Source organism: Phoenix dactylifera, chromosome 18, assembly GCF_051530095.1.
Source record: "Phoenix dactylifera cultivar Ajwa chromosome 18, Ajwa_hap1_PhDact_Kaust_v1.1, whole genome shotgun sequence".
In the NCBI taxonomy this organism is placed as follows: domain Eukaryota; kingdom Viridiplantae; phylum Streptophyta; class Magnoliopsida; order Arecales; family Arecaceae; genus Phoenix; species Phoenix dactylifera.
The window spans coordinates 8,038,844-8,183,022 of record NC_143207.1 but is presented as its reverse complement, the minus strand read 5'-3'; the positions used below and the strand labels follow the sequence as shown (position 1 = coordinate 8,183,022).

The 144,179-nt window shown below is 38.5% G+C and overlaps 1 protein-coding gene and 1 non-coding gene across 9 annotated transcripts; both read left to right on the top strand.

Moving 5' to 3' along the window:
• Window positions 1-18,292: 18,292 nt before the first annotated feature.
• Window positions 18,293-18,398, top strand: LOC120108015 (small nucleolar RNA R71). The gene has a single exon (XR_005509560.1). It is a non-coding gene; the product is annotated as a small nucleolar RNA R71 (small nucleolar RNA).
• A 63,501-nt stretch (window positions 18,399-81,899) lies between these two features.
• LOC103697441 (Lipase/lipooxygenase, PLAT/LH2 family protein) lies at window positions 81,900-125,464 on the top strand. 8 transcript variants are annotated; one of them, XM_088714525.2, is made up of 5 exons: window positions 81,900-82,038; window positions 97,861-98,043; window positions 123,649-124,026; window positions 124,244-124,529; window positions 124,681-124,931. In XM_088714525.2, exons 2-5 carry the CDS (start codon window positions 97,863-97,865, stop codon window positions 124,778-124,780), a joined length of 945 nt encoding a protein of 314 aa, XP_088570651.2. In that variant the 5' UTR covers window positions 81,900-82,038; window positions 97,861-97,862; the 3' UTR covers window positions 124,781-124,931. The 8 variants fall into 8 exon arrangements, with proteins under 8 accessions (XP_088570651.2, XP_088570646.2, XP_088570647.2 ...); XM_088714523.2 differs by adding an exon at window positions 110,053-110,173 and having other exon boundaries at window positions 81,992-82,038; window positions 97,922-98,043; window positions 123,657-124,026; window positions 124,244-125,464; XM_026801241.4 differs by adding an exon at window positions 110,053-110,173 and having other exon boundaries at window positions 81,993-82,038; window positions 123,657-124,026; window positions 124,244-125,464.
• The last annotated feature ends 18,715 nt before the right edge of the window (window positions 125,465-144,179 follow it).

Here is a 144,179-nt window from a genome sequence, read left to right as displayed (position 1 = left end):
AAGTATTTTATCAACCATGAGAGCAATTTAATTAATTTTCTTAATGACTTCAAAGTTCTTTTATGATAATAGGAGCATTGGGGCACAAATATCAAAATATACATTCATGCAATTTTTGATACATCTTAGAGCTCTTTTAAAGACTTTCTTTTATTTCTTTAGAAAATAAGCACAATTTGATACATAAAATAATGAATTTGCACAAAATTGAAGTTCCAAAAAGCAAGCCAATTAGAGCTCATTAGTGAAGTTCCAAAAATAGATTTTCTAAGAGATACTCAAGAAAATTTAACACATTATTCTCCCCCTTTTTCATTAAATTAGAGGCTCTTACGATTTGCAATTTGGTTCAAGAGTGATGCATGAGATATACTAACCAAATAACACGCCTCAAGGTGTATCATACAGATTTTCAGATTTAAATTTCAGATGATACATATTGGAGAGTATTAGAATCACTTTTCATTTAGTGTTCTTTCTCTCTCCTTTAGTTATAGATTTATGCGATTAAGTTCCATAAGACCTCTCCTTCTGGAATTTTCTTTCTCCCCCTCAATTGATCATTCCATTTAAGAGTTTAGAATCCTAAGATAATGTTCAATAAGATTGTCAATCTCAAAAATATATTTCAGCTTATTTTCATAAGACTCAAGGTTTGAGATAAGACAACCTTTATAGAACTCATCTCAAGGAAATTAAAGCATGTCTTGCAATATAAGGAGGTTCATCAAAATCAATCCATAAAATTCAAAGTATGCATCAAAATAAAGTGTCTTTGGGATAGGATATTGAATATCTAAAGCTCCCCCTCAAAAGATGCATTCTTCTTTAATCATTTTAATTGTTGAATTTCAGATTTTAGTGATAAACGTGAATAACACTGAAATTCTGTAATATCAAGAATGTAGAGTAATCTAGTATTATTCCAAAATTTGTAGTAATTACTCTTTCTAATCCTTTACGAACAAATTATGCTTTCTCATAATCTTAGAGAAAATGTATAGAAATATTAATCAGAAAATGATTCATTTGAAGCTTAGTTTCTTTCAACCGCATTTACATTTTCTTTCTTTTAGAATCATTTGAGTGAGCTGAAATATTTCTAGCTTTAAGATCATTCACTCTATTGATAGAAGTGTTTAATAATGTAGGAGAGAAAAACATATAGATGATCATTGAAATATATATATTTTTAGAACTCAATTTCTTAATCATAGTTTTTCATGAAGCACAATAAATCTTTTTAATATCAAAATAAAATCATATATTTAGAAATTTTTGTTTGCAATCAAGATCATCGAAAGACACATCATTTGAACCGATATTAGTATACTTTGAAGATAAGAAATGATATGTTTCGGATGCGTATCGGAGCAATCACCAAAGGCATCAAAATTAATTCTGTTTTTCTTAAAGTAAGACTTTATTTAAAAATCACATTTAGTTTAAGCTTTTATACAAAATCAGATTCTGAATTACATAGGATTTTCAATAGAGGCTCTCAAACTCATACTTTGAGATATGTATCTTCCACATTATAGCTCATCTTAAATGATTACGATTGAAAATACATATTTCAAACATATAAGAGCATATTCAGAATCTTTGTATTAAATGTTGAGTTTTGGTACGAATTTGAACATTATATACCAAATTTAGGCAAGTTGAAGGATAGAATAAAATTTATTTTTCCTAAATAGAGATATCCTTCTCTTCTTCTTTATTCAACTTTCAGATTTTAGAGATGATTGCTAACAACAAATCTGAAATTTCTTTTCAATAAAACTAAGCAAAAAATGTTATGTAGTATTTCAAACATTCAATCAAGTTGTCCAAGTATGGGGTACTACAAAAGATATTGAGAACCCATAATTTAAAATATCATGCCACATGCAAAATATAGTGTGTGTTAAGTCATACATTAAAATATTAAGAACAAGCATGTCAAGTATCAAAATCAATTCTTTTCAAATAAACTCCTCCTATTTAAATATAATTTTGCACTGATTTCATCCTTAAAGTGTGTTTCCATGTGACTAAAAATTTGAATTGATTCTTTCTTGTATACTTTCATTTACTTTGTCTTTCATTTTTACTTTCTTATGCTCTATACTCTATTTACTCCCTATCCGGTGGAGTTGTGAAGGGGCACGAGGTACTACCACTAGCCTCCCTCTTGTGCCGTCCCTAATATGCCCTACACCGAATAGTTGGGTCAAATAGTGCCGGGTACTACCACTAGCCTCCCCATTGGCACCATCCCTATGATGAGCAATATAGAAAGGTTAAAATGTTCACTCCAAACTCTCCCTGTTTGAGTGTAATTAATTATAGATTTTATCCCTTCCAAATGTGCCGAATATATTATGCTTGTTTTGCTTTTCCTTAAGATTGAAGTACTTGCCTTTGCTCAGATTTTTCATCTCTTGAACAATGTCCATTTTCTTTTCTTTATCTCTCTCTCTTTTTGTTATTCTCAAGTAATCTACATGAAAGAGCTGAATAAAGAAATAATGAAATGTATCGTATAGAGGTATATCATGCAAACACTATTTTCATTATGCCCAAGAATTCGTAGCTTCTCACAAGTCATTCTAAATCAGAGTTTTAATCATATACTTGTGTATTTCATGGTTATGATACAGCCATAGAAATATTTTAGATTGAGCAAACCATGAAACAATTTCTAAAAGTATAAGTCAGTCAATACACATATAGACATAATATCAAAAATTAATAATTAAAGAATTTAATCATGCCATAATAGGATTTAAGTTATTGACTTTGCTCAATTAATTTGTGAGAAAGGTATCTAAAATTACCTATTCATTATATGTTCTTCAAGCCAAACTAGATTTCTTATGTGTGAACTTTTGGCTGAAGAAGATCCTCTCTCTTGTTTGCATGTGAATGTTTAGTGTATCTTACATGAAGATATCCTTCAAGTTGAAATTTCTCATTTTTCTTTCTTGAAGAAAGGTCATTAGTTTCTTTAAGATACAAAGCATTCATCCAACATATATATATTTTTTTTTTAACTAGATGACTCAATATAAGATATGACAATAGTTGCATGTTGAGTCACTTTACTCAAGAGATTACCTAAATATAAGCAAGCACATATCATTTGAACTAAAGAGATAGATTCATTAACCAAGATAGTTTAAGTCAATTTAGTTTAGATTCTATTTGCTTAAGATAATTATCAATAAGATATGTTAACTATGTTTTAATCAATTTATCTTAAACATTTGTTTCTATCAAAATTCAGATTATGATTTATTTGTTATCAATAAAATATGATTAATTAAAGTTAGATTGAAGTCTTGCACAAGGTCACATAATGAGCATACAATCTGGTCTACTAGCTGTATGATAAAATAATTATTCTATCATGCTTCAATACAGCTTTAACACAATAGATCTACTTTGCTCATCCTTTTCAAATTCTACAAGATGGGGTCATAGATATACCTTCTTCATGCCAATCTTCTATAAGAGTTTTCTTGTGGACTAACGTTGGTCAATGAAGATCCCCTTTCCTGTTTGTCTTAATTTGGAGTTTGAGAGAAGATGTTAATTCATTCATCATATTTCAAACTCACTTTGCAATATAACTCTTCATTAGTAGAACCAAAAATGATGTCATCAATGCATACTTTGAGCAAATAAGATATCACAAATTCATCTTTTTGATGCATAGATTTATCACTATTACTTTCTATCAAAAAGGTTGCTTAAGCTTTTATATATCATGCTTTTGATGCTTGTTCTAAATCACATATTGCTTTATCATATATGTAATGTGTATTTTTAAATATGGTGGTTATTTTTCATAGATCTCCTTTTTAATAAAGTAACTACATAGGAGTGAATTCTACACATTCATTTGACAGAATATAAAGCTCATGAAGCAAGCACATGATAATGATGATCTTTACTTCTAATCATGCAAGAATCTTTATCAAGATCTATTTCCTCTTTTCTTGATTTAGTCTTTTAGTAGTCATCAATTTTTCTTCATTAAGTGCATATGTAAAAGATTAACCATATAATTTGATTTTAGTATTTTGATAATAAATCATTAGTCTCATAAAGAATAAAATGAATTGATACTTCTACAACTAGAATTTTTCATGAATATTCTATATGTATTGCTTGATGAATGATATCCAAGGATAGAAGTATCTTTATCAGATTTGGCATTATTTTCATAATAACATGTACGACTGAAAAATATGAAAGATATGCAATGGTTCATTTTCCATTTTTCAGAAGATCAAAATTTTCATCAAAAATAGAAATCATATGTATGACAAGCAGTGATGATAGTCTTTTAAAAATTATTTAAGTAGATGACTATCATACATAATTGTCTTTTTCATTTCTTCAAGAATTCTATTAATCCTATTTGCTTATGGTGTCCTTGGTGCTGAAATCATTGGATTTAATATTATTTTCTGTATAACCTTTATCAGGATTTTGGTTTTCAACACTGTGCCATGATACTCTTTATCTTCACAGTTTGGAAACCTTTATCATTTGAACCACTTTTACAAGATTTAGTAAATACAGAAAAATACTTCAGTTTTATTTTTCAAGAATAAATTCAATGTAAGCTTTTGAAAAACTTGGAGATGGAAACAACATCTTTAGATTTAGAAATGATTTTTGTTTGTTTCCTTAGTTAGCATGCATAGCAAAACTTTGACCTTTAAGTAGATAATCTAAGTAAGCCTATGGCAAGGTCTTTTGAGATTAAGTACATACTAGCATGAGTTGATTTTATATGCCAAGGATGGTTTCTTGGTATTCATAGTGCATATATTCAAAAGCATACCAAGTACACATTATCATATCTATGATCAATAAACAATAATGCCATGGATAATAACTCTCAATCAAGCATATAGAGAATTCATAGAGTTATTCTTAATAAATTGATTAATCATTTAGCAACTTATCCAATAGTGAGTAAAGTATACTAAAAAATGAAGAGATTTGATTATATTTCCAAAAGTATTTTCTATATCACAAAATTGGTCACTAATAGCAAATCATATCAGATACTAAAGGACAAATAATGATGAGATGCAAGAATTACTGATTTCATTATTTTTTTTGTTAATAACTTTTTAAGTTTCTTTATGTTCCATGGGTACCTTGGTACACCTATGTGTACATCCTCATTTTCTCATTTTGGGTACCCAAGCTTGCTTGAGTCCTTGAGAGTTAGGACATATGGTTCCTTTTGGAACCCATATCTGTTTAATATTAATAACTTTACCATTTGATTTAATTATACTAGAACGATAGGTAAAGTTGTTATTCCCATCCTTTTCATTTTTGAAATAAGTTATCTTATTTAATGGTTTGCTTGATGAATTGATAACCTTTTTCTCTAGAGATTTATTGTTAAGTAAAGGAATCAAGCCAAGTTTTGATTTATCACAAGCAACATATTGGCTTTCAAACATCATTTTTAATCGTTCTGAACTTACGGTGAATTTGTTAATAAAAGATTTTAATTGATTAATTTCTTTACTTAAGTTTTGATTTTCTTTAATTAAGCTATGATTTTTCTGAATCAATTTTTCTGAAAATGACCTTAAACTTTTATTTTCAGAATTTAGTTTGTCTTGTATTTCAGTAATAGAATTTCTTTCTTGTGAAATTTCCAAATTTAGCTTTTTAAGATTTTTATTTTTCCTAGCTAATTTTCTACATTCACTATACAAATCATGAAAAGCATTTAAAAGTTCATCATAAGAATATTTTTCATGAAAGTCATTTGGTGTAAGATTAGATTCAGATTCTACTTTATCTTCTTGTACCATAAGACATAAGTTAGTTACCTCTTGTAGTTCATTGTTGCTCCTAACTTTCAATTCCTTGTCTGACTTTCTCTTGGTCAAGGCTTTCTTGCGCTTTACCTCTTTCTTCCTTTCTTTTTGCTTCCTCTTTTTCTTTGTCTTTAGGAAGCTGATTTGCCTCGGAGTCGACTCGGACCTTATTGGAGTCGACTCGACTAACTTGGGAGTCGACTCTGAGCTACTTGGAGTCGACTCGACTGAGGGAGATTCATCACCCTTTTCTGCAGTCTCATTGTTAGTATATAATTGAAGCATATGAGAGCTAATCTGAGATTTATCATAAATATTTTCTAAAGTATCCCAGATCTCCTTAGCAGATAAGCATGCAGAAATTTCATTAAACTTTGTTTCTTGAATAGCACAATATAATATGTTCATAGCATTAGCATTTAATTGTGCTAAGTCCTTCTCATTAATATGAGAGAGTGTGTGAAGGTCATTTATTATGATTTTCCATAGATAATAGTTTTGTGATTGAATGAAAATGCGCATGCGTATTTTCCAATGTGGGTAGTTTATACCATTAAACAGTGGAGGTGTATCAATTGATTGTCCTTCTCCTAGAAAACTATCTATTTGAGTTGTCATGATCTTTGGCTCTAGTCGGTTAAGACTACAAATAATATTTGAGCACCTGCTCTGATACCACTTGTTGCCCAGTAGATACAACCCCAGAGGGGGGGGGGTGAATTGGGTCTTTTAAAACTTTTAAACTACTTCTAGTACTTTTTGATTAATTATGCTAAGTTGTATATATGCGCAGTGAAAGTTAAACTTAGCAACAGTTTGATGTATAGAATGTGACTTGATTAAATATGCTTGCAACTAAAGGATGTCCAGATAAGAGTTAAGCAAGCAGTTTATCTAAGTAAGTGAGTGTGTTAGTTAGACAATAAGCAGAAGCATTACAAACACAACAAACATATAGTGGTTCGGTGCACCCCAGCACCTACATCCACTCCCCAAGACTTCTTGGGAATTTCACTATAATCCTACAGATTACAGCCGGTTGTTTTACAAGCTCACAACCCAACTTGTTGTTTTACGAGGTCACAACGAACTCGGTCGGTTTTCTCAGGCTCACCGACTAGAACCACTCCGATTGTTTTCCCGGGATCACAATCGAACCCTACTCGTTGGTTTTACCCTCGGCTCACCAACAAACCTAACACAGTTGGTTTTCCCTTTGGCTCACCAACAAACCTTACACAGTTGGTTTTCCCTTTGGCTCACCAACAAACCTTAACCCCTCGATTCAATCCCTTGATTGAATCAAGTTACAAGATATTAAAACAAAGTATAAAACAAAACAAAGCTTCTTAAACAAGCAAATATGACAATATAAACAAATAGAGTAAAGAGAAGCCCTCAAACGAGTTTTGAAGATGGAGGAGCTCGGCTTCTTCTTTACTTGATCCTCCTCTGATTTGGCATGAAGTAGAGGATCCCCGAGGCAGCACACGGATGGAGAGGAAGCTTTCGGATTCACTTGGATGCTCTTCTTCTCTCTATTTCGTTTTGGATGGCCCTTTTGTGCTTATGGGAGATTTCCTTTGTAATCTCTTTGAGATCTCTTTCCTAGATGATCTCTCCCACTTCCATTAACATCTCCCCTAGCTCTCTTCTTGTTTTTATAGCTTTAGATAACGTGGAAACAAGAATATAGCCGTTAGAGACAAAAAATAGAGCCGTTGGACACAGTCTGCACTTCCTGACAATATTACCGTTGGGATCGGAGTCGACTCGCGCGATCAGGAGTCGGCTCGCTTGTTGCAGGAGTCGGCTCGTGTTTTACGGGAGACGACTCGGCCACTGTTCCAAATTTGAATTAATGTGCTTGCCTCGACTGGGAGTCGACTCGTCTTAACCTGGAGTCGACTCGCCAACTTCTGGAGCTGACTTGGCAATTTCGGAGTCGGCTCATCCACTGAAGTCCGTGGATCCAATTTTGAATTTTGTCCTCTCGAGTCGACTCGACTGTCCTGGGAGTCGACTCGAATCTCAGAGCCCGAACTCCCGATCCTTTGTCTTTTGGCTCGTCCAGTCTTGGAGTCGACTCGAACTTCCTCGGAGTCGACTCGGCTCTCAGAGGCAGTAACTTGGTCTTCTGTCTGTTGATGGTCGCGGAGTCTCGGAGTCGACTCGTGCAATGCGGGAGTCGACTCGAATCTCAGAGTCCCAAAAATGCTCTCTGACTTTTCTGCCTGTGACTCCTAGGAGTCGACTCATACTTCTCCGAAGTCGACTCATACTTCTCCGGAGTCGACTCGAATTCCACTGGAGTCGACTCGAAGACTGTTCTTTTGAATTTTTCCTTTGATTTTACTCCTCCAATTTGAATCCTTTGAACTTTAAACTTGGGCCAATAAATTGTAGCTTTCTTCCAACTTGAGAGCTTTGGAGGCCTTCATGTGTTCTTCCAACTTGCTATGTTCCTTGCAAAATAAATATCTTTCTCCTTGCAACATAAACATTAGTATCTATACTTCAAGGTTTTGTGATCATCAAAATCAATCTATGAATCAATCTTTGGGTCATCAACGTAAGATATTAAAATGGTGTGATTAGCATATTAAGGATGCAAAATTATCTCAATCTGATAATCTTGATGCTGGAAAAATTGTGTAAGTTGATATGGCGCGAGGGCATGGTCGAGGGCGTGCTAGAAGGCCAACCCGATTTGCCGACGGCTCCACGGCTTGGGCACCCTCTGGACAGTAGAAAGGTACCTTATCCACGCCGACTCGAGGTGTGCAACAGCAGGAGCACACTATCGACCCTACTGGCAGTACTCCAGAGATGGGAGCTCCGGAGATTGGGACATCCGAGGGACCAAGTATTCAGCTCAGGGAGACGATAAGTGCTTCACAGTTGATGCAAATGATGGTGCAACAGCAAGCTGCTGCTAGGGCAGACATGATGAGGATGGTAGAGGTACATCAGCAGTTCTTACAGCAATAGTTGCAACAGCAGCAAGCAATGTATGAACAACAGCAGCAGCAGCATCAACAGTTTCAAGGCACTACAGCTCAGCCGGAGCACCGGATCAGTTTGTTGGATTTTCAGAGATATGCATCCCCAGCTTTTAAAGGTACGGCTGATCTGATGGAGGCTGAGAGCTGGTTGAAATAGATAGAGAAAGTCTTTCAAGCCTTGAGGTGCCCTGATGAGGAGAAAGTTCTTTTTGCCACCTTCATGTTACAGGATGAGGCAGCTGACTGGTGGGAGATGGAGAAAGGGAAGCTTAGTCCGAATGATGCCCCCTTCATTTGGGAAGAATTTAAAAAGATTTTCTATGAGAAGTATTTTTTCCAAGGTATCCGATTCCAGAAATATAGGAAGTTTGACTGACTGGAGCAGGATGATATGACAGTTGCCCAGTATGCAGCAAAGTTTGAAGAGATGTTGCGATATGCTCCGACCTTGATATCAGAGGATGGTAACCGAGCAAAAAAATTTGAAAATGGACTCAGGGGATGGATTCAGCAACAAGTTACTGCTTTTGAACTGTCTAGTTATAAAGATGTGGTTAACAAAGCCTTAGTGATAGAAAAAGGACTTGATAATGCCCAAGCTACTAGAGAAAAGAATGTGAAAAAAAGGTTTCGACCCACTGATTCTCCGAGCCAAAATAGTAAACCTTTCAAGTCAAAGGATCAGAGACCGAATCAAGTTGTCACCAGAGATAGAGGTCAAGCCCGAGGTGCTATTAGATGCTACCGCTGTGGAGGACCTCATCTCAAGCGAGATTGCATTTGGGTTGGAGGGACATGTTTTTCTTGTGGTCAAGAAGGGCATAAGGCTATTGTTTGTCCTAATGGAAAAGAATCGCAGAGGCGACAGGCACCTCAGTCCTCTCAGAGAGCCCCTGTAAACCGAGCACCACAGGAAGGACAGCAACAAGAGGGCCCTGCTGCAGAGGCCTAGGACCTAGGGGCGGGTCTATGTACTCACCGAGCAGGATGCCAAGGCTTCTAATTCAGTGGTGACAAGTAATAAATCCATCCCTAGCACTCTCTCTTGTTTAGCATGTCATAAATTTTGTTAGATTATATATGTTTGTGCATGTATGGTTAAAGATTGTGATTAGGTGCCTTGTGACTATGTGATCGGTTCTTTCAATTTCAAAAATAAACCACGCAATAGCACGTATCCTGTAGGATAGTGATTACGGATGTCGGTCCACAGGGATTGAAGAATAAATTATTTTTTTTTAAAAATAACTCAAGAAGAAGAATTTGCTAATTTGATTTAACTAAATTAAACTATGAGTGCGAATTAGAATTTATCAGAATAAATGGATCTAGGGTTTGGAGTCCACCACATAGCATTGCATCAGGGTTTGTATTCTTTATTTTTTTTATCTTTTGGAGAGGCATGCAATATTGGCTACAAGCCTTTTAAAATAAAAGCATAAAGAGTTTTAAGAAAATCCATCTTCGGTATAGCAAGAAGTGTCTACCTAATTATGCTAACCTAGGGTGCAGTACACCTCATCTTCCTAGGCATGGATCATCTTAGACTACTTTAGCAAACATGAATAATAAATAGCATGCTCAAAGTTTAAACATCATAAAAGAATTTTTCATTGATAATAAGAATTTAAACAAGCTCCAAAATAATAAAGAAAATAAGAACTACAATGCCCTGTAACATTGCTAGGGCTTCATCCGGCCCTAGACTAGATGTTTAGCCGAGCATGGCTTCCGGACGACCTCCCATCTTCAAATGAAATTGATCAACTCCCATTATTCCCAAAATATCAAAACTATTCTCTTTCCCCCTCCTTTCTCTCTTTTTTTTTAATTTCTTTTTCCTTTCTTCCCTCTCGGCTCTCTTCTTCTTTTCACCGAAACAGAGGGTCTCCCCTGTTTTCTCAACCGAGCTCCCCCTTCCATCGAACGCCTCAGCCCCCTCCTTTTATAGCTGTCCGGAGTGCTCGCTCGGGAAGGAAGAAGAGATCACGGCCGGCTGATTTCGGGGCGTGATGCCGGAAGGCAGATCGCGGACGAAGAGGATGAAGGGCCGCGGGATCAGCGGAATGGAGATGGGGGGAATCTGGTCGCCGGCTGCACCGCGGGATGAGAGGGGATCTGGGAGATAGCTGGGTGCACGGAAGGCAGCTTGGTTCATCGCGTGATACGCTGGGAGCATGCGTAGCTTGTCTCGGACGCCCGGAATGGCAGCTGTGCGGAGGTGGGGATGCAGGCGGATGAAGAGGCGGAGGATCTGGTCGTCGACTGCACCGCGTGGAGGATTGGAGCGTCGGCTGTGACGCGTGGCTGGAACGGGCAGGGGGGCGCTCTGTGAGGCGGGATCACGGGAAGGATAGAGAACGGGAGGAAGGAGATAAACAGTGAAACAGTTTTAATAAATTCTTTCTTTTTTTTATTATATTATTTCTCACTGTTCATATGAACAGTGTTTTTACGGGACACTGTTCATATGAACAGTGAATAAGTGATTCTCCTCGAAATTAATTTTATTTATTTTATTATATTCATTATTTTCTTTTTTTTTGTTGTTTTAAATTTATAAATTTTATATGAAGGCAAGTAAGGAATTGGTTGGGAATTGACTTTGGGTTTGAGGTGGGTCATGATGGTTGACTTGTCCTTGAGCCCATTGTCATTTAAATTTAATTCTTGCTAAGCTGCTTCAGATCGAACTCGACCAACCAAGACTAAAAACAGGACCGTGACCTAATAAAAAGGGTTAATCAAACCTCTGCCCCATACAAAATTAATTATAACTTTTGATCGAATCAGGACCAAAACCCATTTATTTATAATCTTAGCTTGACTACAATTCTATCAGGTTACCAAACCGGATCAACACAATCTCCTCCTTATATGTTTTGCTGTAATTTTCATGAAAGATTGCAAACAAGAGAGAGACAAGTTCAGAGTCTGATTTAAGAAAAGAATTATTTGCTTTTTACCATATTTTAAATTTATTTCAATGATCATTCAATTTCATGGTAAAATACGTATTTATCAGTTTAAGAATATTGATAAGTGCTATGGAAAGATAACTAAATTATAGATTATCAAGCACTTATCACACCCCCAAACCTATATTTTGCTAGTCCTCTAGCAAAATAAAACTAGAAAAGAAGAATTCTAACTCACTTTCGCAGGCATTGCGGTTACATTTACCATATGTCACAAGGCTTTAAACCCCTAGGTTATCCTAGTGGACGAGTTATAGTCTCGTGAGGGTTTTCAGTGAAGATACCCATAAACTTAAATAAATCATTTATTATTGTTGTTATTATATATATATATTTTTTTAAATCGATTGATCTATGAAGTGAAAATCAAATTCCAAATGCATACTAGTAAAGAATTTCAAAAACTCTCTTTTTTTATTATTATTAAAATCTAATTTAAGATACATAAATGATAAGAGTTTCAAAGCACACACGGTTTTATTTACTAAGTCAGCCCAAATCCTAGGTCAAAATGCAATTCAAGTTGAGGTCATTAAGTTTCCGTTAGGAAGTTGTAAGACTTATTTATACTGGAGTGCTCAGTGAAATCTGGACCGTACACAAGCTAAGGGATCGGATCTCCAAAATATTGCTAATACTAGTAGTTTCCAAGAATTGGTCGAAAGGACCTACTCACTGATTCAAAATCATCTTATCTGCAGGATTTCGAGAGTTGTGGATGTTTACTTTAGTACCTCACGGGCTTTATCTGTAATATTCCAGTTTACTCGAATTTCAACAACGACGGCTTTCACACTATTGTCTTTTACAAGGTCAATACAAAGTTTTTTTTTATTTTTAATAAAAGATGTATAAATTGTGCACTTTTACTCTTGTGGTGATTTCTCCGTGTAACGAACAATCAGTCGACAACTCTCACATCAGTTGGCACAAGGTGTCGGGCATCAAGACTCCCCTACGGACTTATGCTCAGAGTCCTCATCACAAGCCCACCTGACCTTTGACAATAGGTAGCCCTTTTCGATGTTCTTGACTAGATCCTTTTTATTGATGATTTTTTTTTTGGATTAGATAAGTATGATTCATCAGGGTCTAAGGTTGCTACTATACTATCAACATAATGTCGAGCCTAGACCTTAGAAGTGTCGGCCAGTGTGTAGTGAAATTCCAAAGTATTAATTAGCTTACAACTCCCTAAGAGAGACTTAATGAAAAGAACTTAAATTTGTATTACTTCCGACTAGTCATTGGGCTTTTTAGATTTTATATACCTTGTGTGTTTATCATTCTCGCATAAATGTATAGAAATTAGGTTTTTTTTTAAAAAACAAAAACTTTTTTTATTTAAATTTTTTTTATTATTATTATTCATTATTATTTTATAAAAAATGAAAATGAACACACATTTTTTCTAAAAGATATTTTTATTTTTTATTTTTTATTTTTTTCGATAAACCTGACATTATAAAGTGAAAACGAATACAAGAGATGCAAAAAAAAAAAATACTTAAAAATACCCCCAAACCTAAACCTAACATTGTCCTCAATGTTAAAGAAATCTAAGAGAATTGGGTTGCCTCCCAACAAGCGCTAAGTTTATTGTCTTTAGCCAGACACAGTGCATCCTTAATTATTTTGATAAACAGGGTTCGTCAAATTAAGGGATTCGATCAATTGCCCATCGGGTAACACAGTCCACATAAGGTTTTAACCTTTGACCATTGACTTTTAAAACATGTCCACCATTGAGGTGTTGGATCTCTACTGCACCATAAGAAAAAACCTTTTTCACCACGAATGGTCCATCCCACCTAGAGTGAAGTTTACCCGGGAAGAGTCGCAACTTTGAATTGAATAGCCAAACCTTTTGACCAGGTTCGAAGGACTTATGGTTAATATTTTTATCATGAAAAGCCTTAGTCCTTGCTTTATAAATTTTAGCATTTTCATAAGCCTCATTGCGCAATTCTTTTCACTTAGTTGGAGTTTTCGGTGAGGACCAGCTACTGCCATATCTAAGTTAAACTTTTTGATAGCCCAGAAAGCTCTATGTTCAAGTTCTACCGGTAAGTGACAAGCTTTTCCAAAAACTAATCGATAGGGAGACATGCCAATAGGAGTTTTGTAGGCAGTACGATAGGCCCAGAGTGCATCATTTATCCTTTGAGACCAATCTTTCCTATCGGGACGTACCGTTTTTTCTAAGATGTGTTTTAACTCCCTATTGGATACCTCGACTTGTCCACTCGTTTGGGGATGGTATGGGGTAGCAACTTTGTAGGTGATGTTATATTTGCGAGCCAAAGCCTCGAAAGACTGGTTGCAAAAATGAGATCCCCCATCACTGATGATGGCTTGGGGTGTGCCAAAACGACAAAAGATGTTTTCATGTAAAAATTTAATCACAACCTTGTGGTCATTAGTTTTAATGGCGACAGCTTCTACCCATTTTGAAACATAATCAACCCCTACAAGAATATATTCGAAACCAAAGGATGGTGGGAAAGGGCCCATAAAGTCAATACCCCAGACATCAAATATTTCTACAATTAAAATAGGATTGAGAGGCATCATATCTCTACGGGAGATGGTACCCATCCGTTGGCACCGTTCACAAGTTTGGCAAAAGTTATGGACATCTTTGAAAAGAGTGGGCCAATAAAATCCACTTTATAAAACTTTTGCTGCAGTTTTTCTACCCCCAAAATGTCCCCCACAAGCTTGTGAATGGCAGAATGAAAGAATACTTTGAAATTCGCATTCGGGGACACATCGACGGATTACTTGATCGGGACAATACTTGAATAGATCGGGATCATCCCAATAATAGAACTTTACTTGTGAAAAGAATCGGTTCTTGTCTTGAGTTGACCAATCATCAGGAATTCATCCTATGGCAAGGTAATTTACTATGTTTGCAAACCATGGCGTTTTCATTCCTTGTACCCCAAATAATTGTTCATCTGGGAAAGCATCATGTAAGGGTGAGGTATTCTTAGAGGGCTCAAGAAGAATCTTAGATAAGTGGTCTGCTACGACATTTGCAGTTCCTTTCTTGTCACGAATTTCTAGGTCAAATTCTTGTAGTAAAAGAATCCATCGAATCAGACGGGGTTTGGTGTCCTTCTTTGCAAGAAGGTGTCGAAGGGCAGCATGATCAGTGAATACGGTAACCTTGGATCCTAATAGGTAAGATCGAAACTTGTCTAGCGCGAATACTACAGCTAGCAATTCTTTCTCAGTGGTGGTGTAGTTCAATTGTGCATCTGAGAGTGCTTTACTAGCGTAGTAGATGACATGAGGTACCTTATCTAGCCGTTGCCCTAAAACTGCCCCAATGGCATAGTCGGATGCGTCACACATCAGTTCAAATGGAAGGGTCCAATTAGGAGGCCGTATGATAGGTGCAGTGGTCAATTTCGAGCGAAGATTTTCAAATGCTTCTTTGCATGCTTCATTAAAGACAAAGGGAGTGTCCTTGGCAAGAAAATTGCACAAGGGTTTGGAAATTTTACTGAAATCCTGAATGAAGCGACGGTAGAAACCAGCATGGCCAAGGAATGATCGGATTTGTTTCACAGTTTTGGGTGGAGGGAGATTGGAAATAAGATCGACTTTGGCTTTATCTACTTCAATGCCCCTCTTGGACACGACGTGTCCTAAAACTATGCCTTCTTGAACCATGAAATGGCTCTTTTCCCAACTTAATACTAGGTTGGTCTCCTTACATCTTTTCAAAACTAAGGTCAAATTGTCCAGACAATCGTCAAAAGATAGGCCAAAAACTGAGAAATCATCAATAAACACTTCTAGAAAGTTTTTCACCATATCTGAAAAAATGGCTATCATGCATCGTTGAAAAGTTGCGGGTGCATTGCATAGTCCAAAAGGCATCCTCCTATATGCAAATGTCCCAAATGGGCACGTAAAAGTGGTTTTGTCTTGATCATCCGGGTAAATAGGTACTTGATTATATCCAGAATAACCATCTAAGAAGCAGTAGAAACCTTGACCAGCCAACCGTTCCAAAATTTGATCTATGAAAGGTAGAGAAAAATGGTCCTTCCTAGTCATTGAATTAAGTTTTCTGTAGTCAATGCACACGCGCCAACCCGTGGTTGTGCGTGTTTGTATCAATTCTCCTTCCGTATTTTCAACCACAGTGATACCAGATTTTTTTGGTACCACTTGTGTCGGACTTACCCACTTACTATCAGAAATCGGGTAGATGATTCCGGCATCTAGTAATTTCACCACTTCTTTCTTGACTACCTCCTTCATGTTAGGATTGAGTCTTCTTTGCATTTCTCGGGTGGGCTTTACATCATCTTCGAGGTGAATTCGATGCATGCATATGGAGGGGTCAACCCCTTTCAAATCGGCTACAGACCATCCTATGGCATGTTTATTCTCTTCTAGCATCCTTAAAAGTTTAACTTCCTGTTCCGTAGATAAGTTGGCCGCAATGATTATAGGGAGAGTATCTTCTGGTCTTAGAAAAGCATACTTAAGAGTTGTCGGAAGTGGCTTCAACTCGAGTTTAGGTGGAGAATCAATGGAAGGACAAAGTGGTGCGCTAGCAATGGGGGGAAGAGGTTCAGGTCGGATCTTCCAAGAAAGGGAACTCATGGAAGATTGATTGTCGAGTAAGATGTTGACTTCTTCTATGGCCTTATCTATGTCAAAGTTGTCAATGTCAAAATGGGCCAAGCATGCCTCTAGGGGGTCATCTGCTAAGATATAGGGAAGGGCTATCTCTACAAGATCATCTATTTCGTCAATTAGGCAACACTCATCTTCCCTCACATGTTGGTCGGCGGCATGAAACACATTCAACTTAATTTTCATGTTCCCAAATGATATGTCCATTGCCTCAGTTCTACAGTTGATACATGCATTGGCTGTTGCTAAAAAGGGACGACCAAGGATCACAGGGATTTATTTTTTTAGGTTGGGCACATGTTCCATATCAAGGACGATAAAATCTACTGAAAAATAGAATTTGTCTCCCTTGACAAGAACATCTTCAATCATCCCCCATGGTATCTTCACAGATCGATCAGCCAATTGTAAGGACACCGAGGTAGGTTTTAATTCACCTAACCCAAATTTTTCATAAACTGAATAGGGTAGAAGATTCACACTTGCCCCTAGATCTAAAAGTGCTCGGTCGATGGAGTTATTTCCTATGACACAAGAAATAGTGGGAGCACCAGGATCTTTGAACTTTGGAGGGGTGTTGTGTTGGAGAATGGAACTTACCTGCTCAGTTAGGAGGATCTTTTTAGGCACATGTGTTCTAGATTTCCGCTTTTGGATGCAAAGGTCTTTGAGGAATTTGGCATAGGAGGGAACTTGTTTGATGGCATGGAGTGGGAGGTTGATTTTAACTTGTTTGAAGACCTCCATCATCTCTTCTAATGAAGTTTCCTTCTTGCCAAAGGGAGAGGGTGCATTAAGTGCTTCAGGGAATGGAGCCTTTGGAATGTGGGTTGTGGCAGATGGTGCACTAGCTGAAGAAGGTTTTGGATTTTCATGTGATACATTCCTCTCCTCTTCTTCACCTTCCTTATTGTTACCCTCCCCAACCTTATTATCTATTATACGTCCACTCCTTAGGGTAGTCAAAGCATTGGCTTGCTCATGATTTAGTCGAGTTTCTTGAGCCACGTATTGTCCCCTAGGATTACTCATTGGTTGACTTGGAAGCTTACCTTCCTCTCGCTTGTTTAATGCATTGGCTAGTTGACCCATTTGGGATTCTAGCTTAGCAATTGATTGCGTGTGAGAGTGCAATAGTTGTGTGTTTGCCTCCAAACCTTGAAGGGCAGTCAACACCTTCTCCTCAAAGGCTGTATTTCTTTGGGTTGGAGGAGGAGGGTGTTGAAATTGATTTGAGGGACGGTAGAGATGAAAATTCTGAGGATTTTGAAAATTTTGGGAGTAGGGTTGGGTAGTATTCGAGGCTTGCTGCCTCCAAGAAAAATTTGGATGATTCCGCCATTCCGGATTATATGTATTGGAAAATGGATCATTACCCGGTCTGGGTTGTGTTTGAGCAGCATTGATGTGTTCTTGCACGAGTTCAGGAAATTGGGGTGCTGAGGGGCACTCATGAATAGGATGCGATGGGCTAGAACAGATAGCACATACTTGTGCTTGGAAAGAGCTAACGACATGTCCTCCTATCATTAGTTGGTCAATCTTATGGGACAATGCATCTACCTTGCTAGACAGGTCCATAGAACGACTTATTTCACAAATGGCCCCTTTTCTTTGAAAACTCGGGGGTGCTTGACGAGAACATGAAGTATGGTGGAGGGAGTTTTTATTAAGATTTTCAAATAGTTGCCATGCTTCATGCTCATTTCGAAGCATGAAAGTCCCCCCGCATGCAGCATCAATCATCTGATGGTTTCGTTCAGTCAAACCGTCATAAAAATATTGCACTAGCTGCCACTTAGGTATTTGATGATGAGGGCATTTACGGATTAGGTCCCGAAATCTCTCCCAAGTTTCATGAAATTCTTCTCCCTCGGTTTGGGAGAAGCTTGTAATGGCACGTCTAAACTGGTTCGTTCTTCCTATAGGAAAGTATTTTTTAAGGAATTCTTGTTGCATTTGATCCCAAGAACGAATCGAGTTAGCTTCTAAAGAATTCAGCTATTGTTTGGCTCTATCTTTAAGGGAGAAGGGAAATAATCTAAGTTTCAGAGCATCATCAGTGAAGTTCTGAATCTTGACAGTGGTGCAAATCTCAAGAAATTCATCTAAGTATTTATATGGGTCTTCGTTGGTGAGCCCATAAAAAGATGGGAGTATTTTGATCACACTAGACTTTATTTCATATTGCACTGCTGCTACTTCAGGTAATCGAATGCAAGATGGAGAAGTGTAAATGGTGGGAGTAAAGTACTCCCTCAGGAGTTTGGGTTGTTCTTCAGCCATCTTAGGAGGTGGGGATGATCCTAATGTTTTGATCTTAGCTCGAATGTTCCTAAGGGTTCGTTCTATTTCAGGGTCAAAAAGTAATAGGTTTCGTACTCTAGAACGACTACCTTGCATACACTAGTACTCGATCAATCAAGCATGCAATAAAAGAGAAAAGCATATCAATCCTAGTCTTTGTCCTAAAATCGCTAGACAGCTCCTAACTGGTTTGAAGAGGGCACCTAAGCCTCCAATCCGGTCTAATGAACCGAGTTGACCAGGTAAGCTCCCAGGTAAGTGGAGGGGTCACGATGCGTTCGCAAAGGTCCCACTTAAAACCCACTTGCCTCGAACAGATGAACTGTCTCCCTTATAGGGACAAAGCTTGCCTAGACATCAACTAAGCCACAGAGCGAAATTGGTGCAACTTTCGGTGATCTTCGTCCTATTGAGCTCGAATGTCCCTAGGGGCCAATGTCTAATTGATTTTAATTAAAGTGACACTATGTGAGATTGAGTTCACCTAAATTGGGCAAGAGTCCGGTGATGAAATCCGGCTCTTATCTTGTTGGGGTGATTGCCCTTACTAAGTGCAGATTAATTGGTGTATGTGTATCAGGCATGCATTCACACTTTTGCTGAAATTAAAATCAAACAATCACCACAAAATTTCAAGCTAATAATTAATTTAAATAAGAAAGGTTTAGAGGTTACCAAAGGAAATTTCTCCAGCAATTTTTGTTTTTTTTTTGGCAAACCTCTACAGCATTCCTTTTCCAGCAGTTCTCTTTTTGATCATCCCAGATTTTTCCTTCGATTCCTGATCAAATAAGATCAAAAGAAAATTTTAAAAAAAATTAGTAGATGAGAAAAAAGAGATAAGAAAAGTAACAATAATAGAAAATAATTTTTTATTTTATTTTAGACATATATATATTTTTTTAAAGTTTTTTTAATTAATTAATTTTTTTAATGATAGGAAAAATAACTATGCTAGCAATCTCCGGCAACGGCGCCAAAAATTGATCGGTTCTTTTAATTTTAAAAATAAACCACGCAATAGCACGTATCCTGTAGGATAGTGATTATGGGTGTCGGTTCACAGGGATTGAAGAATAAATTATTTTTCTTTTAAAAATAACTCAAGAAGAAGAATTTGCTAATTTGATTTAACTAAATTAAACTATGAGTGCGAATTAGAATTTATCAGAATAAATGGATCTAGGGTTTGGAGTCCACCACATAGCATTGCATCAGGGTTTGTATTCTTTATTTTTTTATCTTTTGGAGAGGCATGCAATATTGGCTACAAGCCTTTTAAAATAAAAGCATAAAGAGTTTTAAGAAAATCCATCTTCGGTATAGCAAGAAGTGTCTACCTAATTATGCTAACCTAGGGTGCAGTACACCTCATCTTCCTAGGCATGGATCATCTTAGACTACTTTAGCAAACATGAATAATAAATAGCATGCTCAAAGTTTAAACATCATAAAAGGATTTTTCATTGATAATAAGAATTTAAACAAGCTCCAAAATAATAAAGAAAATAAGAACTACAATGCCCTGTAATATTGCTAGGGCTTCATCCGGCCCTAGACTAGATGTTTAGCCGAGCATGGCTTCCGGACGACCTCCCATCTTCAAATGAAATTGATCAACTCCCATTATTCCCAAAATATCAAAACTATTCTCTTTCCCCCTCCTTTCTCTCTTTTTATTTTATTTCTTTTTCCTTTCTTCCCTCTCGGCTCTCTTCTTCTTTTCACCGAAACAGAGGGTCTCCCCTGTTTTCTCAACCGAGCTCCCCCCTTCCACCAAACGCCTCAGCCCCCTCCTTTTATAGCTGTCCGGAGTGCTCGTTCGGGAAGGAAGAAGAGATCACGGCCGGCTGATTCCGGGGCGTGATGCCGGAAGGCAAATCGCGGACGAAGAGGATAAAGGGCCGCGGGATCAACGGAATGGAGCTTGGGGGAATCTGGTTGCCGGCTGCACCGCGGGATGAGAGGGGATCTGGGAGATAGCTGGGTGCACGGAAGGCGGCCTGGTTCATCGCGTGATATGCTGGGAGCATGCGTAGCTTGTCTCGGACGCCCGGAATGGCAGCTGTGCGGAGGCGAGGATGCAGGCGGATGAAGAGGCGGAGGATCTGGTCGCCGGCTGCACTGCGTGGAGGATTGGAGCGTCGGCTGTGACGCGTGGCTGGAACGGGCAGGGGGGCGCTCTGTGAGGCGGGATCACGGGAAGGATAGAGAACGGGAGGAAGGAGATAAATAGTGAAACCGTTTTAATAAATTCTTTCTTTTTTTTATTATATTATTTCTCACTGTTCATATGAACAGTGTTTTTACGGGACACTGTTCATATGAACAGTGAATAAGTGATTCTCCCCGAAATTATTTTTATTTATTTTATTATATTCATTATTTCCTTTTTTTTGTTGTTTTAAATTTATAAATTTTATATGAAGGCAGGTAAGGAATTGGTTGGGAATTGACTTTGGGTTTGAGGTGGGTCATGATGGTTGACTTGTCTTTGAGCCCATTGTCATTTAAATTTAATTCTTGCTAAGCTGCTTCAGATCAAACTCGACCAGACAAGACTAAAAACAGGACCGTGACCTAATAAAAAGGGTTAATCAAATCTCTGCCCCATACAAAATTAATTATAACTTTCGATCGAATCAGGACCAAAATCCATTTAATTATAACCTTAGCTTGACTACAATTCTATCAGGTTACCAAACCGGGTCAACACAATCTCCTCCTTATATGTTTTCCTGTAATTTTCATGAAAGATTGCAAACAAGAGAGAGACAAGTTCAGAGTCTGATTTAAGAAAAAAATTATTTGCTTTTTACCATATTTTAAATTTATTTCAATGATCATTCAATTTCATGGTAAAATACGTATTTATCAGTTTAAGAACATTGATAAGTGCTATGGAAAGATAACTAAATTATAGATTATCAAGCACTTATCACTATGTTTACAGAAATGACTAGGTTATTGTCATATGATGTGAATGTTTTATTTGACTCTGGTTCTATCCATTCCTTCATATCGGCCAATTTTGTTAGAAAGAATACTGAAATATCACCTATGCCATTAGAATTTGATCTCTGTGTCTCAACGCCAAGTGGAGATGTTATATTAGTTAATTCAGTTTGCAAGAACTATATTTTGGACATTGAGGACAGAAAAATGAATGCAGACTTGCTGGTCCTAGAGATGAATGATTTTGATTTGATTCTTGGAATGGACTGGTTGGCAGCATACCATGCTACTGTTGATTGTTTTGAGAAAACGATTAAGTTTCAGATCCCTGGTTAGCCAGTGTTTGGTTTGGTGGGTAGCAAGTCACCTCATCAAATGAAGTTAATCTCGGCTCTACAGGCTAGGAAGCTTCTTGCAAAAGGTTGTGAAGGATTCTTAGCTGCTGTGTTAGACACCCAAAAAAAGGAGCCCAAGTTAGAGGATATTCCTGTGGTGACAGAATTTCTAGATGTGTTTCCAGATGAATTGCCAGAATTACCCCCTGATAGGAAGATTGAGTTCTCCATTGACATGATTCCTGGCACTGGTCCAATTTCAAAAGCTCCATATCGAATGGCTCCAGTTGAATTGAAAGAGCTGAAGGAACAACTACAGGAGTTACTAGATAAGAATTTTATCAGACCTAGTGTTTCTCCTTGGGGCGCTCCTGTATTATTTGTGAAAAAGAAAGACGGTAGCTTCCGACTCTGTATAGACTACCGAGAATTTAACAGGATGACAGTACAGAATAAATACCCACTATCAAGAATTGATGACTTGTTTGATCAGCTGCAAAGGGCTCAGGTTTTCTCGAAGATTGATCTTCGTTCTGGCTATCACCAATTAAAAATAAGAATCTTCGTAAACTGGGCTATCTTTATAGCATGTCTCTTTAAAGTGAAAGTGGAATTCTCCCTTTGTTTTTTCCTTTCCATTCACTCGGATCTCTTCCGTTTCATCTATTTTTTCCGGATCTTCCTGTTCTTCCGAACAAAGGGAAGGGTCTTCTTCGGCGGATCCCTCTTGTTCCTGTTTAGTCTCCTTCGTTTCGGAAGTTGTTTCTACATCGCTTTCTTCCTCACTTTCTCCCCTTTCTTCCATTTCTGAGGTTTCTTTCAGTTTCTTTGTGACAATAGGCGACGGCATTCTGCCTAAATAGTAGACACAGGTGATAAATAAGAGAATACTAAAGATTCGAGCCATAGAATTTCTCAATTCTGACACAAGGCAGAGGATGTGCCCAAGACAGCTTTCAGGACCAGATATGGACATTATGAATTTTTGGTCATGCCTTTTAGTTTGACAAATGCACCGGCTGCCTTCATGGATCTTATGAATTGGATATTTAAACCTTATCTGGATCAGTTTGTAGTAGTGTTCATTGTGTTAGATGTATGCCCTAGAAGCCAATTTGCCTGACACATTGTTGATTCTAGGGACATAATTTTGTACTTGACTGTTTATTATTGAATAAATAAAAGGCATCTTTTCATTCATATTATTTATGTGTCTATGAATCGTCCAAGGAATTAATAAGATGATGATACATATTCTCACGAGTTGAGAATTTGAGCCATGTATCATTGGTGATTAATTTCTAAATGCTCCTGATCAATGAATCATCACGAGGACGGTGATCGATCCGATCAGTGCACAGATCACTTTCCTTCTGGATGGACGAGACTTGAGTCCACAGTGTAGGGACACTGAAGTGATAGTGCAGGTGCTTGTTAGAGAACAAGGGTACTGAGCGTGACCAAGACAAGAAGTCACTTGGATGTCTATCCACTCATCAGTGACTTGCTTGATGTTGCAGTAGTGTGACTGGTCCTTTGACCTGCGGTGCTTCGGCTACTCACAGTGAGGTTATTGTAGTTTGACTGCACACATACATGGTCTCTAGCCATATGGGTCCATGCAGTGTAGATTGGCTGCAGTAGGTTCACTGTAGGAGTAGGGTATGCACCTATAAGGAATCTATCGACCTTGATAGAAGAGGAGTGATCCTATGTGATTTGTTAGACTGAGTTCTAAGACCTTGGCCAGGGCAGTAATATAAAGTGGAAAAAGAGTTTTCCACTATCGAACTCGAGTCGAATAAATCTTGACATATGACAGACGATGGGGTTTGACGAGTTGTCCATGACCTCCGTCCTGTAGGGATCCACGATAGTAGGACTGTATCACATGTTAACTGCACCTAGAGGTTCATCATTCCATTCTGCTGGGTAGCCACTACATGCTGCTAGGTGTCACTGGTGGATGGTGGGACTCATAGGGATTATCTTGATGATCGATAAACCCTAATGAGTTGAGTTGGAATCGTTCCAACCCATTGAAAGGAGTTTTCAATGATATAGTGATAGAGATCACAATATATCTCACTACCAGTCAGAATAGAACCTATGGGGTCACACACACTAGAAGTATTGACCGATCCGATGGTTGAAATCGTGATTAGGAATCACAAGAAATCAATTTGATTGATAAGAAGTTGAAGAAGGAACAAAGGGAATTAATTAATTGGACTTAAACACAAATCCGACTTCGGGTAGGATTCCTAGAGTCCTAATTGGATTAGGACTAGGAATCCTAGTTGGAGTAGGACTGGGATTCCTATTTGGAATAGGATTCCTACAATCCTAATGAGATTAGGAATTTTGAATTGGATTCCTACTTGGAGTAGGATTCCTAGAAATCCTAATTGGATTAGGACTTCGGATTCAAATGGAGTCCTAATTGGATTAGGACTAAAATTAAACAAATCCTAATTGGATTAGGATTCCTTAAGTCTAAATTAATTAATAATCTAATGAATCAACATGACTCCTAATTGGATTAGGATTGAAGAGTTCAATTGAGTCATGGTTCATTCAAGTCCTAATTGGATTAGGACTAGCGTAGATTGAACCCAATATGGTCAATCCTAATTAGATTAGGACTTAACCATAAGAGAGGCACCCAATCCTCTTTGGAAGAGGATTAGGGCAACACAAGAAGGAGGGATCACGCCCCTCCTCCTCTCCTTGTGTGCGGCATGAAGAGAGGGGCCGGCGCCCCCCTTCCCTCTTTGGAAGATTGTCTTGGAGCTCCTAATTGTTAGGAGCTCCACTCCTTATAAAAGGAGGACTAGGGCCGGCCCCAAGGTAGAAGAGCCCTCTTCCTCCAAGCCGTGGCCACCCTCTCCCTCTCCACCCTTGGTTCAGCCGCCATCAGCAAAGGAAAAGAAGAGGAGGCGTCTCCCTCCTCTTGGTCTTCTTCCTTGGCTTCAGCGCGTGTGAAGAGAAGAAGGCTGCGAAGGGATTTGATCTTCTTCTTCTTCTTCAAGATCCTTCTTCTCCCTCCTCTCTAGTGCAATTAAGAGTTGATTGAAAGAGAGGACATCAGCCATCAAAGCTATCTTTGCAAGGGAGCTAGCACCCCGGTGAGATAGAAAGCTTGGATCGGATCCTGCTTCGTGTGGATACCCGTAGAGGCCGGACGTTTGAACGGCTTCAAGCGAATCCTCTTCCAAAACCACGAATTCAGATTTGTGGTGATCATCTACCCGCGCAAGGTGAAGATTTGATCTTCCTAATAGTTTTAAAAGTTTTAATTCTTACCTAATTACGAAAGGTCTCGAAACAACGTTCATGCGATGAACGTCGAACCCGTGCATGCCGATTCCGCCGCCATCTGAAAAATTTTTGAAATATCAGCGGCATGGGCGGGTTCCCAACAGTGGTATCAGAGCCTAGGCTTCGTAGATTAAGGTAAGAATTAAATATCTAAAGGCATATTAGATCTGAAAATTGAATGATCATGCATGCTGAAAAATTCTGCATGCAGATTTTTCAGGGGTGCTGATTTTTTGCATGCTGATTTTTATGTGATAAAAAGATGATTCTAAATGCATTGTTAATGGGATTACAAAGTTTAGAATCATGATTAGCATGATCAGCGACCTATGTCATGATACAATCAGTTAGTTTTCAGATCTGAAAATTATAATTGTTGCATACGGTGATGATCATAGGATTCAACCCCTTTTGGTATCAAATGTAATGACCTGCGATGTGATCTGCGATGTCATGTAATTTTTCAGATGCTTGCATGCATCTTATTTGATGTTTTGAGAGGCCTGCGTGCCTCCTAAAAGGAGATGTAATTTATTTTTATTTTTATTTTACATCTGGTTGTATTTCTGTGATGTGATGTACATCAACGATCAAGTTGAAGCAAAGACATGAGATGAAAGGTGATCTAAGCGATTGATGGCGATGGGATTAAGAGTTGATCAAGGATCGAATCAAGGAGGCTTAGAACCAATTCAAGAGTTGAAGACCACTTGATCGATTGATGTGCATGTGCTTGTAATACGACCTAATTAGAATCCATGATCATCACCTATTTAAAGTTTAACTTTATTTGATGCTGCGATTATAACTGCCTGTGATGTGCCGTTTGCATGTGATGTAAATGCGAGTCGGGTAGATAGGTTTACATGTGATGTAGCAAACCCAATTGAGACCTAAATCAAAACCTCCTCAATCAAGTCGAGAGTGAACCGACATGAGCAAGTCATATTAGATTAATTGATCTAATTGGTGTCTAGGAAAGCATGAAAGGTGGTTACTTAATTAGGACCTTACTCTCTGAGTAAGGGGAGCCTCCCACCTGCTTACCTGGCCAATTGTTCGATTACCTCTTATGAAGGGCTCAAGTTGCAAACACTAAGACCTGATTAACCAATATTAAGTCTATAGGTCTTCCACTGTAGTAGAGCTGCTAAGGCCTTTCTGATGTTGATTTGTCTCGGCTGGACACAGTGGTCAAGTTGCATCGGGGGGCTGGACCTCTCTATAGACATAAGATGTTGTAGGGTAAAGGTGGGGTTGGGCACCAATAACTGTTAGGTGAGGACCCAATGACGACTTTATTCCTACGGTTATACGGTGGGTCTGACTTAACTAAGAAATGGGACCAATAACTGTTAGGTGAGGTCTTCATGGCTTAGAGACCAAGTTACACTGCAACATGCTTGAGAAGCATTGTACAAGAGTTGTACACTCATCCATCTATGTGTCACCAATAACTGTTAGGTGAGGTGGCATGTAAATCGGTGGGACCGCAGTACCCACTAGAAACCCTAGTCGTGTGGGATTTCCGTTTCCCTACCAGGGGAGTGTGAGGGATTCGAGAAAATAGTGGGAGTTACATTTGTTCTAAAAGACCTTAGAATAGATTAGGATCAAGTACAAAAGTCTAACTAGAATCTTTACTCTCTGCAGATACAATGTCAACTTCAAACCCTTTGACCCGTATTCTTGAGACCAACCGACTGACTGGAACCAATTACAAAGACTGGCTTAGAAATCTCAAAATTATTTTGGACTGTGAGAAGATAGGCTACATACTCGATTCAGATATCCCCACACTACCAGCACGTCCTACTGATATTCAGCGTGAAATGCATAAAAAGTGGTTGGATGATGACATTAGAGTAAAATGCTATATGATGGCATCCATGTCTAATGAACTCCAATGCCAGCATGAAAATATAAAGACTGCTAGGGACATACTGGCACACCTGCAAGAGTTGTATGGTGAGCAGAGTCGCACAGCTCGTTTTGAAGTGTCCAAGAGGCTTTTCAAAGCGAAGATGCGCGAGGGGCAGTCTGTCCATGATCACGGTCTGACCATGATCAAGGACCTAGAGGAGCTTGAGAAGCTCGGTATGGACATGCACAAGGAATTACAAGTGGATTTGATCCTACAGTCACTTCCTGATTCATTTGGTCAGTTTATAGTAAACTACCACATGAATAAGATTGAATACACTAAGACTGAACTAATCAACATGTTGGTAACTGCTGAGGGAGCCTTGAAAGGTTCAAGGGGCAATGTCCTTGCTGCTGAGTTGACTTCTGGTTCCAAGAGAAAGTCTACTTGGAAGAAAAAGAAGCCTGCAAAGAAGCAGAAGAAAGACAAGAAGCCAAAGAAGGAAGTTCAAAAGAAAAAGGCTAATGACAAAGGAAAATGTTTTCACTGCAATGTCGACGGCCACTGGAAAAGGAACTGTCCTTCATACCTCGAGAGCCTGAAGAACAAAAAGGCTGACACACCTTCAGAAGGTATAGACTTGCTCATAATTGAAACTAATCTAACGGTTTCTTCTACTTCTAGTTGGGTTATAGATTCTGGTTCTAGTGCTCATTTGTGCACTACCATGCAGGGTCTAAAGGAAAGTAGAAGGCTGGCGGAAGGTGCGGTAACCCTTCGGGTTGGCAACGGGGCAAAAGTTGCTGCTGTGGCTGTGGGCACCTACCATCTGCGACTACCGTCTGGATTTAGTTTAATACTTAGATACTGCTATTATGTACCTGTTGCTAGCAGAAATTTGATTTCTGTTTCATGTCTAGCACAGGAAGGTCATGTTTTTACATTTGACAAAGACTGCTGTTCTATTTATTTGAGAAATAAAATAGTCGCACGTGGTTTCATGATTGACAGTCTCTATCATTTACATATGGATGTATCTGTGAATGTTACCGAGCAAGATGTGAGTGCCAAAGGATCCAAAAGATCCAGAGATGAGATAAACCAAAGATATTTGTGGCACCTCAGGCTTGGCCATATTGGAGAAGATAGAATGAACAAAATAGATAAAGATGGGCTTTTAGGCTCATTGACTTCCGAGTCATATCCAGTTTGCGAGTCCTGTCTTCAAGGAAAAATGGCTAGACTGCCCTTTGTAGGACATGGGGAGAGGACCACTGAATTACTTGCCCTAGTACATACAGATGTATGTGGCCCATTCGATGTGCTAGCCGGAGGACGTTATTCTTACTTCATTACCTTTACCGATGATTACTCACGGTATGGGTATGTGTATCTTATGAGATACAAGTCTGAATCTTTTGAAAAGTTCAAAGAGTTCAAGAATGAAGTAGAAAAACAAACTAGAAAACCTCTTAAGGCACTTCGATCAGATCGAGGAGGAGAATACCTTAGTGGGGAAGTCCGGGACTATCTCAAAGAAAACGGCATAGTCTCACAATGGACACCTCCGGGTACACCTCAACTCAACGGGATGTCAGAGAGGAGGAATCGGACCCTATTGGATATGGTCAGGTCCATGATGAGCTTCACTGATTTACCTATGTTCCTTTGGGGAGATGCCTTACTCACAGCGATTTATTTATTGAATAGAGTTCCCTCTAAATCCGTTCCTACCACACCGTATGAGATATGGCATGGTAAGAAACTAAGTCTGGGTCATCTCAAGATTTGGGGATGTCCGGCCCACGTCAAAAGACTACAGGCAGACAAGTTAGAGGCTAGGACCATAAGTGCTCGTTTTATAGGATATCCTAAAGAGTCATTAGGATACAATTTCTACATCTCAGAGGATCACAATGTGTTTGTGAGCCGTCATGCCATCTTCTTGGAAAATCAGTTTATCCTTGATAGAGGCAGTGGGAGGAAAATTGAGCTTGAAGAGAAAGTCTCTGAAAAGCAACGAGTCATGGATCCTATTGAACCCATTCATACAGAGCCAGTACACGATGTCCCTCGACCACCTCGTAGATCTAGTAGGGTCTCCCATCCTCCCGATAGATACTTAGGTATACTAGAAGAGGATACCGAGGAAATGTTCCTGGTGGGAGATAGGGATCACATATGTTGACCCTCTAATGGATTTTGATGAATACAAAACACTAGAGCATAATTCCCTTTATCTTAACAAGTTATTTGAGGATTTCAGTTGGTTAATTAAGAATATTGTTAAGAAATGTCAGGCAAGTTCCCATGATTTTTAAGAACTTATTGAAGAATTTTTGAGATGAAAGAAAAAGTTCAGGGACAGCCGAGACGTCTCCGGGTTGTCTCCGAGACGTCTCTGGCACAAACAGGAAGAACTGGCACGTCTGGAGACGTCCCCGGTACCTGCGGAGTCGTCCCCGCAAGTAAAAAGCAGACCAGCGGAGTCGTCCCCTAGATAGCGGAGACGACTCTCTCAGAGAATTCCAGAAGACTTGTTTTTCGGAGATATAACGGCGGAGACGTCCCGTAAAGCGCGGAGACGTCCCCGGAGCGCGGAGACGTCCCCTGAAAAAGCGGAGTCGACTCTCTTAGAGAATTCCAGAAGACTTGTTTTTCGGAGATATAATGGCGGAGACGTCCCCGTAAAGCGCGGAGACGTCCCCGGAGCGCGGAGTCGTCCCCGAAGAAGCGGAGTCGTCCCCATGCAAAAAGCGCAAACAAGCGGAGACGTCCCCGTAAAGCGCGGAGACGTCCCCGGAGCGCCTGGGACGCGACTAACAACTTTTTCAGGTTTGATTTGAATTTCAAACGTCTCTTTTTTGTGTCTAACGGCTATATTTGCTTTTGGGGCTATAAAAGGGACCTCTTAAGTGCTTCTCAACATCTTCTTACCAACCCAATACAAGATCATTCAAGAGAGAAGAGAGAAAAAGAGGTTCAAGAGAGTTAGTGCATTCAAGTGAAGAAATCAAGCGCCTTCAAGTTTTCCAACAGATTTCGTGCTCAACTACTCTCTCCCATTTGGCATTCAAAGCTCACATTCAAGCCAACGCGATCCACATCGGAAGAACCATCATCTCCCACGCTTCCAACGGCTAAAAGGGTTCTTGCGGGTTCTATTGTTTATATTGTTATATTTGCTTGTTTAAGAAGCTTTGATTTGTTTTAAACCTTTATTCTAATATCTTGTAACTTGATTCAATCAAGGGATTGAATCAAGGGGTTAAGGTTTGTTGGTGAGCCAAAGGGAAAAACCAACGTTGTAAGGTTGTGGTTGGTGAGCCTTTGGGAAAACCAACCGGGTTGGATTGTGAGCCCGTGAAAACAATCGGTTGGTTCGAGTCGGTGAGCCTGTGAAAACCGACCGAGTTCGTTGTGATCTCGTAAAACAACAAGTTGGGTTGTGAGCTTGTAAAACAACCGGCTGTAATCTGTAGGATTATAGTGAAATTCCCAAGAGGTCTTGGGGAGTGGATGTAGGTGCTGGGGTGCACCGAATCAATATATGTTTGTTGTGTTTGTGATGCTTTTTGTCATTGTCTAACTTGCTCACCTACTTACTTAGATAAATTGCTTGCTTAACTCTTATCCGTGCATCCTTTAGTTGCAAGCATATTCAATTTACGTAATCAAGTCTCATTCAATAAATCAAACTGTTGCTAAGTTTAAATTCCACTGTGCATCTATACAACTTAGCATAATTAATCAAAAAGTTTCAAAAGAAGCTTAAAAGTTTTAAAAGACCCAATTCACCCCCCCCCCCCCCTCTTGGGTTGTATTTACTGGGCAACAAGTGGTATCAGAGCAGGTGCTCTAAGATTAATTATTGATCTCACGATCAAGAGCCAAAGATCATGACAACTCAAATAGATAGTTTTCTAGGAGAAGGACAATCAATTGATACACCTCCACTATTTAATGGCATAAACTATACACATTGGAAAGCACGCATGCGCATTTTCATACAATCACTTGATTATAATTTATGGAGAATTATAGTCAATGGAACACACACAAACACTAGTCATAATGAGAAAATGGTGCAACAAAACTCAAAAGCCATGAACCTATTATATTGTGCATTAGATAGGAATGAGTTTAATTGCATATCTTCTTGCATGACTGCTAAAGAAATATGGAATATGCTTGAAGACAAATATGAATGCACTAACAAATCTGAAACATCATGTGTAGAAGAAGAGCAGTATCATATTGCAAATCCATGCTTCGTGGCACAAGAGGTTCATGCTGAAACTGAAAGCAATTTTACATTTAATGAACTCCATGATGCCTTTTCTGATTTGTATTTAGAATATAAGGAACTTATTTGTAAGAACAAGAACTTGAAGAATGAAAATCAAATTCTAATAGATGAAAAACTGAAACTAACTAGTAAAACTGAAATCTTAATTAAAGAGAATCAAGAACTAAATCAAAGAGATCAACTTCTCACTGAAAGTCATGATAAACTTAAGAAAAACAATGAATTACTTTTAGAAGATAACAGAAGATTAACTAAAGAAGTTGACAAATTAAAACCTATTGTTGAAAGATTTACCTTCAGCTCAGAAAAATTGAACCTAATGATAAATAATCAAAGAGCTGGATTTGATAAAGTTGGATTAGGATATCAACCTTGGTATACCCAAAAATCTTTCAAGAATATGTTTGTTAAAACAGTTTTTAATTATTCTAAAACAGATTCTTATAATACTGATAAACAGGAACAAAAGCTAAGTAAAATCTCTTCTATTGTTCCTAAATCTATACATTACAAATTTGATGAACCTAAAAGGCAAAAACAGAAAACTAAAAGTTTATCTACTACTTATGTTAGATCTATGTTTGTTAAATTCAACAGGAGGATACAGAAATACATCCCTTGTAATCCTAAAATCTGTAAATTTATGGACAAAATAGCTATTAAGAAAATATGGGTTCCAAAAGGAACAATTATAGCTAACCTACAAGGACCCAAAAGAGCTTGGGTTCCTAAGTTGAAAATATGATTATTTTTCAGCAAGAATGTCTAGCTATCCAAGGTTCTAATAAAAGATGTCATCTAAACAACGGGTGCTCTAGACATGTGTTAAAGAATTGAATTTAAAATGTAATTAAGAAGAATGATTTAAATGAAAGAAATAATGAAATAAGCAATTCTTGCATCCTCTCGTATTGAAATTACTTTATTAGTTGACTAAAACATAACTTGCAAGTATTAATCATTTTTGTGATATAAGTGATATTTTTGGTATGAAAAGAAAATATATCCAAATCACTCCATCTTTCTATGTTATACTTTACCTATTGTTGAATAAGTTGCTAAATGATTAATCAATTTATTAAGAATAACTCTATGAATTCTCTATATGCTCGATTGAGAGTTTTTATCCATGGCATTATTTTTATTGATCATAGACATAATAATGTGTACTTGGTATACTTTTGAATATATGCACTATGAATGCCAAGATTAAAACCATCTTTGGCCTATAAAATCAACTCATGCTAGTATGTACTTAATCTCAAAAGATCTTGCCATTGGCTTACTTAGATTATCTTCTGAAAGGTCAAAGTTTGCTATGCATGTTAACTAAGAAAATAAATAAGAATCAATTTCTAAATCTAAGGATATTGTTTCCATCACTAAGTTTTTCAAAAGCTTACATTGGATTTGTTCTTGGCAAATAAAATTGAAGTATTTTCTGTATTTGCTAAATCTTGTAAAAGTGTTTCAAATGAAAAAAGTTTCCAAACCGTGAAGATAAAGAGTCATGGCACAGTGTTGAAAACCAAAATTCTGATAAAGTTTATACAGAAAATAATATTAAATTCAATTATTTCAGCACCAAGGACACCTTAAGTAAAATAGTGTTAATGGAATCATTGAAGAAATGATGAAGGCAATGTTGTATGATAGTCATCTACTTAAATGATTTTTTTTTGTTAAAAGCTATCATCATTGCTTGTCATACATATAGTTTCTATTAGATTTATTTTTGATGAAAACTCCATTTGATCTTCTGAAAAATAGAAAATGATCTATTGCATATCTTTCATATTTTTCAGTAGTATATGTTATGCTTGATATGGTCTTTTGAAAATAATGCCAAATCTGATAAAGATATTTCTATCTTTGGATATCATTCATCAAGCAATGCATATAGAACATTCAACGAAAAGATTCTAGTTGTAGAAATATCAATTTATTCTATATGAGACTAATGATTTATTATCAAGATACTAAAGTCAAATTATATATATATATGGTTAATCTTTTACATATAACAATCTGAAAACTTGTTAATAATTAGAACCAAATTGAGTCTCTCAGAAATGCACTTAATGAAGAAAGATTGACGACTACTAAAAGACTAAATCAAGAAAAGATGAAATAGATCTTGATGAAATTATGGCATGATTAAAAGTAAAGATCACCATTATCATTTGCTTGCTTTATGAGCTTTATATTTTGTCAAATGAATATGTAGAATGCACTCCTATGTGGTTATTTCATTAAAAAAGGATCTATGCAGAATAACCCCCTTATTTGAAAACACTCATTACAAATATGATAAAGCAATATATGATTTGGAACAAGCATCAAAAGCATAATATAAAAGCTTGAGTAACTTTTTGATAAAAAGTAATAAATCTATACATTAAAAAGAAGAATTTATGATATCTTGCTTGCTCAAAGCATACATTGATGGCATCCTTTTTGGTTCTACTAATGAAGATTTATATGGAAATTTTACTAAGCTCATGCAAAGTGATTTCGAAATATGTATAATGAATGAATTAACATTTTTTCTTGAACTCCAAATTATGACAAACAAGAAAAGGGGATCTTCATTGACCAAAGTTAGTCCACAAGAAAACTCTTATAGAAGATTGGCGTGAAGAAGGTATGTCTATGACCCCATCTTGTAGAATTTGAAAAGGATGAGCAAAGTAGATCTATTGTTCTAAAGCTGTATTAAAGCATAATAGAATAATTATTTTATCATACAGCTAGTAGACCAGATTGTATGCTCATTATGTGCACTTGTGCAAGACCTCAATCTAACTCTAATGAATCATATTTTATTGATAACAAATAAATCATAATCTGAATTTTGATAGAAACAACTGTTTAAGATAAGTTGATTAAAACTTAGCTAGCGTGTCTTATTGATAATTATCTTAAGCAAATAAAATCTAAACTAAATTGATTTTGAAAATAAGAAATTGATTTGACCTTGATGAATCTTCCTATTACCTCATATGCTTGTCCTTGAACCATCTTAGTTAATGAAACTATCTCTTTAAATTCAAGTGACATATGCTTGCTTATATTTAGACAATCTCTTGAGTAAAATGACTCAACACTCAATTATTGTCATATCATACGTTGAGTCATCTAGTTAAGAAATATAAGGTATGAATGTTTTGTATCTTGAAGAAACTAATGATTTTCCTTCAAGAAAGAAAAGAATTTTGTCAATAATGCAGGATCTTTAAGCAAGAAAATGAGAGATTTCAACTTGAAGGACACCTCCACATAAGATACAATAAACATTCACATGCAAACAAGAGAGAGGATCTTCTTCAGCCAAAAGTTCACACATAAGAAATCTAGTTTGGCTTGAAGAATATAGAATGAATAGGTAATTTTAGATACCTCTCTCATAAATTAATTGAGCAAAGTCAATAACTTAAATCTTATTAGGGCATGATTAAATTCTTTAATTATTAATTTTTTATATCATGTCTATATATGTATTGACTGACTTATACTCTTAGGAATTGTTTCATGGTTTGCCCAAACTAAATTATTTCTTTGCCTATATCATTACCATGAAATACACAAGTATATGCTTAAAATTTTGATGTAAAATAACTTGTGAGAAGTTATGAATCCTTGAGCACAATGAAAATGTTGTTTGCATGATATACATCTATATGATACATAAGATTATTTCTTTATTCTGCTCTTTCATGTAAATTACTTGAGAATAACAAAAAGAGAGAGAGATAAAGAAAAGAAAATGGATATTATTCAAGAGATGAAAAATCTAAGCAAAGGCAAGTACTCCAATCTCAAGAAAAAGCAAAACAAGCATAATATATTCGGCACATTTAGAAGGGATAAAATCCATAATTAATTACACTTAAACATGGAGAGTTTGGAGTGAACATTTTAACCTTTCTATATTGCTCATCATAGGGATGGTGCCAATGGGGAGGCTAGTGGTAGTACCCGGCACTATTTGACCCAACTATTCGGTGTAGGGTATATTAGGGACGGCACAAGAGGGAGGCTAGTGGTAGTACCTCGTGCCCCTTCCAACTCCACCGGATAGGGAGCAAATAGAGTATAAAGCATAAGAAAGTAAAAACAAAAAACAATAACAAAATGTTCGTTAATTGATTAAGAAAAAAAATTCAAAAAAAAAATGAGTGACAAAGTAAATGAAAGTATATAAGAAGAATCAAGTCAAGTTTTAGTCACTTGGAAACACACCTTAAGGATGAAATCAGTGCAAGATTATATTTAAATAGGGGGAGTTCATTTAAGAATTGATTTTGATCCTTGACATGCTTACTCTTAATATTTTAATGCATGACTTAACACCTAATATATTTTGCATGTGGCATGATGTTTTGAATTATGGGTTCTCAATATTTTGTAATGCTCCATGCTTGGATAAGTTGATTGAAATAGGTCTTAACTTGGAATATGTCTTAACTTTGCTCACAAGTCTTTGCTTCACCCTTGCTTCAAACTAACTTGTGTTCCAATGCTTGAATGTTTAAAATACTACATAAAGTTTTTTTTTAAAAAAAAAAATTTAGTTTTATCATTCACGATTATCTTTGAAAGTTAAATAGATTTACAAAAAGAAGAAGAGAAGGATATTTCTATTTAGGCAAAATGAATTGATCTTGATCTATCTTTCTACTTGCCTAACTTTGATACATAATGTCCTAATACTTGTTAAATATCCTCCATTTTGTATCGAAACTCAATATTAAATACAAAGATTCTGAAAGTGATCTAATGTTATTGAAATATGTGTTTTCAATCTTGGTAATTTAAGATGAGCTACAATGTAGAAGATACATGTCTCAAATTATAATTTTGAGATCCTTCTTGGAAATTCTTATGAAAATTCAGAATCTGATTTTGTATAAAAGCTTAAACTTAACTTAAAAAAGCTTATATCGTTACATCTTTGTAACCTTAGTCATATGCTTCAATGATCGTGTCATTTAGGAGAATAACTCCATATGATTTCTAAATGAAAACTTTAACATAAGAAAAACAGAATTAATTTTGATGCCTTGGTTGATTGCTCCGATACGCATCCGAAACATATTATTTCTTATCTTTAAAATGTACTAAAATTGGTTTAAGTGATGTAATTTTCAACGATCTTGATTGCGAACAAGTGTTTCTAAATATATGATTTTATCTAGATATTAAAAAGATTTGTTATGTTTCATGTATACTTTGCTGTAAAATCATTGAATTCTATAAATATATATACTTGAATGATCTTCTATATGTTTTAGTCTTGTGCTTCTATCATTAAAAGAAAAAGCTAATTTTTAAAGTAGAATAAATGCTCCTAAAGCTAGAAACATTTCAGCTCACTCAAATGATTCTTAAAAGAAAGAAAATGTAAATGCTTTTGAAAGAATTTGAGCTTCAAATGAATCATTTTCTGATTAATATTTCAGTACATTTTCTCAAAGATTAAGAGGAAGCATAACTTGTTCTTGAAAGATTAAAAAGAGTGATTGCTATAAATTTTGAATAATTCTAGATCACTCTACATTCTTGATATCATAAAGTTTCAGTTTTATTCACGTTTATCATTAAAATCTGAAATTCAACCAAAGAAAAGAATGATGCATCTTTTGAGGGGGAGCTTTAGATATTCAGTATCCTATCCTAAAGTTACTTTAATTTGAAGCCTACCTTGATTTTTATGGATTGATTTTGATGAACCTCCTTATATTGCAAGACTTGCTTTAATTATATAATAAGTTTATACCTTGAGATGAGTTCTATAAAGGTTGTCTTATCTCAAACCTTGAGTCTCATGAAAATAAGCTGAAACTTATAGAAAATATATTTTTGAGATTGACAATTTTATTGAACATTATCTTCAAATTCTAAACTCTTAAATGGAATGATCAATTAAGGGGGAGAAAGAAAATTTCAGAAGGAAAGATCTTATGGAACTTAATCGCATAAATCTATAACTAAAGGAGAGGGAAAGAATACTAAATGAAAAGTGATCCTAATACTCTCCAATATGTATCATCTGAAATTTAAATCTGAAAATCTTTATGATACACCTTGAGGCGTGTTATTTGGTTAGTATATCTCATGCATCACTCTTGAACCAAATTGCAAATTTTAAGAGCCTCTAATTTAATGAAAAAGGGGGAGAATAATGTGTTAAATTTTCTTGAGTATCTCTTAGAAAATCTATTTTTGAACTTCACTAATGAGTCCTAATTGGCTTGCTCTTTAGAACTTCAATTTTGTGCCAATTCATTATTTTATGTATCAAATTGTGCTTATTCTCTAAAGAAATAAAAGAAAGTCTTTAAAAGAGCTCTAAGATGTATCAAAAATTGCATGAATTCATATTTTGGTATTTGTGCCCCAATGCTCTTATTATCATAAAAGAACTTTGAAGTCATTAAGAATTAATGATCCAACAGGATGATATGTCTTTCAAATATATAAGTTTTGATCTTTTACTCTGAAAATCAATTGAATTGCTCTCCTATTGATAAAATACTTAATAGATTGGGCAAAAGGTCTTAAATGAACAAGCTTTCCCACTTATTATTGAAGAGAGGTCAGATTTCCATTCGTGCTTTCCTTAAATATCATTTGTGGTACTTCTTGAATTAACCTAAGGAAGATTCCACCTACACTTGATTAGAAAACTATCTGTGGTATCAAATTAGAAAATTTCTTGAAATCACATTCGATGTGTTCTGCTCTGGAATTATCTTAATTGGCTCTGATCTATGCTCATTAATCTTTTTCTAACATTATTGCCTTGAGTTATATGATTCATATTCTTGCAATAACTTGACATGCAAATCAGAGTACAATAAGAAAAAGAAATATTTGAGTATTCTTATCTTTGTGCTTAATGTTCCACTATCTTTTTGCTGTTGTCAAAAAGGGGAAGAAATATCTAAGTATATGCTCATAATGCTTTGTATTTTATATTGAATACCAACTCAGCTTAAACTGAAATAGGTTGATTGTGTTAAGCTGATTAAATCTAAAGCATTATCATGAAGTATGTTTTAAATATTTATGTTTTCTACTTCATGCAACTTAGCTATGTATTAGTCCTAGAACACAATATATTTTATATTGCACATACTCCAAGTTTTGTCATCATCAAAAAGGGGGAGATTGTTGACCCTCTAATGGATTTTGATGAATACAAAACACTAGAGCATAATTCCCTTTATCTTAACAAGTTATTTGAGGATTTCAGTTGGTTAATTAAGAATATTGTTAAGAAATGTCTAGGCAAGTTCCCATGATTTTTAAGAACTTATTGAAGAATTTTTGAGATGAAAGAAAAAGTTCAGGGACAGCCGAGACGTCTCCGGGTTGTCTCCGAGACGTCTCTGGCACAAACAGGAAGAACTGGCACGTCTGGAGACGTCCCCGGTACCTGCGGAGTCGTCCCCGCAAGTAAAAAGCAGACCAGCGGAGTCGTCCCCTAGATAGCGGAGACGACTCTCTTAGAGAATTCCAGAAGACTTGTTTTTCGGAGATATAACGGCGGAGACGTCCCCGTAAAGCGCGGAGACGTCCCCGGAGCGCGGAGACGTCCCCTGAAAAAGCGGAGTCGACTCTCTCAGAGAATTCCAGAAGACTTGTTTTTCGGAGATATAACGGCGGAGACGTCCCCGTAAAGCGCGGAGACGTCCCCGGAGCGCGGAGTCGTCCCCGAAGAAGCGGAGTCGTCCCCATGCAAAAAGCGCAAACAAGCGGAGACGTCCCCGTAAAGCGCGGAGACGTCCCCGGAGCGCCTGGGACGCGTCTAACAACTTTTTCAGGTTTGATTTGAATTTCAAACGTCTCTTTTTTGTGTCTAACGGCTATATTTGCTTTTGGGGCTATAAAAGGGACCTCTTAATTGCTTCTCAACATCTTCTTACCAACCCAATACAAGATCATTCAAGAGAGAAGAGAGAAAAAGAGGTTCAAGAGAGTTAGTGCATTCAAGTGAAGAAATCAAGCGCCTTCAAGTTTTCCAACAGATTTCGTGCTCAACTACTCTCTCCCGTTTGGCGTTCAAAGCTCACATTCAAGCCAACGCGATCCACATCGGAAGAACCATCATCTCCCACGCTTCCAACGGCTAAAAGGGTTCTTGCGGGTTCTATTGTTTATATTGTTATATTTGCTTGTTTAAGAAGCTTTGATTTGTTTTAAACCTTTATTCTAATATCTTGTAACTTGATTCAATCAAATTGAATCAAGGGGTTAAGGTTTGTTGGTGAGCCAAAGGGAAAAACCAACGTTGTAAGGTTGTGGTTGGTGAGCCTTTGGGAAAACCAACCGGGTTGGATTGTGAGCCCGTGAAAACAATCGGTTGGTTCGAGTCGGTGAGCCTGTGAAAACCGACCGAGTTCGTTGTGATCTCGTAAAACAACAAGTTGGGTTGTGAGCTTGTAAAACAACCGGCTGTAATCTGTAGGATTATAGTGAAATTCCCAAGAGGTCTTGGGGAGTGGATGTAGGTGCTGGGGTGCACCGAACCACTATATGTTTGTTGTGTTTGTGATGCTTTTTGTCATTGTCTAACTTGCTCACCTACTTACTTAGATAAATTGCTTGCTTAACTCTTATCCGTGCATCCTTTAGTTGCAAGCATATTCAATTTACGTAATCAAGTCTCATTCAATAAATCAAACTGTTGCTAAGTTTAAATTCCACTGTGCATCTATACAACTTAGCATAATTAATCAAAAAGTTCCAAAAGAAGCTTAAAAGTTTTAAAAGACCCAATTCACCCCCCCTCTTGGGTTGTATTTACTGGGCAACAACATACAGGATCCCAAAACCTACAACGAGGCAATATCTGATGTCGATTCCGAGAAATGGCTGGAAGTTATGAAGTCAGAGTTAGACTCCATGCGTTCCAACCAAGTCTGGACCTTAGTAGATCCACCAGAAGGTATTGTACCTATTGGATACAAATGGATCTACAAAAGGAAGATAGGTTCGGATGGAGAGGTAGAGACCTATAAGGCAAGGCTTGTGGGGAAAGGGTATAGTCAGCGCGAAGGCATTGACTATCAGGAGACCTTTTCACCTGTAGCCATGCTAAAATCCATCCGAACATTGCTTGCCATTGCAGCATTTCATGATTATGAAATCTGGCAGATGGATGTGAAAACTGCTTTCCTGAATGGACATCTTGATGAAGATATCTATATGGAACAGCCTTTGGGTTTCACTTCCAGTGATGGAGATCACAAGGTCTGCAAGCTGCAAAGGTCCATCTATGGACTAAAGCAAGTATCTCGGAGTTGGAACACTCGTTTCGATGACGCAATCAAAACGTTTGATTTCATCAAAAACGAAGAGGAACCGTGTGTTTACAAAAAGGTTAGTGGGAGTGCTGTCATTTTTCTCGTACTGTACGTAGATGACATTCTCCTAATAGGGAATGATATTCCCATGCTAACCTCGATTAAGGTCTGGTTGTCAAAAAGAATTCTCCATGAAAGACCTTGGGGAAGCATCCTATATTTTGGGAATAAAGGTCTATAGAGATAGATCTAAAAGGATGCTTGGCCTTTCACAGAAGATGTACATAGAGGAGGTGCTGAAGAGGTTCAGCATGGAAAACTCCAAGAGGGGTCTCTTACCCCTAAGGCATGGAATTCATCTCTCCATGAAGATGTGCCCCAACACATCTGAAGAGATTCAACGCATGAGCAAGATTCCCTATGCATCGGCAATAGGAAGCCTCATGTATGCCATGCTGTGTACACGACCTGATATAGCTCTTACTGTGAGTGTCACAAGCAGATATCAGTCGGATCCAGGCAAGAAGCACTGGATAGCTGTGAAGAACAGTCTTAAGTACTTGAGAAGAACTAAGGACATGTTCTTGGTCTTTGGGAGAAGATCAGAGTTGAAGGTAGAAGGATGCACACATATTGATGATAGAAAGTCTACATCAGAATATGTGCAATTGTGGTTCAGTAAATTGGAAGAGTTCCAAACAACCGATCATTATAGATCTACCTTAGAAGCTGAATGTTAAGCCGTATCTAAGGGTGCAGTGGAAACCTTCTGATTAAAAGTTAATTGCAGAGTTAGGTGTAATGTCATTAGATGCCATAACACTTTACTGCGATAACATTGGCACCATAGCACTAGCTATGGAGCCATGGTCTCATCAGAAGTCCAAGCACATAGAGCGGCGCTTCCATTTCATACGCGACTATGATGTAGAGGTGCAGAGAGTAGACTCCGCGGATAACGTGGCAGACCCGTTCACTAAGCAGCTGAGTCAGCAAAAGACTGAAGCCCACCTTGAGAAGATGGGCCTAAGATATATGACCAATTGGCTTTAGTGCAAGTGGGAGATTGTTAGATGTATGCCCTAGAAGCCAATTTGGCTGACACATTATTGATTCTAGGGACATAATTTTGTACTTGACTGTTTATTATTGAATAAATAAAAGGCATCTTTTCATTCATATTATTTATGTGTCTATGAATCGTCCAAGGAATTAATAAGATGATGATACATATTCTCAAGAGTTGAGAATTTGAGCCATGTATCATTGGTGATTAATTTCTAAATGCTCCTGATCAATGAATCATCACGAGGACGGTGATCGATCCGATCAGTGCACAGATCACTTTCCTTCTGGATGGACGAGACTTGAGTCCACAGTGTAGGGACACTGAAGTGATAGTGCAGGTGCTTGTTAGAGAACAAGGGTACTGAGCGTGACCAAGACAAGAAGTCACTTGGATGTCTATCCACTCGTCAGTGACTTGCTTGATGTTGCAGTAGTGTGACTGGTCCTTTGACCTGCGGTGCTTCGGCTACTCACAGTGAGGTTATTGTAGTTTGACTGCACACATACATGGTCTCTAGCCATATGGGTCCATGCAGTGTAGATTGGCTGCAGTAGGTTCACTGTAGGAGTAGGGTATGCACCTATAAGGAATCTATCGACCTTGATAGAAGAGGAGTGATCCTATGTGATTTGTTAGACTGAGTTCTAAGACCTTGGCCAGGGCAGTAATATAAAGTGGAAAAAGAGTTTTCCACTATCGAACTCGAGTCGAATAAATCTTGACATATGACAGACGATGGGGTTTGACGAGTTGTCCATGACCTCCGTCCTGTAGGGATCCACGATAGTAGGACTGTATCACATGTTAACTGCACCTAGAGGTTCATCATTCCATTCTGCTGGGTAGCCACTACATGCTGCTAGGTGTCACTGGTGGATGGTGGGACTCATAGGGATTATCTTGATGATCGATAAACCCTAATGAGTTGAGTTGGAATCGTTCCAACCCATTGAAAGGAGTTTTCAATGATATAGTGATAGAGATCACAATATATCTCACTACCAGTCAGAATAGAACCTATGGGGTCACACACACTAGAAGTATTGACCGATCCGATGGTTGAAATCGTGATTAGGAATCACAAGAAATCAATTTGATTGATAAGAAGTTGAAGAAGGAACAAAGGGAATTAATTAATTGGACTTAAACACAAATCCTACTTCGGGTAGGATTCCTAGAGTCCTAATTGGATTAGGACTAGGAATCCTAGTTGGAGTAGGACTGGGATTCCTATTTGGAATAGGATTCCTACAATCCTAATGAGATTAGGAATTTTGAATTGGATTCCTACTTGGAGTAGGATTCCTAGAAATCCTAATTGGATTAGGACTTCGGATTCAAATGGAGTCCTAATTGGATTAGGACTAAAATTAAACAAATCCTAATTGGATTAGGATTCCTTAAGTCTAAATTAATTAATAATCTAATGAATCAACATGACTCCTAATTGGATTAGGATTGAAGAGTTCAATTGAGTCATGGTTCATTCAAGTCCTAATTGGATGAGGACTAGCGTAGATTGAACCCAATATGGTCAATCCTAATTAGATTAGGACTTAACCATAAGAGAGGCACCCAATCCTCTTTGGAAGAGGATTAGGGCAACACAATAAGGAGGGATCACGCCCCTCCTCCTCTCCTTGTGTGCGGCATGAAGAGAGGGGCCGGCGCCCCCCTTCCCTCTTTGGAAGATTGTCTTGGAGCTCCTAATTGTTAGGAGCTCCACTCCTTATAAAAGGAGGACTAGGGCCGGCCCCAAGGTAGAAGAGCCCTCTTCCTCCAAGCCGTGGCCACCCTCTCCCTCTCCACCCTTGGTTCAGCCGCCATCAGCAAAGGAAAAGAAGAGGAGGCATCTCCCTCCTCTTGGTCTTCTTCCTTGGCTTCAGCGCGTGTGAAGAGAAGAAGGCTGCGAAGGGATTTGATCTTCTTCTTCTTCTTCAAGATCCTTCTTCTTCCTCCTCTCTAGTGCAATCAAGAGTTGATAGAAAGAGAGGACATCAGCCATCAAAGCTATCTTTGCAAGGGAGCTAGCACCCCGGTGAGATAGAAAGCTTGGATCGGATCCTGCTTCGTGTGGATACCCGTAGAGGCCGGACGTTTGAACGGCTTCAAGCGAACCCTCTTCCAAAACCACGAATTCAGATTTGCGGTGATCATCTACCCGCGCAAGGTGAAGATTTGATCTTCCTAATAGTTTTAAAAGTTTTAATTCTTACCTAATTACGAAAGGTCTCGAAACAACGTTCATGCGATGAACGTCGAACACGTGCATGCCGATTCCGCTGCCATCTGAAAAATTTTTGAAATATCAGCGGCATGGGCGGGTTCCCAACACATTGATGACATTTTGGTGTATTCAAAGAGCTCACAGGAACATGAAGAACATCTAAGGATAGTATTGCAAACTCTTAGAGTAAAGAAGCTTTATGCTAAACTATCAAAGTGTGAGTTCTGGTTGGATAGTTTTTCCTTTCTCGGGCACGTAATCTCCAAGGAAGGTGTTTCTATTGATCCAATGAAAGTGGGGGCAGTAGTTGGGTAGAGTAGACCTACCAATGTGACTGAAGTGCGCAGCTTCTTAGGATTGGCTGGGTATTATAGAAGATTTGTTGAGGGATTCTTCTGTATTGCCATGCCTCTAAGTCGCTTGACTCAAAGGCGAGTAAAGTTCGAATGGACAGATGACTGTGAACAGAGTTTCCAAGAGCTAAAAAAGCATCTGGTGACAGCTCCAGTGCTAGCTATTCCATCTGGAACAGAAGGTTTCACCATCTACAGTGATGCATCTCGTAAAGGACTTGGGTGTGTCTGATGCAGAACGGAAAGGTGATAGCTTATGCCTCTAAACAGTTAAAATCATATGAACAGAATTACCCTACACATGATTTGGAGTTGGCAGCGGTAGTTTTTGCTTTGAAGATATGGAGGCATTACTTGTATGGAGAACACTGTGAGGTTTTCACAGACCATAAGAGTTTGAAATATATCTTCCCACAGAAGGAGTTGAATTTGAGGCAAAGAAGGAGGCTAGAGCTACTGAAGGACTATAACCTGACTATCAGTTACTATCCAGGGAAAGCAAATGTAGTGGCTGATGCTTTGAGCAGAAAATCCTCAAATGGGCTGGCAGCATTGATCACTACGCAGAAATAGATTTTACTAGATTTGGAGAGATCAGGGATCGAGATACGGCTACATGATCCTAAGGTACAATTGGCTACCCTCACAGGCCAATTAACTTAGCCTAATGCTAGCAAAATAATGATAAATAATAGTTGTTAACATTTATATGATTAAATATTTTATCCTTAGCACTTATTATAATTTTTATCATTATAAATTTATCTCTTTCCAGCTGCAGAACAGAGCCCACATCAGCCCTCTTAAGGCCCGTCCGCATCTCAGGATCCGTGATCGAATCATGCCGCGATCAGGTCTTTCTCCCATGCGTCCACGAAGCATCCAGCATCATGCGTCTCCCAGCTTCTCCCAATGTTCGCGTGTGATCAGCTCCTAGCCCCTGTGTTCATTCCGCGCATCATCCGGATTTGCAACCCCAAGGAACCATTTTCGTCTTCTCCCTGCGCCCCGACCTCATCCAATGCAACCGTCATCCTGCATCTTCCTCCTTCCCCGTTTCAAAGGCTTTTGGAGTTCGTGATTCATTCATCCCAGCTGTCTGTGGCGCTTCTTCCACGAGTGCAAAGCCCTGCTCCCAACTTCCATCCATGATCCAGCTTCCAGATCTCAGTTCCACGCGTCTTCCGGATTTGTTCCCAGATCTCTCCTTGCGTCCCGACTTCAGCCATCTGAGATCGCATCCAAGATTCCAGCATTCCCCAACGATTTCATCTCCCATTCGCGTCCGCAGCCTCCGCCGTTCCTGGAGTCTACGCGCATCCGGATGTTTGCCATATAGCCGTTCGCGAGCAACTCCATCCAAGCGCCAGCAGTCCGATCCTCCTGCGACCAGCCATCCGCATCCAAAATCCACTCTCACGCGTTTCTGGATCTTTCTCCCCACCGGCGTGTCATCCGAATCCCAAGCTCAACCATCCGTGAGCCAGCTCCATCTCCGCATTCCGTTTGCGAGATCTCAGCCTTCTGCGATCAGATCTCCCAAGCTTCCACGTTCACAGCGCATCTCAGCCCCAAGCGAAGATTCTTTTCTTCTGCCCAGCTCTCCCGAGATCCCAACTCCTCTCGGATCTCCAACGATCCAGCATCTCCACGTATCCTGTGGGATCAGGGACCAATCGTGTTAGATGTATGCCCTAGAAGCCAATCTGGCTGACACATTGTTAATTCTAGGGACATAATTTTGTACTTGACTATTTATTATTGAATAAATAAAAGGCATCTTTTCATTTATATTATTTATGTGTCTATGAATCGTCCAAGAAATTAATAAGATGATGATGCATATTCTCAAGAGTTGAGAATTTGAGCCATGTATCATTGGTGATTAATTTCTAAATGCTCCTGATCAATGGATCATCACGAGGACGGTGATCGATCCGATCAGTGCACAGATCACTTTCCTTCTGGATGGACGAGACTTGAGTCCATAGTGTAGGGACACTGAAGTGATAGTGCAGGTGCTTGTTAGAGAACAAGGGTACTGAGCGTGACCAAGACAAGAAGTCACTTGGATGTCTATCCACTCGTCAGTGACTTACTTGATATTGCAGTAGTATGACTGGTCCTTTGACCTGCGGTGCTTCAGCTACTCACAATGAGGTTATTGTAGTTTGACTACACGTATACATGGTCTCTAGTCATATGGGTCCTTGTAGTGTAGATTGGCTGCAGTAAGTTCACTGTAGGAGTAGGGTATGCACTTACATGGAATCTATCGACCTTGATAGAAGAGGAGTGATCCTATGTGATTTGTTAGACTGAGTTCTAAGACCTTGGCCAGGGCAGTAATATAAAGTGGAGAAAGAGTTTTCCATAACGAACTCGAGTCGAATAAATCTTGACATATGACAGACGAAGGGGTTTGACGAGTTATCCATGACCTCCGTCCTGTAGAGATCCACGATAGTAGGACTGTATCACATGATAACTGCACCTAGAGGTTCATCATTCTATTCTACTGGGTAGCTACTACATGCTGCTAGGTGTCACTGGCGGATGGTGGGACTCACAGGGATTATCTTGATGATCGATAAATCCTAATGAGTAGAGTTAGAATCGTTCCAATCCATTGAAAGGAGTTTTCAATGATATTTTGATAGAGATCATAATATATCTCACTACCAGTCAGAATAGAACCTATGGGGTCACACACACTAGAAGTATTGACCGATCCGATGGTTGAATCGTGGTTAGGAATCACAAGTAATCAATTCGATTGATATTCAGTTGAAGAAGGAACAAAGGGAATTAATTGAACTTAAACACAAATCCTACTTCGAGTAGGATTCCTAGAGTCCTAATTGGATTAGAACTGGGAATCCTAGTTGGAGTAGGACTGGGATTTCTACTTGGAATAGGATTCCTACTTGGAGTAGGATTCCTAGAGTCCTAATCGGATTAGGACTTCGGATTCAAATTAGAGTCCTAATTGGATTAGGACTAAAATTAAATAAGTCCTAATTGGATTAGGATTTCTTAAGTCCTAATTAATTATTAATCTCATGAATCAACATGACTTCTAATTGGGTTAGGATTGAAGAGTTCAATTGAGTCATGGTTCATTCAAGTTCTAATTGGATTAGGACTAACAAAGATTGAACCCGATTGATTCATGATTTGGTTAAACCCTAATTAGATTAGGGCTAAACCATGAGAGGGACACCTAATCCTCCTTGGAGGAGGATTAGGTTAACCAAGTAAGAGGGGCATGAGCCCCTCTCATCTTCATGGGTGCGGCAACACAAGAGGGGTCGGCGCCCCTTTTGGAAAAGATTTAGGGCTCCTAATTTGTAGGAGCCCTAGGTACTTTAAAAGGAGGTGAAAGGGGGCGGCGCCCTAGGATTGATGCTCTCCTCCTTGCAGCCGTGGCCTCCCTCTCCTCCTTCTCCATCTTCAGCCGCAAGCAAAGGAAAGCAAGGGAAGATTGTTTGGTGGCCTCTTCCTCCTCCCTTCTCCCTTCCAACGCAAGGAAAAGAAAGAAGGTTGCAGGGGCTTTGATCTTCTTCCTCTCTTCATCCTTCTTCTTCCTCCTCTCAAGCACAATCAAGGGTTGATTGAAAGAGAGGAGATTAGCCATCAAAAGTTATCTCTGCAAGGGAGCTAGCACCCCGGGGAGATAGAAAGCTTGGATTGGTCCTCTGCTTCATGTGGATACCCGTAGAGGTCGGGCACTTGAACGGCTTCAAGCGAACCTTCATCCTAAACCACGAATTTCAGTTTGCGGTGATCATCTACCCGCACAAGGTGAAGATCTGATCTTCTAAAGATTTTAAAAGTTTTTAATCCTTATCTATCTACGAACGGTTTTGAACAATGTTCATGCGATGAACGGTTGATCCCGCGCATGCCTCTTCCGCTGCATCTGAATTTTATAAAATTTCAGCAGTATGATTGGGGTTTTCTAACAAATCGCAGCATATAAGAGGGTTCTTTCTCGGCTGGAGGGAGGGTGGATTCGAAGGAAAAAAAAACAGAGCCTCAGCCGTATTCAAAGAAAAGAAAAAAAAGGGAAGAAACAGGGGAGGCCCTGTTTTTCCGAAAAAGAAAAAGAAAAAAATGGTGAGAGGGAGGATAATGTTTTTAATGGAAGGCTAAAGTCCTAGGTGATGGGAGAAAGGAAGATCCTTTGATGTACCGAGTTCATGATGTAAATTCTAATCCTTTGCTTATACGATTTATCTTTTGATTATGTCATGATTCTTATATATTGAAAATTCTTTTATGATTTATGCTTATTGATACATGTCTTCCTCAATTATTTGATTCATCGTTGACGTTATAAGGCACGTTGAATATTTAGAAAGAGAATTCATGTTATCAAGAACATACTCCATAATTAAATTTTATCTGCTTATAATTCTTAAAGAAAACAAAAGAATCATAGAATTTATCGCATGAATTTGATATTATCAAAGGGGAATCTAGATCCCTACACCATCTTAATCTATCCAAACTTCGATTCTATGTTTACTGATTTATTTTCTATTTGCCAAACATCGTCTTAATCCACAAATTTATTGAATTAATTAATCTGAAACTATACCAAATAATCTTATATAAATTTCGTTCCCTGAGGATTCGACCTCGGACTCCCGAGATTTTACTACTTGTACGATTCTCCTATACTTGGGAGATTAGTTTCGCGAAAACATTTTTGCGAGCGCATCACCAACTAAAGCAGGTTTTCTGAAGATAAATTTCAAATTTTGAATGAAAATTCGGAGGCCATTAAAAGGGGTCCAACATGGGCACCGAAAATATCCATTGCAGCCTTCTTCCTCACACGCCTCCTCCTTCTCCTCTTCTCCATTTTAGATAGGGTTTTTAGGGTGAATATCTCGAAGATTCAAGATCAGATCTGAGTCCTCTACTTTTCTTACAAACCTCATCTCCATCTGCTTCAAGATGATTGATCAAGAGTTGATTGAATCCCGGCGAGCAGATTTCAGCTTTCAAGTATTCTGCAACTGCTAGCACTGTTGCGGAAGAAGATCCTTCAGGGCTTTGCGTGTACTTCTCGTAGAGGCCATTCGTGTGCGTGGCTGCGAAGTCAAGAATCAGATTCACAACTTTCATCCATCATAAAAGGTATTAATCTAGCATTAATCATTTATTATGGTGTCAAGGTCTAGGTCTGATTCTCCGAGGTTTTACCCTCTTTTAGGGCTCCTCACGGAGATATCTTCAGAATCCATTCGATGGATATTCGGATATTAATTAGAATAGAGTTCTTAAGTTTTAGATCTGATAGTTAATCATGCATAAAAGTTTTAGCATAATTATTTAAACGATTCCGGCATAATCCTGTGTTCTTAATGTGCTGATTTCTAGATTTGATCTTGTAAGCATGCATGAATTAAATAGTTTGATTCATTTTTCCGCTGTATTTTTGAGACTTAAAAAGAACTACATATGGCTTGATCCTCCTTGTGAAGGGGTACGTAGGCAACCCGATCAGGTTCAGCCATGATTTTCAAAAAAAAAAAAAAAATTCAGCATGCTAAACACCGAAGAACCTAGGATGCACTTTCAGTGGTATCAGAGCCAGTTTTATGTTTAAACTTTTATGTTTTAATTCTTGCAATTAAATATGAAATCATTAACATGTTTAGATTAGATCTAAAGTGCTTTTTATGATTAATTTAATTGCTGATTATGCATGATTAAGTAGATCTGAAATTTTGGATGCATATGATGCATGTTTGTGTTACGATTTGTAACATGAATAAATCTGAAATCATAATATTATTTAGATTAGATCTAAATAAAGTTTATGATTCATATGATCTCTGATTTTAATGAACAAATCAGATCCGAAAATAAAAGTGAAAAAATAAATATATAAGATGTATGTTGTTTGTATTAATTCATGTTGTTATGTATATGTGATGCATGAACATAAAATATAATGACTTAAACATGAATTAAATTTGATTACATGTGATTAATTACAAAAACTCAGATCTAAAAATATATTTTAAGAACTGAAAGATTGAAATTAATATGTAATTAAAAAGAAATATGCAATGATCAAAACTTTCGTAAGTCTAAACTTAATTAAGAATTAAGTGTTATGAAATAGAATTGTAACTCAATTAATTGACATTGCATAATTCTTTGGGCATATGGGTTAGCTTGAATCAAGTTCTTAGGATTGGGTTAGACTTAAGGTTAGAATCATACATGCACTAATAGAATTAATTGATCAAATCTAATTAAGTAGTAACTAGATTAGGTCAAGAAAATTCTAGGCCAATTTACAATAGTTGTAGATGGATCAAGTCCATGTCTTTGATTAGACCAAGATGAACCTTGATTTAGGCTCAGTCGTGTAGTCCGAGTCATTTGAGTAATCAAATCGAAATTGATTAACCAGTCGGTGTCTAAGGTAAGTTTGGCAGACTCGACCGGTGGTTTTTAATTGGGAGCTATTCGCACTGATTCGTCTTTGTCGAGTTAATGGCATATCCCTTCCACCGATCTCGCTTACCTGGCCGACATGGACAATCACATTTTGATTGGATCACTTAATGATTCGAGTTAGCCCATACCTTAAGGAAAATTAGTATGACTAATTTAGGTGTCTCTTTAACCAGTTTCAGTCTAATCTGATTTGATGAAGTCAGTGGGAGAAATTAGACTAACCGGATCTTCTCATTTATCCTAATTATGAAATCCTCTAAAATTATTAGGTCCTTCAAATGAAATAGTTATGGGGATAACTAGGTCATAGCTTCCCATTAAGTTGGGTGATAATGGGTCCAATATTTTGATAATTATTGGAGGCGCGACACGCCTGGTACTTATCAAGCATTGGAATTGTCATTCAATATATGATGAGTTAAGTGTACCTTCAATAGGCGGTCAGGTGAGCCGAGCCACACTCGGGCTTGATCGTCTATTAGTTGATTAGACTTAACCCTATCATTTAATGGTTGGACCTGACTAGGATATTCGGTGGAGGCGCCACACGCCTGCCGAAGAACCTAGGGCAAAATTATCACTAGAAGTTGCTTGGTGAAGCAATTGGTTAAGAACCTACCAATAGGTGCATATGGGTTGGCCGAGCCTGATAAGTGCTTAATAATTTATAATTTATTTATCTTTCCATAGCACTTATCAATGTTCTTAAACTGATAAATACATATTTTACCATAAAATTGAATAAACATTGAAATAAATTTAAAATATGGTAAGAAGTAAATAATTCTTTTCTTAAAATACACTCTGAACTTGTCTCTCTTCTGGTTGCGATCTTTCATGAAAACATATAAGGAGGAGATTGTGTTGACCCGGTTTAGTAACCTGATGGAGTTGTAATCAAGCTCATGCTATGATTAAATAGGTTTTGGTCCTGATTAGATAATTATTTTTGTATGAGGAAAAAAGTTTGATTAACCCTTTTTATTAAGTCACGGTCCTGTTTTTAGTCTTGTCGAGTCCGGTCTGAAGCAGTTTAGCAAGAATTAAATTTAAATGACATTGGGCTCGAGAATAAGTTCAAGCAAATCAACGATCATGACCCACCTCAAATCCAAAGCCAATTCCTAACCAATTCCTTACCTGCCTTCATATAAAATTTATAATTTTAAAACAAAAAAATAATAATAATTAAATATCCACAGTAATTTCGGAAAAATTACTGGATTCACTGTTCATATGAACAGTGTTCCATGAAAACACTGTTCATATGAACAGTGTTACAAAAAAAAATATAATAAAATAAATAAAAACTCCACTGTTCATCTTCTTCCCCCCCACAGTGCATTACGGCCGAGATTCGCGTCCTCCCTCCCGTTCTAGCCACGAGTCCCACGCGGTGCAGCCAGCGACCAGCTCCTCCGCGATCATCGCGCGTGCAGCCAGCATCCCAACCGCGTCATTGCCATCCTCTTCATCCGGATCGATTCCCAGCTCCAATCCTTGAGATTCAGCCTTCTCCGCAATCATCGTCCGCCCAGCATCCAAGCATCTGCGACGTCTCCCTTTCCGGATTGATTCCTAGCACCAAGCTGTGATCGGCTCCCAGCAGCCGGTAACCCAGCTCGGCATCCATCTCCAGCTCTGTCCCCGTCTTCTCCGAGATCCAGACATTCCGCATCAGCCTCCCAACGATCCCACGGCCATCTTGTCTTCTTCCGTCCACCTCCCATCAATCCAGCGGCCAGCTTCATTTTCGGCCATCTACAATCAATCCGGTGCTCCACAGATCATGTATTCCTCCCAAGATCCAGCCATTCTTCCACGGATTGACGCCCTTCATCCTCTTCGTCCGCGATCTGCCCTCCGACATCACGCCCCAGAATCAGCCGCCTGTGATCTATTCTCCCTTCTCGAATGAGCACTCCGGGCCAAAAATTGATAGTCAACTTTAAAAAGCACGCAATAGCACGTATCTGGTAGGATAGTGATTACGGGTATCGATCCACAGAGATTGGGGTACAGTTATTTTTTTAAAAAATATTTAAAAAGAAAAGTTTGTGAAAAAAGTTAAACTAACAAATTTTAAAAGAAATGCAATTAAAATGATATCAGTTAGGAGAACCTAGGGCAAGGAATTCACTACTAACATCGGAACAAGGATTAATTGTATTTTAATTTATTCTTGGATTAACATGCAAATTGGCTACAAGCCTAATAAGCATTTAAATAGAAATTCACAAAAGTAATTTGGAAATAATCCATCTTCAGTTGGCATGAAATGTCTACCCTAAACTAATGTGGCAGGACACCGCATCTTTCCTAAGCATGGACTATCTTATATTTACTTAGTGATTATGAAGAACAGTTGTATAAACGTCATACTTAAAATCACAGAAATTAAATATGAGATGAAATAAAATATTCATTAGGAGCAAAATAAAGTTTATACAACTCCAAGAATAAAAATAAAACAAATACAAAATTCTTGGCCCTTTGTTAGGGCTGCATCCTGAAAGTTATTCCTAGGTTCTTCAGTGTTTAGCATGCTGAATTTTTTTTTTTTTTGAAAACCATGGCTGAACTTGATCGGGTTGCCTACGTACCCCTTCACAAGGAAAATCAAGCCACACGTAGTTCTTTTAAAATTTTAAAAATACAGCAGAAAAATGAATCAAACAATTTAATTCATGCACGCTTACAAGATCAAATCTAGAAATCAGCACATTAAGAACACATAGGATTATGCCGGAATCGTTTAAACAATTATGCTAAAACTTTTATGCATGATTAACTATCAGATCTGAAACTTAAGAACTCTATTCCAATTAATCTCCGAATATCCATCGAATGGATTCTGGAGATATCTCCGTGAGGAGCAATGGTACCCAACGTCCGGATAGGCCGAATATATGCGAAGCAAATATTCTGGAACCCTGAACTATGGTTACTGTATAATTCAATCCCTTTGACTCCTAATGCCAGGATGACTTAGAGCTCACTGTCAACCCTATAATTAGTATATCCATTATGTGATTAACTTTAGATATCCCGTGACTCCTCACTGGGATTACCCTGGCCAAGGTTTTGCTAAATTAATCACAAGACATTATCTCCTGTTTTCAGGAGGGGTCAATTCCATCTTGACTCACAACTGACTACGCAAGTACTTGACTGCACCCAGTGACCTTCCGTCACTGAATTAGAAATTCAGGTAGTTCGGTACCAAAGTACAGTGAGTTGCTTGCTAGTCATAGGTTGCGGTCTTATGTCAGAGGGCCAAACTTATACCCATATCCACTCGGAACATCTCTCGACAGTAGAGCATTCCGGAATTGGTCGCATTCAGTGAAATGTACTCCTACACTTCACCTGTGTGGTATACCAGTGTCTCCATACTTCTTGGTTAAGAGGACAACCAACGTATATGTCACACAATGACCTAATCTCGATAATGCTGTCGTCCTAGTAACAACATTTCATTTGGTCGCGAACAAGTTTAAGGACTCAAAGATAAATCCTCCTTTATCATAACATAGGTCCTAAGGACTTCATCATATAAGAGTTCATTTGAAGATGAAATGATGAATAATGCCAAATAACACTTTATTAATTTGTCAATTCATTTACAAAATTCAATCATCAATATGCTGACGATTGACATTTAGGATACAAATCCCAACAACTCCCACTTAGCCTAATGCCAATCGGCACAGTATCTAATACCCATCTTCGACTTGTGTTCGTCGAACTCTTTGATGCCGAGGACTTTGATAAATGGGCCAGCCAGATTTTCTTTTGTGTCAATCTTCTGAAGATCAATATCACCTCGATCGATAATCTCTCGAACCAGGTGGTAACGATGTAGAATATACTTGGTCCGCTGATGTGCTTTAGGTTCCCTTGCTTGAGCTATGGCCCAAGTATTGTCACAAAATACAGGCACTGGACCATCAATGGAGGGTGTCACTCCAAGCTCGGTGATGAACTTCCGCAACCATACAGCTTTCTTGGCGGCATCAGATGCTGCGATATATTCTGCTTCACATGTAGAATCTGCCACTGTATGCTGCTTGGAACTCTTCCAGCAGATGGCCCCACCCTTAAGAGTGAAGATATATCCTGACACGCTCTTGCTATCATCTTGATCTGACTGAAAACTTGAATCAGTATATCCCTCAAGTTCTAAGTCAGAATCACCATAGACAAGCCACTGATCTTTAGTATTTCTCAAATACTTAAGGATGGTTTTTACAACCTTCCAGTGGTTGCTACCTGGATCAGACTGGTATCTGCTCACTACTCCTAGTGAGTATGCCACGTCTGGTCTAGTACATGTCATCGCATACATTATAGATCCCACTGCCGAAGCATATGGAATTCTATCCATACTCTCTCTTTCTTGAGGGGTTGTCGGACAATCCCTTTTAGAGAGGTTAATTCCATGGCCCATCGGAAGATAGCCTTTCTTGGAATTAATCATACTGAACCTCTTTAGTATAGTATCAATGTATGTGGATTGGGATAATCCAAGCAATCTTCTAGATCTATCTCTATAAATCTTCATCCCTAGGATGTAAGATGCTTCTCCCAAATCCTTCATAGCAAATTCAGATGATAGCCAAACCTTTATTCCTTGTAATGCAGGAATGTCATTCCCGATTAAAAGAATGTCATCCACATACAAAATAAGGAATATAATAGCTGAACCATTTGCCCATTTATAAATGCAAGGTTCCTCTTCATTCTTAATGAAGCCATATGTTTTGATTACCTTATCAAAACGTATATTCCAACTCCGTGAAGCTTGTTTTAATCCATAAATGGATTTTTGAAGCTTGCACACTTTAGACTCATCTGCAGATGTAAAACCTTCAGGTTGTATCATATACACTTCTTCTTCTAAATCTCCATTTAGAAATGCGGTCTTTACATCCATTTGCCAGATTTCATAGTCTAAATGTGCTGCTATCGCAAGCACAATCCGAATGGACTTGAGCATTGCCACAGGAGAAAACGTCTCGTCATAGTCAATACCATAACGTTGACGATAACCCTTGGCAACCAGACGGGCTTTATAGGTCTCTACCTTTCCGTTTGCGCCTCGTTTCCTTTTGAATATCCACTTACACCCTATGGGTTTAATTCCTTCGGGTGGGTCAACTAATGTCCAAATATCATTGACCTTCATAGATTTCATTTCGGATTGCATGGCTCCAAGCCATCAGAGTCATACCTCTGCATTGCATCCATATATGTGATCGGATCCTCATCATTTTCATCAAGTTCGATAGGATCCCCATCCCGGACCAAGAAACCGTAGTATCTGTCCGGCTGACGTGGTACTCTATCCGATCGCCTTAATGGTGCATCTAATATGGGTTCTGGATCTGATCTAATCAAATCCGACTCAACTGGTTCAGTAGATGGTGTCGGATCTTCTACATGTTGAACTTCTTTAAGCTCAACATTAGAGCTATTTGTTCCTTCCCCAAGGAATTTCTTTTCTAAGAAAATTGCTCTATTGCTTACGAACAATTTTTGTTCTTCAGCAAAGTAGAAGTAATATCCTTTAGTTTCTCTAGGGTAACCAACAAAGAAACATTTGTCAGACTTGGGTTCAAGTTCGTCTGTCTTCAAACGTTTGACGTATGCCGGACACCCCCAAATCCTAAGGTGAGAGAGCATCGGCTTGCGTCCAGTCTACATCTCATGTGGTGTTTTATTTACAGACTTACTTGGAACCTTATTTATCATATAGCAGGCTGACTCAAGAGCATATCCCCAAAAGGATATGGGCAGATTAGCAAACCCCATCATGGATCGAACCATGTCCAACAGAGTTCGATTTCTCCTTTCTGACACACCATTATATTGTGGTGTACCAGGAGGAGTCCATTGAGAGAGAATTCCATTTTCTCCTAGATATGTCAAAAATTCACTGGAGAGGTATTCACCTCCTCGATCTGATCGAAGAGTTTTAATACTCTTTCCAGTTTGTTTTTCTACTTCATTACGATATAATTTGAACATTTCAAATGATTCAGATTTATGTCTCATTAATAGACATAACCATACCTTGAAAGGTCGTCTGTAAACGTAATGAAATATGAATACCCACCTCTAGCATCTGTGCTCATTGGCCCACATACATCAGAATGTACAAGGGTCAATAAATCACTGGCTCGTTCACCATTTCCGGTAAAAGGTGATTTGGTCATTTTACCAAGAAGACATGATTCACAGGTTGTCAATGATTCACAATCATTAACATCAAGGATTCCTTCTTTACTTAACCTGTTCATCCTGTTCTTGTTAATATGACCTAGCCTATGATGCCAAAGGTAGACATCCGTGATATTATCTATTCTAGGGCGCTTATTGGATTTATACATTACATGAACAGGCTGTGACAAAATGTAAATGCCATTACTCAGAATTCCATTCATTTCAACAACACCATTCCAAATAACATTGCAATAATCCTTTTTTATTGATATTTCATAACCGTTTTTGGCCAAAAGGCCTACAGAAATGATATTTAATAGAAAACTTGGACAATAGTGACAATCACTAAGGACATTTACATGAGAGCTGAATTTAAGTTTAAAAATTTCTAAAGCTAGAACTGGAACTGGTCTTCCATCTCCAACATTCAGGAACCTTTCTCCTTTTTCAAATCTCTTACTGACTTGTAGCCCCTGCAACAAATTACAAATATTAAAAGGACTACCGGTATCCAATACCCGGTCGAATTATCACAAATAGAAAAATTGCAAGGTGTTATCATATAAGTACCTTGATTGGCAACTGATTGCCCACTTTTCTTAGGCCGGTTCGGATCGAGGAATGCAATGTAAAGAGGACAGTTCCTCTTCCAATGTCCTTGCTTCTTGCAGAAGAAGCACTCCGCCTTTCTCTGATCAGCCTTTTTATTATTTTTCTGACTAGGCTGAGCATGGTGCACCTGTTTCTTTTGGATTTTATTTTTCTTTTTCCCTTTCTTAAAGGAGCGACCCTTGGATGAACCTCCCACTAAGTTCACCGTCTTCTTAAGAAGTTGGTGATCATTCTCAAACGTCTGTAGTAACCCCAACAATTGGTGATAATTCACTACAGGTTTCGTCATACGAAAATGAGTGAGAAAAGGACGGTATGATCCAGGCAATGAGTTTAGTATGGCATCCTTTCCCAATTGATTATGAAGGAAAAAGCCAAGAGAGCTTAGACGCTCGATCAACTCAATCATGTACAGTACATGATCAGTTACCGAGGTCCCATCTTTCATTCGGGCGCTGAAGATGGCACAACTAGTTTTGTGCCTCTCAACGTCGTCAGGAACACCGAATGATTCATTCAACACTTGAATGATATCTTCCGGCTGCGTATTCTCAAAACGCCTACTAAACTCATCACTCATTGCTGCCAACATGATGCATCGAACAGTGATCCGGTCACTGAGCCACTTCTGATAAGTGTCTCTGGCCGATCTTGATGCATTAGCAGCGGGCTGCTCAGGTGCTTGATCCGTTATCACATAAAGGATCCTCTCATGCTCTAGCACTATTTTCGGTTTCCTATGCCAATTATTGAAATTTGGGCCAGTCAACTTGTCATTGTCCAACAATGAGCGAAGTGACAAATTAGTGGCCATTTCTGCATAAAAAGAAAATTTGGCTATTAGTATATGAATTGACTAAACCAATAGACTTGGACTTTAGTCTAAAGGTATTTCCACTATTTTATACAAATTGGTAGCCTCTACCTCTAATTCGAAAAATTACTCCTAATTTTTTAGTGGACACTAGAACCCAATAGATCACATATAGGCCCGAGTGTGGCTCGGCCAACCCATATGCACCTATTGGTAGGTTCTTAACCAATTGCTTCACCAAGCAACTTCTAGTGATGATTTTGCCCTAGGTTTTCCGGCAGGCGTGTGGCGCCTCCACCGAATACCCCAGTCAGGTCCAACCATTAAATGATAGGGTTAAGTCTAATCAACTAATAGACGACCAAGCCCGAGTGTGGCTCGGCTCACCTGACCGCCTATTGAAGGTACACTAAACTCATCATATATTGAATGACAATTCCAATGCTTGATAAGTACTAGGCGTGTGGCGCCTCCAATAATTATCAAAACATTGGACCCATTATCACCCAACTTAATGGGAGGCTATGACCTAGTTATTCCCATAACCATTTCATTTTAAGGACCTAATAATTTAGAGAATTTCATAATTAGGATAGATGAGAAGATCCGGTTAGTCTAATTTCTCCCACTGACTTCACCAAATCAGATTAGACTCAAACCGGTTAAGGAGGCACCTAAATCAGTCAAACTGATTTATCTTATAGGCATGGGCTAACTGGAATCATTAAGTGATCCAATCAAAATGTGATTGACCATGTCGGCCAGGTAAGTGAGATCGGTGGAAGGGATATGCCATTAACTCGACAAAGACGAATCAGTGCGAGTAGCTCCCAATTAAAAACCACCGGTCAAAACTGCCAAACTTACCTTAGACACCGACTGGTTAATCAATTTCGATTTGATTACTCAAATGACTCGGGCTACACCTCTGAGCCTAAATCAAGTTCCATCTTGGTCTAATCAAAGACATTGAATTGATCAATCTACAACTATTGTATTTAACCTAGAGTTTTTTTGACCTAATCTAGTTACTACTTAATTAGATTTGATCAATTAACTCTAATTAGACCATGTTTGATTCTAACCTTAGGTCTAACCCAATCCTAAGAACTTGATTCAAGCTAACCCATATGTCCAAAGAATTATGCAATGTCAATTAATTGAGTTACAATTCTATTTCATAACACTTAATTCTCAATTAAGTTTAGACTTATGAAAGTTTTGATCATTGCATATTTCTTTTTAATTATATATTAATTACAATCTTTCAGTTCTTAAAACATATTTTCAGATCTGAGTTTTTGTAATTAATCACATGTAATCAGATTTAATTCATGTTTAAGTCATTATGTTTTATGTTCATGCATCACATATACATAACATCATGAATTAATACAAACAACATACATCTTATGTATTTGTTTTTTCACTTTTATTTTCAGATCTGATTTGTTCATTAAAATCAGAGATCATATGAATCATAAACTTTATTTAGATCTAATCTAAACAATATTATGATTTCAGATTTATTCATGTTACTAATCCTAACACAAACATGCATCATATGCATCCAAAATTTTAGATCTACTTAATCATGCATAATCAGCAATTAAATTAATCATAAAAAACACTTTAGATCTAATCTAAACATGTTAATGATTTCAAATTTAATTGCAAGAATTAAAACATAAAAGTTTAAACATAAACCTGGCTCTGATACCAATGAAAGTTATTCCTAGGTTCTTCGGTGTTTAGCATGCTTAATTTTTTTTTTTTTTGAAAACCATGGCTGAACTTGATCGGGTTGCCTACGTACCCCTTCACAAGGGGAATCAAGCCACACGTAGTTCTTTTAAAATTTCAAAAATACAGCGGAAAAATGAATCAAACAATTTAATTCATGCATGCTTACAAGATCAAATCTAGAAATCAGCACATTAAGAACACATAGGATTATGCTGGAATCGTTTAAACAATTATGCTAAAACTTTTATGCATGATTAACTATCAGATCTGAAACTTAAGAACTCTATTCCAATTAATCTCCGAATATCCATCGAATGGATTCTGGAGATATCTCCGTGAGGAGCTCCAAAAGAGGGTAAAACCTCGGAGAATCGGACCTAGACCTTGACACTATAATAAATGATTAATGCTAGATTAATACCTTTTATGATGGATGAAAGTTGTGAATCTGATTCTTGACTTCACAGCCATGCACACGAGTGGCCTCTACAAGAAGTACACGCGAAGTCCTGAAGGATCTTCTTCCGCAACAGTGCTAGCAGTTGCAGAACACTTGAAAGCTGAAATCTGCCCGTCGGAATTCAATCAACTCTTGATCAATCGTCTTGAAGTAGATGGAGATGAGGTTTGTAAGGAAAGCAGAGGACTCAGATCTGATCTTGAATCTTCTAGATATTCACCCTGAAAACCCTATCTAAAATGGAGAAGAAGAAGAAGAGGAGGCGGGTGAGGAAGAAGGCTGCAATGGATGTATTTTTGGTGCCCATGTTTGACCCCTTTTCATGGCCTCCGAATTTTCATTCAAAATTCGAAATTTATTTTCAGAAAACCTCTTTTAGTTGGCACATGCAAAGGAATAGGAACAACCCAAATCAGATCTCAACCAAATCTGATTTAAATTCAAATTTTAAACACATGTGCAAGAGGGAAGGAATTTGAAATCCATGCGGCAAGGTAAAACACTTCATAATTTCGAAATCACCTCTTGAAATTCGAATTTAATCCATTCAAAAACTCATACGCCACCTTGGCTGATGGTTTGAGTGATTAAAATAATTTAACACATTGCTTAATGTTTGAATTTAAATTCAAATAACAAACAATGTCGCCATGTGTCAAGCAATGGGTCCATGTGCCATGCAATAATTTTGGTTTATTTAAAATTCACGAAATCCAATTCCATATCACCAATAATTGCCACATCATCTGAGCCTAATTCCCTTGGGTTGTACCTAATCAAATTTGGTCAAACCCGAATTAAAACAAAGCAATTTGGTTGAACCCAATCTAATCAGGTCAGACCCTGATTGAGCTCAAATTGAATCCAATTCAATTTTGGCTCATGCAAACTCAATCAAATTGAATTAATTACTTTGTGTTGGACCTAATCCAATTAGGTCAATCCCCAATTAAGAACAAATTAATTTAAAATTAATTTGATCAGCTTAAGTCCTTTTTGGTTCTAACCTAATCCAATCTGGTCAAAATCCTGATTGAGCCCAAACTTGAATCCAATTCAATTTGGCTCATTCTTTGCACAATTACTCAATCAAATTGAGTTTATTAGTAATTTAATTACTAATTAATCCTTCAATAATTACTTTAATTATTTTATAAGAGAATTTACCAATCAAATTGACCAAATTATTCCTGAATGATTCTTAATCATTCATCAGCTTTCTTGATCAATCAGGAATCTTCTATGCGTGTGACCTCATAGGTTCGAACCTAAGCCGGTAGTATAGGAACAATTTCCTACACTAATTGATGTGACCATCTAGCAATGGTACCCAACGTCCGGATAGGCCGAATATATGCGAAGCAAATATTCTGGAACCCTGAACTATGGTTACTGTATAATTCAATCCCTTTGACTCCTAATGCCAGGATGACTTAGAGCTCACTGTCAACCCTATAATTAGTATATCCATTATGTGATTAACTTTAGATATCCCGTGACTCCTCACTGGGATTACCCTGGCCAAGGTTTTGCTAAATTAATCACAAGACATTATTTCCTGTTTTCAGGAGGGGTCAATTCCATCTTGACACACAACTGACTACGCAAGTACTTGACTGCACCCAGTGACCTTCCGTCACTGAATTAGAAATTCAGGTAGTTCGGTACCAAAGTACAGTGAGTTGCTTGCTAGTCACAGGTTGCGGTCTTAGGTCAGAGGGCCAAACTTATACCCATATCCACTCGGAACATCTCTCGACAGTAGAGCGTTCCGGAATTGGTCGCATTCAGTGAAATGTACTCCTACACTTCACCTGTGTGGTATACCAGTGTCTCCATACTTCTTGGTTAAGAGGACAACCAACGTATATGTCATACAACGACCTAATCTCGATAATGCTGTCGTCCTAGTAACAACATTTCATTTGGTCGCGAACAAGTTTAAGGACTCAAAGATAAATCCTCCTTTATCATAACATAGGTCCTAAGGACTTCATCATATAAGAGTTCATTTGAAGATGAAATGATGAATAATGCCAAATAACACTTTATTAATTTGTCAATTCATTTACAAAATTCAATCATCAATATGCTGACGATTGACATTTAGGATACAAATCCCAACACATCCAGCCCTGGAGAGGAAATCAGCCTTCCATGAAGTTGTGGACGACGGCAGTGAAGAAGGATGAAGATGGCATAGTTGGTGTCTTCAGTCGGAGAAGGAAGCGTGATGAGGCGATGGTAGAAGAAGCTCTGTTTCCCCCTCCCTTCCTTTGTTTCATTTCATTTTTTTCTTTCCATGGGAAGTCTTCCCATAATACCCAAACTTTTCTCTCCCTCTAGTCTTCGGTGGGAACTCCTGAGAAGAGATGCCCCTTCCGGAAGAGAAGAACTCCTCTTGATATAGGCTGCCCACCTCCCGTCGCTGCGAAGAAGTTTGGATGGAGATAAGGATGGATCAAGATGATGAAGCTGAGATTTGTTCGGGATGCTCATCCCGACTGGCCGCGGGAGATTCGGACGTGGGAGAAGTTGAGCTGGGAGTTGATGTGTTGATTGCTGGATCCTTGAAGCTCGCCGAACGGCTGGATTGGTTGGCTGAAGTCAGCTTGATCCTCGGTTGCAGGGGATGGCGAGGACGTGGACGTCAGGTTGAGCTTACAGCCGAGATGGAGATGCGGGAGGCTTGAAACCAGTGGATATGGCTGAGAACAGAGGATCTTTGGAACGAATTTGATAGGTTGGTTCTCATGGGATGCTGAGATTATTGGAGTCGGGAAGTTGTTTGGATGGATTCGGAAGATTGAGCTGCTGATGTTGCCCAAGAAGACAACCCAAGAGGGAGGGTGAATTGGGTTTGGATTAATTCTCGACCAATTAAAAACTATGATTAGTAATTAACTAAATCTATTGCAAGCAAATTAGTTAAGTTACTAGATGAAGTGAATGAAGAGAGAGAGAGAGAGAGGACAGTAGCCAATATAAACACAAACCAGTTTATAATGGTTCGGAGCTAACCCTTGCTCCTACGTCCACTCCCCAAGCTTCACTTGGGAGTTCACTATAATTTCTTGGATTACAGCCGGTTGTTTTACAAGTTTACAACCCAACTTGTTGTTTTCGCGAGATCACAGATTTAGGTAGAGACGGAATTTGGTCTTCTACCTGCTTGAGACTCAAGTATTTGGGTCTTAAGGGGGCTAACTATTATTGGGCCAGGTTTAGGCTCAAAGGGAGAGAGAGCATGCAAGTCATGGGGCTTGGGTTGAGTGCTTTCTCATGTGGTTTAGCCTAGGGGAGTTTTTGGATTTGGGTTATGATTAACCATGTATATATATACTCACATATTTTGTGTATGGATGGAATGAAATCAGATGATACTCCTTTCTCCCTAAAAATCCTATTCTCTTCTCTTCTCTTCCTCTCATGCGCGTAAGCCGTCGTCCCTAAGAATCCTCGGTCATAAGGAAGAAGAGCCTATTTCCGCTTGGCTCTTGTTCTCCTCCACCATCAAAGAACCAGTGATCCACGCCTCTAGCAGTGAAAGAAAGTCTCCGGGTGCTGTGGTTTGAGGCGGTTCATCTTCTCAAGATTGAGATCAGATCCGTTCGGTCTCCCACAGGAGACGCTCTTGAGGTCGCTACTGAGGTCAGAGCGGGGGCTGCTGCCAAGGTTGGGCCCGAGACTGCGCAGGCTGCCTGTGCTTTACCCCCTATTTTCTTTTCCTTTTCTTGCCATTTTTGTAAAGTGCGCCACTTAGTGTTAGCATCCCATATATGCCATGAAAATTCGAAATAATTTTCAGATTGCAGCAGAAAAACTATGCGGGATCTGTTCATCGCATGAACATATTTTAAAACCATTCGTTTATAGATAGATTAGAATTAAATTATTTTAAACTATTTTAAAATCATTAAGAAGATCAGATCTTCACCTTGTGCGGGTAGATGGTCTCCGCAAATCTGATTCACGTGGATTTGTAGAAGGATCGATGGAAGCCGCACACGCGTCCGGCCTCTACGGGTATCCACATGAGGTAATGATTCGATCGAAGCCTACGTATCTCCCCGGGGTGCTAGCTCCCTTGCAGAGATGGCTATGGATGGCTGAAGTCCTCTCCTTTGAATCAACCTTTGATTGGCTTGACAGGAGGAAGAAGAAGGAAGTGCCAAGGAAGAAGAAATAAAGGCTCTCTGCAGCCTTTTTCTTTTCCTTGCGCTAGAACCAAAAGAAGAAAGGGAAGGAGATTACATCACTCTTGATTTCTTCCCTTGTTGCTTGCGGATGGAAGGAGGAATCGGAGAGGAGGTTTTCTGCCGTGAAAGCCAAGGAAAAACCATCAAAATGCTGGCCGAAATCCCCTTCCCTTTTAATTAGTTAAGAGATAAGGATGAGTTCCTATTTTTTAGGAACTCATCTTTATCTCTTCTTTTTGGCTAACAAGGAGGGGCGTGCGCCCCTCCTCTTTCTCCCACGCACACCCCAAAGGGAGGGGCGTGGGCCCCTCCCTCAAGTTCATTTAAATCTGCTATTTAAATAAATTAAAGGGGGTTTTAATTTGGGTCCATTGCATGAGTCCAATCCTAGTCAAAATAGGATTTTTATGAACCCATTTCAATTTCTTCCAATTCCTAATCCAATTAGAATTTAATTGAGCCATGACTCTATTGAACTCTTCAATCCTAATCCAATTAGGAGTCATGAAATTAATTAGATTAAATTTAAAATTAATTAGGACTTAAGAAAATCCTAATCTAATCAAGATTTGTTTAATTTTAAGCCCTAAGACAATTTGGACTTTAGAAATCCTATTCCAAATAGGATTCTAATTTAATTTGAAATTCTAATCCAATTAGGACTCCATGATTCTCACTCCAAGTAGGACTCATGATCAAGTCCAATTAATTAAATCTAATTAATTAAATTAAATTGCAATCCGATTGCAATTATTCCTTCTTCTAGCCACTAACTCTTAGCGGGTTTTCATTTATCAATCTAATTGATTATTTGTGATTCTTAATCACATTCAACCATCGGATCGGTCATTACCTCTAATGTGTGTGACCCCATAGGTTCCATTCTGACTGGTAGTGAGATATATTGTGATCTCTATCACAATATCGTTGAAAACTTCTTTCAATGGGTTGAAACAATTTCAACTCAACTCATCAGGGTTTATCGACCATCAAGATGATCCCTGTGAGTCTCACCATCCACCAGTGACACCTAGCAGTATGTAGTGGCCACTCAGCAGAATAGAATGATGAACCTCTAGGTGCAGTTATCGTATGATACAGTCCTTCTATCGTGGATCCCTACAGACCGGAGGTCATGGATAACTCATCAAACCCCGTCGTCTGTCATATGTCTAGATTTATTTGACTTGAGTTCGATAGTGAAAAACTCTTTCTCCACTTTATATTTCTGCCCTGGCCAAGGTCTTAGAACTCAGTCTAACAAATCACATAGGATCACTCCTCTTCTATCAAGGTCGATAGATTCCATGTAAGTGCATACCCTACTCCTACAGTGAACTTAATGCAGCCAATCTACACTACAAGGACCCATATGGCTAGAGACCATGTATACGTGTAGTCAAACTACAATAACCTCACTGTGAGTAGCCGAAGCACCGCAGGTCAAAGGACCAGTCATACTACTGCAACATCAAGCAAGTCACTGACGAGTGGATAGACATCCAAGTGACTTCTTGTCTTGGTCACGCTCAGTATCCTTGTTCTCTAACAAGCACCTGCACTATCACTTCAGTGTCCCTACACTGTGGACTCGAGTCTCGTCCATTCAGAAGAAAAGTGATCTGTGCACTGATCGGATCGATCACCATCCTCGTGATGATCCATTGATCAGGAGCATTTAGAAATTAATCACCAATGATACATGGCTCAAATTCTCAACTCTTGAGAATATGTATCATCATCTTATTAATTCCTTGGACAATTGATAGACACATAAACAATATGAATGAAAAAGATGCCCATTTATTATTCAATAATAATAAAGTCAAGTACAAATTTATGTCCTAGAATTAATAATGTGTCCGCCAGATTGGCTTCTAGGGCATACATCTAACAATCTCCCACTTGCACTAAAGCCAATCAGACATATATCTAAGTCCCATCTTCTCAAGATGGGCTTCTGTCTTCTGCTGATTTAACTGCTTAGTGAGCGGGTCTGCCACGTTGTCCGCGGAGTCTACTCTCTGCACCTCGACATATTTCTTCTCGAGGTATTCGCGTATGAGGTGAAAGCGCCGCTCTATGTGCTTGGACTTCTGATGAGACCTTGGCTCCTTAGCAAGGGCTATAGCGCCATTATTATCGCAGTAGAGTGTGATGGCATCCGATGGCATTACATCTAGCTCTGCAATGAATTTGTTGAACCAGAAGGCTTCCTTTGCAGCTTCAGAGGCGGCGATATACTCAGCTTCCATGGTAGAATCAGCAATGATCGGTTGTTTGGAACTCTTCCAATTTACCGTACCACCATTGCACAAGAACACATATGCAGATGTAGACTTTCTATCATCAATATCAGTCATAAAATCTGAATCTGTGTATCCTTCTACCTTTAACTCTGATGGTCCTCCAAAAACCAAGAACAAATCTTTAGTTCTTCTCAAGTACTTAAGAATGTTCTTCACAGCTGTCCAGTGCTCTTCACCTGGATTCCACTGATATCTGCTAGTGACACTCACAGCAAGGGCTATATCAGGTCGTGTACACAGCATGGCATACATGAGGCTTCCTATTGCAGAAGCATAAGAAATCCTGCTCATGCGTTGAATCTCTTCAGATGTGTTGGGGCGCATCTTTTTGGAGAGATGAATTCCATGTCTTAGGGGTAATAGACCCCTCTTGGAGTTTTCCATACTGAACCTCTTCAGTACCTCCTCTATGTACATTTTCTATGATAGGCCAAGCATCCTTTTAGATCTATCCCTATAGACCTTTATCCCCAAAATGTAGGATGCTTCCCCAAGGTCTTTCATGGAGAACTCTTTTGATAACCAGACCTTGACCGAGGTTAGCATAGGAATATCATTTCCTATCAGGAGGATGTCATCCACGTACAGTACGAGGAACACGACAGCACTCCAACTAACCTTCTTATAAACACACGGTTCCTCTTCGTTCTTGATGAACTCAAACGATTTGATCGCATCATTAAAACGAGTGTTCCAACTCCGAGATGCTTGCTTTAGTCCATAGATGGACCTTTGCAGCTTGCAGACCTTGTGATCACCATCACTGGAAGTGAAACCCAAAGGCTGCTCCATATAGATATCTTCATCAAGATATCCATTCAGAAAAGCAGTTTTCACATCCATCTGCCATATTTCATAATCATAAAATGCTGCAATGGCAAGCAATGTTCGAATGGATTTCAGCATGGCTACAGGTGAAAAGGTCTCCTGATAGTCAATGCCTTCGCGCTGACTATACCCTTTCGCTACTAGCCTTGCCTTATAGGTCTCTACCTTTCCATCTGAACCTATCTTCCTTTTATAGATCCATTTACATCCAATAGGTACTATACCTTCTGGTGAATCTACTAAGGTCCAAACTTGGTTGGAATACATGGAGTCTATCTCTGACTTCATGGCTTCCAGCCATTTTTCGGAATCGATATCAGATATCGCCTCGTTGTAGGTATTGGGATCTTGTATATGTTCCCTATCTCACATGAGGAACATTTCCTCTGTATCCTCTACTAGTATACCTAAGTATCTATCGGAAGGATGGGAGACCCTACTTGATCTACGAAGTGGAGGAGGTACAACATGTACTGGCTCTATGTGAATAGGTTCTATAGGATCCATTACTTGTTGCTTTTCAGAGACTCTCTCTTCAAGCTCAATTTTCCTCCCACTGCCTCTATCAAGGATAAACTATTTTTCCAAGAAGACGGCATGTCGGCTTACAAACACATTGTGATCCTCTGAGACGTAAAAATTGTATCCTAATGACTCTTTAGGATATCCAATGAAACGAGCACTTATGGTCCTAGGCTCTAACTTGTCCGCCTGCATTCTTTTGACATGGGCCGGACATCCCCAAATCTTGAGATAACTAAGACTCGGCTTCTTACCATGCCATATCTCATACGGTGTGGTAGGAACGAATTTAGAGGAAACTCTATTCAATAAATAAATCGCGGATAATAAGGCATTTCCCCAAAGAAACATAGGCAGATCTGTGAAGCTCATCATGGATCGGACCATATCCAATAGAGTCCGATTCCTCCTTTCTGACACCCCATTGAGTTGAGGTGTACCCGGAGGTGTCCATTGTGAGACTATGCCATTCTCCTTGAGATAGTCTTGGAATTCTCCACTAAGGTATTCTCCTCCTCGATCTGATTGAAGAACCTTAAGGGTTTTTCCTGTCTGTTTTTCTACTTCATTTCTGAACTCTTTGAACTTTTCAAAAGACTCAGATTTGTATCTCATAAGATACACATACCCATATCGTGAATAGTCATCGGTAAAGGTAATGAACTATGAATAACGACCCCTGGCTGACACATCAAATGGGCCACATACATCAGTATGAACCAGGGTAAGTATTTCAGCGGTCCTCTCCCCATGTCCTACAAAAGGTAATCTAGCCATTTTTCCTTGAAGACAGGACTCACAAACTGGATATGACTTAGAAGTCAATGGGCCGAGAAGCCCATCTTTCTCCAATTTGTTCATTCTGTCCTCTCCAATATGGCCAAGCCTGAGGTGCCACAAATACTTCTAGTTTATCTCATCTCTCGATCTTTTAGATCCTATGGCATCTGTTAGATGTATGCCCTAGAAGCCAATTTGGCTGACACATTGTTGATTCTAGGGACATAATTTTGTACTTGACTATTTATTATTGAATAAATAAAAGGCATCTTTTTCATTCATATTGTTTATGTGTCTATGAATCGTCCAAGAAATTAATAAGATGATGATACATATTCTCAAGAGTTGAGAATTTGAGCCATGTATCATTGGTGATTAATTTCTAAATGCTCCTGATCAAAGGATCATCACAAGGACGGTGATCGATCCGATCAGTGCACAGATCACTCTCCTTCTGGATGGACGAGACTTGAGTCCACAGTGTAGGGACACTGAAGTGATAGTGCAGGTGCTTGTTAGAGAACAAGGGTACTGAGCGTGACCAATACAAGAAGTCACTTGGATGTCTATCCACTCGTCAGTGACTTGCTTGATGTTGCAGTAGTGTGACTGGTCCTTTGACCTGCGGTGCTTCGGCTACTCACAGTGAGGTTATTGTAGTTTGACTGCACACATACATGGTCTCTAGCCATATGGGTCCATGCAGTGTAGATTGGCTGCAGTAAGTTCACTGTAGGAGTAGGGTATGCACCTATATGGAATCTATCGACCTTGATAGATAAGGAGAGATCCTATGTGATTTATAAGACTGAGTTCGTAAGACCTCGGCCGGGGCAGTATGCACAGTGGAGAAAGAGTTTTTCACTATCGAACTCGAGTCGAATAAATCTTGACATATCACAGACGATGGGGTTTGACGAGTTGTCCATGACCTCCGTCCTGTAGGGATCCACGATAGTAGGACTGTATCACATGTTTAACTGCACCTAGAGGTTCATCATTCTATTCTGCTGGGTAGCCACTACATGCTGCTAGGTGTCACTGGTGGATGGTGGGACTCATAGGGATTATGTTGATGATCGATAAACCCTAATGAGTTGAGTTGGAATCGTTCCAACCCATTGAAAGGAGTTTTCAATGATATAGTGATAAAGATCACAATATATCTCACTACCAGTCAGAATAGAACCTATGGGGTCACACACACTAGAAGTATTGACCGATCCGATGGTTGAAATCGTGATTAGGAATCACAAGAAATCAATTTGATTGATAAGAAGTTGAAGAAGAACAAAGGGAATTAATTAATTGGACTTGAAACAAGAATCCTACTTCGGGTAGGATACCTAGAGTTCTAATTGGATTAGAACTGGGATTCCTACTTGGAATAGGATTCCTCAATCCTAATGAGATTAGGAGTTTTGAATTAAAATTGGATTCCTACTTGGAGTAGGATTCCTAGAAATCCTAATAGGATTAGGACTTCGGATTCAAATAGAGTCCTAATTAGATTAGGACTAAAATTAAACAAATCCTAATTGGATTAGGATTCCTTAAGTCTAAATTAATTATTAATCTAATGAATCAACATGACTCCTAATTGGATTAGGATTGAAGAGTTCAATTGAGTCATGGTTCATTCAAGTCCTAATTGGATTAGGACTAGCATAGATTGAACCCAATTTGGCCAATCCTAATTAGATTAGGATGAAACCATGAGAGAGGCACCTAATCCTCTTTGGAAGAGGATTAGGTTAACCAACTAAGAGGGGCATCAGCCCCTCTCCAAATGCTTGGGGCGACAAGAAGAGAGGAGCTAGGGCCGGCGCCCCCTTCTTATTTGGTAGGTTGTCATTGGAACTCCTAAAAGTTAGGAGCTCCAATCCCTTTTTAAAGAGGACTAGAGGCCGGCGCCCTAAGAGAGCTTTTCATCCTCCTCTTGCTGCCGCCACCCTCCCCTCTCCTCTCTTGGTTCAGCCGCAAGCAAAGGAAGAGCAAGGTCCAAGCGTTGGCGTCTTCCTCTTCCTCCAATCCTTCTTCCAACGCAGGGAAAAGAAAGAAGGCTGCAGAAGCTGTGTTCTTCTTCCTTGAGTTCCTTCTTCTTCTTCCTCCTCTCAAGCACTTTCAAGAGTTGAAAGAAAGAGAAGAGATCAGCCATCAAAGGAGTCTTTGCAAGGGAGCTAGCACCCCGGGAAGACAAGAAAGCTTTGATCGGTTCTCTACTTCGTGTGGATACCCGTAGAGGCCGGACGTTTGAACGGCTTCAAACGAACCCTCTTCCAAAACCACGAATTCAGATTCGCGGTGATCATCTACCCGCGCAAGGTGAAGATTTGATCTTCCTATTAGTTCTAAAAGTTTTAATTCTTACCTAATTACGAAAGGTCTCGAAACAAGCGTTCATGCGATGAACGTCGAACCCGTGCATGCCGATTCCGCTGCCATCTGAAATTTTTTGAAATATCAGCGGCATGGGCGGGTTCCCAACAGCATCCACTACTTGCTCAGACACATTCACAGATACATCAATATGCAAGTGATAAAGACTGTCAATCATGAAACCACGTGCAACTAATTTATTTCTGAAATAAATAGAACAGCAGTCTTTGTCAAATGACAAAACATGACCATCCTGTGCTAAACATGAAATAGAAATCAAATTTTTGCTAGCAGCAGGGACATAATAACAGTCTTTGAGCAATAAACTAAATCCAGACGGTAATCGCAGAGGGTAGGTGCCTACAGCCACAGCAGCAACTCTTGCTCCGTTGCCAACCCGAAGGGTCACTGCACCTTCTGTCAGCCTCCTACTTTCCTTTAGACCCTGTATAGTAGTACATAAATGAGCACTAGAACCAGAATCTATAACCCAACTAGAAGTAGAAGAAACCGTAAGATTAGTTTCAATTACGAGCAAGTCTAACATACCTTCAGAAGGTGTGTCTTTTTTGTTCTTCAGGCTCTCGAGGTATGAAGGGCAGTTCCTTTTCCAGTGGCCGTCGACATTGCAGTGGAAACATTTTTCCTTGTCATTGGCCTTTTTCTTATGAACTTTCTTCTTAGGCTTTTTGTCTTTCTTGTGCTTCTTTGCAGACTTCTTTTTCTTCCAAGTAGACTTTCTCTTGGAACCAGAAGTCAGCTCAGCAGCCAGAACAGAGCCCCTTGAACCTTTCAAGGCTCCTTCAGCAGTTACCAACATGTTCAACAACTCGGTCTTCGTGCATTCAATTTTATTCATATGGTAGTTTACTATAAACTGACCAAATGAATCAGTAAGGAATTGCAGGATCAGATCTATCTGCAGTTCTTTATGCATGGACATACTGAGCTTCTCAAGCTCCTCGAGGTCCTTGATCATAGTCAGACAATGATCATGGACAGACTGCCCCTCGCGCATCTTTGCCTTGAAGAGCCTCTTGGACACTTCAAAGCGTGCTGTGCGGCTCTGCTCACCATACAACTCTTGCAGATAAGCCAGTATTTCCCTAGCAGTCTTTATGTTCTCATGCTGGCATTGAAGTTCGTTAGTCATGGATGCCATGATGTAGCACTTGACCCTAATGTCGTCATCAGTCCACTTCTGATGCGTCTCACGCTGATCATCAGTAGGACGTGCTGGTAGCCTAGGGATATCATTCTCGAGCACATACCCTATTTTCTCATAATTCAAAACAATTTTCAGGTTCCTAAGCCAGTCTTTATAGTTGGTTCCGGTCAGTCTGTTGGTCTCAAGGATTCGGGTCAAAGGGTTTGAAGCTGACATTGTGATCTGTAGAGAGTAAAGATTCTAGTTATACTTTGTACTTGAACTTAATTTGTTCTAGGGACTTTTAAAATAAATATGCTTCCACTATTTTCTCGAATCCCTCATACTCCCCTGATGGAGAAACGAAAACCCTACGCGACTAGGATTTTTAGTGGGTACTGCGGTCTCACCGATTTACATGCCGCCTCACCTAACAGTTATTGGTGACATATAAATGGATGAGTGTATAACTCTTGTACAATACTTCTCAAGCAAATTGCAGTGGTACTTGGTCTCTAAGTTATGAAGACCTCACCTAATAGTTATTGGCCCCATTACTTAGTTAAGTCAGACCCACCATATAACCGCAGAAATAAAGTCGTCATTGGATCCTCACCTAACAGTTATTGATGCCCAACCCCACCTTTACCCCACAACATCTCATGTCTAATAGAGAGGTCCAGTCCCCCGATGCAACTTGCCCACTGTGTCCAGCCGAGACAAATCAACGCCGGAAAGACCTTAGTAGCTCTACTACGGTGGAAAACCTATAGACTTAATATTGCATAATCAAGTCTTAGTTTTGCAACTTGAGTTCTTCATAAGAGGTAATCGAACAATTGGCCAGGTAAGCAGGTGGGAGGCTCCCCTTACTCAGAGAGTAAGGTCCTAATTAAGTAACCACCTTATAGGCTTGCCTAGACACCAATTAGATCAATTAATCTAATATGACTAACTCATGTTGGTTCACCCTCGACTGATTAGGGAGGTTTCGATTTAGGTCTCACTCGATCGCGTATTCACATCTCATGCAAATATAAGTCTATCCGCATAATCATAAGCATTAAACATCCAGGCATTTATCAAAAATAAAATTAAATGGTGATGATCATGGATCCAAGATGGGGTCATTTTACAAGCACATGCACGTCAATTGGTTTGATCGTCTTCAACTCTTGACTCGATCTTGATCCTCTAGGTCCAATTGTGATCAACTCCTTGATCCATCTTCAATCAACCCTTGATCTTGATCCGCGCATGTTGAGCTTGTTGATGTACATATCGATCAACCATCGACGTGCAACACACATCACAGATTATATCCCAGATTGCTTTAAAAATTAAATAAACATAAAAATAAAATTACAACCCTTTTCATTGAGACACGCAGGTCTCTAATACATAAATTTAAGATGCACGCAGGCATCTGAAAATTAAAATTACATGCATCACAGAACATCGCAGAATATTTCAGCACATTCAAAGGGTCCATCCATGATCATCACCATACGCATCACATGTATAAAAAATTATTTTTAGATCTGCAATTTAATTGATTATTCCATCTCATGACTTGCTGATCATGCTAGATTTGACTCTAAATATTTGTAATCACATTATTAATGCATTAGAATCATTAATCTAAGCATCTATTAATTAGTATGCAGAAAAAACAGCAAGCTGAAAATTCTGCATACTTAATTTTCAGCAAGCATAATCCCTTAAATTTTAGATCTAAAATGCCTTGAAAAATTTAATTCTAATCTTAATCTACATAACCATGGCTCTGATACCACTGTTAGCATCCCACATATGCCATGAAAATTCGAAATAATTTTCAGATTGCAGCGGAAAAACTATGCGGGATCTGTTCATCGCATGAACATATTTTAAAACCATTCGTTTATAGATAGATTAGAATTAAATTATTTTAAACTATTTTAAAATCATTAAGAAGATCAGATCTTCACCTTGTGTGGGTAGATGGTCTCCGCAAATCTGATTCACGTGGATTTGTAGAAGGTTCGATGGAAGCCGCACACGCGTCCGGCCTCTACGGGTATCCACACGAGGTAATGATTCGATCGAAGCCTACGTATCTCCCCGGGGTGCTAGCTCCCTTGCAGAGATGGCTATGGATAGCTGAAGTCCTCTCCTTTGAATCAACCTTTTATTGGCTTGAGAGGAGGAAGAAGAAGGAAGTGCCAAGGAAGAAGAAATAAAGGCTCTCTGCAGCCTTTTTCTTTTCCTTGCGCTAGAACCAAAAGAAGAAAGGGAAGGAGATTACATCACACTTGATTTCTTCCCTTGTTGCTTGCGGATGGAAGGAGGAATGGGAGAGGAGGTTTTCTGCCGTGAAAGCCAAGGAAAAACCATCAAAATGCTGGCCGAAATCCCCTTCCCTTTTAATTAGTTAAGAGATAAGGATGAGTTCCTATTTTTTAGGAACTCATCTTTATCTCTTCTTTTTGGCTAACAAGGAGGGGCGTGCGCCCCTCCTCTTTCTCCCACGCACACCCCAAAGGGAGGGGCGTGGGCCCCTCCCTCAAGTTCATTTAAATCTGCTATTTAAATAAATTAAAGGGGGTTTTAATTTGGGTCCATTGCATGAGTCCAATCCTAGTCAAAATAGGATTTTTATGAACCCATTTCAATTTCTTCCAATTCCTAATCCAATTAGAATTTAATTGAGCCATGACTCTATTGAACTCTTCAATCCTAATCCAATTAGGAGTCATGAAATTAATTAGATTAAATTTAAAATTAATTAGGACTTAAGAAAATCCTAATCTAATCAGGACTTGTTCAATTTTCAGCCCTAAGACAATTTGGACTTTAGAAATCCTATTCCAAATAGGATTCTAATTTAATTTAAAATCCTAATCCAATTAGGACTCCATAATTCCCACTCCAAGTAGGACTCATGATCAAGTCCAATTAATTAAATCCAATTAATTAAATTAAATTGCAATCCGATTGCAATTATTCCTTCTTCTAGCCACTAACTCTTAGCGGGTTTTCATTTATCAATCTAATTGATTATTTGTGATTCCTAATCACATTCAACCATCGGATCGGTCATTACCTCTAATGTGTATGACCCCATAGGTTCCATTCTGACTGGTAGTGAGATATATTGTGATCTCTATCACAATATCATTGAAAACTTCTTTCAATGGGTTGAAACAATTTCAACTCAACTCATCAGGGTTTATCGACCATCAAGATGATCCCTGTGAGTCTCACCATCCACCAGTGACACCTAGCAGTATGTAGTGGCCACCCAGCAGAATAGAATGATGAACCTCTAGGTGCAGTTATCGTATGATACAGTCCTTCTATCGTGGATCCCTACAGACCGGAGGTCATGGATAACTCGTCAAACCCCGTCGTCTGTCATATGTCTAGATTTATTTGACTTGAGTTCGATAGTGAAAAACTCTTTTTCCACTTTATATTTCTGCCCTGGCCAAGGTCTTAGAACTCAGTCTAACAAATCACATAGGATCACTCCTCTTCTATCAAGGTCGATAGATTCCATGTAAGTGCATACCCTACTCCTACAGTGAACTTACTGCAGCCAATCTATACTACAAGGACCCATATGGCTAGAGACCATGTATACGTGTAGTCAAACTACAATAACCTCACTGTGAGTAGCCGAAGCACCGCAGGTCAAAGGACCAGTCATACTACTGCAACATCAAGCAAGTCACTGACGAGTGGATAGACATCCAAGTGACTTCTTGTCTTGGTCACGCTCAGTATCCTTGTTCTCTAACAAGCACCTGCACTATCACTTCAGTGTCCCTACACTGTGGACTCGAGTCTCGTCCATTCAGAAGAAAAGTGATCTGTGCACTGATCGGATCGATCACCGTCCTCGTGATGATCCATTGATCAGGAGCATTTAGAAATTAATCACCAATGATACATGGCTCAAATTCTCAACTCTTGAGAATATGTATCATCTTATTAATTTCTTGGACGATTCATAGACACATAAACAATATGAATGAAAAAGATGCCTATTTATTATTCAATAATAATAAAGTCAAGTACAAATTTATGTCCTAGAATTAATAATGTGTCCGCCAGATTGGCTTCTAGGGCATACATCTAACACTTAGGCCTTTTTGTAATTGACCTTTTTTGTATTCAATCTGACCTCAAGGTCGGTATCTTTTGTACTCGGCCTTCGGCCTTTTAACATCAATAAAATGCACTTTTTCTTGGCACTTTGTTCTAAAATTTTGGCAAGTGTTTGAGCTCGTCTTACTTTGCGTCTTGTGTTGGATTTTTACGCTTGGCATTTACTTCTAACTTGGACTAAGAATAGTCTTGCAAAATCGATGAAGAGCTCACTACTTCTGAGCTCGTCCACTAGCGCACTTTAAGCATCGAGGTCGGACATCAGTTCTGCTTTGGGCCTTTAAGCTTGGGACCTTGTTTAACTTTCGCACTGTAGTTTGGTAGGGTCTCTTTTTGGTAGAAAATCGTCATGCCTTTTGACCTTGTAGATCCTTTTAGGCTTTAACTTGGGCGCACGGACTGAGGTCGAGGCGCCCTTAAGTTTTTTTTGAGGTCGAGGGGGCCCTTTTTGGCTCACGGTTGACACTGTAGGGCGCCTTGAGCTCGGCTCCAGGAACATCATTGTAGATACCATCGTCATTGATACCTGTGGTCGAGGGAGCCCTTGGGCTCGCGGTAGACACTGCAGGGCACCCCGAGCTCGGCTCCAGAAGCATCATTGTAGATACCATTGTCGTTGATACCTGCAGTCGAGAGAGCCCTTGGGCTCGTGGTCGACACTTCAGGACGCCCCGAGCTCGGCTCTAGGGGCGTCATTGTAGCTTTCATCATTGTAGATACTTGCAATCGAGGGAGCCCTTCGGCTCGCGGTCGACACTTCAGGGCGCCTCAAGCCCAGCTCAAGGGGCGTCATTGTAGCTTTCATCATTGCAGACTTGCGGTCGAGGGAGTCCTTGGGCTTGCGGTAGACACTGTAGGGCGCCCCGAGCCCGGCTTAAGGGGCGTCATTGTGGCTTTCATCATTGTAGATACTTGCGGTCGAGGGAGCCTTTGGGCTTGCTGTCGACACTGCAGGGCGCCTCGAGCCTGGCTCAAGGGGCATCATTGTAGTTTTCATCGTTGTAAATACCTGCGGTCGAGAGAGCCCTTGGGCTCGCGGTCGACAATGCTAGGCGCCCCAAGCCTGGCTCAAGAGGCGTCATTGTAGCTTTCATTGTTGTAGATACCTGTAGTCGAGGGAGCTCCTGGACTCGTGGTCGACACTGCAGGGCGCCCCGAGCTCGGCTCAAAGGGCGTCAAGGGAGCCCTTGGGCTCGCCGTCGACACTGCAGGGCGCCCCAAGCCCGGCTCAAGGGGCGTCATTGTAGCTTTGGTGGCTCGCACAGGTTCCTTCTGGGTTGGCAAGGGCGAGGCTTACGCTATTGCCCCCCGAAGTTGAGGAGCCATCAAAATGTAAGATCCGAGGCCTTCCAGAAGCCTCTCCTTTTTTTGGGTTGAGCTCGGCTTGGGGCGATTTGGTAGTGGTGATGTTCCCTTTCGTGGATTCTCGTGCCTTGCTTGGCCGGGGAATTGCATTGCGAGCGCTCTTATGAACTCACGCCCGTGAGGAGGGGGCACAGGCTAGGCTTCTGCCTGTTGCAGGCCTTAAACAATCGCAGTGAGTGTCTGGACCTGCTGGAGAAGCAGACTGTACTGCTTTAGCAGGACCTAAGAAACTTGGTCTGCCGGTGCCGCAAGTGGTGGGCTTTAAACCGAGTTGTCGGAGGTTGGTACCCGGCGGCTCGGTGGACTAGAAGCTCATCGACTCCTCAACCCCATGATCACGAGTCAGGCCCTTCCTCTAGCACCAAATGTTGTGGTTGGAATTCAGCCTGAGGATGACCACGCCGGAAAGGAGCTAAAGAGATGCCCACCGAGATGGAGAAAGAGGGCTGCCTCCGGTGCTCTAGGGTGCCTCTGAGATGGCGCCGGCCGGAAAGGAGCATGATGAGCGACCTCCCTGCGCTCCGTGATACCTGCATAGAGCCTTGGTCGGGGTTTCTGACAAAGGCCCTTTGATGGCTAAGTTAGCCGGGCCTTTTTTATGTGGAGAGGAGAGCTGTCTGAGTGCCTCTCATGGACTCTTATAGCTCAAACTAGCTTGTAGAAGCTTAGAATGCCTGTAAAAGCTTGTGAAGCTTGTAAAAGCTTGTGAAGCTTGTAAAAACTTATCGAGGGCCATTCCCTATCCCTTTTTATAGGGTGAGGATGACGGTTGTTACCTAAAATCTCGGGCTGAGATGTGATCAGCTAGCCAATAGCTAGAGATGGCGTGTCGGCGGGTTCGATAGGATATGACCCTTGGCAGACGTGGTAGGGTATGACCCTTGCCAGATGTGACAGGGGGTGGCCCTTGGTTAACGCATCATGGCGTGGCCCGATACGGCTATTGGCGAGGTCGGGCAGGCTTGGAGGCCGCAACATGTGCTTGGCGAGGTCGGCTCGAGCCTCTAGCTGAGGTCGGCTCTAGCCTCTGGCGAGCTGAGGTCGGCTCTAGCCTCTGGTGGGGCCGGCTCTGGTCTCTAGCTGAGGTCGGCTCTGGCCTCTGGTGGAGGTCGGCTCTGCTCTTTGGCCGAGGTCGGCTCTAGGCTCTGGCTGAGGTCTGCTTGTGGTCGAGGGAGCATTTGGGCTCATTGTCTACACTGCAGGGTGCCCCGGAGCTTGGACCAGGACACCATTATACTTCTTCGGCCTACTCGGCCGGAATTGGGTGAGTCCATATCAGAATAGGATGATCCATTTTGCCTCCCATCAGATATAATGTAAACAGGAACATTGCTAAGCCAAGCATTGTTAAGGATGATAATACTATTACCATTCCCAATCTGCTAATGGAAGGCATACTACACAACTGAAGTTGCTACCAATTTTTTTTTCCAAATTTTGGAAGTTTTCCTCCCACAATGGTAGTTATCCCACGATCCTTGGAAGCCACGTTTGGATGAAACAACCTTAACCCACAAGGAACCGTAGTTAAGCACAAGGTTTGCAATAGACGGCCAGAGAGGCAACATTAACATCTAGTCCAATTGATGGAAACAGGAGATCATAATATTCTTTAAGATAGCAGCATTACACACTTCTATTAATAGAAGATCGTCTGAAAACAACGGATGAGAGATTTGAGGACCATCCCTACCCATTACGAAGGTTCTACAGTCACCTCTCTCCACATCCCCCGGTAAAGTCTTAGTCAACATATCAAAGCAGAGCACAAATAAGAAGAGTGAAAGAGGACAGATCTACTGAAGTTGTAGAGTAGATTAAACCATGTTGGTGGAGAGTCATTAACAAGGCTTAGGGTGAAAACTACAAGCACTTACCTATTGAATAAATCTACCATGGAATCCAAAGTGCTTAAGAATTGCAACTAGGTAGGACTACTTCATTCTATCATAAGTCCTCTTCATATCGATTTTGATCACCATTAGAGCATTAATTTTTAGGGCTATCTCCATCGAATCTAAGACTTCTTATACAATTAAGTATCCGCGGTGCAAGCCCCTTGCACCGCTGACACTATATTGAAATGGGTTGAAATAACCAGATATTTAACTACTTCAGCATCCAACCAAAACAACTCCAACAACTCAATTTCAATGAGGAAACCTAAAGCAATAAAACGATATGAATCAGACGTGTCAACATAAACAGACAGTTACTTCACTTACTATAAGCATTTACTTATTATGTTAAATATTTTTTTTCTATAATATTTTTTTTTATTTAAGTTAATCAGCTGTGTCAACTTAATCAGATGTATCAATTTTTTCTATAATTTTTTTCTATAAATGTTAAATAAATTTCTATAAATATTATTTCTATCAATGTTCAAGCAATTGTTGAATGCATTCTGTCTAAACCTTTGATATCTTTTCCATCATGCAGGTTTCTTAATCTTCATTCCATAAACTGATGTTTACAATTGTATTATCTTTTCCTTCGGAGCGCACATATCATTCTCGTTGCTCTGCCTAAAAGAAAGTACAAGTAAAAATCATGATAGTTATTTGTATTATAAGGATCTGTTATAATAGAAAATAGTGAAAAATTATATATTTTTTGTACAGTGTTGTCTAGAACGATGCTCGAAGAATTTATATCCCGTAACAGCGTGTCTACTCGAATTAAAAAAAAATAATCAGAAAATGAAAGAAAAAGAAGAAAACTCCTCCGGCCTCCCTTTTCCTTTCCCGGGCCTCCGCGCCACCTCTCCCCTCGGGTAAGGGGGAGGGACGGGGCGGTGCGAGGTATCCTTATAGGGCTCGTTTGGTTCGCAGGAAAAGGAGGGGGAAAAGTGTGGTCAACGGGAAAGTAATGAAATGCCTCTTGTTTGGTTGGAGTTTTCAAAGGAGAGAGATGGAAAAGTTGTATTCCCATGGGAATATGATTCCCACATTTCATGGGAAAGTTTTTCCCATGAGAAACATGGGAAAGTTACTTTCCCATGAGGTGGGAATCACTCCTTTTTTATTTTTTCCCAAAAAGACCCTTCAACATTAAAGAAGCATTAAAGAGGCATTAAAGAACTAATTTTTATTAGGGGCATAATAGGAATTATACATAACTTTCCTAGGAAAGTGGATGGTCAACCAAACATAAGCACTTTGGAAATTTGTCATTTTCCAATGGTTAACCAAACATGCCAAAAATACTTTTCTAGGTATTCTCTTCCTAGGAATATGATTCCTAGGAGGGAAAATCCTTCCCGCGAACCAAACGAGCCCATAAAGTTTTTCGGAGCAGGATTGCTAAGGGTTTCGGGGCATTTTGAGATTGTGATAAGTTCTCCACGTGTCAGAAGAGAGACCTCGCGACGCGTCCAGCAGCCCCGTGCCCACGGACGTGTTTTTAACGCCACAAGATTACCCAATTGCAAGGTTTCACCCGCAACGCCTCGGCAGATAGCCGAAAGAGTGGAAAGGTATGCATCCAGCCGTGTAGATATCTTTTCTTGTCCGACTGGTCTTCCTTGATTGTTGCAATAGCGTATTATTTCCAGCTTATTTTCCGTTGCTCTTGATTATTGAATCCAATATGTAAACGTTACAATACCCTCTTTCGTTCTTTCTTTCTTTCTTTCTTTCTTTTTTTTTCCTTTCTTTGTGAGAAAGATCGGAACACTTTCATATCACCCTGGATCGGGAGCTTTAGTAGCTGCAATTTAAGGCACGTTAATGCTTGATTTGTTGATGAAACGTTAAGGTGTCGTGTTTGAAGATGCTCCTCTGTCCTAGTTTTCCTCTTTCTTGCTTTTTTTTTTTTTGGAGGTTGATTTTGCTCACCTCTTTGTTCTTCATTCAATCCCTTATGAAATAAATTAATGGGAACTCCCCATCACCCCCCCTTCCCCACCTCTTCTCTCTCTCTCTCTCTCTTAAATTAATAATAATAATAATAATAACTCAAGGTTCCAAGTTAGCTTGCAATTTTGGGCATTTTTCTGGGAGTCCGTAAGATTTTGAATACAATTGTATTCTGCAGCAGAAAAAGACTTCAAAGATCACTGGTTATAGAGGGGTTATCATATGTTTAGACTAAACATTATATTTCATCGATCGTTTTATTAAATGACGATCAAGATATCTGATGATTTTTTCTAGATTACCTGCTTTGGCCATGGTCTTAAATAAATAGTCATTATTAGACGTCCATCAGGTATGCCTACCATGTTTAAATATATAGAAACCTTGTTGGGCATGTTCAAGCAGTTCATCTATGTGATAGTTCCAGGTGTATGGGGTTGTCTAAATAGATGATGCAGAAAAATGGAATGTGAGGGATCAAATTGCAGGAGCAGATGCCAAGTTTGATTGCTCGGTAAAGAGGATAGATGATGCAGAAAAATGGAATGTGAGGGATCAAATTGCAGGAGCAGATGCCAAGTTTGATTGCTCGGTAAAGAGGATAGATGATACCTTAGAGAGGATCTTGTTAAAAGTAAGATACCCTGAGAATGCAGCAATTTCAGCCAATGGAGTTCAGAATTAAGTAATCCTAAAGAGAGAGAAGCTAGCACCCAAGTTTATATGGCCCCCTCTAACATAAGGAGAATCATGAAGGTGACTCATAAAGAAGAGTTGATTGATGAAGTCATTGGGATTACCTGTTGCGATCATGTGTTACATTTACAACAATGAGTTCACATGAGAAGGATATATCATCTTGCATTCTCAAATGGTTGACCAAACACATCAACATCAAAAATTGAGATAAAGGGACAATATGATCAGCACAAGGGCTCAATGTTGTTCTTAACCATTAAATCTTGGAAATTTGGCAAGGAGTATAAAATTATTATTTCTTGATGTGATCTCGGGAAGAATCCATGTTATGGAAATGAATTGATGTAGGTTATCTTAGTGGCTAGTAATTTCCTAAAAAAGGTTCTTAGGGAGCATATGTATGTTTAAAACTCTTTAGAATAAGGAGCTTCAATATTAGATGAATGGCAAATAATTTTGATTACCAAACTCAATATTTAGTATGATTTAGTTGAAAGTGGATCCTAAGTTTTTCGGTATTAAGCATGCTGAATTTTTTTTTTTTAAACCATGGCTGAACCTGATCGGGTTGCCTACGTACCCCTTCATAAGGGGGATCAAGCCATACGTAGTTCTTTTTAAGTTTTAAAACGCAGTGAAAAAACCGAATCAAACAATTTAATTCATGCATGCTTACAAGATCAAATCTAGAAATCAGCACCTTAAGAACACATAGGATTATGCCGGAATCGTTTAAACAATTATGCTAAAACTTTCATGCATGATTAACTATCAGATTTGAAACTTAAGAACTCTATTCCGATTAATCTCCGAATATCCATCGAATGGATTCTGGAGATAACTCCGTGAGGAGCCCCAAAGGAGGGTAAAACCTCGGAGAATCAGACCTAGACCCTGACTCCAAAATAAAATATTGATGTGGGATTAATACCTTTTATGATGGAAGAAACTTATGGATCTGATCCTTGACTTCGCAGCCACGCACACGAATGACCTCTATGAGAAGTACACGCAAAGCCCTAGGTAGATCGTCTTCCGCGGGAGTGCTAGCTCGCGCAGGAACGCAGCAATGGCTGAAGCTTTCTCCTTCTAAACACTCAACCTTTGATTGTTCTTCAAGGAGATGGAGGATGGACGTGAGGAAGAAGGAGAAGAAGGGATGGAGGCCCTCAGAGAATTTTTTCAGAATTTTTTGAAACCTCTAAATATGGTATATCTTGAACCCAAGGCATGGGGGTCTTTTATAGCCAAAAGACCACCCCACGCCTCACACCTAATTTAGCCAACTAATTTGGCTGATAAAATTCCCAAAAAATTCTGGTGGTTTGGCAGCTAAGAGGAGATAAACATATCCAAATTTCGTGCATTTTGAATCCCTAAAAGATAGGAATTCATGCATCCAAAGTTCAGCTGCAGACCACCCTATTTCATGCACCATGCAATCCCTACAAATTAGGAAATTCATCTAAATCTTTCTAGAAAGATTTAAGGCGCCATTTTTATAGAAAATATAGCCCCACGCCTCCTCTCTTCTCACGCCAATTTTTGGCCAAAAATAAAGAGGATAGGCGTAGAAAATATTGGGGATAAATTAAGGTGTCATTCTTCTCCAAGAAGATAAGGATGGGTTCCTAAAATTTAGGAATTCTTCTCCTTATCCAATTCTGATTATTTAGACTCATAATCCTCATCCAATAAGGTCTTCTAATTGATTTGTATCAAGCCCAATCCAATTGGGTCAAGTTCCATCAATTGGGTCAAGCTCAATCTACTTGGGTTGAACCCAATCCAATTAGGTCAAACCCTGATGCAGCCCAAATTGAATCCTATTCAATTTGGCTCAACCTAAGCCCAATTACTCAATCAAATTGAGTTCATTAGCAATCTAATTGCTAATTAATCCTCCAATAATTCAATAATTATTTTAATGCAACTTTTGCTTAGGATAATTTGTCAATCGAATTGACCAAATTACCCCTGAATGATTCTTAATCATCAATCAGCCATTTGATCAACCTAGAAACTTCTATGCGTGTGACCTCATAGGTTCGAACCTAAGCCGGTAGTATAGGAACGTCTTCCTATACTAATCGATGTGACCATCTAGCAATGGTATTCGACGTCCGGATAGACCGAATATATACGAAGCAAATATTCTGGAATCCTGGACTATGGTTACTGTATAATTCAATCCCTTTGACTCCTAATGCCAGGATGACTTAGAGCTCACTGTCAACCCTATAATTAGTACATCCATTATGTGATTAACTTTAGATATTCCGTGACTCCTCACTGGGATAACCCTGGCCAAGGTTTTGCTAAATTAATCACAAGACATTATCTTCTGTTTCCAGGAGGCGTCAATTCCATCTCGACTCACAACTGACTACGCAAGTACTTGACTGCACCTAGTGACTTTCCGTCACTGAATTAGAAATTCAGGTAGTCCGGTACCAAAGTACAGTGAGTTGCTTGCTAGTCACAGGTTGCGATCTCAGGTCAGAGGGCCAAACTTATACCCATATCCACTCGGAACATCTCTCGACAGTAGAGCATTCCGGAATTGGTCACGTTCAGTAAAATGTACTCCTACACTTCACCTGTATGGCATACCAGTGTCTCCACACTCCTTGGTTAAGAGGACAACCAACGTATATGTCACACAACGACCTAATCTCGATAATGTTGTCGTCCTAGTAACAACATATCATTTGGTCGCGAATAAGTTTAAGGACTCAAAGATAAATCCTCCTTTATCATAACATAGTCCTAAGGACTTCATCATATAAGAGTTCATTTGAAGATGAAATGATGAATAATGCCAAATAATACTTTATTAATTTGTCAATTCATTTACAAAATTCAATCATCAATATGCTGACGATTGACATTTAGGATACAATTCCCAACAACTCCCACTTAGCCTAAAGCCAATCGGCACAGTATCTAATACCCATCTTCGACTTGTGTTCGTTGAACTCTTTGATGCCGAGGACTTTGGTAAATGGGTCAGCCAGATTTTTTTTTGTGTCAATCTTCTGAAGATCAATATCCTCTCGTTCTATAATCTCTCGAACCAGGTGATAGCATCGCAGAATATGCTTGGTCTGCTGATGTGCTTTAGGTTCCTTTGCCTGAGCTATGGCTCCAGTGTTATCACAAAATATAGGAACTGGACCATCAATGGAAGGTGCCACTCCCAGCTCGGTGATGAACTTGCGCAACCATACGGCTTCCTTGGCTGCATCAGATGCTGCGATGTATTCTGCTTCACATATAGAATTTGCCACTGTATGCTGCTTGAAACTCTTCCAGCAGATAGCCCCACCCTTAAGAGTGAAGATATATCCCGACACGCTCTTGCTATCATCTTGATCTGACTGAAAACTTGAATCGGTATATCCCTCAAGTTTTAAGTCAGAATCACCGTAGACAAGCCACTGATCATTAGTATTTCTCAAATACTTAAGGATGGTTTTTACAACCTTCCAGTGGTTGCTACCTGGATCAGACTGATATCTGCTCACTACTCCTAGTGAGTATGCCACGTCTGGTCTAGTACATGTCATGGCATACATTATAGATCCCACTGCCTAAGCATATGGAATTCTATCCATACTCTCTCTTTCTTGAGAGGTTGTCGGACAATCCCTTTTAGAGAGGTTCATTCCATGGCCCATCGGAAGATAGCCTTTCTTAGAATTAATCATACTGAACCTCTTCAGTATAGTATCAATGTATGTGGATTGGGATAATTCAAGCAATCTTCTAGATCTATCTCTATAGATCTTCATCCCTAGGATGTAAGATGCTTCTCCCAAATCCTTCATGGCAAATTGAGATGATAGCCAAACCTTTATTCCTTGTAATGCAGGAATGTCATTCCCGATTAAAAGAATGTCATCCACATACAAAACAAGAAATATGATAACTGAACTATTTGCCCATTTATAAATGCAAGGTTCCTCTTCATTCTTAATAAAGCCATATAATTTGATCACCTTATCAAATCGTATGTTCCAACTCCGTGAAGCTTGCTTTAATCCATAAATGAATTTTTGAAGTTTGCACACCTTAGACTCATCTGCGGATATAAAACCTTCAGGTTGCATCATATACACCTCCTCTTCTAAATCTCCATTTAAAAAAGCGGCTTTAACATCCATCTGTCAGATCTCATAATCTAAGTGTGCTGCTATCGCTAGCATAATCCGAATGGATTTGAGCATTGCCACAGGAGAAAACGTCTCGTCATAGTCAATACCATAACGTTGACGATATCTCTTGGCAACTAGACGGGCTTTACAGGTCTCTACCTTTCCGTCTGCGCCTCGTTTTTTTTTAAAATCCACTTACACCCTATGGGTTTAATCCCTTCGGGTGGGTCAACTAATGTCCATACATCATTGACCTTCATGGATTCCATTTCGGATTGCATGGCTCCAAGCCATGCATCAGAGTCATGCCTCTGCATAGCATCCATATAGGTGATCGGATCCTCATCATTTTCATCAAGTTCGACAGGATCCCCGTCCCGGACCAAGAAACCGTAGTATCTGTCCGGCTGACGTGGTACTCTACCTGATTGCCTTAATGGTGCATTTAAGATGGGTTCTGGATCTGATCTAATCAAATCCGACTCAATTGGTTTAGTGGATGGTGTCGGGTCTTCTACATGTTGAACTTCCCCTAAGCTCAACATTAGAGCTTTTAGTTCCTTCACTAAGAAATTCTTTCTCCAAGAAAACAGCTCTATTGCTTACGAACAACTTTTGTTCTTCAGCAAAGTAGAAGTAATATCCTTTAGTTTCTTTAGGATAACCAACAAAGAAACATCTGTCAGACTTGGGTTCAAGTTTGTCTGTTTTCAAACGTTTGACATATGCCGGACACCCCCAAACCCTAAGGTGAGAGAGCATTGGCTTACGTCCAGTCCACATCTCATGTGGTGTTTTATTTACAGACTTACTTGGAACCTTATTTAGAATGTAGCAGGCTGACTCAAGTGCATATCCCCAAAAGGATATGTGCAGACTCGCAAACTCCATCTTGGATCGAACCATGTCTAACAGAGTTCGATTTCTCCTTTCTGATACACCGTTATACTGTGGTGTACCAGGAGGAGTCCATTGGGAGAGAATCCCATTCTCTCCTAGATATTTCAAAAACTTATTGGAAAGGTATTCGCCTCCTCGATCTGATCGAAGAGTTTTAATACTTCTTCCAGTTTGTTTTTCTACTTCATTACGATACAGTTTGAACATTTCAAATGCTTCAGATTTATGTCTCATTAAATAGACATAACCATACCTTGAAAGGTCGTCTGTAAACGTAATGAAATATGAATACCCATCTCTAGCATCTGTGCTCATTGGCCCACATACATCAGAATGTACAAGGGTCAATAAATCACTGGCTCGTTCATCTTTTCCGGTAAAAAGTGATTTGGTCATCTTACCAAGAAGACATGACTCACAGGTTGTCAATGATTCACAATCATTAACATTGAGGATTCCCTCTTTACTTAACCTGTTCATCCTGTTCTTGTTAATATGACCTAGCCTATGATGCCAAAGGTAGACATCCGTGACATTATCTATTCTAGGACGCTTACTTGACGTGTACATTACATTAACAGGTTGTGATAACAAGTAGATGCCATTGCTCAATTGTCCATTCATTACAATAACACCATTCATAATGATATCACAAGAACATTTCTTTATTGAAATTTCATAACCGTTCATGGCCAAAAGGCCTACGGAAATTACATTCAATAAGAATGTAGGACAATAGCGACAATCACTCAAGACAACTACATGAGAATTGAAAACAAGTTTGAGATTTTCTAAAGCTAGAACTGGAACAGATCTTCCATCTCCAACATTCAGGAATCTCTCGCTGTTTTCAAATCTCTCATTGACCTGAAGTCCTTGCAACGAATTGCATATATTAAACGGACTTCCAATATCTAATACCCAGGTCGAATTATCACATATAGAGAAATTACAAGGTGTTATCATATAAATACCTTGATCAGCAACTGATTGACCTTTTCTCTTGCTTAGCCTGTTCGGGTCAAGTGAGGTAAGGTACTGAGGACAATTCCTCTTCCAATGCCCCTGCTTCTTACAATAGAAGCATTCTGCCCGACTTTGGTCATCCTTAATCCTTTTGGTCTGACTATGCTGAGTTTTCAGCTTTCTATACCAATTATTGAAGCTGGGACCAGTCAACTTGTCATTATCCAATAATGAGCGAAGTGACAAACTTGTGGCCATTTCTACATAAAAGAAAATTTGGTTATTAGTATATGAATTGACTAAACACAGTAGACTTGGACTTTAGTCTAAAGATACTCCCACTATTTTATACAAATTGGTAGCCTCTACCTCCAATTCGAAAGATTACTCCTAATTCTTTAGTGGGCACTAGAACCCAATAGATCGCATATAGGCCCGAGTGTGGCTCGGTTAACCCATATGCACCTATTGGTAGGTTCTAAACCAGTTGCTTCACCAAGCAACTTCTAGTGATAATTTTGCCCTAGGTTCTTCGGCAGGCGTGTGGCGCCTCCACCGAATACCCTAGTTAGGTCCAACCATTAAATGATAGGGTTAAGTCTAATCAACTAATAGACGACCAAGCCCGAGTGTGGCTCGGCTCACCTGACCGCCTATTGAAGGTACACTTAACTCATCATATATTGAATGACAACTCCAATGCTTGATAAGTACCAGGTGTGTCGCGCCTCCAATAATTATCAAAACATTGGACCCATTATCACCCAACTTAATGGGAGGCTATGACCTAGTTATCCCCATAACCATTTCATTTTAAGGACCTAATAATTTTAGATGATTTCTTAATTAGGATAGATAAGAAGATCCGGTTAGTCTAATTTCTCCCACTGACTTCACCAAATCAGATTAGACTCAAACCGGTTAAGGAGGCACCTAAATCAGTCAAACTGATTTTCCTTATAGGCATGGGCTAACTCGAATCATTAAGTGATCCAATCAAAATATGATTGACCATGTCGGCCAGGTAAGTGAGATCGGTGGAAGGGATATGCCATTAACTCGACAAAGACGAATCAGTGCGAGTAGCTCCCAATTAAAAACCACCGGTCAAAACTGCCAAACTTACCTTAGACACTGACTGGTTAATCAATTTCGATTTGATTACTCAAATGACTCGGGCTACACCTCTGAGCCTAAATCAAGTTCCATCTTGGTCTAATCAAAGACATGGACTTGATCCATCTACAACTATTGTAAATTGACCTAGAATTTTCTTGACCTAATCTAATTACTACTTAATTAGATTTGATCAATTAATTCTATTTGTCCATGTATGATTCTAACCTTAGGTCTAACCCAATACTAGAAACTTGATTCAAGCTAACCCATATGCCCAAATAATTATGCAATGTCAATTAATTGAGTTACAATTCTATTTCATAACACTTAATTCTCAATTAAGTTTAGACTTATGAAAGTTTTGATCATTGCATATTTCTTTTTAATTACATATTAATTACAATCTTTCAGTTCTTAAAACATATTTTCAGATCTGAGTTTTTGTAATTAATCACATGTAATCAGATTTAATTCATGTTTAAGTCATTATATTTAATGTTCATGCATCACATATACATAACAACATGAATTAATACAAACAACATACATCTTATGTATTTGTTTTTTCACTTTTATTTTCAGATCTGATTTGTTCATTAAAATCAGAGATCATATGAATCATAAATTTTATTTAGATCTAATCCAAACAATATTATGATTTCAGATTTATTTATGATACAAATCTTAACACAAATATGCATCATATGCATTCAAAATTTCAGGTCTAGTTAATCATGCATAATCAGCAATTAAATCAATCATAAAAAAAATACTTTAGATCTAATCTAAGCATGCTCATGATTTCAGATTTAATTGCAAAAATTAAAACATAAAAGTTTAAACATGAACCTAGCTCTGATACCACTGATGGGGGGAGTCTCCACTCCTACATGGGTTCGGTCCTATTAAAAATAGGGTGACACCCATGTATACCTATCAGAGCATGCATCTCTATACGCCTCCGGACGGAGAGCCACGCTTCGTCACACGATCACGCGTGAGAGTTCCCGGAGATCGGTCACAACTCTTGGACCTTTGCTCTGATACCACTGAAAGTGAATCCTAAGTTTTTCGGTATTAAGCATGCTGAATTTTTTTTTTTTTAAACCATGGCTGAACCTGATCGGGTTGCCTACGTACCCCTTCATAAGGGGGATCAAGCCATACGTAGTTCTTTTTAAGTTTTAAAACGCAGCGGAAAAACCGAATCAAACAATTTAATTCATGCATGCTTACAAGATCAAATCTAGAAATCAGCACCTTAAGAATACATAGGATTATGTCGGAATCGTTTAAACAATTATGCTAAAACTTTTATGCATTATTAACTATCAGATCTGAAACTTAAGAACTCTATTCCGATTAATTTCCGAATATCCATCGAATGGATTCTGGAGATAACTCCGTGAGGAGCCCCAAAGGAGGGTAAAACCTCGGGGAATCAGACCTAGACCCTGACTCCAAAATAAAATATTGATGGGGATTAATACCTTTTATGATGGAAGAAACTTATGGATCTGATCCTTGACTTCGCAGCCACGCACACGAATGGCCTCTATGAGAAGTACACGCAAAGCCCTAGGTAGATCGTCTTCCGCGGGAGTGCTAGCTCGCGCAGGAACGCAGCAATGGCTGAAGCTTTCTCCTTCTAAACACTCAACCTTTGATTGTTCTTCAAGGAGATGGAGGATGGACGTGAGGAAGAAGGAGAAGAAGGGATGGAGGCCCTCAGAGAATTTTTTCAGAATTTTTTGAAACATCTAAATATGGTATATCTTGAACCCAAGGCATGGGGGTCTTTTATAGCCAAAAGACCACCCCACGCCTCACACCTAATTTAGCCAACTAATTTGGCTGATAAAATTTCCAAAAAATTCTGGTGGTTTGGCAGCTAAGAGGAGATAAACATATCCAAATTTCATGCATTTTGAATCCCTAAAAGATAGGAATTCATGCATCCAAAGTTCAGCCGCAGACCACCCTATTTCATGCACCATGCAATTCCTACAAATTAGGAAATTCATCTAAATCTTTCTAGAAAGATTTAAGGCACCATTTTTATAGGAAATATAGCCCCACGCCTCCTCTCTTCTCACGCCAATTTTTGGCCAAAAATAAAGAGGATAAGTGTAGAAAATATTGGGGATAAATTAAGGTGTCATTTTTCTCCAAGAAGATAAGGATGGATTCATAAAATTTAGGGATTCTTCTCCTTATCCAATTCTGATTATTTGGACTCATAATCCTTATCAAATAAGGTCTTCTAATTGATTTGGATCAAGCCCAATCCAATTGGGTCAAGTTCCATCAATTGGGTCAAGCTCAATCTACTTGGGTTGAACCCAATCCAATTAGGTCAAATCCTGATGCAGCCCAAATTGAATTCTATTCAATTTGGCTCAACCTAAGCTTAATTACTCAATCAAATTGAGTTCATTAGCAATCTAATTGCTAATTAATCCTCAAATAATTCAATAATTATTTTAATGCAACTTTTGCTTAGGATAATTTGCCAATGGAATTGACCAAATTACCCCTGAATGATTCTTAATCATCAATTAGCCATTTGATCAACCTAGAAACTTCTATGCGTATGACCTCATAGTTCGAACCTAAGCCGGTAGTATAGGAATGTCTTCCTATATTAATCGATGTGACCATCTAGCAATGGTACCCGACGTCCGGATAGGCCGAATATATGCGTAGCAAATATTCTGGAATCCTGGACTATGGTTACTGTATAATTCAATCCCTTTGACTCCTAATGCCAGGATGACTTAGAGCTCACTGTCAACCCTATAATTAGTACATCCATTATGTGATTAACTTTAGATATTCCGTGACTCCTCACTGGGATAACCCTGGCCAAGGTTTTGCTAAATTAATCACAAGACATTATCTTCTGTTTCCAGGAGGCGTCAATTCCATCTCGACTCACAACTGACTACACAAGTACTTGACTGCACCCAGTGACCTTCCGTCACTGAATTAGAAATTCAGGTAGTCCGGTACCAAAGTATAGTGAGTTGCTTGCTAGTTACAGGTTGCGATCTCAGGTCAGAGGGCCAAACTTATACCCATATCCACTCGGAACATCTCTCGACAGTAGAGCATTCCGGAATTGGTCACGTTCAGTGAAATGTACTCCTACACTTTACCTGTATGGCATACCAGTGTCTCCACACTCCTTGGTTAAGAGGACAACCAACGTATATGTCACACAACGACCTAATCTCGATAATGTTGTCGTCCTAGTAACAACATATCATTTGGTCGCGAACAAGTTTAAGGACTCAAAGATAAATCCTCCTTTATCATAACATAAGTCCTAAGGACTTCATCATATAAGAGTTCATTTGAAGATGAAATGACGAATAATGCCAAATAATACTTTATTAATTTGTCAATTCATTTACAAAATTCAATCATCAATATGCTGACGATTGACATTTAGGATACAATTCCCAACATTAGTGTCTTGTATTAGACGTTTACTAAATGAATGTCTTAGGTACTAGGAGGGGTGCATGTGAGTTTGCTTCGAGGTTAGGAGTCAGCCTAGAACTAAACCAAATCTAGTTGATTTTCAATTTTTAGAATTAGAATCAAGTGAGTTAAAGTTGGAACTTGATCAAACCAATAAAGCGAACATATGGGTTGGTTCTCTAGTTACCCATTATAAAAAAAGGAAAATAATTTTTAGGATCAAAATTTATTAGATGTATTCAAGATATCCATTTAGAACAATTAGTGAGCAATATTAACCAACAAATAATCTGTTAAATGGTATTATAATAACAAACTTAAAAATAATAAATTTTATAAATATCATGCCACAACAATGTGTGTTATATTATAAACATTATATATAAAGATGAAGGCTATCATATACTAGGAGTATATGATAGAGTAAACCATGAGGTCATATGTATGTTATAACATAAACATTGTACATATAACATTATATTATGTAGGTGGGTTGTTTTCTGCGTTTGATCAGGTCGCCTGACCTCTTGATCTAAAGAAATTAAGGGTTCTTTTGGATACATACTCTTCTAAATATTGAAATTTACATGAATACCTCCCAAAATTGATATCTACTATATACCCTCATAAAACACTTATTTTACGTGTATACCCTTTTTTTTTTGCATATGCACGCAAGCCATTTAACACTATTAAGAAAGCAGCGGTTTAAAATTAAAATGACTAAAATACCTTTAACCGACAAACATGCAAAAGGAAATATTTATAAAGTATGTATGTAAATAGCAATTTTGCAAGTGTATTTATACAATTTTTTATATTTAGGAGGGTATATATGCAAAAAATTTATGAATTTTTATGTGAACATCTGCCTACATATTAGAATTTGCATGAATACTCTTCCAAAATTGATATTTGCATTACATACTCTCACAAAATACTATTTTTATATGAATACCTTTAGTATAATGACTTAGCTGACGCCATTAGCGAAAATATTTTTTTAAAATAAAAATTAATTAAAATTATGAAATTATCTTTTTTTCTTGAAGCGGATAACAAGTTAATGGATCTGCTGGAAACTTATCCGACCCATTGAACTTACCCTCTTCCCATGCGATTGCCCTCTTCTGCTCAAGATCACCCTAATCCCTCTACCTTCTCAAAGACATTTTCGATCTCTCTTGATCCTTGTCTTTCATTTCCTTGTCCAAAACAAAACCATTCTCTCGACTTCCTTCACCATCGGCAACACTTTTCCCTCTCATCTCTTTATTGGAGTTCTCGCCACCGAATTCCAATTCCCTCTCATTGCCATTGGAGTTCTTCTTTCATTGTATTCTTTTTTACATAAAGATGGTCAAGTCCTGCCTGTAGCTTTATGGATTATTTCAAAAAAAATATTATGAGAGATTTGCAACATTTATCCTTTAGTGTGTGAGATTTGCAATGTTTATCTTTTAGAGCTAGAAAACTTCTCGTGTACATGTAGGTGGCTGATTTAAAATCGTTGTAACAAGATAGGCCCCACACACTAAATTTTTTTCTTCTTCTAGAAAATTGAAGCTATAAAGAAAAGTGGCTTAAGATACCTAACATAAGGAATAGCCTTCTATCATATAGGCACGGAGCTTGTTAGTGAGTCTGAAGGGTTTTGAAGTCCTTCAATGGCTTTGCTCGGAAATGATTGATGTTGTTCTTCCACCCATAAGCACAACAATAATAAGAAAGCTCGATTATTGCAATATATCGTGTGCCTTTAGGAGATTCTAATTCTTTTCTAGATTCTAATCATACCCTCATACATGCATCTATAACAATAAAAATTACAAGCTGGGTTTTGATGAAATAAGATGTAATAGTTGTTATAAATGAAGAATAAAGAAGTAGAACAATCTCATGATTAGTGAAATAACTTTCATAACTCTCTTTTTTACCTAATCGTCGAATCTATCTTTTTTCTGAGCAATTTTTTCAAAGAAAATATAAAGGAGTAGATAATAAAATTAAGATTTTTTTGTGTATACTCTCTTAAAATATTTGAAATTGCGTGAATATGCTCGCAAAGTTACTATTTGCATGTATACTCTTATAAATATTTCTTTTTGCATGTCTACCCATTAAGGGTATTTTAGTCATTCCAATTTTAAATTGCTAATTTCTAAATAACATTAGATGGCATAGGTACATATGCACAAAAAAAAAAGAAGAAAAAAGAAGGGTATACATACAAAACAAGTGTTTTATGAGGGTATACGTGCAAATATCAATTTTGGGAGGATATTTACCTAAATTCTAATATTTAGGAGGGTATGTAAGCAAAATACCTAAAAATCAACCTGACTTGATAGCATGGTAAGCCATAGCGGTCCATACTAATTCGTACTAAGTATATTGTACCAGTATTGAAGCAGTTTGTGTGATGGAGGCATACCAAGTGTTGATATATCGAACTGACCCCTATACTACCAAGATGGTATTGGTATGTGGTCCAATAAAGAGATTGCGAACCGTGCCGATAGGATTGTTCAAAACCAGAACAGAATCGGACCAATACAGCTTAGCTCAACTCAGCTAAGTCGTAATCCGAAACTAGTTGGTGTCGGCTATATGAATCCTTTTCCTCCAAATAGAACTGGAACAATATGTGCTAAAATTCAAACCAGATTGATCCAATGAGGTTGCATTGCTTCAATTCTCAACTTTAACCGAAACCCTCGCACCCTTAGTTAATAGGTTAGCTTAGGAAAGTCTTTGTTTGTAACAATTATGATTTAGTGTCGTTTAGATCTTTCTATATTTAGAGTTGAGGGAGATTAAAATTTTGGAAATTAATTTAAATGTGGGTCAATTGAGGTTTGGCCCCCAGATTGACTGCAATTTTACATTTAATTCCTATTTATATTGAGTCCTAGATTCCAATGGCCATATTATGTTTAATCCCTGGCTTGCTTGTACATATGTACAAAATAGAGATGATTTTGTATAAAATCGGGCCTAATTGTGTGCAAATACAAGCTTGAAATGCTAACCATCTATGGGCTAAATGTAAAATTGTAGGCAAGTGAAGGACCAAGTATTAAGTTCACCTTTATCTATTCATAAATTCTTTTGTGTGCCTGGAATTTGAGTACGAATTATTCTCTATTCCATGGTTTATACATGCACCCATAGTGTGTTTTTAGTTTAAGCCATACACTTGGTTATATAGTTTCAAGAATAAAATTTCAAATTTATTTTCCAAATAGAGGGCTAGAAATCATGCAGAAGAGAGTAGGAAGAGGGCCACCAAGGTGGTAGCCTAGTGGTACTGGGCGTAATTTCTATCATCATGGCCCCAAGTTCAAGTCGCTGCGGCGTTGATTAAAATGTGGCTTCGGCCACTGCTTGGACATGAGGCATAGGAATGCTTCTTAGACCTCTAGTAGCCAGGGTGGTGCCAGGTGTGACGTACTCACACGTGGGACTCGAGCCAGAGCCCAGAGGGGTAGCTGAGCTGGGCCCATGGATGGGAAGGGTATAAGTAAACCGGTCGGGGTGCCCAACACGCGGCCATTTCTGCCTGCATCGAATATTCTCCTGATGGGGCGGAGGCCCAGTGGGGGCTGCTACATGGGGGCGAGCTTGTCCCTTCCTCCCCCCTTCCCCTTTTTTCTAGCAAAAAAAAAACAAAAGAAAAAAAGAGAGTAGGAAGAGTAAGATTCAGGAAACTTTTGTCAAAATTAGGACTTTCCAAAGCTTATCTCCAGTTCTTGAATGTAGTAAACAGAAGATGGTAAAAGCTTGTTGGTTATGGGAATAAAATACTTTGTTTCTGTGTCTTTTAGGTAATTGTTCAACTGAATGGCATTCTCTGTATGTCGAATCTCATACCTCTCTGTCATTCTTCATTTTCTCTTTGCATGTTATTTTTTCTGGAGGAAGATGTCTTTCTCTTATCTCGCATTTTGAGAACAACTTTTGAACCTGAATGTGACTCTGGACATGAAGTCTGCGTAATTATATTCATAAGTCTGTTGATGCATTTTAGGTTCTTTCTTCATTCATATACTCTCTTCCATAATTTCATCTGTTGAAGATGATAATTCTTGTAACATCATAATAATATCACAGAAATGCTGGCTGTCTTTGTGAAGCAATTAATACCATCGATATGTTCTAATTTTCCTACAAGATGGCACTTGAGCAGCAATTTGTCAGAAGTACATGTACGAGTTCCATTGATCGAAAGGGGAGTTCACAAGAAGATAAGCCATTCTCGCATCATTCCATGGTCGAAAAGATCTAGGTTTCAAGGTAATAACCAGATTTTCAATTTTGTTGTACTTTCACAGAATATTGACCTTGCCAATCCTATGACTTTCTATTATAGCTAATAAATAGAAACAAGACTCAGTATCCTGCATGGTAGAGATCAAGTTAAGTAGATGGTAAATCTATGTAGCTATATGGATTTTTGTAGAATTCATTTCTATTATATATGATGTTTTTTTTAATTTCATTTCCTAGTGATTAGCAAAGGTCGTGTTTGGTTGTCAAGAATGTAAACATTCCCATTCTTAGGATATCCATTATTGGGAGTTAAAGGGAACGGTTGAATCTGATTCCGACACTTAAGATAATTCCAAGTAATCTCAAGTGAATGAAGCAAACCTTCTAGCATATTCCAATTTGCATAAATATATCATCTAATGAGTTTTTAATATAATATATTAGTAATGACATAATAACTCTATGCCACGATATATGTTATAATGTTAAAATATAATATTATAGTAGAATTATAATATTATTGATAGGTATTATATTATAATATCTAATCTTTGATAATTCCATGTCATATAATATAATCATATTTTTAATCATATATAATAAATATAATTACATTCTATGTTAATGCACATTATTAAGAGCTATAAGTATTTATTATGCTAATATAATTAATATTCATATATATATATATAAAATATGGTATATTATAGCATTATTCATATTTAATGAATAAGATAAATTAATTGATAATATGTTATATTGTAAATTTTTTAACATTACAATAATTATATAACACTAGTATTTTTCATGGATGGTGCATATGATTTATTTTAGAGAAACCATTCGATGTGCTGTCATTACCCGCGATCACATTGTATGATAATATTACTCTTTTACTCTGAGAAATTTTTATTTGTTCACTTAATCATTTTACAAGTAATAGGGCAAAGAAGAATGTACATAGCAAATGGTATGTCCATATAGAATGGGAAAGGAAGAGGCAGAGTCTAAAAGGAGCCCACTCCAAATATGTCTCATGAAGGGTGGAGGCCAATGAAAAGCTAGGGGTGAGGATGTATAGGTGAAGAAGAGTGTTGCCCAAGGTGACAAGCCAAGAGGGGAGGGGTGAATTGGTTTCTTCTTAACTTTAGTGCTTTTAAAACTTTCTTAGTTAAATGCGATGGATGCTTTCTTAGGTTATTAGAGTGAGTTAAACTAATGCAAGAATAGAAAGTAAAGCAAGAGAGAATGAAAGCACAAACACAATCCAAACACAACAATATATAGTGGTTCGGTGCTCTCCTTAGCACCTACGTCCACTCCCCAAGCGTACCCTTGGGAATTCACTATAATCTCGCGGATTACAGTTGGATTGTTTTCCGGGCTCACAATCCAAAAACCTTGTTGGTTTTACGGGATCACCAACGAACCTATACAACTTTGGTTTTCCGGGTTCACCAAAAACCTTGTTGGTTTTGCGGGCTCACCAACGAACCTTTACAACTTTGGTTTTCCGGGTTCACCAAAAACCTTTGTTGGTTTTGCGAGCTCACCAACGAACCTTTACAAAGTATTCAAACAAATGAAAAGAAAAGATTTAAACTCCTAAATGAGCATATAGAACAATATGAGCAATGAAGAAGAGTTAGAAAGAAATTATCGCTTTGAAGTCGCTTGGCTCTTCTTTGTCAAGGAAGCTTCACTCTTCAATGGGGGAAGGAGCTCTTGATGCCTCTTTGAATCTGCTCAATCCCTTTCTTTGATTTTTGAATGAAGCTCTTGATGAAGAAGATTAGGGCACTTTTGTATTCTTGTGTATTCTTTGATAGACCTCTCAAAAGATATTACTCTCTGATGAATAGTGCCCCTTTAAATAGCCTCCCACCTTCTTTGGTCAAGCCCCAATGGTTAGAATTTAAAAACTAGCCGTTACTGACCTTGGGAAGGACAAAAAGTACATCTGCAGAACTATCCGTTACTGTTCAGCCCGTGTTTGGGTCGGCTCAACCTGTCCTTGGGTCGACCCAACTTGGCCTTGGGTCGACTCAAACATTCCTTGGGTCGACCCTCTCAGAGAACACAGAAACATGAATTTCAAACTTCCTTCACTTGGGTCGACCCAACCATTCTTTGGGTCGACTCAAAGTTCACTTGGGTCGACTCAACTTCTTCTTGGGTCGACCCTCTCAGTAATTCCAGAGAGCCATTTTCTGTCTGTCTTTCTGTCTTCCATTTGGGTCGACCCTCTCAGGGTTTGGGTCGACTCAAAGTTCACTTGGGTCGACTCAACTTCTTCTTGGGTCGACCCTCTCAGTAATTCCAGAGAACCATTTTCTGTCTTTCTGTCTTGCCTTTGGGTCGACCCTCTCAGGGTTTGGGTCGACTCAAGCTTGGGTCGACTCAACCACTGTGTGGGTCGACCCTCTCAGTAAATCCAGAGAGCATTTTTCCTTTGCATTTTGAGGTTCTTTGGAGGTTGGGTCGACTCATGCCTACCTTGGGTCGACCCAACTCACTGTTCATTTGTGCTGTTTTTGCAGGAGTGTGCCAGATGATTCCTTTAAGTCCCGGGGTCGACCCAATCAACCTATGGGTCGACTCAATTCACACTTTGCTGCATTCTCAAGATTAGATCCATCCAAATGAACAAGACCATATATATATTTTCAATTAAGCATATGTACTGAGAGTAATGAACTTATAAATGAAGTATCAATTTAACTTATAGCATGCTTTGGATAATTGTTTGTTAATCATCAAAATAACACTATCATCCTCAATCTCCCCCTTTTTGATGATTACAAAATAAAGAGTATAAGCCTATTGATACTTGTCTTTAAAATCAGTTTATAAGAGGGATTAAATTTCTGAATTTCAGCTTTTCATATATACTTGTGAAATCTCCCCCTTTATCATCCAAAAGTTGCCAATTTGACTTTTTGAATGGCTCCCCCTTTCATTTATAATTCATTAGCAATGAAACTTCAAAAATTTATGAGTTTCAGCTTATGTATCGGGGTGCGAGAGGAGCGTGCCAAATTCTGAATTTATATGTGCCAAATTCTGAAACTTGATAGAAATTTTTGATTTTGTGATTTTCATTGTTGCAAATTGCTCCCCCTTAGATATATAAGCTTTCTTATATGATTTTCAATTTGTTTGCCCATTTATTTCTCTTTTCTTTTCATAACTTCTTTACTCACTCTTTCTCACAAAAGTAATACTCTTTCTTCTCAAATGAAATACTCTTTCTTTTCTTAGAGTGAATACTTTATCTTTTCGTCTCCCCCTTTATATACTCTTTCCTTCTCTTCTCCTTTATATACTCTTTCCTCTTCTCCCTTTATATACCCTTTTCTTCATAACTTCTTTTATATACTCTTTCTCTTCTCTTCTCCCCCTTTTTGTCATCATCAAAAACATAGATATGGGAAAAGATGCAATAACGAACAAACTTCAAACTTCATTGATCAAAATAGGAACATTTTCATATATTAATGCTCAAAACGATGAAAAGTACAATGTTCCACAATCAAGATTTAAAGGTATAAGGGAAAGACAAGATACATAAGGGAAAAAGCAAGATACATATAAGAAAAGGCAAGATACATACGAGAACTAGATTTCTAGCCTAGGCTCTAAACATAAATGCTAAAATCACCCTAGGGAGAATCTAATGGCTGGGATCTAGTCCTCATCCGCCTAGCATAAGTGGCGAGGGGAGGTCGAGCCTGGTGAGACTGGGTCTGGCGTGGAGCACGTCGAGCTGGATGACTCTGTGCCGATATCTCTGACTCAGCAGCCTGTGGCACAGAAGGTCCATGTGTCTCTCTCTCTCTCCTGAGTGCTCCAATCTGCTGCCTCAGATCACTGATATCAGCAGACATGACATCCAAGCGGGCGTCCAATCGGCTCGTGAGCCCGTCAGTAATAGTCCTCGCCTGAGCTGACATGAGCTCTGTCATCCTGCTCCAGAAGTCATCCGTATCTGTCGGAGGAGCAGATGACGATGGTCCAGCCTCTGAGGGTGCAGTAGGATGATCCATAGGCTCCTCATCCTCACCCTCTGGTGCCTCTCCCTCTGGTGCTTCACCCTGAATGCCTGCACCAGTATGTATCCACTGCCCGTTCACTTTCTCATAACCCATGCGTATGAGTGACCGTGCAGTGTACGTGTCTGTGGGTTGCAGATTCTTGAATGCTTCCTCCTCGAGAGGTAACCCATGCTGACGGAAGATCAATGTAAGTATCATGCCATAAGGCAATGATACCCTGTTGCTGCTTATTACCTTTCTCATTTGCCTCAATATCATGGCCGGAAGATTTAGGGGAATCCCCCTAATCATGCACTCCATAACTGCAAGATCTCGTTCTGAGATGAGATCGAATCTCCCGGTCTTCGGAAATAAAATTCTATTTATCATATTAAGCAATAACCTCATCTCGGCGGAAAGAGAACTAGCTATTACCTTCTGAGAGAAATCGAAGTTCTCATTTTCCATGATCAGCTGAAGAGCTCTCATTTTGTTATCTGATCTTTCCGGAATAGCTCCCGTGCAAGGTAGGTGTAGAAGCTCACTCAAGCTCTCCTCGGATACACGGATCCGAACCCCTCTAACATCTGAAACAAGCCCTCCCATACCAGTCTTGAGGAAGGCGTAGAACTCTTGGACTAACCCGGGGTATATCACCACATCAAGGGAGCAAAGATACTCCCATCCTTGTCTTTGGATCCATTCCCAAATTCGAAATCCTTCTTGGTTGAAAAACTCCGAATGGATCCTTCTTCCGGTAGTAACCGGCCTCCCCGCAAATCTTGCAAGGAGCACTGAGGGGGAAGGAGGAGGAGGGACCTCCGCACGTGCCTCACGTGGTGGAGACACGGGAGAAGGCTCGGTAGGGCGCCTTTCCTCTTGTTGGACTCGGCTCACTCTTCCGGATCTTTTGGCTACGGCTCGTTTGGGACCCATTTCTCCAAGATCTTAAAGAAATCTACTGTTTGGAGGAGTCTAGTGGAGATTGGAGAGTGGGGACAAGGATTTTCGGAAGAAGACAAAGGGCAAACAGTGCCCTAGATGAGCTCTCGGGCCCCCTTTTAACAGTGGGGTCCCGACGTTGGGTCGACTCAAGAATTTTCTTGGGTCGACTCAACGTTGGGTCGACCCTTGTTCTGGGTTGGGTCGACCCAAGTGCAGAACTTGGTTTTCTCTCCCTTTTTGCTTCTAAAAAGTTTTCCTCGCTTTTAATCCTTATAAGCTCCTTATGGGACATTGATACATGAGTAAGAAATTTATAGACAACAAATTTGACTCATGTTTCATGGGATTTTTGAAGTTAGAAGAATGTATCATGAGACTACTAACTTCCTTTCATATTCATTCAATAAAAGGATCACATATACCTAATTCCCTTCTGAGCATACAGAATCTATCTTCACTCAGTGGTTTTGTGAATATATCGGCCAATTGTTTTTCCGTGCATATATGCTCAATGCATACATTTCCATTTTGCACATGATCCCTAATGAAATGGTACCTTATTTCTATGTGTTTGGCCTTAGAGTGCTGAACTGGATTTTTAGTGAGATTGATAGCACTCGTATTGTCACACTTAATAGGAATATTTTCTAGTTTAACACCATAGTCCTCTAGTTGTTGCTTAAGCCATAATACTTGAGCACAACAACTACCAGCAGCTATGTATTCAGCTTCGGCTGTGGATAGTGCTACTGAATTCTGCTTTTTACTAAACCATGATACTAAATTGTTTCCTAAGAATTGGCATGTGCCACTTGTGCTCTTTCTATCTAATTTGCATCCGGCAAAATCTGCATCTGAGTATGCAAGCAAATCTAGACATGAGTCTCTCGAGTACCATAATCCAATGGTGGTGGTTCCTCTTAAATATCTAAGGATCCTCTTAACTGCACTTAAATGTGACTCCTTAGGATCCGATTGATATCTAGCACATATCCCTACACTAAATACAATGTCGGGTCTACTAGCCGTAAGATAGAGCAAGGATCCAATTAGTCCTCTATAGAGCTTAATATCTACACTTTTCCCTTTTTCATCCTTGTCTAGCTTATTAGTGGGATTCATTGGAGTGCCAATTCCCTTATGATTTTCATTACCAAACTTCTTCAGTATTTCCCTTGTATACTTAGTTTGATGAATGAAAATACCTTCTTTGGTTTGTTTGATTTGTAATCCTAAAAAGAAGCTTAATTCTCCCATCAAACTCATCTCAAATTCTCCATGCATTAAATCAGCAAATTCTTTGCATAGAGTATCGTTAGTGGCACCAAAGATTATGTCATCTACATATATTTGTACCACTAGTAGATTTTTGTCCTTTCTTTTGAGAAATAGAGTTTTATCTACATTTCCTCTACAAAAGTCATTATCAATGAAAAACTTACTTAGTCTATCATACCAAGCCCTAGGTGCTTGCTTTAATCCATATAATGCCTTATGCAATTTAAACACATGATTTGGCAATTCATGATTTTCAAATCCTGGAGGTTGTTCTACATATACTTCCTCTTCAATAATACCATTTAAAAATGCACTCTTCACATCCATTTGATATAATTTAAAGTCCATAAAGCATGCAAATGCTAGAAGTAATCTTATAGCTTCTAATCTAGCTACAGGAGCAAATGTCTCATCATAATCTATTCCTTCTTCCTGATTGTATCCTTTAGCTACAAGTCTAGCCTTATTTCTTATAACTACTCCATTTTCATCTAATTACTGAATTATGCTTTGGTCTTTCAGTTAATGTCCATACATTACTTCTTTTAAATTGATTTAATTCCTCTTGCATGGCATTTATCCAGTTAGTATCTTTTTCAGCTTCTTCATAAGTTTTAGGTTCTAATTGTGAAACAAAAGCAAGATAATCATTTAAATTCCTAAGAGAAGATCGAGTTCTTACCCCTTGAGATGGATCACCAATAATTAAGTCTTTGGGATGTCCATGTGCATACCTCCATTCTTTTGGCACGTCTTGGGGTTGTGGTGGCACGCAATCTTCTCCCTTATCTTGATTTGGCACGTCATCTATATTCAACTTTTCAAAGTCTATAATTCCTGTATCATCATCAACAATACTTTCTTTCCTAGCAGACTCACTATCAGACTCATCAAATATAATATTGACCGACTCTTCCACTACTAAGGTTCTTTTGTTGAATACTCTGTATGCCTTGCTAGATGTGGAGTATCCTAAGAAGATACCTTCATCTGACTTGGCATCAAATTTACTTAAGTCCTCCTTGCCATTATTTAAGATAAAACATCTACATCCAAATACTTTAAAATATTTTGCAGTTGGTTTCCTATTGTTCCAAAGTTCATAAGGAGTTTTCTTAGTTATAGGTCGTATTAAGACTCGATTTAGAATATGGCAAGAAGTGTTTATAGCTTCAGCCCAAAAGTACTTTGGAAGATTTGACTCGCACAACATTGTGCGTGCCATTTCTGCCAATGTCCTATTTTTCCTTTCAACAACCCCATTTTGTTGAGGCGTTCTAGGTGCTGAAAATTGATGTGATATTCTATTTTTAGTGCAGAATTCCTCGAAGTGTTGATTTTCAAATTCCGTGCCATGATCACTTCGAATTGCTACCAATGTGAGTTTCTTTTCATTTATGATTTTATTGTATAGTTTCAAAAATTCTGAAAATGCTTCATTCTTATGTGCCAAAAATAAAACCCATGTGTACCTTGAAAAATCATCTACAATAACTAGTCCATACTTCTTCCCTCCTAGACTTGTAGTTCTAGTAGGTCCAAATAAATCTATATGTATGAGTTCAAATGGTCTAGTTGTTGAGACTACATTTTTCGATTTGAAGGATGACTTAGTTTGTTTTCCCAATGAACATGGTCCACATATTTTGTCTTTTTCAAAAGTCAATTTTGGCACATCTTTTATTAACTCCTTCTTAACTAGTTTTGATATTAATTCCATACTAGCATGTCCTAGTCTTCGATGCCAAAGCCAACTAGTTTCATTTTTCTTTTCTTCATTAGTAATTAAGCATAAACCATTTTTCTTGCCTAATTCTTGAAGATCTACTAAATAAATATTCCTTTGCCTTTGTCCTACAAGTACAATACTATTATCTTTAGGATTTGTGATTATACATACAGATGCTTCAAATGTAACTTTAAATCCTTTATCACAAAACTGACTTATGCTAAGAAGATTATGTTTCAAACCTTTAACTAATAAGACATTTTCTATAAAAACAGATGGAGCAATGAAAATTTTACCCTTTCCAATGATATACCCTTTACCATTGTCTCCATAGGTTACTACTCCACCATTCTTTGGTTCCAAGGTGACAAATTGATCTTCGTCACCAGTCATGTGTCTTGAACAGCCGCTATCTAGATACCAACGTTTTTCAACTTTGTCAGCTGCAAGACACACCTGCAATCAAAATCAAGAAGAAACTTTAGGTACCCAAACTAAGTTGGGTCCTTTAGGGTTAGTACTCCATGTTCCTTTTGGAACCCAAACTTTTTTGAATTTTATCTTTTGATTATTACTTGATTTGTTTTGACTAGACTTTCTAAAGTTACATTCATATGCTCTATGTCCTAACTTATTGCAATAATAACAAGTAATATTTTCATTTTTAGCTTTTACAAAAATATTCTTTAATAATTTTTGTTTTCTATTTGTTTTATATCCTAAACCGGCCTTATCATATACAGCTTTTTGGCTATCAAGAATCAAATTTAATTTGGTAGAACTAAGAGTAAATTTATCTACCAAAGTTTTATATTTTTCAGCATCTTCTTTTAACTTAATATTTTCAGCAATTAAGTTCTTGGTTTCATTTTCAAGTTTCCTACTTAATGTTTCGTAGTTATGAGACAGTTTTATCTTATCTTTAATGAGAGATTGATTTTCTTCTTTTAGAGCTTTGTTTTTATTAATTACTTTCTTATGTTCTTCCATGAGTTCTAAAAATGCATCATGTAATTCATCAACAGTAAAATCACAGTCAAGTTCAGAATCTACCTCATCGTCATTGGCCATATGACATATTTGGGCCGTGTCTTGATGATCTTAGTCCTCCGAACTTGATTCCTCACTCTCACTCCAATCGGCCATAAAATTCTTCTTTTTCAATTTTCTTGCCATCCACTTCAAATCTGGGCAATCTATCTTATAATGCCCGGGTTTGTTACACTCATAGCAAATGGGAGTTTCTTTCTCCTTTTCTTTGTCCTTACCCTTTTCTTTGCTTGAGTTACCTTTAATGAAGGGCTTCTTTTTATGGAATCTATTCTTACCTCTCATGAATTTTCTGAATTTTCTCCCAAGCACTGCCATCCCTTCTTCATCAATATCTTCATCATCATTTGAATCTTCCGATTCAGTTTGTTGTCTAGGGGTGGTAGTCTTTAGGGCAATAGGCTTTCTCCTCTTGACCTCATCTTCTGAATTTTGCCTCATTGTCAACTCATAGGTCATGAGTGATCCTAGAAGCTCCTCTAACTGCAGTGTGTTGAGGTCCTTTGCTTCTTGAATAGCGGTTACCTTGGCCTCCCAATTCCTTGGTAGAGACCTGAGACTTTTACGCACCAAATCAGAGTTAGAATAAGACTTTCCTAAACTCTTAAGCCCATTTATAATATCAGTAAAACGAGTAAACATATCAGTTATGGACTCAGTAGATTCCATTTTAAACAGTTCATACTTGTGTACTAATATGTTTATCTTAGACTCCTTAACTTGATTGGTCCCTTCATGTGTGACCTCAAGTCTATCCCAAATTTCTTTGGCGGTGGTGCAAGTGGATATTCTATTAAATTCATTTACATCTAAAGAGCAGTAAAGTATATTTACAGCTTTTGCATTTAACTGTGCTAATCTTCTATCATTTTCATTCCAATCCATTTCTGGTTTGGGTATGATAGTGCCCTCTATGTTAAGTGTGGGTGTGTGAGGTCCTCTAGTGATGATTTGCCATAGTTCATAATCTGAAGCTTGAATGAATATCCTCATTCTGGCTTTCCAATATGTGTAGTTTGTGCCATTAAATAGAGGAGGTCTATTTGTGGATTGTCCCTCACTCATTGCACATCCCACTTGGGTTGTCATGATCTTTAACTCTTGATTGTTAGATCAATGAGTACTATTAGAGCACCTTGCTCTGATACCACTTGTTGCCCAAGGTGACAAGCCAAGAGGGGGGGTGAATTGGTTTCTTCTTAACTTTAGTGCTTTTAAAACTTTCTTAGTTAAATGCGATGGATGCTTTCTTAGGTTATTAGAGTGAGTTAAACTAATGCAAGAATAGAAAGTAAAGCAAGAGAGAATGAAAGCACAAACACAATCCAAACACAACAATATATAGTGGTTCGGTGCTCTCCTTAGCACCTACGTCCACTCCCCAAGCGTACCCTTGGGAATTCACTATAATCTCGCGGATTACAGTTGGATTGTTTTCCGGGCTCACAATCCAAAAACCTTGTTGGTTTTACGGGATCACCAACGAACCTATACAACTTTGGTTTTCCGGGTTCACCAAAAATCTTGTTGGTTTTGCGGGCTCACCAACGAACCTTTACAACTTTGGTTTTCCGGGTTCACCAAAAACCTTTGTTGGTTTTGCGGGCTCACCAACGAACCTTTACAAAGTATTCAAACAAATGAAAAGAAAAGATTTAAACTCCTAAATGAGCATATAGAACAATATGAGCAATGAAGTAGAGTTAGAAAGAAATTATCGCTTTGAAGTCGCTTGGCTCTTCTTTGTCAAGGAAGCTTCACTCTTCAATGGGGGAAGGAGCTCTTGATGCCTCTTTGAATCTGCTCAATCCCTTTCTTTGATTTTTGAATGAAGCTCTTGATGAAGAAGATTAGGGCACTTTTGTATTCTTGTGTATTCTTTGATAGACCTCTCAAAAGATATTACTCTCTGATGAATAGTGCCCCTTTAAATAGCCTCCCACCTTCTTTGGTCAAGCCCCAATGGTTAGAATTCAAAAACTAGCCGCTACTGACCTTGGGAAGGACAAAAAGTACATCTGCAGAACTATCCGTTACTGTTCAGCCCGTGTTTGGGTCGGCTCAACCTGTCCTTGGGTCGACCCAACTTGGCCTTGGGTCGACTCAAACATTCCTTGGGTCGACCCTCTCAGAGAACACAGAAACATGAATTTCAAACTTCCTTCACTTGGGTCGACGCAACCATTCTTTGGGTCGACTCGAAGTTCACTTGGGTCGACTCAACTTCTTCTTGGGTCGACCCTCTCAGTAATTCCAGAGAGCCATTTTCTGTCTGTCTTTCTGTCTTCCATTTGGGTCGACCCTCTCAGGGTTTGGGTCGACTCAAAGTTCACTTGGGTCGACTCAACTTCTTCTTGGGTCGACCCTCTCAGTAATTCCAGAGAACCATTTTCTGTCTGTCTTTCTGTCTTGCCTTTGGGTCGACCCTCTCAGGGTTTGGGTCGACTCAAGCTTGGGTCGACTCAACCACTGTGTGGGTCGACCCTCTCAGTAAATCCAGAGAGCATTTTTCCTTTGCATTTTGAGGTTCTTTGGAGGTTGGGTCGACTCATGCCTACCTTGGGTCGACCCAACTCACTGTTCATTTGTGCTGTTTTTGCAGGAGTGTGCCAGATGATTCCTTTAAGTCCCGGGGTCGACCCAATCAACCTATGGGTCGACTCAATTCACACTTTGCTGCATTCTCAAGATTAGATCCATCCAAATGAACAAGACCATATATATATTTTCAATTAAGCATATGTACTGAGAGTAATGAACTTATAAATGAAGTATCAATTTAACTTATAGCATGCTTTGGATAATTGTTTGTTAATCATCAAAATAACACTATCATCCTCAAAGAGAAATATTTATGTTGTTTGGGGTTTATTAGGATTCTTATCAGTGTTCTTATGTCATTTTTTAATACAAATTATCTATAAAACTTATGACAATAATGAAAAGAATTGATCCTTTTGCTTTTAAATATGTTTATAAATTTTTTTGGTTTTTTAGCTTATTCAGGTGCTTAAGTCTTTTATAAGCAAGAGTTGTCAAAATGTCCAAGCAAAACCGGGAGGAAGGATAATGTTTGCAAATCGATGCTTGTGGATGCAACTACTCAATGTCAATCAAGGTTTGCTATACCGACCAATACCATCCTGTATTGACCATATTGGTTAGGTACTGGTATTGTATCGAGGTTTGATTTGATATATGAATTAAATTAGTCCATACCGGTTCAAACTGAGTGGAACCGCACCATATCACCCAATTTTGGGTGGTACCATGGTTAGGAGTGAGGAAAAGCATTGGGAGTCTATCTTGGTATGCGATGTGTATCGTATCAACTATACCGTATACTAATAATTTGTCAATATGATTCTTAGTACTGTTTTTGCAGACATTGATGCCAACCAAATTTGGTAAATCTTGCGGTACAATTAATACTTTCATTACATATATAACTCTTTAGAGTTAATAGATAAATGGACAATCATCTTCGTTTGGTCACTATTCGTCAAATCCCATCTGAAATTGTCTTGACATTTCTTAAAACATGTGCATGAATGCTTCAAGCATTTCTAGACCTCATATATTCTCCAAGGCTCTAAATTGTCCTGGCATGCAATCGATGAAGCTTGAAGCTTTTATTATAGAACATCAATTTCTTGGAAGTGTTATACCTTCACCAAGTGCCATTCAATTACAAGTTGTTCTGTGCAATAAACTAATTTTATACCATCATTATAGTATGTTATGATTTGGGCAAATATGAGTTGTTCCAACCTTTGAGGAGGTTAACCATCTATTAGGCATGGACTTGGTGGAAGAAAATGGATTTATATTGAAGGACGACATCAAGCTTTTATTTAAGCTTCTTGGCATTGTTGGCTTGGTGAGTTTGATTCACTATGCCACCGCTCTGCTTCTATGATTTCCTTTATGAGATGTTTGAAGATTGTAGGCTTGAAGTGAAGAGTAATGGTGGCTTTGGAGGATGAATGTTCTCATCTTGTTCATGGTTTGTGAAATTTTCTTTTTTGACATGTAAAAGTATGGTGAATCTTCATTTTCCTAACTTGGTGAGGCTCCTCTAAAATTGATGCACAATTATGCCCTACTTTCTAGGAGAGATGTTCAATCGTTGCACAAAATTCTCATATGAATCTTAACACATACAAGGTTTCTTTGATCTCTTTTCTTCTTTTCTCAATATGTCATCCTGAAGGTGAAGAAGGTGCATGAGATTAGAGAGATGCTTTAAAGGCACTTTGAGGTATAACAATTGTAAAGGAAATATTCACCAACAATTGTTGGAATTGTACTCAAACATCTTTGCTTGTCTAGTGGGGTGTGTTAGAGTTCACCCTTAAAATACTTGCTATAGTAAAACAAAGGAGACGACACTATTCCATATGATTCTTGCTCTTAAGGCCTCTTTACCTGATTCTTGAATTACTTCAATTGCATAACATGTGCACGAGCCGACTCCCTAATAGTAGTTAATCCTTGCGACTCTAGAAGCTAAGGTCACAACTCATGATGTTCCGTGAAGTTCCTTAGCATGACCCTTCTATGTTAGGACCTTAACTTTGAAAAACTCGTGGCTTCATTAAACCAAGTGACATATGACACTACTTTGTGGGTAAAGACCAACCCGTTCCTTAACCCTGAACTAGGGGTTTAAGAACCCACAAATTGCAATATGGTCCTTGCTCTTAAGGTTTGTGTGCTTGCAACATGCTTGAAGTACATTGTTTGCATAACCTGTTCGTAAGCTGACTGCTAATAACACTAACACTAGTTGATTTTAGCAACCTTAGAGCGTAAGGAGCATAAATTATGCATGTGCTCCAAATAACCTTAAGCATATTTTTAATTAAATAAACCTTCACCTTGAGGGTGATGTTCTGAGTCAAGAGCAATAGGATGATGTGACCCTCGTTTTGTCCCATCCGCATATCATAAGCCGCAATTTAAAAATGCTCCATGAGGCAAATCTACAAGAAAAGAGAGCAAAGGTCATTTTAGGATCTTGATTACAAATTTTGGAAACCAAGGATTTGGTAAGGAAGGCAATGCCGAAATAATTCATATGGATAAGAAGAGTCTAACCTCAATAGGTTTTTGAGGTTGGTTTAAAATTTTTTTCTGAAGGTCTTTCTTAGAATGAAGGGTGTAGTTGTGCATTGATTAGCCTTCACCAAGTCAAGAAAGGCAAAGGTCAATCCTATTGTCCAATGCCAAAATGAACATTTCGCATAGTGTGCAAAAGATGAGAATATTAATCCTCCAAAAGCACTTATTGGTCTTCACCCTAGGATTCAACCCTTGAACCACTTGTGTGGCAAATCAGGGATGCAAATGGTGGTGTAACTGCAAGACAGCGAGGCCAAGAAGCTTATGTAGTGGCTTGATGTAGTCCATCATTGAATATCCAAATTCTTCTACCAAGTTCATGCCTCATAAATGGTTGACCTTAATGGTCAGAACTACACATGAACTGAAATACATTACAATGATGGTCTCAAGAATGGTTGTATTGCGTGCAATACATCAATTCACTGAAACAATTTGAAGGTCAATCACTTCAAAGAATTTTATGTTGCAAAGAAATTTCTTCGTATATGAAGTGATCAGTCCAAGCCTCAAGTTTTGTATGGTGCTTGGTGTTTTGAAGCTTCAGATTGCATGTTGAGGATGAGCTAAATCCTTGGGGATCAATGCATGAGGTGGTCGAAACTAGAAGCTAAGGGGATTAAAGAAGCCATTTGCCTAAGTGACTTGCTTATGAGAATGCCACAAGTTCATATCGAAGTGAGTGAGTTAAGGACCAAATGGAAATGGCTTGGACCGACCAACTTCCGATTTTGAAGATGTACGTGTGGCTTAATATTACTTGCATGTCTAGCCTGATAACAAATTTAATGGAGATTAATTCATTGTTGTGCACCTATAGACCATTGTTTTTTGAAAACTTTGCTTGCCTTCCAATTTCACTTGGGTAGTTTGATAGAGATTTGATTATAGAAGACTTAAAGCACTTAATTAAGCTACAATAAAATAAAAATTTATGAGACATTTTAAAATCTGAGAACTTTTTATGTTTTATTTATCTTCATTACTTTCGGACATAGTTTCAAAGTAAAAAGAAAACATATAAAATACTCACAAACATCCTAAAAAACTTGAAGATAGGTAACAATCTTTTATATGTCACTTATTTCTTGTGATCTCTGAACCACTAGCTTTATGTTTGCAAAATTGTACATTTCCTAGTGGCTTCGTGATATCTCTGAATGTTGCCCATCTGAAGATCTTGGTACTAGAATTCGTAAATTCCATAAGTATTAGTGTGTCAATGCTGGTTAACCTTGCATGACTACTTGTCCGGGATTTCTTTGTCATGCATGTAGTCACCTCCTTAGAAGGATCCTCAGAAATTGCCAAACCTTGAGTTTGGCAATCTGCCCTCTTCTCATGGTCCCACATGATGTGCTTTGTGGGGGTGAAAGAGTACACAATGAATCACTAAAGGCCTATGTGGTCGTCACTATTGTGGGCTCCATAAACTATGTTTGGGACTAGATATAGCTGCTAGATAAAAAGGCATCCTAGTTCACAAGGATCCCGCCACTGCAGATTCTGGGAAGGGTCAAGTACATAGCCTATAACCCCCGCATGCGGAGTGGCTATTTCCATGAGATATAGCTAGTAGATCAGATGCAATTTTCAGTTAAATGAGTTATCACTTTAAAAACCTAAAAACTCTAAATTTTATAAATTCTTTAGAAATAAATCTTACTTCTTTTCCCTTCAAACATGTTGGAGAGAGATTACATGTCGTCGATTAAATTGATAGTCCACTTGCTCTTGTTGTAGCACCTGATTTGGTTCTTAGGGAATAAGAAATCTTTGCCAATGCCCAAAGTTGCAACCCTAAATTTTCAACCGTTTAGATAAATATCAATTATTAAAAAGGAAGAAACTAACTATTTTAGAAATAATAAATTTATATTGCTTTCTGTTAGCCTAGATGCACAAATATAATTGATAAATCAATAATTGAATGTTTCTAATATTCATAAACAGTAAATAAGAAAAAATAAACTAGCAAATTATTTACTTGAAAATAGAATAATAAAATGAAGAAAGAAAATAGCCTATGGATCGAAGCACGCTGATGCACTGTCCCAAAAAAGTTTATGCCCCCCCACACGGGTCCGCTGGCACATATTTCTAGAGATACGATGACCTAATACAGAACCATGTCTTCTCTGTCAGTGCGCCTCCAAGGAAAAAAGGAGAGCACGTTCACACTTGTAGATAGCTTAAAAGAAACTCAAAAAAATAATTAAAATTATGTGGATAAGAGAATAAGAACAAGAGGGAGAAAAAAATTTTATTGTATTCGACAACTCTAGAACTATGATTCTAGATAATCTTTTGGTAAGCTGATCAGCTAGATTTCTTTCGGATGTTAGAAAATTTAGTGCAATTAAGTTAATTCTTTAATTTGTATCTCAATGATTTATGGCGCACTTTCAAGTGCCTATTCATTTTCACATTTGCATTTTCTTGATTGCATTTATCTATAGCAGATCTGCAGTTACAATGAACAAATATAAAACGTAATTATGAAGTTACAAGAGGTAAGTCTACCAGTAGATCTCTAAGCCACTCACCCTCAATGCTAGTGGTATCTAGGGCAATCATTTCAGATTCCATTGTGCTCCTAGCCACTACAGTTTGTTTAGCAGACTTTCATTATACAGCTGCACCTCCTAAAAGAAAGACAAAACTAGTGGTGAATTTAGTGTCAACTGTACCACTAATTCAGTTGGCATCACTATAGCCTTCGAGAACAGCAGGATAACCACAATAGTATAATTCCAGAGATATGGTACCCTTAAAATACCGGAGAATTCTTTCTAGAGCAGTCCAATGATCATTATTAGGATTGTGAGTATATCTACTCAGTCGGTTCATAGGGTATGCAATATCAGGTCTGGTATAATTTGCAAGAAGCCCTAGAGAACCAATGATCTGGGCATACATGCTTTGATTGATTGGATCGCCTAAGTTATGTTAAAATTATGCCCTAGAAGCCAATTTGGCAGACACATAGACATGGGCCCTAAGGGTCCTTGTGGTGCAGATTGGCTGCAGTAGCTTTACTGTCGAATTAGGATTGCATCTAGATAGGATCTATCGATTTTGATAGATTAAGAGTGATCCTATGTGATTTATGAGACTAAGTTCGAAAGACCTTAGCTAGGGCAGTTCTGGAAAAAGAGTTTCCAATTTCGAACTTGAGTCAAATAAATTTGACATAAGACAGACGATGGTGTTTGACGAGTTATCCATAACCTCCGTCATGTCGGAATCCACGATAGAGATATTGTATCATATGCTAACTGCACCTAGAGGTTCCATTCCGTTCTGCTGGGTTGCCACTATATGTTGCTAGGTGTCACTAGTGGATTGTGAGACTCGAAGGCATTCACTTGGTGATCAGTGAATCCTAAGAGAAGAGTTGAAATTGTTTCAACCCATTGAAAGGAGTTTCAATGATATTATGATAGAGATCATAATATATCTCACTACCAGACAGAATAGAATCTATGGGGTCACACACATTAGAGGTTTTGATCGTGCCAACGGTTGGATTGCGATTTAGAATTGCAATTGATCTAGATTGTCAATTTGATTGACAAATTGGTTTAACCCACTAAGAGTTAGTGAGTTAAAGAAGGTTTTGCAATTGGATTGCAATTTAATTAATTCAATTGGATCTAATTAAATTAGGCTTAACCTTATTGGATAAGGATGGTAAGACCTAATTAATTAGAACTCCTTATTAGATAAGGAGCTTAATTCATGAAGTCCAATTTGGATCCTAATTGGATTAGGATTCACATGAATCAAATTGGAGGACACATTGGGTTCTAATTAGATTAGGATTCAATTGATCAAGTGGGACCATATAATTCCTAATTGGATTAGGAGACCCATGCATGGAAGGAAGGAAAAGATCCCTTCCTCCATGCGTGTGAGGCAAAGAAGGAAAGGAGGGGCGGATGCCTCTCCTTTGGGGCGTCCGCCCCTCCTTTCCTTTTTGGTCCACATGCCAAGTGGAGGGGCAGATGCCCCTCCTTATTCACATAGATTGCCACACGGCGCAAGCTTATCCCTTAGATTTTCTCCAATCTCTTTTAAGTAAGGGGTGTGATAGAATTAAGTAAGGGGTGTAGCAGATTTTGGATGGATGAATCAAGGAGTGATTTATCATTGAGATTATTTCTTGTTTGTATGGGCATGAGATGCCTATAAAAGGAGACCAGGTGTGAGGCATAGAAGCATTGGAGCCTTCATTCAGCCGCCCACCCCTTCCTGCTCCTCCCTGGCGTGAGCAAAAAAAGAAGAAGAGGCGTCTTATTCTTCCTCCTCTTGGTCCTTCTTCGTCCTCCTCTCAAAGTAATCAAGGAGTTGATTAAAGGGAGAGAAAATCAGCCATCAAAGCGATCTTTGCAAGGGAGTTAGCACCCTAGTGAGATCAAGGAGCTTGGAACGATCTACCTCGTATGGATACCTGTAGAGGCCGAACGCTTGTGCGGCTTCAAGCGAACCAAATCCAACGATCATCAGATAACGGTGAAGTTCTACCCGCTCAAAGGTAAAGATTAGATCTTTATAAATCTTTAACAATTAAGAATTGTAGTAGATCTGAAAATTAATCTAGTATTTAATTTAATCTTTCCTTTAGTTTTCATAAATCTGAGTTAGAGAACTCAAGAAAATTTTTGAAATCTACGTTCCCTAGGACGTTCATGAGATGAACGACCCCGCGCGTGTTTTTCCGCTACGATCGTCGCAACGCGTACGGGGGTAACCCGACAAGTTCTTCTCTAGATGAAGAGATTGATTATAGGGAGTAGATACAGGATGACAATCAGAGTAGTGAAACTTTTTAAGAATCTTCTCCACATAGTAGCTTTGAGACAAAGTTATTCCATCTTCATTTCTTATGATTTTAGTATTTAGGATTAGGTCTGCTTCTAAATTTTTGATGTCAAATTTTAGAGATAAAAATTGTTTTACTTTATTAATAATTTCTAAGTCTGTTCCAAAATTTAGGATATCATCTAGATATAGACATAAGATTATAATTTTGTTATTCGTCTTTTTATAACATACACATTCATCTGTGTTATTAATTTTAAATCCATTAGTTAGGATTATTTCATCAAATTTAGGGTGCTATTGTTTGGAGGCTTGTTTTAAACCATAAAGAGATCTAATCAACCCACATACATTTTTCTCTTGTACTGGGATAATGAAACCTTTGGATTGGTCCATGTAGATCTCTTCATTTAGGTTCCCACTTAAGAAAGCAGTTTTAACATCCATTTGATGTACAACCAGCTTATGAATGGAAGACAAGGCAATAAGGATCCTAATGGTAGTGATTCTAGCTACAGGGGCATAAACATCAAAGAATAAATTCTAAATTTTTGAGTAAAATTTTTGGCTACTAACCTAGCCTTGTATTTATCTACAGTTCCATCTGGCCTAAGTTTTTCTTAAAGATCCATTTACACCCTATGTGTTTACTTTCTAGGGGTTGGTCTACCAATTTTCAAGTGCGGTTTTGAACTATGGATTGCATTTCATTATCTATAGCTTTTTTCCAAAGGGGGCATCTAAAGATTTCATGGCATCCTCTAAAGATGTAGGGGAGTCTTCTATTAGGAATGTATAGTAGTCTTCTCGAAAGTTCTTTTCAACTCTATTTTTTTACTTCTTATAGGTTCAGTTTCTTTTTCTTCTTCCTCTCTAAATCTGGTTCTGCTTGAACTAGTCCTTAGATTATTATTGGTATTTATTTGATCATTTATTCTTGTTTTTAAGAAAAATATACTTTCAAAGTAGATTGCATCTCTTGCTTCCATTATGGTGTTATTAATTTCATTTCTTTGAGAGTTAAACACTAAAAATCTATTAACATTACTCTAAATTGCATATCCTATAAATATTGCTTCTGCTGTTTTGGGTCCAATTTTTTTTCTTTTATTTTCTGAAATTTTTACTTTAGCTAAGCACCCCCACACTTTTAAGTATTTTAAGTTAGGTTTTCTATGTTTCCAGATATGGTGTTTTATCATTATGTTTGAATGAAATTCTGTTCAAAATATAAGATGCAGTTACTAGTGCCTCTTCCCAAAGATTTTCTGGTGCACCTGAACTAATTAGCATAGAGTTAACCATATTCATTAAGGTTCTGTTCTTTCTTTTAGCTACTCCATTAGATTGGGGTGAATAGAGAGCTGTCACTTCATGAATTATTCCATGTTCTTCACAAAACTTGGTCAGCTCAAATGAGGTATATTCATCTCGTCTATCAGACCTTAAGGTTTTAATCTTTTTATCTAGTTAATTTTTAGCCTCTGCTTTATAGACTTTGAATTTATTTAAGATCTTATTTTTAGCTTTGATAAGATAAAGGTGACAGTATCTATAAAGGTCATCTATGAAAGTTACAAAATATTTGTTTCCACCCCTTGAGGTTCTTCCTGAGTCACATACATCACTATGTATGAGTTCAAGGAGATCAGAATCTTTACTTACAGAGTGGAAGGGTCTTTTAAGTAATTTGACCTCTACAAATATCTCACATTTGTCATTATTCTTAAGTTCTGATTTTGGGACTAAGTTCAAGTGCATAAAAGAGCAAATATAATGATAAAAAATATATCCTCACAAAAGGCCTAGGACTCCCTTATATAGACCTAAGACTCATGTGCCATACATGGCTTGTTGGTCGGATAATTGAAACTACTTCCTAATCAGCCGCATGGGGGAAAATTCAAATTCAAATTCAAACTTCTTCCATGCGGGGCACATGCTGAAAATCAAATGGGGAAGGTGAGCATGAAATAAGTTCCTAATCAGCCGTATGGAGAAAAATTCAAATTCAAAATCAAACTTCTTCCATGCCAGAACCACATTTTATTTTGCCACCTCCTAAAGTTTTGATTGTCAAACTTTTCAAGTTTAGCACTAAAATTTTCAGATGTGTGGAAGCTATTGATTAGAATAGAAGAAAGAGATTGGTTTGTAGCTTAACACAGTTTTGATACCTGTGAAAATAAAAAGGTTTATGTCAAATTATTGCACTGATATCTAATTTGAACTTTAGATGTCTAGTTGAAAAATTCAAAAAATAACAGTCAGATCAGCTCTAGATCGGTGGTGGTGCACTAGGCTTACTTAAGTACCGGCCTTTCTTAGGCACGTAGGCCTTTTTGACAAGATTTTTTTAGACACCGTTATTCCATGGATAATTTTACTAGATAACGTTCAATTTTATCCTAAGTGCAATATTAAGCTAGCTCCTATGAATTAACCAATTTTCGAATTTTCGTTTGAATGGAATTTGGAAATTACTCTGTGATAAGTCCAAATGGAGGTATTAATAAACCTCTTGGAGGTTAGAAAATTTAATATTTTGTTTGAAAAAATAAGCACTAAAGTGAAGCTAGCAAAAATGTGTAGTAGCTGAAATATACTAAATACTATGATTTGATACAAATACTAATTTTGAATATGATAATCAGATTCAATGATTTTTGGAGATTGATTTGTGATATCATACCGAGATTGTGCATGCAATATGTGGCAGTTGTGATATCATACCGAGATTGTGCATACAATATGTGGCAAAATGTATAATAAATATTATAATTTAAAATCTAGTGCTAACAGTACATAAACTTTTCTGGATTGTTAGCCTAGATGCACAAATATAATTGATAAATCAATAATTGAATGTTTCTAATATTCATAAACAGTAAATAAGAAGAATAAACTAGCAAATTATTTACTTAAAAATAGAAAAATAAAATGAAGAAATAAAAGAAGATGGCCTGTAGATCAAAGCACGCTGATGCGTTGTTTCAGAAAAGTTTATGCCCCCACGCACGGGTCCGCTGTCATAAATTTCTAGAGATACGACGATCCAATACAGAACCACGTCTTCTCCGTCAGTGCGCTTTCAAGAAAGAAAGAAGAGCACGTTTATGCTTGCAGATAGCTCAAAAAAAACTCAGAAAAATAATTAAAATTATGTGGAGAAGAGAATAAGAACAAGAGGGAGAAGAGAAATTTTTCATTGTGTTTGAAATGATCCCTAGAGCCTTTTATATAGGCTCAGGCGTATCAAAAGAAGCAGACTTTCCTCTCACGGATTGATGATGTGTCTTCTTCTGCTCCTTTGATCCTGCGGCTTGTTGCATCTTGGCCACCCATGCTTCTTTCCTTCTTCGGAGGCCTTTCCATGCTTGCTCTTGCGCGTGGATGCATGACACTTGTCTTGGCCTGCTTTCTTTAGGGATCTTTCCATATTTGCTCCCTTTCTTGTACGCAGATGCTTGCCACTTGCCTGTTGACCAAATCAATTGTTTGGTTGGCCGTGGCTTGCTTTGTTTGGCATGCAGTTTTCAAATTTTAAAATATTTAATTTAATTCAACACTTTCATCCAACGGTGGCAAGAAGCCACATATCGAGTTCCCTAGCTCGATAATCTAGTTGTGGACAAAGTCCATATGCACAGTGTAGGTGTGTCCTTCCCTAGCTTAAATCATTACAGGTTTCAAAATCATCCACTAAAAGTATGCAGTCAAGATCCATGCTTCGTTCCTATCCGAGCACATTATCTTCCCGAACAAAGATTAGGAATGTTACAATGCTATTGACCTCCTGGATCGTGTCAAGTGCGGGTTAGTGTCTATTCGTATAAATATTGGCTATCTACTCAAGGACCAATCGACTCCCTTCCAGTCTTTTCCTTGAGGACCTGAAACTTGGAGAGGATTCTCCATCATCTGCTCACCCAATGTATCCTATAAGATCATCGAGTGCATTGTGAATCATAGGCTCATGAGAGTGGTCAAATCAGTGGTGTTACGGGGGGTTCCCCGAATTTAGTCCCACATCGGCCGTGTAGCGGGAAGGTCTGTGCCATATAATGGGGGGCTCAATCACCCTTCCCTAAGGAGGCGCCTTTTGTGGGGCAAAACCGTGAGGCGCCGTGAGGAGGGCTCCGGGTACGCTCGACCCCCGAATCGGACCCAAAGCGGACAATACCTTCAGGGGGACACTCTCTCTTCTGCTGCTCGGCTGGTGTGTGGGCTCTGCTGGTGACGGGGTGTAAATCCCGCATCAGATGGCGCTAGAAGGAGGGCCTCGGCCCTCCGCCTATCCAGCAAGGAGCCGACCCGGGCACAGGACCTCCCCGCTGGGGGGGCTGTGTTACGGGGGGTTCCCCGAATTTAGTCCCACATCGGCCGTGTAGCGGGAAGGTCTGTGCCATATAATGGGGGGCTCAATCACCCTTCCCTAAGGAGGCACCTTTTGTGGGGCAAAACCATGAGGCGCCGTGAGGAGGGCTCCGGGTACGCTCGACCCCCGAATCAGACCCAAAGCGGACAATACCTTCTGGGGGACACTCTCTCTTCTGCTGCTCGGCTGGTGTGTGGGCTCTGCTGGTGACGGGGTGTAAATCCCGCATCAAGTGGCATGATCCCTAACTTTCCATTGGCTAATAGAAGTTGGTCTTGGGCCTAAAGCACTCGTACAGTGTGATCATGAACAGTTGCTTAGAGATGTGTGAAAATCTTGCAGCAAGCACCATGTCCTTCATATGCATCGGCAGGAAGCTTTTTGAGAAAATATAGGGTGGCAGGAGCTAAACAAATGATGATTTACATGAGCTGTCAATCAAGTTTTGATAGTTTTCTTCAACTTTGATCTTAATACATATAATCTACTTGTAACATTGTTTAAGTTTTAGTTTGGGATTTACTAGTGATCTATAAGTTTGGGCTTCAATTAAAGCTATCCCTTAGATTTAATTTCTGTTAGTTTTGCTTTCCATTTGTTTTTTTTTTTTAATTTTCTTGCTGCGATTTTAATGGAAATACCATCTTTTGTATAGTTTTTTAAACCAATATGAGTATCTGTTATATACTTGAAAAGGAGATGCTATCCTTGAGGTCAAATAGAGGGAGCCACTCAAATAGAAGTAGCATTCAATAGAATTCAATGTAATAATGATAAGCATTTCCATTTCCAAAGCTACTATTACAACATGGAAGTCTCATACGACATGCTAATATAATTTTGATAATTTTATAATTAAATCATTATAAATCGTGATTTTTTATTTATATTTTTCATTTGATAAAAACATTTGAATGTGCATTTTGGCTAGTTATTACAAAAGAAGAATTGCTGATGCTATTGGAAGCAATATTTTGAATGAAACTGCTCCTTTCGGGAGAAGTGTCTTAAAGAAACAGCACATTTTCCTACCAGGAGCAAATTTTCAATTGGGTAATGGACAAAAAGTCTTCATTTCAATGATAACTTGCTGGAATGAGTCCTCTAAAAGACTGTTTACACAGATTATTTGAGATAGGTACTATGAAGAAGGGAACAATATCAAAGCTTTGAGTCAGGAACAGGTAGGCTGGGGCTTACAATCTCAGATATGGTACTACAGAACTTGGAGAGAAGCATCTGTCCCTATCTTCAAATCTTAGTGTTGTCTCACCTTCTAAATAATGGACCTTGATGATATTTGCTTTAGATGGAACAACTTTAGTTTGTTTTCAGTTAAACATTGTTATAGAATTCTAAATCATGGTGGAACAATCTTCCCAGCTGCGAAGATTCTCTGGAAATTCTTGCCCGCTAGAAGTTCAGGTTCTTCCTATGGCTGAAGTGATGGTAGGAAACTTGATGACGAGGGGGCAGACCTGCACCTACTCACTGTGTGTTTTGCATCTTACAAGAGGGAAATATTGTCTGCCCATTACTTTCCTGCAGCTTTTCAGCTCATTGGAAAGGAAGTTTGAGCGACCCTGGTTCCCAAATTATATTAATCTGTCCTAGACAGATATGAGTCAACCTTCTGTGGCAAAAGAGCAGAGAGAGTGTTGGGATGGAGTGGTGGCAGTGACCTGCTGGTCTTTAAACTTGAAGAGGAAAAAGCACATTTTCAAACAAATTTTTAGGAATGAGGACCAGATAATTAAAATGAAAAGTTCTTGAGGGAAAGATTGGAGTCTTTTCGCTGCTTCTAAAGAGCTTGATTAGATAACTTTGTTTTCAGTGTTTGGGGAGGTAGATCTGTTTCCTGTGCAGTTGTACGTGAAGGTCCTTTGTTCTTCAATTTCTTTACTTTTCATTTAGGCCTTTGCCTCCTTTTTTCACTCTGTTGTATCTTTTTTCATTCCTGAATGAAATTGATTAGGTGTGCCTATTTTTTCAAAAATGAAGAAGTAAAATTTTAGGCTCTGGACAAGTTGGCTTGTATCATTTATTTTATAAGGTTACCTGCACATTTTCTGGACATGAATTGCACTCTTTGACAGGAAAATATTGTCTTCTTGTTATGTGGTTCCATGTCTGACTTATCCTGGATTGGATGTTTATTACAAGTACTTGATCATCTAACTTTAAGCCTTTGTTTTCTTTTTTTCTTGTAATACTAATCACTCTATGTGAACTATAACACTTTCAAACATTGATTATATGATTTTCAGATTTTCAGGGTTTTGCAAAGCCTTCCCGTCTTCTGCCAGCAAAAGGAGCAATCATATATAAATACATTTCTGAAGAGAGAATTTCCTCCTTGGAATTGGATACATCTAGCTCATTCTATATACTTGAGCTATGCACAAGCAAAGACTTTGGCTCTGGTTTGAGTGACATAAATGCTGCCATACTGCTCTGCCTGATAGATGTAAATGGTGATTCATTACTACAGAGGGTTTGTTCAGTTTCATTGCAGCATGCTGAACAAAAGAATGACGTGACTTTTTCTGAGGCCATCCACTTTCAGAGAGATTCAGTTGATATTGTCACTTTTAAAGGACCCAAGCTAGGAAAAATTGAAGCCATTTGGATTGGCCTTGAATCAGGTAAGTCCAAAACACTAGTTTTGACATCATTATCACTTATCTCGTGCTAAATTTATAAAAACTTGCACATATCTGCAACACTAAAATCACATGAAAGCTAAATATTATGTTGTCAAGTTTAAAAAGTTGCATGTAGAAAACTTACATATCACAAAAACCAATGTCCATTGATTAAGTGAGAGTTCATGTGTCCTCTGCTTTTCATCTTCAAGGTCAGGTTCCTGGAGGTTGGATGGCATGCAGTTAATGGTGATAACTGGTCCACTATCTATGTCTACATCAATTGAGTGTACAAGTGAAAGCCAGTTTGAAGGTTTGCAGTATAAATTCGAAGTTAATAACATACTACTTGGAGAGGGAGGAGGATTGTCCATAACTGAGCTGAGACCTTTGCTTATTACCGAACTACCCAGGAATGAGTTTTCAACCTTTCTAAATAAGCAGTCCCATCCAGCAACTTCGCTAACAAATGGTAAAACCTCTATGGAGGATGGCATGAAGGGGTATGCAGATCTGAAGTTCTCATTGCTACTTTATGACCTAATTCTTATATTAAGTGGTTCCTCTATCTTGATCTTGACTACTAGTGAGAAAGCTTCCTTGTCATACTTACTTGGAGGAATCTGTGGCTTCCTTTATCTGTTGCTATTGCAGAGGTCGGTTGATGGATTGTCGGTTCCCATGTCGCCTTCTTCAGATGGTAAAATGGAAAACTTTGTCCTATCCTTTGGTGGACTTAAGAGGCCATGGTTAGGCTTGGCGTTGTTCGTGGTTGCAAGTGTGGTAACAGTCAAGTATGGGTTGGGAGGTTCAAGCTTAGAATTGAGACCAACCGAACTATTCATTGGAGTTGCAGGCTTTCTCACTTGCAAGATAGCTGTGGTCTTGGCAGCAGTTAAACCAATCCAGAGAAGTTAGGAGGAAAATGGATGCTGATAAATTTTCAGTAGCTAATGTCGCAAATCTGGTCAAGTTGCAGTGATCTCAATTAAAATGGGAGTTTTCTTTTGGTGTAGATGAGATCAGTTGAACCATTTGTGATTCACTCATTCAAGCTACAATGGACGACTAGAAGTTGCCTTTTATCCAAAGAAATCTGAATCTTCATAGCCCTGGAAGAAAAAGTCCTTGATATATTTCATGCAATGTATTCAGCATCTGCCGAATCAGATGCATAATAGTAACTCCTAGGAGGAATGAAATTTAATATGTAATGTTTATTTTGCCACATACTATAGACATAACTACCTTAAGGAAGTAGGTGGAGCTTGACTCTTTTTTTTTTTCTTTCTTTTTTTTTTCTTTAAAGGGTGAAAGAAACAATACGGACATGCTTTGCATATCAATACGTGCAAGGTGATGAATGATGACATCTTTTTTCTGTTTCTTTTTAATGTTTTCTTTGAGAAATAATATGGTCCCACCTCATGATTGAGAATTTGATTGTTCCATGAACAAAATATTTACATTTAAATATATTTATCCTTTAAATTCCTTATAAGGAAAGAACTGGCTCCCATGTTAAACACATATCTAATGCTTATATGATTGTATAAACATATCAAAGATCCACTAAATATATTTTGGTAGGACATTCAAAAAGAAAGCTTCAAATGGCTTGGGCATATTTCAATTCTAATAGTGGGTAGGATTTGAAGGAGCCAATTGTCACGAACAAATTCTTTCACCAGTCATGTCTCCTGAACAAAAGAGCCAGCCAATGTCTGCAAATGGTGGAAACTGAAATCCGCAACCGAGCAAATGGCATAAAAGCACATCGAAAGGCAACATGGCAACATGATTAAACTAGAAACTTGGAAAGGAATGATTTTATTCATGTAAACGTTTTACAGCCCGGCACACTGGATTGTTCTCACCCTCTCTTTTGATGCAATTCCAAGGACATCCCGGGGATTCAAAGCTATCAACGCCTGGACAACTAAAAAACCACTCCAAAAACAAGGAAATATGCCCTCGTGACAATTCCTCCAAAAACAAGGAATGATTTTAAAACCACTCCTATTATAATTCATCTACTCATTCACTTAGCAATGGAAGCTAAACTTGGCGAACCGATTCACTACCGATGGATGTATCCTATTGAGAGATGATTTTGCTAAACTCTAATATTTAAAAATCATACCGATGTTAATATTGATATTAAAAATTTATTATTGAAGGTTTCTTGTGCGCTTAAAAAATGTACGCAATCGAGCCTATCCCGAGGACTTAATTGCTGAAAGATATATTATTGAGAAGTGTTTGACATTTTGTTCGAGATATCTTAAAAGTGTTGAAACTGCTTTCAATCAACCTCAAAGAAATTGTGATATTGTAGAGAATACAGATTTTTACAAGTTCTCATCTAGTGGAAGAGTTTTAAAAAAAGTTGAAAGTATTGTTGTTGACCAAAAATCGTTGGCATAGGTACATCGCTATGTCTTACTTCATAATGACTTAATATCTAAATATCACAGGTTAGTATGGTTATAAGAAATATAAATTTATGTCATGTCAGATATAATATTCTTAACTAAAGATTTTCTGATCGTGCAGTAAATTTTTAGTAGCTCGGCTAAGCGTCAACCATAGCATTCGTCCTACCCCAAGAGTTGAGCAAAGATGGCTGGTTGAGTTATTTCCCGAATGGCTTTTGAAACAGGTTAGACATTTAATACATTAGGTTAGTATGGTTTTAATTTCTATTGAGAGAAATTAATCATTACTTTTATAATTTTCTTAGGTACCAATGATGATGGAGAGAAATTGTGGAAAGTTTAAGATATTATTATTTCGATGTGATTGGGTAAATATAAACTCATCTAGAGATTTAAGGCAAGACATAAATGGCTTCACACTTGTAAATTTTTTAAGGTTGATACATACTGGTATCTTATTGAAAGATGACCCATTCGTTTTTTCATCTCAAGCTCGACAAGTATTTTTTGTGCAAGACAAAAGATAAATGCTAGACAAAAGATAAAGATTAGTCTGTTGTCATTAAGACTAAACCTAGGAACTTGTATGATATAGAAAAAGGATTGGAAGAGGAGGATGATGAGATTTATACTCAGTGTATGCTTTATAATGTTGTGCCAACTGATGAACTAAATACTACGAGTTTGGTTATAACAGATGTTGAATGAGAGAGTATAGTTTCTTAATGGTAAGAAAAATTTACGATGTATACATTGAATGAATTATTGTGCTATCTTATATCTTTAGTTAATAAATATTATTTTTTTACTAGCTATTCATTTGGCATTGAATTATTATTTAACTGATATTGATTTTTTTTGTGCATACTAGGTAACAACATGCTCCAAGAAAAATGATTTAGTGATTCAGAGATGTAGAGTCCCAGCAGTCTCAGATGAGATCTTCTTCTAATTAGTTCTTACGGTCCAGCAGCCCTACAAGCCCCAACAGCATGGGTTTTAGTCCAACATGAGCCTCTTGCTGATTACCCAAGCGAGGAAGTTGTTATGGATAACTTGCAGATTCAGGATAATTTGATTTAATATTCATATATTAAGTTATGTTACAATCTAATTATTTTAATTCATTTGCCTTATAATATTTTAATGCATATGTTATTATATTTTAATAGATGGACAGGAAAGAGTGAGGAACGAGATGGGCACCTACTCGAGTAAGGGATGTGTGGCAGCTTCGTGACGATGAGAAGGTCATCATCTAATGCAACGAATTAGGGCAGCCCATCAAGAGGGCTAGAAATCTTTTATCAGGTTTTCTATGATCGGTTGCGCGTAAGGGTCAGTTATGTCTGCTTAACTATATGAAGTGAAATGATATGCTTCCTTTATATAAGATTGAGCTTCTTAGAGTTGTACGGGTAAAGAATTGAATTTTATATTGTTAATTTGATACCTATTGTATGTTAATTTGCTTACTATCATAATTTTAATTTTTGATTTAGCATTATTATAACATTCTTTACCTTGGTGTAGAGTAAGTTTGTGCTCCCTTCAGATAGCTATAATTGGGTGCTAAAGTCTCTCAACTGTAAATAGAAAGAATATAATGCGAAGTTGAAGACGGACTACACGCGCTAGAGTATGACAGAGGAAGTTGCTCGTGTTTGTCCTCCTGATGTATACCCTCATCAGTGGAGAGAGCTTATTAACTACTGGTTTTTCGAGAGATGATAAGTTGTGTATACTCTCTCAATATCTTATATTATATTTATTATCAATATAGATTGCAAATATATACATTGAATATATTTCATTGTTTACTTTTTTTAGCAAACATATTCAAACATTGTTAGAGCTGCACGAGCATCTCAGGCAGTTCCTCATACTTTAGGCTCAAAGAGTTATGCGAGGTGTAGAGATGAATTCATAAGTTTCTTTGAAACTCTTCTATCATATAGCATATATCATGTATATAGCTTGCCAATATACTTTTTGTTGTAGATAGAAGAGAATATGAGGGATGAGGTGGAGTTCTATAGGATGATTCACACCCACCGAGATGACAGATTCATCCGGAAGGAGTCGAGAGATATAATTGTATATATTCATCTTTGATTTGTGCAACGATTTTTTTCTTAGTTTTTTTAAAAAATTAATATGTGACTATTTTTTTGAGAGATATAGGACAGGGATACATCCCTTATTTCAAAGCGCGTTGGAGAGTCATCATTATCCGGTGCGACCAGTCTCGTCGAAGCTAAAATATTTGCCAAATTGATAGGCCCAGAATGTTATGGTCGAGTAAGGGGTTATGGCATTGGCTTACCCCCACTCAGTTGTCTACAATAAGCATACATACCCAAAATGCCAGACAAGGTAGTAGCACTGCAGAGGTTCGTAGTCATATAACAGTAATGGAGGAAGCGATGCAGGAGATGAGGCAGAGCCATCAAATAGAAATAAAGCAGATAAGCCAGAGCTATCATACCGATGTTGCGGAGTTGAAGCAGAGCCATGAGACACAGATACAATCTTTGAGGGCTCAGCTTGACCAAATTTCATCTGTATTGCAAAGATTTGCCCCTCTTCAGGTAAACAACTACATTTATCTGAATATTTTATATAATTATGACGTATTTTTATATGAGCTTAATGACTTTCATATTCTTAACTTCTAAAGTTTTTTTTCTTATAGATTCCTGATACTTCATCTACTCGTAAAGATGATGATGATGATGCCATCGACCCCTAATACCTCGTAGACTGTTTATTTAGAAGTTTGATATGTAATGTAAATTGATAATGTAAATATAATCATATGTGATAATATGAATATTTTGAATAATCTGTTTGTTTGTGACATGACTTTTGTTATCTATGTGATGTTTGTTATATATTTATTTGGTAAACAATGTATACAAAATTTAAAAAAAAATAATTATTTTTTTTTAAAAATAACTCTAATGATGCTTTAAAGCATTGTTAGAATTAGTATTGCCGATGCTTAAAAGCATCAGCCATACCGAAATGGCAAAGCATTAGCAAAATGATACGGTAGGTCTCGGGCCTTTGCCGACGCTTATAAGCGTCGGCAAAGGCCATTATTGACCGACACTTATTAAAGTTGGCGGAAACGAAGAGAGCCCGACACTTATAAGCGTCGGCAAAGGCCTAAGCTAGCCTGACAGTTATAAGTATCGGCAAAGCTTTGGTTTTTACCGATGCTTTTTTTTGTGTCAGCACAAAAATTATTGATGCTATAAATACAGGCTCTCAAAGGCACCGAGAAAAGACTATTTTTTTTGTAATGCAAGAAAAAGAGATGGCGGTTGAGGAAACAATCCGAAGTACCTCCGAACGCCAAGACTCCTGAGGTGGTTAGCTCGGAGGCAGCTTCCAAGGTCGAGGAGTAGGCGCCCGCAACAAGGGGATCTACTGAAATTGTTGATATTGACCCTGATTCTACTCTTACAACATGCCTGGATGCACCAACGACTCAGCCCAAGGCATCTAAAGCTGGTGAGGCGACTTTGCTTCCTGCTCCAACTTTAGTCCCATCCTCGATCCCCACTTTGGCTTTAGCCATAGCTCCAACTTCTGTTTCGACCTCAATTTCGACACATGGCTCTGACTTCAGTTCGAACTTCAGTATCAACTATGGCTCTAACTTCGGTTCCGACTTCAGCACCGACCATGGATCTGAATACGGTTCCGACTTCAGCATCGACCATGGCTCCAACTTCGGGTCCTATCTCGGTATTGATCATGGTCTCGTGTCCTTCTTCTATACAAGGTGCAACTTTCCATTGAGGCCGATTCCTACACCAGCTCCATCTTCTTCTTCACTACTTTCGACTCCTGCTACGTTATCCGAGTCAAGAACCTTCATCCCTGGATGGAATGTCAAGGTTGATGATTCAGCATTCAGAGATCCTCGAGTCACTAGAGAGCTTTGTCAAGGAATTATTCTGCCAGCCGACATGCAACTCTGAAGTGGGACTAAATGGGAAGTTTTGATCCAAGAGGCATGCAAACCAGCTCTGCAGGCAGTGTTTCCGAGCTATTATACTAGGGGAAACTTATAATAGTCTAGCTCTCACTTCGCCTTCTTTTCGCAGCATGTGAACAAGGTCGATGTGAAGGTTGTTAAGGAATTAAAAAGGAGGAGGGATTTCGGCCCCTCCTCTCATGTTTTTCCTTGGCTTTCACGGCAGCAAACCTCCCCTCCCATTCCTCCTTTCAGCCGCAAGAACAAGGGAAGAAAACAAAGGGTGGCGTGGCCTCCTTCCTCCTCTTCTATTGGTTCTAGCGCAAGGAAAAGAAAAGGCTGCGAAGAGCCTTGTTTTCTTCTTCCTAGATCCCTCCTTCTTCTTCCTCCTCTCAAGGCAATCAAAGGTTGATTCAAAGGAGAGGACTTCAACCATCTAAAGCCATCTCTACAAGGGAGCTAGCACCCCGGGGAGATCCAAAGGCTTCGATCGAATCACTACTTCGTGTGGATACCTGTAGAGGCCGGACGTGTGTGCGGCTTCCACTGAACCTTCATCAAATACCACGTAAATCAGATTTGCGGAGACCATCTACCCGCACAAGGTGAAGATCTGATCTTCTTAATCATGATTTTAAAATGATTTAATAAGAAATTAATCCTGATCTATCTACAAAAGGTTTTAAAATACGTTCATGCGATGAACGGGATATGCACATGTCTTTCCGCTGCTTATCTAAATTTTTTTTTGAATTTTCAGCGGCATGTGACAGATCCTAACAGTTCTCGGACGAGGACTTAAAAGGAGTTGAAACTCCCCATGATGATGCTGTGGTTATCTCCATGATCGTGAATATATTTGATGTAAAACATATTTTGGTTGATAATGAAAGCTCGGCAAACATTTTATATTATGATGCTTTTCAAAAAATGGGAATGACAGAGGGCCAGCTCCGAAGAATAAATGCTCCGCTGGTCGGGTTCACCGGAGATTTAGTCCCGGTTGAGGGCGTGATCAACTTACCTATCATAGCCGGGCTCGCCTCTCGAGAGAGCACTATGAGGACGGACTTCCTTGTGGTCCGTTTGCCTTCGGTCTACAACGCCATCCTTGGCCGACCAGGACTCAACGCCCTCCGAGCCATAGTCTTGACATACCATCTGTTCGTGCGGTTCCCTACCGAGCGAGGAGCCGGTGAAGTTCGTGGGGATTAGGTGATAGCCAAGCAATGCTATATGGCGACCCTCAAAGCAAAGCAGCTAGCCAAAGCTCTAAGCCGAGCAGAACAACCAACTCATGTATCAGCCCAAGCTTCGGACCAGGCGCTACCCATCGAAACCCTGGAGGTACGGTACGAGCCTAGAAGGGAACGGGCGGAACCCGGCGAGCTCCTCATTCAAATCCCCTTGAGAGAAGACTGTCCGGGGCTGACCGTGCAAATCGGCTCTGGCCTGAGCCCTCGAGAGCGGGATCGCTTGATCGAGTTCCTCCAATCCAACATGGACGTCTTTGCCTGGTTACCTACCGATATGCCAGAAATAGATTCCGAGGTCATGGTCCACCAACTCCAAGTGAAATCAATCTACAAGCCCGTAAGGCAGAAGAAACGGAGCTTCGCACCGGAACGAAGCGAGCGGCGACCGAGAAGGTTGACAAACTCCTCGAGACTGACTTCATCCGAGAAGTCTCCTACCCAGATTGGCTCGCCAACGTAATCCTCGTGAAGAAAGCTAATGAAAAATGGCGCATGTGCGTGGACTACACCGACCTGAACAAAGCCTATCCAAATAACATTTTTTTTCTCCCCAGGATCGACCAGCTCGTCGATTCTACCTCGGGACACCAGCTGCTGACCTTCATGGACACCTTCTCGGAATACAATCAGATCCGAATGGCGCCCGAGGATGAGGAGAAGACAGCCTTCATCACCGACAAGGGCAGGCCGCACCACCCATCCAGATCACGCCACATGCCGACCTTAAAAATCGAACCAGCATATCAACCTGGATCGCCATTTTAAAAGCAGAATCGAAGCGGCGTCTCGTCGAATACTGGAGCCTCATCATGAATCCGCGGTTCGAAACCGCCTAGGAAAGCCAAAAGACTGCCGCCTCGTGCTCTCATTGAAGACGCCCCTAAAACGCTCAAAACAACGGAACAATTTAAAGCTGCCTGATCTCGCCAGCATGACGAAAGTAATTACTTCCTTTGCCCGAGCTTGTAAACAGCTTGAGCTCGGAAGTCGGAGGATAGTGTTGGGGAAAAATGGACCGCACAAAGCATGCGATCAAATCGCCGGCACTTGACGACGAACATGACAATAGCTAGTATACTCTCAGAGCACCTGACCTTGGAACACTCGGTCTCGACATCGACAACCTCGGAGCACTCGGCCTCGGCACCCGTGGCCCTAGGGCTTACAACCTCGACCTCGGCAGAGTTAAGCTCGATCGACCTCAAAGCCGAGAAAGACCCAGTCAAAGGAAGAAGCAAACCTCCCCACTCCATCGAAAATCAAGTCCTCCTCCATATCCGGGATCAAATTCCGTGATCTCCGCCTCAACGACTGTCAACGTTTAAATACACAGGATCTCAACGGGTTGCCAGCCAGCCCAAAATCTCGAGCCGTCTACGGTAACTCATCAATTCACACGATCACATCCAATCACTATGGTAACTCATTAATTCACACGGTCACATCCAGTCACAGGTAACCCCTGCACCCTCTTCTATAAAAAGGGGGGATCTCGAGGCAAGGGGGCTCCTTCTTCTCCTTCCTCTGGACATTCTTACGTGCTCTCTCTATTACTCTTCTTCACAAAAAATCCTCCTCTAATTTAAGCATCAGAAGGCCGGCGCCGGAACCCTCGGCCAGAGCCGGCCCGAGCCTTAGGCGATCGAGGCAGTCGCCTAAGGCCTCGGGCCAATGGAAGGCCTGTGGGAGGCGAAGGGAGCAAAGAGATTGAGAGAGAGAGAGGGAGAGGAAAGTTTCTTGCGTCGTGACCAAAAGGAAGCAAAGGCCCCATACAAAACTGGAACAGGAGCTGGCTACGAGTCTTCTCCCTTGATGGAAGGGAGGTGGAGAGTTTCCTGGCCTGCAGAGGGACAATTTGGGAAGTTGGGGACAATAGTTTTGTTTTGGGTGGAGAGAGAGAGAGAGAGAGAGAGGAGGGATTTGGTTGGCTTGATACACGCCTGAAGCCACTCTTATCTTTCATCCCTTCTCTTTTTTGGTTTTGGTCTTGGTTTTCCTTCCCTTACATTACTCGTGACCTAGCTGGGCCATCAGGAAGAAAGGGGGATTGGAAATGGACTTCTTGGAGGGTGGAGATTCTTTTAATTTTCTCCTCTTGGTTTCTTCTCCCCTCTTGGGTGGTACAGAGGGAAAAGGAGGGAGGCGGTTCAATGGCTGTTGTGTGATGTTGCAGTTGCTGCTTGGGTACTCATTTGAATGGGAGATGGTGGGATGGGACTTTTATTAATTAGATAGAGTGAATTTTCCATAATGCCCCTACTTTCTCTTATGGAGAGGCTCCTTTTCGGACAAATTCTTTTCTTTACCTTGGCCATGAAGTACCATGGGATGACCTTTTCCTATTCTGCTCTTGCTTGACGGGGTAAACAGTATTGTCAAGCATTATCTCAGTTATTTAATCAGTTTCATGGCCCTTCTTTTATGGTAATTACATTTTTGTGCTCCCAATTATATTAAATTAAATTTTTTTTTTTTGTCTATTTTTGTTAGATTCATGTATCTTTGTTGAAATAGTATACTTAATAGCTATCTATTTTCATATTATTTTTTAAATATTTTATATTTATTAAAAAAATATTATTAAAAAAAAGACTTAATTTATTGGATTCGTCTTAGGCCTCCAAATGTATTGGACCGCCCCTGCCTCCGGCCACTGGCTTCTTGCAGATCCCCTGAAGGAAGCTGTCCGCCGCCGCACCACTTGTTGGAGCTCCTTCTCTTCCATCCGCGGTTACCTCCGGGCCCAAATTCCAGCAACAACTAGTATGAGATGCACCACCCATGCCGACATGCCACATTCCTCACTCAGGTGCCGGTTTCTTCTTTTTCTAGTTAGCGCCTCTTATCTGTTTTTTTTTCGTTCTTCCCCCAGTTTAACATTGAAGGTTTCTTCTTTCGCTGCTCCGATGCCAAAGCCAATGCCCACTCTCTATCCGGTTCCTACTCTTCTCTCTATCTCTTTCTCAGATTTTCACTTCCTCCTTCCTATATTTCGCCTCCTTCTCTTCCTTCTTCTGCTATTATGACTCTCTCTTCCTTCTTCTGCTGCTCCGTCTCGCTCTCTTCCTTCTTCCACTATTTGACTCCAATAATCTCTCTTTGTTCTCTGGTTCTTGCTCCAGCTCCCCCTCTCTCTCTCTCTCGCCACCCCCCTCTCTCTCACACGCCTCCTAAGCAAAGGTCCACCTCCCGCTCTCTAGATGCAATAGATTTTTATTGAATCTTGAGGTAATTGATCTACACTTGATGCTGTATAGATATCTGCCTCTGGTTTTATCTCCTCTTATTTTCTTGGAAGAAACCCTTCTAGATGTTTATGTATGGTTTTTGTAGAGGGATCGAGGTGTGCGGTTGATAAGAGGAAAGGATGAGTTAGTTGATAGTGATTGAAAACTTTCTTGATCATCTCGAGGTAATGAATCATCATGTTCCTCTTCCTCTTTTGAATTTCCGTAGGTGTTTTAGTTGTTTATTTTATTTTGCCTTTTATATTTCAGAATTGTTCTTTATACTCAAATAGTTCTATCATTTTTTTACATTCTTATATTTATATTTCTGAATTAATTATTCAAAATAGAACATTCATTGTCTTGTTAATTTGACTAGGTTCCTTAATGTCTAATGACCTTAACCTCTATAAGCAAGTAGTACCCTATCTATATAGAGTTTGTTTTTATGCATCAAAGTATTCATAGAGTTCTGTAATTTACTCGCCAAGTAACATTACTTCCATTAACATCTTATGAGTTGCTTTGGAATTGTTGACCACTTACTATGGGCAAAAGCGAATTGTCATCTACTCTAGAAGGACGATCGGGAGTTAGGCTGCTTTCACCTACGTGGGTTTGAAAAAAGTAGAAATATTGATTTAAGTTGTGGTTGCCAACTCTCAAAGCTTTGTTTAATTTCATAAACTTTTATTCAACCCAAACTATATGCAATTATATGGTGGAAAGGAATTCAGGTTCTTAGTGTTTGGCTTCTAGATGGTGACAAGCATTCCAAACATTGTAGTCGATAGAACATGGATTGATATAAGTGATATCTAATGAAAAAAAAACAAAATTAAAATGAAAGGCACATGTTTTCAACCAGATGTAAAAACTGATGGAACAAAGCAGGAAGAATTGATATATCTAGGCCTCTAGATAAAGATGATGAGGAATCACAATGAGAAGAGAAAGAAAGAAGCAGTCCTTCCAAATCATTCCATAGGAACTTGATATTTCTATGTAATATTTGTCTAGCTAGATTCCAAATTCATTTGCTGTAATGATTGTTTATATGTGATTGTTTCTGTATATGGTTCTGAATATTATTTGATATTTTTGTGTGATTATTTATACAAAGCTACAATGTTTAGATTTTCCTTATGTTTATTAATATTCTCATGCAAGAAACTAATCAATCTTCATTATTCTATCTAGGTGGTTTGAGAGAAGACAAAAAAAAAACCTAAAAATGGGAGAGCTCTCAAGTACATCAAAAGGAACAAATGAAGAAGAAAATTTCCCCCTCGGTTGGTCAACTATTGCAGCTATCTAAAACACTATACAAAGTATATAAAGGAATGGGCATGGGCATGGATGGCATGTCCTATCCTATTAATGTTCTTCTTTTTTATTGCAACAATGGGGGTTATTAATGACAATTACCCTACTTTAGGATATGTGCTGATCCAATGAAGGGAGGCGACTGGATCTTATTTTGGTTATACTTGTGTTAGCCAAGTCTATATGTATATATATACATGTACATATAGAGAGTGAGAGATAACCTAGGCTACACTCGAGTGTAGCCAAGTCTGGACTCAGTCACCTCTATCACCATTTGATCAACATGCATCTTTAGGCATCCAAATAGTATCCAAATAGCCGTTAATAGCCAGTCCATTTCATAAAAAGAAAAAAAGGAATAATTAATTGGATGGGATGGAATGTGCCCACCTCAGGATGCATACTGCCCTCTTCCCTCCATCCTGCAGAAATAAATCTAAGCTATCCAAGATAAAAACTAATCCTAAAATGACAAATAGCTAATCTGTGAGAATAAATACAAATGTCGTAGAAATAAATAGGAAAAAACTCTAGCCACTCTCGATCAGATAAGGGTTGTGTTATAGTAAACAGCGATGGAGGAGGATAAATAGAAAGTTTGAAGGAGTATGTTGCCCAAGATGACAACCCAAGAGGGAGAGACTGAATTGCGTTTTTCAAAACTTTTTATAAACTTAAATAATGCTTAAGTAAAACTATTCTAAACTAAATTAAGCATAGTAAAATGAGTGATAAATAAATGCACAAGATAAAAACAAGCACAAATAACACAAACATAAAGATTTTATAGTAGTCAGAGACAAATTCAGCTCCTACATCCATTCCTCAGGCTTTCTTCTTAGGAATTTATCACCAAGATTGCATCTCAGTTATTTTTCGGGCTCACAACCAAACTCAATTGATTTTTCTTGAAAATCAACCAAAACCAAGCTATTTTACTAGTACAGCTAAACCAACCCGAAGTTTCAACATTTAGGAACTCTTTGCTGACTCCAAAGTTAGCAAAACATAGTCATTTTTTAAGGACAATCAACTATAACCTAGCTGTTTGTTGGGTATAGCCAAACTTTACAAGGCAGTTGATTTTTTATGGTGTCAGCCACATCAAAAATCCCACACAAGATTTTCTAATTTTGTACACAAAAGAAAGAAAGAAAAAGATACAAAATAACCTCTACTAAGGTTAGATTTTTGCCATTGTAGCTCGAGTTTAATTACACCGAATGTTGGGATCTTGAGGTGAATGAATTTAGCCATTTCCATTTTTTTTTCCTAGATTGCTCTTGACCTTGTGGTAGAACTCAATGATTGAAAGTTGAAGCTCTCTCTATAGATATTTGAAAGATCTCTTTCAAGTGGGTGGAGGCTTTGAATAGTTATTTTTCAAATTGATACTCAAATTGAAGCTCTAAAAGTGGTAATTCACTTGTATTTCTTTTTTTTACCTCATCCACAAAATCTCCTTGATGCATACCTTCTCTAATTCAATTTGGAAGCATTTATAGCTTGAAAAATTGTTGGAGATTTATTTCTAGCCGTTGGAGAGAAAAAAAATAGCCGTTGGGAGTGAAAATAACCATTCTGATTTTGTAAAAAAATAGCCGTTATTGTTGTCAAGCATAGATGGGTCGACTCAACTTCTTAAAGGGTCAACTCGTGATCTTTAAAGGTCGGCTCTTCTTTTTTAAGGATCGACTCGAGAATGTACATAGTTTTGTTGCACTCTATTTTTTGCATGGCGTCATTGTGGGGTAGACTCGTCAATCTTTGGGCTCGACTTGAGTTTCTCTAGAGTCAACTCGTGATCCGCTAGGATCAACTCATAAAAGAGCTGGTTTCACTATCTCTGTCTCTATCTGCGGCAATTTTGGGGTTGACTCGATTTGTGTTGGAATCGACGTGCTCGACAGAAGTCAACTCATGATTTTTCAGAGTTGAGTCATCCACTATAAAAGGCATCCAAAATACTTTAAATACTTCTCCAGCTTTGAGATTCGTTCTTCTAAGCATCTCCATGCTTATATAAACTTTTAACCTCATTGAGCTCCCTATAAAACAAATTAACTACTCTAAGAATACAAAATTATTAGTATTATACTCAAATATTTTGTACTCATCAAAATCAATACATTGGATCAACAGAGTAAATACCAAGAGTTTGAAGATAAATACTAACTTGTTGGGAATAAACACTAACTCTGTAGAAATAACTATTGAGGTCTTCATGATAAACACTAACCCCATATGATGAACATCTAGTCTGTAGAAATAAGCCCAAATCTTATGAAAATAAATAAAAAAGATCGAGCCTAGGGCATGAGGGGAGAGAGAGATGCACCCCAAGGGATGAGCATGGGTATGGGCAGCGCATCACATCCCATCGCATTAAGGTATGAGTACTGTGCTCGAGAGGAGAAAAAAAGTATAAACAGTATCCCATCCTATTAATGCTTTGCCTCTTTTTATTTTATTTGCATTGTAATAGTGGGGAGCCATTGTTGACGGTTGTTTTCAAGTCTTCCAGATGTACGCCGATTGAATGGTGGCAGAGGTGACTAGATCCATGCTTGGCTACACTCAAGTGGAGCCTAATCCACCTTATACATATATGTATATTGGTGGCAAGTTATATTCTAATAAGGAGCATTTGACTTCCTTTTTAGTTATTAAACTTTTAAAACAATATAATAATACATTTGTTGTATTTATACATGCACTTGACAAGCATAAACATGGTTAAATCAACCATATATGAGTTTTTTTTTATAGTAGTTATCATTGTCCTACAAGATAATCTTTTATTTTAGCTTTTCTCTAGGCCATTATTAAATTTAGTAATAATTTTGTAAAATTATGATCATTATCAACAATAAGATGATCATTAGGAGGACATTTTGGGCATTTCTTGAAGAGGTATATTTATGATTTGTTGAAAAACATAGATTATTAAGTTGTTTTCTAGAGATATTAGAAATTGGATCAATCTACAAGCTTTCTAACATCCCATTACTTTTATCAATTTCTTGACAGTATCTCATGACTCTTATTGACCTTGACTTCTTTTCATAATATCTCCTCATTCTCATGGAGATAAGGAAGGGATTTAAGATGAACATGTGAGTGTGATTAAACTTATATGTTTTCTTTCAATAGTTTTCTTGATACATCAATAAATATATATTTGCAAGACTCTTCTTTTTCTGTCAATTGACCCACTTTTATATATGAATATGATTTTTTTTTTTTTATTTCACACTAATTTAAAGCATGATATCTTTTTACTAAAATAAATATTATAAGCAATTTTTTCATTGTTACACATAGAATAACTTATAGAATCAATTACTTAACTTTGGAAACCAAGAGTTCAAGAATATTCATGAAAGAGTTCTAAAAATTTTATTGAACATGATATATATTAACAAGTATCCCTTTTGCAATTTATTCAAGCAATAAGTTTTATTTCTGTAAAAATATCTTGATTTGTTAATTTTATTGTAATAGTCCTTTTTAGAAAAAAATGCAAAAGATCTTATATACCATAAATTTGTTACTAAAAGGTTTATCCTCAAAATAAAATAAAATAAAAAATAATCTCAAGCTTTTTTTGGGGGGTGAAGATAAAATATAAGCCATGCAATGTTAGCTAAAGTTTGTCATATCTTGGATATAATATCCTCATAATTTAGTACACTTTTAAAGTTGATTCTGAACTACTATAAATAATTTCTATTCTTAAATTGATATTTTAAAAGTGTAAATCATTAAATTATTTTAAGAGTTATAAATACTAGGTTTTACCTTATCAATGATAATTGAGAATCCTGCCACCACTCCATGCTTGTTATTATTTTCCTGATAATATCTTATGACTCTTATTTACCTTAAACTTTTATCATAATATCTATTTCTCTTCTCATGGGGATAAAGAACTTGCTCAAGATAATAGTGTAAGTTGCATAATATCAAATTAAAATTTGTTCTTTTCTTTTGTTACATTTTTTTTATTTTTCTCAATATCCTATTTAATAAATATTTATAAGGTTCTTTCTCTTTTAATAACTTTATTTTTACATCTGAACATGTCTTTACCTTTTTTCTTTAAGCGTCTATCCAATCTAAAGCAAGATATCTTTTAGAACAAAAAAATTACAAGTAAAAATTTCATTATTACACATAAAATAAAAAATAGTATCAATTGAATTTTTGAAAATAAGAAATTGAATAATCTTTATAAATGAGTTGTAGTTGAGAAATATTCCTTTTGTAATATAGTCAAGCATATGTTCTATTTTTTTAATTACTTTCACAAATGTGATCCATTTTGAGACCAACTTCGTGAGACTTTATCCATCCATCAATTTATTATCAAAAGAATTTTTCTTAGATAACTTTTAAAAGTAAAAAACTTGTGTTCAGGTGGTTGTAGAGTACAAGCCAATAAATATTAGCAAAAAATTATTATATTTTGAACAAGATTTATTTATAGTTTACTTCTTCTCAAAGTTAATAATGCTTAACAACTAGAAATAGTCCGATGCTTAATATAAGTCGTTTAAAATATATTTATTATTTAACAATATATTCTTATAATAACTTTTTAAAAATATAAGTAATTAAGTTATTTTTAGGAAAAGTTAGGAATTCTAAATTTTCGTTTATCAAGAATTAATAGCTGAATTTTCTGCTTTAAGTGGGTGTCCTATGGATAAGGGTAAGGACCAAGACAAGTTGGAGTAGTGCTCCATGCTAGACCCAAATGGAATTAGGATATGACAAAATGAGTGATCATAAGAGGTGCAGAGGGGTAGGTTAAAGGATATTAAGTTCCGACTTGCAGTTACGAAGAATAGAAGATATGTGGATTTGTGGAGCGAAATGGCCAGAAATTGCTGGGGATGATAGTGCACCAATGTGCAATGGTTGTGTTTGTGGTTCAAATTTGGCCCGAGGGTGACCACGCCAGTGGAGTCGAGGGAGCCGCCGGTGCTTGAAAGGGGAAGACGGCAGCCACCTCCTATAGGACGGCCGCAGACCTGCACAAAGCTTCACCGGTGTTTCCGGTGATGGCCCTCTGACGATCAAGTTAGAGTGGGGTAAAGTTGGTCCAGCTAAAAGTTCCTTAGAAATTACCTAATCGAGCTATTTATAGCCTCGGTAGAGTGGTCCAGGTGGCGGAGGTACTGTCAGCCCTCATCATGAGGGGGCGTGGCTCTGAGCTGGAGACGTGCAGCTCAGGCTGGCTGGTGACGTGTAGTACAACCCATTCTCGAAAACGGTAGGGTGTTGACAGTCATGGTAGGGTATGGCCGAAGTAGTCAAGGTGTCGTATGACTGTTGATGAGAGCACAAAAGTGCGATCTAAGTACCATTTAACTTAACTTAATGCTAGCAAAATAATGATAAATAATAGGTGTTAACATTTGCACGATTAAATATTATCCTTAGCACTTATTGTAATTTTTATCATTATTTTAGATAAATTCAACTAAAAAGAATGCATCTTCCCAACTGCAGAATAGAGTACATGACTCTTATTCAGCGAGCTCGAGCGTACAAGCCCCAATCCGGCCGCATCCACGCATCCCGGCTCCCGTGCACAATCTCAGGCGTCCATTTGAAGGAGCTCGCGCTTCAACGTCCAAATCCCATATTCCATCTCCCGTGATCAACCCAATCCCGCGTCCACGGTCCAAGCCAATCCCAGCTCAGCTCACGGCTCATCGCTTCCAACCGAATCCACACGTTTTTTTAACTTTCTCAAAACAGGGCTCAACCTCCAGCGTCCCACGATGGATCCATCTTCATCCCGTCCGTTTCCTTCCGCGCCCAATCCTCTCCGCGAATCAAGCCAGCCTTCGTTCCCAGCAAATCTTCAGCCTCCGGATTAGCTTATACCCAGATTCACGTCCGAGGAGCAGCATCTCAAGTGTCCGTGAAGCCCCCGCGATCACCTCTGCATCCATGATCTGCTCTTCCTCCGTTCCAGCAGCATCCGCCCGCGACCAAGCCTCCCACGATCACGCCATCATCTTGAGCCTCTCTCCCGTCGATCTCGCGGCGTCTTCTCAGCAATCCCACAGCGTCCGCCCGAGCCAGCGATCAGTGCCTCCTCCCAGCAGTCCTCCACCTCTTCCGTGATTTCAGCCCGCGATCAGCCTCCTGCGAGTGATCCATGGCGTCCGTCCAAGCTTCTCCCCAGGGATGCAACCATTTCCATCTCCAGCATCCCGATCAACGCCCCTTCTTCCTCCCGTTTCACACGCCTCCCAGCATTCGAAGATCCTGCCGCAGCTCTCATCCATTTGAATCTCCCAGACCTCAGCCTCCCTTGCACGATCCTCGGCGTCCGTTCTCAACGCCGGATCCGCCCGCAATCTCCTCCACGCGCGATCAGGGGAATCCTAGCCTATATGAGGAGGCCTTTGATCTGAAAGGGGGAGCTCCGATTAGAGGAAGAAGGAGGGAAGCCATTGAAGAAGAAGAACAGGGGGGTGTCGGGCTGCGGGCCTATTGGTTTCAAACGAAAAAAAAAAGAAAAAAAGAAAGGAAACAGGGGATGCCCTGTTTTCGAAAATAAAAAGAAGAAAAAATAGAGAGTGAGAAAGGGAGGGATGTTGATGTTTGTAATGGCTTGCTAATTTCTTTGGCAAAGGGTGATGGATGAATCCTTGTCATGTTGCTTTCATCAAGTATACTCTAATCTTTTATTCTAATTGTTTTATATCTATTGGTATGTTTTGAATTCTTGAATATTTATTTATTTGATAGATCTTTTATGGTTTATATATGTATTGATGCATGGATTGTTTCGATTTTTGATTTGTCGTAGACGTAACCGGCACGATAAATACTTAGATGTTGAATTCATGTTTTCAGATTGTATACTCCATGATTAGAACTACTCTATCTTATTAATCTTTAATCAAGAATCACCGAGTTTATTTATTGAAAGTAATATTGTTAAGGAGGATTCCGGATCCCTAGCCTTCTCTATATTCTTGAACTTTGTTTAATTATCTATTAATCCTCTGCTTTTAACTTTTGAAAATCAACTGAAAATTACATCTAAAAATTACGCTAATAATCTTTAGATCGTTCCCTGAGAAATCGACCTCGGACTCCCGAGTTATACTACTTGTGCGAATCTCCTGCACTTGGGAGAGCAATTTTTCGAAAGCACAAAGTTTTTGGCGCCGTTGCCGGAGAACGGCTGAGTTATTAGTATAATTTTAGATTTAATTTTTACCTTAGTAGTTAGTATTTTTCTTTTGAAAAAAAAAATTGCATCTTTACTACTATTTTTAATTCCCTGCACAATTTGCATCAAACTCTGATATCATAGAAATTAGCCGTCTGATTTGACTCAAATTTGGTCAGCTAGTGCAAGACACATTGTTAGATAATCGGAACGGTCTGATTGACATTCTGACATTTTTAAGATCATCAGATTAATACGAAACCTTGCTGCTTTCTACTTTAAATTTTCTGCATTTATTTTTTTTAGAATCAGAATTTTATCGTTATCATATCTCATTAACCCTTGTTGCTAATTGAAAATTTAAGAAAAAAAAACTTTAAGAAAAGATAAAGGGTGATTATTCAAAACTAAAAAAAAAGAAAAGAAAAAAAAAACCTCAAATTTCAAATTTCAAATTTCAAATTTTAGAATTCAAATTTCAAACGTCAACTCATAAAATTTAAAAAAAAAATAATTAATTTGCTTGATCACCTATTCAATGAAATTTAATGTCATGTCATAAAACATTAAAAAAAAAATCTCTTGATTGTTGCATATAGTATAAGGCATCAGCATAAAATATTCTAAGGGCTGAACCCATTTAAAAAGATAAGGTCGGAATTTCATCACTCGTCCTTAGCCCAAAAATCACCCCAGTGCATAAATATCCTAAGC

Bases quoted from the DNA above. Each gene is read 5' to 3' on its own strand.
- LOC103697441 (XM_088714520.2), top strand. From the start codon at position 97,863: ATGCTGGCTGTCTTTGTGAAGCAATTAATACCATCGATATGTTCTAAT. The intron at 98,044-123,648 runs GTAATAACCAGA...TATGATTTTCAG, and splicing joins GAAAAGATCTAGGTTTCAAG to ATTTTCAGGGTTTTGCAAAG. The intron at 124,027-124,243 runs GTAAGTCCAAAA...CTTCAAGGTCAG, and splicing joins TTGGATTGGCCTTGAATCAG to GTTCCTGGAGGTTGGATGGC.